We start from the raw sequence: 127,392 nt of genomic DNA, 5'->3' as shown, positions 1-127,392 counted from the left end.
GTCAAGAGGACTGGAAAAGGTCCGTTGTATATAGTAACATGGAGGCCAGTGATAACTTTAGCAAGAACTGCTTAGGTAGAAAGATGGAAGCTGGATTCAAGAGAGCTGAGGAAAGAGAAGGAGGTGAGGAAGTGAATCTCCTCATCCTTCAAATATCCGCTTAAATGCCACTCGCTCTGAGACTCCTTACTCAGCAATCTAAATCTCCTTTTCCGACCTCTTGTTGAAGTTTTAATCTTTTTTCATGGCGATTTGTAATATAATCTGTTCGATAAATTGTTTTATGTCTGTCTCCCCAGCTACCTGAGCTCCGTAAGAACAGGAACCCTGCGTATTTTGTACTCTATTACCAGCACCCTACAGCTTAGGCTGAGCTCAGGAAATAGTCATTATATAAATAGAACTTTAAACGCTCCAAGTCCTTTATTTCATTTTATCCACTTTCGAGTTGAGGAAATTAGAAAGTTTTGTGAACTTGCATCAGATCATACAGTAAGTGAATAGCAGAATCTAAGCCCAGGTCATCAGGCACCAAAAGTTTAATAATTCGGTATTCTGCCTTCCCAATTGAAATTTCAAATCCGTAAATTGATTTTACAAATCAGTGATTGATTGTAGACTCGAAGTAATTTTTCTTGATGGATGATTAAAAAGTGAATGGCACAACTCTGAACCTTCAAGAAACTTCAGATTCAATGAGACAGACATGTAAATAAATATGAATAACATAAGGTGGTAATACTTTCCTTAAGTCATTTATTATTTCCTATTCTGAGCTAGTCCATCACAAAGCTGAGAGATTTTAAGAGTCTGAAAGATCTTCAGACTAGGGTCAAGAATGTGGCTCCTCAAGCTCAGGAGAAATCAAAGCTCTCACCCTTTCCAGGTGCAAAGTTACTGCCAGAAGCTTTTGAACATCCTTAACAGTAAAATATCCCACATCAAAAATGCCTTCAAAGCTTGTTGTAAGCCTTCGCAGTTCCTCTCTAAATTCTGGGAACACTTGGACTATGGCTACTATCTCAGACCCTGTCCAGGAGACACACGGTCCTGGAGAACAGAAACAGAACAGTAACATTGGTAAATGAATTTTCACAAAGGGATGCTGGAGATGTAGGTTGATCTACAGAATTATCAATGTCAAAATAATATTTTTTCAGTAAAAGAAAAATGCTAAAATGCAATGATAAAACATAGTTTCTTTGTTGCAAAGGGATTGCACTCTACTTCCCCTTTCTTGAAAAAGAGGCAAGAAAATAAAACTTTTAGTATAAAAACAGTGCATATCTTAACAGTATGGTAATGGATATTTACTGGATGATTATTTTCCAGGACACTTCAGTGTTTGAGGTAACTTAAGTACTTAAAATGACACGTTTTTCCTCATTTGGTTTCCTCTACAAGAGGAAATTCAATAGGGCAAAGGAATGAAAAATGTTGAAAACCAAAGAGTCTAAGAGAACTAAGAATCTAAGTAAAAAAAATGTAAATACCAGCATAGCCTATATGTTTTCCAGAAAACTACATAAAGTAATTTTTGTCTCCGATGGTTAGCTAGATTAGCAGACAAAAACATTACTTTCCTTAGGGAAGTATTTTTCCAATTATAAAGTCAATGAATTATAATAAAACATTTTTTTAATATTTTATTTTTAAGTAATCTCTATACCCAATGTGGAGCTTGAACTCACAATCCCAAGATCAAGAGTCACATGCTCTACTGATTAAGCCATCAGGTGCCCTGATATAATATGACAGTTATTATATTGTCCAAAATTTTAATTTTTTGCTGAGAAAACCTGGATCCTAAAAACGAACATTTTTAGCCCCAGCCTTATTTTTTATTTTGAAGTACTTGCTAGTGGTATGACTTTGGACAAGTCATGTGATTTCTCCCATTTTCTGTTTCCTTTGTGTTAACTAACATTACTGTTAGTAACTTTCCTTATTTCTAAAATGAGTATAATAATAGTACCACAAAGGATATGGAAGTTAAATTTCAATATGGAGAGAAAGCACCTATGATAGCACACTATCTTACACAATAGTGGTAAGTGTTAGTTAACATTACTGTTAGTAAGCCATGCTCTTGAAAATTTTACATTCGTGTGGATCATTTGATGGCCTAGATATACTAAGGTACACGTATGTATTATGGACCTTTGGCAATGAGTTAGCAAGAAATGTGTTAAGAAAAAATTGGGAAAACTTGATTGCTTTTTTTTTTTTAAGATTTTATTTATTTGACAGAGAGAGAGAGATATCACAAGTAGGCAAAGAGGCAGGCAGAGAGGGAGGGGGAAGCAGGCTCCCTGCTGAGCAGAGAGCCCCAATGTGGGGCTCTACCCCAGGACCATGGGATATCCCAGGACCCTGTGATCATGACTTGAGCCAAAGGCAGAGGCTTAACCCCCTGAGCCACCCTGGTGCCCTTGATTGCTGAATGTTAAGAGTAAGGATATTTTTTTCATATCTTTATGGTTTAGAAATGGGGTGCCTGAGTGGCCTAGTCAGTTAAGCATCTGCCTTTGGCTCAGGTCTGATGCTGTGGTCCTAGTATTGAGCCCCGGGTTGGGCTCCCCACCCAGTAGGGAGTCTCCGTGTCCCTCTCCCTCTGCTCCTCCCCACTGTGTGCTCTCTCTTTCTCAAATAAATAAATAAAATCTTTTTTAAAAAATGCTATGTAACTCTTAAAAATGTATAGATGGTATGGCATATACATGAATATGCTGTATATATGCCCATATATATGTGTGTGTGTATATATATATAATCTCCGTACACAATCACATAGGGGTTAGGGCTTCAATGTGTGAATTTTGGACATAACAAAATTCAGATAGTAATATAGACATTGCCAGATGTCCCTTGTAGAAGGGGGCAGGGAATTAGTCCCAGTTGAGAGCCACTGGCATAAAGGCAAGAGAGGATATGACATGTTTAGAGTAAGTGCTTTCTGAGGAGTAAATTGAGGCCAGATTATAAAGGGCTTCTTATGTTACCCTAAAGAGGATGGCTTTTATTATAGAAGGCCTAGAGATGATATGTGACAGGGATGTTTAAAGTTTATTATTTTTAAAAATGCCAAAAATAGAAGGCTAATAGACATGCCAGTAACATGTCAACACAATGAATACTATGTAGCCATTAAAAGCCAGTAAAAGGATATGCATGTAGATTATAAGGGTTAATTTAAATGTTTATATATTACAGAGATTTTCAAGCTAGCTACAGATTACTGTGATGGCAGTTTAAATTCTAGAGCAGTGGTTCTTATCTAGTACACTTTTATTTAAAAAGTCAAATATATTTAAAGAACTGTTTTCTATCAAAGTGTGGTACTTTCTATTTTTTGAAGTCCAGTAGTCATTTAAAATTATTATGAAGTGATAGAGTAGATGATGTTGGGTTTTGTGACCTGACAAAATTTTTTTTTAAAAACCATACTTTGTCAATTATCAAAACCATTTTTTAAACCTTTCTGAACAGTGAAATCTTTAAGTCCACTGGTCTCTAGTCTAAAGAAAGAATTGGAAATGACAGAGCCTCACAGTAGGGGAGACTTGCTAAGATGTTATTATTGATAACAGTAATGATCAGAACTTATATGTTGGGGGGCTAGAGAGGAGAGGTTGGATTGCAGAAACATTTTTAACATAGAACTAAAAACTTAGTGGTCCATTAAATGTGGAGAAGTAGGAGTTGAGGATGACACCCAGGTTTCTGGCTTGGGTTCCTGGGTGGATAGTGGTACCACTCCCTGAGATAGGGACTAAAGGAGGAGGAGTAAGTTTTGTAGGAGTTTGAGGGGGAGATAAGCTTTGGACATTTTAAGTTTGAGATGTCTGCAGGGCATCCAGGCAAAGATATCTAGTAGACAGTTAGAAATATGGGTCCAAAGATACAGACATGTGAGTTATTAGGACTTGCGTATGGTAGAAGGCTGCGAATGTGGTAGTTGAGGGATAAAAGAAAAGGGCCCAAAACAACACAACCCAGAAGGACACTAACGTTCAGGGATTTTGCTTACGATGAGAGTCGGAATTCTGTTAAGAAAACTACAGAGGAATAATAGGACAAGAAGGAGAAAATGCTTTAGAGAATAGTCACATGGAAATAAGGAGAGAAGAAAGTTTTACAGAACAAAGTTTTGGTCAATTCTATCAGCTGCTGATAGGCCATTGATTTTAGCCATCAGGAGGCTACTGATAACTTTAGCGAGAGCAATTTTGTTGGAAAGCACCAAGAAGGGATCCTCACGAGAGGCTGGGGTGAACTATCCTGAACACCAGCTCAAGAAGCAAAAGATCTTTTATCCCAAACCAACTTTATCAATGACTCTTGCAGTGCCTCCCACTTTTGTTCACCTGGAGAGAGCCTTTCTTGAAATTAAATGGGGCTTTTTTTTTTTTAAGGGAGAGAGGCAGAAGGAGGGGCAGAAGGAAAGGGGGAGAGAGAATCTTAAGCAGGCTCCATGCCCAGTGCAGAGCCCAATGTGGGCCTCGATCTCACAACCCTGAGATCATGACCTGAGCCAAAATCCAGAGTCCGATGCTTAACAGACTGAACCACCAAGGCACCCCTAAAAGTGGCTCTTTTGCCACATGCTTTTCTATAATCCTTTCCCTACTTTATTTCTGCCCAACAATATCCTAAGTTACCTTTTATTTTTCAACACATTGTTCTTTTTGTAACTGGAGAATAGTTAGATACTTAATAATAGAACTTCTTTAGCTTCCCCATACTCTCTATGTAGCATCTGTATATTAAGGCTGTGGACTTTGGGGAAGACATATATGGTTGCAAGCAATATTCCTATGGCCAGCATGTCAGGAGTATCATTACCCACATGGAAGCTTCAAGTATTTATTAGTCAGGGATACATAGGAATCAATATTAAGAGTTCATAAAAGAAAGATAAGAACAGCATGAAATACTTGAGACAAATAACAGTACCATTCATAGGCTCCCTCTTCCCATCTCTCCTGATAATGTTTCCCCACTGCTTATTAAATAATGAGGGTTGGGTGCCTAGGTGGCTTAGTTGGTTAAGCACCCAACTCTTGATCTCAGCAAAGCTCTTGATCTCAGGGGCATGAGTTCATGCCCTGCATGGACCCTACTTTTTAAGACAAAGAAGAAGTTGAGCGTTATTTTGATGTTAAAGGTTGAGGTAGGCTGAGTTGAACTTGGAATATATGGAGAAGGATTAGACGGGTTCTGAAACTTCTGGTCTCCTCAGGAAACTTTCACACTTAAAACATTATGCAGGACCCCGCAGATTTTTTTTTTGTTTATATGATGCCATAGATTGAATGTGTCTCCCCAAAATTCATATGTTGAAAACTAACCCCAATCTGATGGTATTTGAAGGTGGAGCTTCCTGGTGGTGCTTAGGTCATGAGAAGAGAGCCCTTATGTATTTTTACAAAAGAGGCTCCTAAAAGATCCCTTGCCTTTTCCACATATGAGGATTCAGGCACCTATAAACCAGGAAGCTGGACCTCACCAGACATTGCATCAGACAACTTGATATTGTCTTACAGTTACTGAGGTTTGGTTGACTTTGCTTTGTTTTTTATCTTTATTTTTTTCCCTTTTGCTTCAGTTTGGATGGTTTCCATTGCTTATCCAGTTAATTTTCATTTCGGATGCTATATTTTTCAGTTCTAGAATTTCCATTTTGCTTTTTCATAGTGTCCATTTCTCTATTAAGATTTTCTATTTATCTTATTACATTTATGTTTTCCTATTAATATTTAAATACATAATAGCTGCTCTCAGGTTCTCATCCCCTATTTTCATCATGTCTCTCATTTTCTGTGTTTACAACTTATTCTCCTGGCTAAGAGTCATATTTTCCAGTTCTTTTCATGTCTAGTAATTTGTTATTATATTCAAGCCACTACAGACACTACTCTGAGTGACTCTTTAACATGAAATCTACTAACCATGTATGGCTGTTAAGTAATTGAAATGTGACTAGTCCAAATTGAAATGTGTTTTAAGTGTAAAATGAACACTGAATTTCAGTGGCTCAGTGAGTTAAGCCTCTCCCTTCAGTCTAGGTCATGATCTCAGGGTCTTAGGATGAAGCCCTGCATCAGGCTCTCTGCTCAGCAGGGAGTCGTCTTCTCTCTCTCTCTCTCTCTGGCTGCCTCTCTGCCTACTTGTGATCTCTCTGTCAAATAAATAAATAAAATCTTTTTTAAAAAATGAACACTGAATTTCAAAGACTTAGTATGAAAAAGAGACTGTGAACTCAATAATCTTCCAAGTTGATGGGGTTCCTGGCTGGCTCAATTGGTAGAGTGTGTAACTCTTGATCTTGGGTTCTGAGTTTCAGCCCCACATTGGGTGTAGAGATTACTTAAAAAATAAAATCTTTTAAAAAAGTCTCCTATGTTGGAAAAAAATAATAATCTATTAATAGAAAAAAATCTATTGGTTACATGTTGAAATGGTAACTTTTTAGATCTTTTGGGTAAAATAAAATATTTTATTAACATTAATTTTGTCTGTTTATTTTTACTTTTTATTTCCCAAGAGGTTACTAGAAATTTTTAAATAACATTTCTTTCATTATAGTTCTCTTGAATAGTGCTACTATATTGCTAGATTAACCCTGTTAATAAAACTTGGCCTTTCTGGTGTGCCTACTAAATTTCTGGGGTAATTAGATCTTTCCAGTGTGGTTGGATGAAACACTGGTATCTCCCATCCCTGTTGAACCTCTGATCGTTTCTCAGCCCATAGCTTCTCCATGGTTGTTCTCTTCCTAATAGTTCTTTGTTTTTGCGGAGTCTTTTCCTGTGCAGACTTCTCAGTGCAGCTGCCTTCTCCCTGATATCTGATATCTCCATCTCCTTGGTGCAGATACCATGGTTTATTTGGCCTTTCCCTGTGGAAAGTGCCCCTCTGGCAAAAAGCCACTATAATCATGAAGCTTTGTCATTTGTTTGTCTTTGGCTAGGGATAACAGTTATATATTTCCTATTGATGACTATCTAAAAACAGTTATTTATTTTGCCCAGTTTGATAGTTGTTTATGGTGGAAGGTCTTGTGTCTATTGTCAGTTACTATATCATGATTGAAAGTAGAATAAGTTATTATGATCTTTCACTTCCATGTTGCACGTTTTCCTTAAATGACTGATGGTGTTGCTTGCCTGTTCAGATTTTACAATGATGCAGTGGAAGAACTGTGATGTCTGTGTTTGTGGGGAAGGCTTTGTCCACTAGGAAGCTTTGCTTTAATGTGAATGGATGGAAAGCCAGTAGACATTAGATGCCTGTAAGGGACACTGTTGGAAGCCTACCCAGAATTCATTTTAGTTTTTCCCTTGCTAACATAATCCTGCCTTAGTTCACTTGTCCACTCTTTTCTGCCTAACCATGTGTGCCTCACCAGATGAGTGTATCTTCAAGGGTACATCCTGGTTGGGCTGAGCTAATACACAACAATTTCAATAATTCCCAGTGATTTGTTTAGGAAAGACATGTTGCAATTTTGGTCAATGAGACATGAAGAAAAATCATTGAGTGGTAGAAGATACTTGTATTTAATGTATTAAATGTATTTAAAATTAAATGTATTTAAAATTAAAAATGTATTTAATCAGGGGTTAAAGTCCAAAATATATAAAGAACCTATACAACTCAACACCCCAAAACCAATCTGATTAAAAAATGGGTAGAGGACTTGAATAGACATTTTTCCAAAGAAGACATACAGATGACCAACAGACACATAAAAAGATGCTTAATATGACTAACCATCAGGCAAATGCAAATCAAAACCACAATGAAGTATCACACCTATTAGAATGACTAAAATCAAAAAACACAAGAAATAATAAGTGTTGAGGTTGTGGAGAAAAAAGAACTCTCATGCACTGTCATCAGGATTGTAAACTGATACAGCCATTGTGGAAAACAGTATAGAGGTTCCTCAAAAAATTAAAAATAGAAATACCATATGATCCAATAATTCTACTACTGGGTATTTACCCAAAGAAAATGAAAATACTAATTTAAAAAGATATCTATACGATTATGTTTATTACAGTATTATTTAAAATAGCCAAGATATAGAAACAATCTAAGTGTCCATTAACACATATATATATGCACACACACACACACACACACACACACGCATGCACACAGTAGAATAATATGCAGCCATAAAAAGCATGAAATCTCGCCATTTGCAATAACATGGATGGACCTAGAAGATATAATGCTAGATGATATAATTCAGACTGAGAAAAAGAAATACCATATGATTCACTCATATGTAGACTTTAAAAAACAAAATAAATGAATAAACAAAGAGAACAAACTGAAGGTTGCAGAGGGAAGGCGGGGGGAAGGGATGGCCAAAGTAGTTGAAGAGGAGTAGGGGATACAAGTTCCCAGTTACGGAATGAGTAAGTCATGGGAATAAACGGTACAGGGGCACCTAGCTGGCTCGGTTGCTGGAGCATGTGACTCTTGTTCTCGGAGTTGTAAGTTCAAGCCCCACATTGGGTGTAAAGATTATATAAAGATTAGATCTTTAAAAATTTTTTAAAATAAAAGTTACAGCATGGAGAATATAGTCAGTGATATTGTAATAGCATTGTATGGTGACAGATGGTAACTACATTTGTGGTGAGCAAGGCATAATGTGTAGAGAAGTTGAATCACTATGTTGTACACCTAGAACTAATGTAACACTGTGTGTCAGCTATACTCAAAAAATTTTTAATATAATTATATAGTAACTAAATAAATAATTTTTAAAAAGCCTTTGAAAACTTCTGGGAAAGGTTTCCTAAGTTTTAAAAAATGACAAAAGAAAAAACAGTCCCTTTTCTTCTTTTAGGTTTTTTCAAATCTGAAAATGATCCTGGGGGATGAAATCTGAAGAACACACAACAGAAAGATGGGATGGTGCTGAGCCCTTGGAGATATTATTCAGCTACTGTATTGGAAAGCCCTAGACTAGTTATTCTACCTTCAAATATGTAAGATATTATATTTCTGTGTTGTTAAATTTCTGGTAATTAAAAATAAAGAAATCCTAACTTATACAAATTCCAGAATGTAGAGGACTTGGTGCTCAGTTGGCTCTCTTAATCCAGAAATTGCAAGTTTAACGTTTCCAGTGACTGAGGATAACTGAGATAAAAGACACGAATGGAATCAGCTGGTCTTGAAGTTCTGAATGGAACTCTTGTATAAGGTTAATTTGGAGTCAGAACCAACAGATCTCTAATATTCTTTGGGCCTGAAAATTGCAGAAGCTGGTGGTACAGAAGGTTGGTACTTTTTAAGGCACTTAGATATTTGTGAGGACATGATCTTTGGAATTTGACATCTCTAGGTTGTTAGGGGTAGAAGCTGGAACTGGTTGAGGCTCTTGGGTACTCCTTTTTAAAGAAAATTAAGCATTTTAAGGGTATAATTCTGAGGTTTTTAATATGTTACAACTGTATAATCATTACCACTGTCTAATTACAGAATATTTTTAATGCATCAATTGATAGACATTTGGATTATTTCTATTTTTTGGCTATTGTGAATAATGCTACTATGAACATTGTAAGTTTTGATGTGGATATAATATATTTTCATTTCTCTTGGATCTGTATCTAGGAATGCAGTTGCTAAGTCTGAATCTTATGGGATAATTCTATGTTTAACATTTCAGTGAACTACCAGACTGTTTTCAAAGGCAGCTGTACCATTGCACAGTCCTACCTGCAGTGTATGAGGTTTCTAATTTCTCCATATTCTTGCCATCACTTACTATTTTCTTTTTTGAAATTATAGTCATCCTAATAGGTGTAAAGCGGTATCTCATTTTGGTTTTGATTGACAGTTAGCTAATTACTAATGATGTTGAGCATCTTTTCATGTGTTATTGGCCATTTGCACATGTTCTTTGGAGAAATGTCTATCCAAATTTTTGGCTATTTTTAAATTGAATCAGTCATCTTTTCTCTTTTTATTGTTGAGTTTAAGAGTTCTTTATATATTCTGAATACTAGACCCTTATTACATATATGATTTGCAAATGTTTTTTCCATTCTGTGATCCATTTTGAATTGATTTTTTGTATACACTGTGTAGTAGGGGGTCTGATTTTATTCTTTTGCATGTAGATATCCAGTTGCCTCATTACCATATATTGAAAAGACTATTTTTTCTTTCATTGAATTGTGTGGCACCCTTGCCGAAACTTAATTAACCATAAATTTGAGGGTTCATTTCTAGACTCAACTCTAATTCATTGATCTATATATCTATATTCATGCCAGTACCTCTTTTGATTACTGTAGCTTTTGTAAGTTTTGAAACTGAGAGGTGTGAGTCCTCCAACTTTGTTCTTTTCTCAAGATTATTTTGGCTATTCTAGATTCTTGAATTGCCATATGAATATTAGAAATGTTAGCATGTCAGTTCTGTGAAAAGGACCGTTGAAACTTTGAAAGAGATTACACTGAATCTGTAGATGATCTGCAGAGTATTGCCATCTTAACAATATTAAGGTTTTACTTCTTTCTGTGCCCACTTTAATGCAACCCCACTGGCAAGGAGCTCTACTTCATCCACATTTTTTCAGTACCTGTAAGTTTGCATTTCTACTCTTATGGGGGTTTTTTTGTTTTTTTGTTTTGTTTTGTTTTGTTTTGTTTTGTTCATTTAAGAGAGAAAGAGAGGCAGAGAATGCACAAGCAGGGGAAGAGGCAGAGGGAGAGGGAGAAGTGGACTCCCTGCTGAGCCTAGGATCCTGACCTGAGCTGAAGGCAGATGCATAATCCTTTGAGCTACCCAGGCACCCCTCCTCTTGTGTGTGTGTGTGTGTTGTTGTTGTTGTTGTTGTTGTTGTTGTTGTTTTAATATCCAAAGCAGCATCTGGCTATAAGTGCCTGCCTGGGCTGTTTAAGTTTCTCCTGAGGTGCCAATTATTGGCATGTGTGTTTTTGTTTTTGTTTTTGTTTTTTGCTCTGGTTCCAAAGTAGCATAGATTTTAAGTGGTGTGCCCTACCTTATTTTTCCCATAAACCCTTTTATTTTTAGTGCACAATATTGCAGGACGTGAGGTTTTTCATGAATATATATATAACGTGTTACAATGTAAATGCCTATATTTTTACATTTTAACCAAGGATTTTTGAGATACTGAATTTATTCAAAGCAGAATCTTCAGCTACTCTGGCAGGACAGTGAGATGCAGATGTTTAGGTAGATACGAGTTTTGTTCTCCCTCCAATCTTCATTTTTTTTATTTATTTTTTTAATTTTTAAAAATTTTTTTTAAAGTTTACTTACCCATAATCTCTACAACCAGATGAGGGATTGAACTCATGACCCTAATGTCAAAAACGACATGCTCTTCTTTTTTTTTTTAATTTTTTATCTTTTCAGCATAACAGTATTCATTATTTTTGCACCACACCCAGTGCTCCATGCAATCCGTGCCCTCTCCAATACCCACCACCTGGATCCCCCAACCTCCCACCCCCCCGCCCCTTCAAAACCCTCAGATTGTTTTTCAGAGTCCATAGTCTCTCATGGTTCACCTCCCCTTCCAATTTCCCTCAACTTCCTTCTCCTCTCCATCTCCCCTTTGTGGAGCATAACAAATAGCATCCAATCTTCATTTTAAAGGGATTCTCCAACTTCTCTTTAAGGAAGGGCTAGTCCAACCTGGGCCTCTGAACATTTTCTTTAATAATAATAATAATAGCTAACGATCCCCAATCCATCACATTTCCCAGTCCATTGATGCTGTGGCTGCTACCAGGTCCTCCACTGTGTGCTGATCCATCTTTCCATTGCAAATCCAGTAGACCCATCAACTTTGGGTTAGCCAGCCCCAGACTTTCTCCTCCAGTCACGAGAGTGGTTTTCACAGCTTGGTAAAATGGGTCACCTTGGTCAGTGCTTCCAAAACTTGGGCATTTTTCAGAATCACCTGGAGGGCTTGTTCAACCACAGACTCTTGGATGCCACCCCTGGGGATTCTGACACAGTATACATTAAATTTGAGTGTGGATTTGCATTTATAATAAAGTCCCAGGTGATGCTGAGGCCCCTTGTCCAGGGACCACATTTCGAGTGGCATTGCTGTTAATGGCCCTGTCATCAGCAGTGTTACTTATCTTCACTAGTTCCTTCCACATCAAACCTTTTTTCTTGGCCATTGCGTTGGCATAGTCATTCTCTTCCAGGGGCAGTTTTGATTTCCAAGAGATATTTGGCAATGTCAGGAGACACATTTTTTTGTCAGCAATGGGTAAAAAGATGTGCTACTGGTGTCTGGTAGGTAGAGACCAGAGATGCTGCTAAACATCCTACAAGACACAGGTAGCTTCTTAGCACAAAGAACCATCTGGTTCAAAATGTCAGTGGTGCCAAGGTTGAGAAACTTGGCAGTGACATGCTACTGCTTTATTTGCCCATAGCATGCGATCCTTCTGATCGCATTTATATTGAGCTGATAGCCCATGAGGTGAAGCTGTAGATAAAGGAAGAGTTGCATTCCCCCATCCCCAAATTTTTAAATATTTCATTGAAAATAAAATATCTAAACTTTAAAACTATGAAGTACTTTGAAATATCAGCCACAAACATGATAACTTGTCAGAGTTCTAATTTCTCCTTCTTAGGTCTCATAGCAGAATGGGAGACTTGACTGAAGTTAAATCTTTGGACATTGAGCCCATCTATTTCTTTGATCAGGTAATAATACATCTCAGTCTCAACAAATTATAGTTGACGTCTCTCTCTCTTTAAAAAACAAAAAAGATTTTATTTATTTATTTAATTGACAGAAAAAGAGAGAGAGAGAGACAGTGAGAGAGGGAACATAAGCAGGGAGAGTGGGAGAGGGAGAAGCAGGCTTCCCACCAAGCAGGGAGCCTGACACATGGCTTGATCCCAGGATCTGGGGATCATGACCAGGGCAGAAGGCAGATGATTAACAACTGAGCCACCCAGGCACCATATCTCCCTTTCTCTCTCTCTCTCTCTCTTTTTTTAGATTTTATTTATTTATTTGAGAGAGAGAGAGAGAATGAGCCATGTGGAGGGGCAGAAGGAGAGAGAGAGAATGAGCCATGTGGAGGGGCAGAAGGAGAGAGAGAGAAAAGCAGACTTCCTGCTGATCAGGAAGCCTGATGTGGGGCTTGATCCCAGGACCCAGAAATCGTGACCTGAGCTGAAGGCAGACATTAAACAGACTGAGCCACCCAGACGCCCCCTATAATTTACTTTTCTAAAAATAATTCACTTTGGACCAATATTTTTCTGTGTTTTAATCAGAAAATTTGCTTTCATTTTAGATGAAACCAAAAAGAAAAAAATGGAAAAAGAGAGAGTGTGAAGACCATTTCCTCTATTTGAGACACACCTCAGGAGCTACTTATAGGTAAAATATCTGGAATTACTTTACATTTTCAAAGAGTTTTAAGGCGCTCAGGACCAGTGCTTCCCTACCCTGTTCCCCAATCCTCAAGAAACTATATCAGGATATTTTCCGTTTCAAATCTGACCATGAAGCCAATCAGAAAACTTTATTCTAGCCAGATCAGAGGTTAATTGAAGCATAATTTGTCATAGCTGAGCAGCCACCCTGGTTTGGCTTTTTTGGTTATTCTACAACAAACCCAGCCCCTCTCTTGCTTTAGGGATTTTGTACCAGATGTTCCCTTTGCTTTCTGTTCCTTTTAAGTCTTTACTTAAATATCACTTTTTTGAGATTTTCCTGATTTTCCTATTTCAAATTTCTATCTTTCCCCACCTTGGCATTCTCTATCCCTCTTCCTAACTGTCCTCTTGCAGTTACCACTTTTTAACATTCTAAATGTCATTCCTATGTCATTTGCCCCACATCTCCCATGAGAGTATCACGTCTATAAGGGAAAAAAAATTATTTATATATTTTTATTGGAGAGAGAGAGGGAGAGAGGGAAAGAGCTTCCCAGAGCTAAGGGGGGGGGTGAGGTGGGGAAGTGGTTCAGAGAGGGAGGGAGAGGGAGAGAATCCCAAGCAGACTCCATGCTGAGTAGTTGGGGGTCTTGATGTCACCACCCTGAGATCATGACCTGAGCTGAAACCAAGAATCGGTCACTTAACTGACTGAGCCACTCAGGTACCCCAAGGGAAGATTTTTTAATCTACTTGACCATTTATATATCCAGTCCCAAAAGCAATGCTTGGCACATAGAATGGGCTTAAGAGAGATTTTTAACTTAATAATCATGGAACTGCGTCAGCCCTCAAAGGTAAATGAAATAATGGAACTAAACTTTTCACAATGTTTTTAACTACTACTACTACAATTTCTGAACTTGGAAATTAAAATACTCCAACCTATCTTAGAACGTATGTCTTGGGCACCTGGGTGGCTCAGTGGGTTAAAGCCTCTGCCTTCAGCTCAGGTCGTGGTCCCAGGGACCTGGGATCGAGCCCCGCATCGGGCTCTCTGCTCAGCAGGGAGCCTGCTTCTGCCCTCCCACCCCCTGCCTGCCTCTCTGCCTACTTGTGATCCCTGTCTGATAAATAAATTAAAAAAAAAAAGATCATATGTCTCAAGATTATATAGGGTTAAAGCTGTCAGTTATACCAGTAAGTTCTCGAGCAATGGTGATTTTGCCCGGTAACGGACATTGGCCATATTTGAAGGCATTTTGGGCTGTCATGTCTAGGAGCGTGGTGCTGTTGTTATCTAGTGGGTAGAGACCAGGGATGTTGCTAAACATCCGACAATGCACAGGACACCCCCCACAACAGAGAATTATCTAGTCCAAAATGTCAGTTGAGAAACCCTGATATACACTAATTTGTTTGTTTGTTTGTTTCGAGCCTGCTATAACTTCTCAAGACCACTGCAAGTTGCTGCTCTTTTCAGAAGTCTATCATTTCTTCATTTCCAACTCTTTCTGCTTGAAAAGCAATGCAACGTAACTTGGTTATTTTGCATTCACAGTGCTTGGCTTATAATTGGCACTCAGTAAAGTTCAGGTTGTCATATGGGCAATAGGTAGGTCTGTTTATCTAGGGCTTTATTGGCTGCCTGGCTTTCTCATTTGATGCATGTCTTAAGCATTGCTTCTGTTCACTCTACCTAGAAACATGCCATTGGCTATCCTACTGTTGCCCCTGTACGAGGAATAAAATCCACATTTCTGCAAGTGCAGATCCACCATGCAGATCCATTTCTGCATGCAAATCCACCATGAACTGCAAGTCCTTCTGTCATTTCCTCTCCTGTAGGTCCTCCATCCTCCTCAAGTACCTTGCCATGTCACTTGTTCCCCAGCCATTTTGGCCTATCTATTCCTTTAACAACCAAACCCATTCCTCCTTTTGGTTCTTTGCTTTTGCTGTACACTCTGCTTTGAATATTTTTCTGCCATATTAGTTCTTCCTGATCATTATTCTAGTTTCAGTGCAAATGCCGCCTCCTCAGAAAGACCATCTCTGATCTCCCAATCCAAAGAAGCCAAACATACACCCCCATCATTCTGTTACAGTGTCTTGTTTTATTTTTATTGTCACAGTTACCACTATCTGTACTTTTTATTTCCTTTCTTTGTCTCTGTCCTCCCTCTTCTTCCTTCATGTCTTCCTTCCTGTCTTTCCAATTATAGTATAAGGTCCATGGGGGCAGAGTTATGTCCTCTTCACCATATCTCTCCAGCACCCAGAACTGTGCCTGATGAATATTTCTTGAATGAATGAATCATTTCTTCACACATGTGGTGCCTAGAGAGGTGGGGCTACTTTAAGACTGGGTCAGGTCCCAAGACCTTCATTGTTGATTATCTTTTTTTTAAAATTTTATTTATTTATTTGACAGAGAGCACAAGTAGGAGGAGCAGCAGGCAGAGGGAGAAGCAGGCCCCCCGCTGAGCAGGGAGCCTGATGCGGGGCCCAGTCCTAGGACCCTGGGATCATGACCTGAGCTAAAGGGAGACTTTTAACTGACTGAGCCACCCAAACTCCCTGTTTGTTGATTATCTCTTGTTAAGATTGTTAAGTCTGGTTTTGAAATGGACAGTCCGTCATTTGAGCCTCTGTCTGAAAAATAAGCCAGGCATATAAATATTATTTTTTAAGTGCATATATTTCTTATCAACCCTCTGAAGGAGGTAGAATTATTGACTTTATTTTACATATGATAAAACTGAGGTAATTAATAAATGGTAATACTAATTATCATTAATATTATTATATTAGTAATATTATACATAATATATAATTTAATCATATATGATTATATTAGTAATATAACAATATTGCATTAATATTATTTTTATTATTATTATTTTAAGATTTTATTATTTATTTGACAGACAGAGATCATAAGCAGGCAGACAGGCAGGCAGAGAGAGAAAGAGGAGGAAGAGGAAGCAGGCTCCCTGAGGAGCAGAGAGCCCGATGTGGGACTTGATCCCAGGACCCTGAGATCACGACCTGAGCCGAAGGCAGTGGCTTAACCCACTGAGCCACCCAGGCACCCTATTAATATTATTATTGTAATAAGTAGAGTTTTTATCATTTTATTTGAGCAGTAGACCAATCTGACAATCATGAATCCATATTTACAAGATGTTACAAAGAAAATATCTTAAAATGAAGATAACACAATAGCTGACTCATAGGATTAGTATTAGAGTTTGATAAAATGTTTATGAAAGCAACTTTGAAAGCCAGAAAGAGATATAGAAATTTAATGAGTTATTATTATAATAATATAAAGTTTTCAAAAATGGGTCTTCCATCTTTTAAATATTAATGAAAATATAAACAATGCCTGGAGATCAAAGATTTAAGATCTACATTTAGAATTTTTTTAAAAGATTTTATTTATTTATGTGACAGAGAGGGAGATCACAAGTAGGCAGGCGGCGGGGAAGCAGGCTCCTCACTGAGCAGAGAGCCCAATGCGGGGCTCGATCCCAGGACCCTGAGATCATGACCTAAGCTGAAGGCTGTGGCTTAACCCACTGAGCCACCCAGGAGCCCCTAGAATTTTTTTTTAAGATTTTATTTATTTATTTGAGAGAGGGTGTGAGCAGGAGCAGGGAGGGAGAGGCAGAGAGAGAGAGGAAGAAGCAGGCTCCCCACTGAGCAGGGAGCAGCATGCTGGACTCAATTCCAAGGCCCCGAGATCATGACCTGAGGCAAAGGCAGACACAACCTACTGAGCCACCCAGGTACCCCTACATTTAGAATTCTTATGCCAATTAAATACCTTTTTATCTTTAAAAAAAATTCCATTTTATTTTATATTAAATACCTAGTTGGGAAACTAGTATTATTTTTCAAATGATGTGAGTGGAATTATTCTTTAGAAAAAAAATACAAATGGCTCTGTAGTGCTGTTTACCATTTTATTTATTTATTTGTTTATTTATTTATTATTAACTTATAGTGTATTATTTGTTTCAGGGGTACAGGTCTGTGATTCATCAGTCTTATACAATTTACAGCACTCACCATAGTACATACCCTCCCCAATGTCCATTGTTTACCATTTTAAAAAAACTTCATTCAGGTGAAATTCCATTGAGTGTTGACATGTTTTACCACATTGGCTTGATGGAAGAAAACACTTTTAAATTGTAATAACTCAGGTAGCTGTCTTAAAAATCTTTAACTGGTTTAGAGAACATTTCAAAGCACAACCCATTTAAAGTTAACTTTTATTCATGCCTCCGATAGTGTAGTGAAATCAGTTTTTGTTGAATGAAGGAATAAAGATGGTAATCAGATTACAGGTTTTAAGGTCCCATAAAGGGAAGGACTGTGTCTTCTTCTCTGTGTATTCTGTGTAACAGTGTCCAGAAAATGTGCTTGATTATCCTCCTGGATTTTATTATATCAACTATCTAGGGGCTATCTAGATAGCTATGAAAGAAGGACAATGAGGTTGCATTCTGGATATAGTTTAAGGTAGAGATGACTAGGTTTGTTATGGAATGAGAGGAAGAGAGGATAAAGATTTCCAAAGATAACTCCTGGCCTGAGCAGTTGGAAGAATGGAGCTGCTATTTATTGAAGTAAGTAAAAACTAAGGGAAGAACAGGTTTGGTGGGAAAAACCAGAGTTCAATTTTAAACATGTTGGCTAAGTTGAGCTTGAGATGCCTATTAGATGTGTTATGTACGAAGTTGGGTACCCAAGTCTGGAGGTCAGGTGGGAGGTCAAAGCTGGATATATACATTTGCGAGTTGTCAAAGTCTAAATGATTTTTAAAGCCTTTCAGTTGGGTAAGATTACATGGGAAATATAGGTAGAGAGAAGAAGAGAGGTGTGAGAGGGCAAAGTTGACAAGAAACCAGCAAAAGAGTTGGAGAAGTAATATCCAGTGAGGGAAGAGAACATAGAGAAAGTGGTATTCAGCAAACCAAATGAAGGGTGCCTGGGCGGCTCAGTCAGTTAAGCATCTGCTTTCGGGAGTACTTGGGTGGCTTAGTGGGTTAAGCCTCCGCCTTCAGCTCAGGTCATGATTTCCGGGTCCTGGGATCGAGTCCCGCATTGGGCTCTCTGCATAGCAGGGAGCCTGCTCCGCAACCCCCACCCCCTGCCTCTCTGCTTACTTGTGATCTCTCTGTCAAATAAATAAATAAAATCTTTAAAAAAAAAAAAAAGGCATCTGCCTTTAGCTCAGGTCATGATCCCAGGGTCCTAGATCGAGTCCCATATGGGGCTCCCTGTTCAGCAGGGAGTCTGCTTCTCCTTCTGCGTCTGCCTCTCCCCACTGCTTGTGCACTCTCTTTCTCTCTCTCAAATAAATAGATAAGATCTTAAAAAACAAAAAAGAAAACCAAATAAAGAAAATCTTTTAAGAGTGTTCAGTTATGTCAAATACTACATGGGAGTTGTGTGAGTTGAAGACTGAATAGTGATCATTGGATTCAGCATGATCAAGGATTTTGGTGATCTTGAAAGAGGCTTATGTGTGGAGACGTGGGGACCTGTAGAGTGGTTTGAATACAGAATGGGAACAAATATAAACAACTTTCAGAGCTTTGCTCTTTCAAAGCAAAACAACTTTAACTATATACCACTTCACACCAACTAGAATGACTATTAAAAAACAAAAACAGGGGCACCTGGGTACTTCGGTCAGTTAAGCATCCGACTCTTGATTCTGGCTCAGTTCATGATCTCAGGGTCATGAGTTTCGAGCCCCCAGTCGGGCTTGGCACTCGGTGGGGACTCTGCTTGAAATATTCTCTCTCCCTGTGCCCCCCCAACCTTTAAAATAAATAAATAAATCTTTAACAAAATAGAAAACAGAGGGTAGCAAGTGTTGGCAAGGATGTGGAGAAATTGGACCCCCTGTACACTGCTGATGGGACTATGAAATGGTGCAGTTGCCATAGAAAATGATATGGCATTTCCTCAAAAAAATTAAACATAGAATTATATGATCCAGCAATTCCAATTCTAGAAGTGAAAGCAGGGACTTCAACAGATAATGTACACCCATGTTCATAGCAGCATTATCATAATTGCCAAAAGGTGGCAGCAACTCAAGTCCATTGACAAACTAAGTATGGTACACACATACAATAAAATGTTTCTCAGCCTTCAGAAGGAAGGAAATTCTGACATGCTACAATGTGGTTGAACCTTAAAGACATTATGCTAAGTGAAATAAGACAGCCACAAATGAACAAATATTGTATGCTTCCTCCTACGTGAAGTTCATAGAGTAGTCAAAATCACAGGGACAGGAAGTAGAATGGTGGGTACCAGGGCCTGGGGGATGAGGGAATAGGGTATAAAGGTATAGGGTATATAATTTCTCCTCTTATCCTCTTAGAGTCTCCTGCTGAGATGGACAGAAGATAGATCAGTAAGAGATAAACATACAAATTTTATCTACCAATTTTTACAAGTATATAGGAGCCCTCCCAACAATGAAGACCCAGACAGTTTGACCCAAATGCTTATATAGTAGGTTGGACAAAGTAACAAACTGTAAGAATGTGACAAGACAAAGGGATTCAAATAGAGCAGTTAATCCTAGAGAAATTCTGATGTGGAAGTTAAGAGTTTAACCAAGTCTGTTTGTACAGATTTTTCCTGGGCTCAACTTCCTCTCTGGTGACAGGAATGTTTCTTCCTCTGGTATAAGGAGGGCATACTTCACATCAGAGTTTTAGGTCCTGCTTTCAGGAAGAAAAAGGAAGGTCAGAATGCACTTCTTGCATTTACTGTTTTTCACATGCCTTTAACTCAAAATAATCACCATGTCAAAATGGCATATTGTGAGGTGGCATGCTCTGAACGTCCATGGGGGAATGGAGAGTTAATGTTTAATGAGTACAGAGTTTCAGTGGGGGAAGAAGAAAAAGTTCTGGAGATAAATTATAGTAATGGGTACACAACATTGGATATGGATATACTTAATGCTCTAGAACTATACACTTAAAATTGGTTCAAGTGGGAATTTTTATGTTACATATATTTTATCACAGTAAAAAATGAGTTTTGCTGTAAAGGGGGAAGATGAATGGTGTAGTAGTTGGCAAGGTATGTTCATCTACATATCAGTCCTTAAGAGTTTATGGAGAAAAACACAGAAGAAATTTGTAAAAGGAGGTTGCTAGTAATGCCTTATAAGGGAGAGTCAGCTGAAGCCTTGCCTTCCTTTAGTCTCTACATCCCAGATTCAAACCCTGTGCATTTTAAGGACCCAGAGATGGCTATGGTCAAAGACAAGGGTAATCAGCACCTGGGACATGAACTCATCAACCAAAAATGTCTGCAGGACAGGGACCTGGGTGGCTCAGTCAGTTGGGCATCTGACTCTTGGTTTTGTTTCAGGTCATGATCTGGCATTGTGGGATTGAGCCCTATATGGGGCTCTGATCCCAGCACCAAGTCTGCTTGTCCCTCTCCCTCCCCCTCTGCTCTTCCCTCCACTTGTTCAAGTGCTCTCGCTCTCACAAATAAATAAATAAATAAATAAATAAATAAAATATTTTTAAAAAAACAACAAAAAACAAGTCTGCGGGATTGGGAAGGGCCTGGGGATGCCAAGCCGTTCATTAATTTCTAGTTGTTTTGAAAAATTCCCTTAAGAAAGGATAGACTTAAATCCACTTGATCCAGAGCATATTCTTTCTCAGGGTAGTTTAGGCACATGGCAGGCCAAATCTTAACCATAATCACTTTGGTGGTAGAGTTAAAACATTAAAAATTCAGAGGCTCTTAATCAAAGGTGAAAAACTTTGGCACGGGAGAGTGCCCAAACATTCTCACTCAGAATAGCAATGGCCATAGAGTTGTATGTCTGTTCCTGTTATAGAAATTCCATGTTAATACAGATACTAGGGTGAAATGCTAGTTTAGATACAGCATAGCTCTATGTCTTTAGAAATCTTAATATGATTGGCCTAATCACAGCCTTAGCGTAACAATGAGCAGAGGAACCAACTTAAATGCTAGTAGGAAGCTGTAACTCAGCTGCAGTTTGTCTCTACATCAGGAATTTGGCCCCAGAGTAGTTTGTTCTTTCCATTTTTTTTTTTTTATTTGACAAAGAGATCACAAGTAGGCAGAGAGGTAGGCAGAGAGAGAGAGGGAAACAGGCTCCCTGCTGAGCAGAGAGCCTGATGGGGGGCTCAATCCCAAAACCATGAGATTATGACCTGAGCCGAAGGCAGAGGCTTAACACACTGAGCCACCCAGGTGTCCCTGTTCTTTCCATTTTTTTCTTTTAATAACTTATTTTTTTATAAACATATAATGTATTATTAGCCCCAGGGGTACAGGTCTGTGAATCGCCAGGTTTACATACTTCACAGCATTCACCATAGCACATACCCTCCCCAATGTCTATACCCCCACCACCCTTTTCCTACCCTCCTTCCCCCAGCAACCCTCAGTTTGTCTTGTGAAATTAAGAGTCTCTTATGGTTTGTCTCCCACCCAATCCCATCTTGTTTCATTTATTCTTTTCCTGCCCCCCAAGTTGCATCTCCACTTCCTCATATCAGGGAGATCATATCATAGTTGTCTTTCTCCGATTGACTTTGCACTAAGCATAATACCCTCTAGTTCCATCCACGTCGACACAAATGGCAAGATTTCATTTCTTTTGATGGCTGCGTAGTATTCCATTGTATACATATATACCACATCTTCTTTATCCATTCATCTGTTGATGGACATCTAGGTTCTTTCCATAATTTGGCTATCGTGGACATTGCAGCTATAAACTTTCGGGTGCACATGCCCCTTTGGATCACTATGTTTATATCTTTAGGGCAAATACCCAGTAGTGCAATTGCTGGGTTGTAGGGTAGTTCTATTTTCAACTTTTTGAGGAACCTCCATGCTGTTTTCCAGAGTGGTTGCACCAGCTTGCAATTCCCACCAACAGTGTAGGAGGGTTCCCCTTTCTCCGCATCCTTGCCAGCATCTGTCATTTCCTGACTTGTTAATTTTAGCCATTCTGACTGGTATGAGGTGGTATCTCATTGTGTTTTTGATTTGTATTTCCCTGATGCTGATTGATATGGAGCACTTTTTCATGTGTCTGTTGGCCATCTGGATGTCTTCTGTGCAGAAATGACTATTCATGTCCTCTGCCATTTCTTGATTGGATTATTTGTTCTTTGGGTGTTGAATTTGATAAGCTCTTTATAGATTTTAGATACTAGCCCTTTATCTGATATGTCATTTGCAAATATCTTCTCCCATCTGTCAGTAGTCTTTTGGTTTTGTTAACTGTTTCCTTTGCTGTGCAAAAGCTTTTGATCTTGATGAAGTCCCAATAGTTCATTTTTGCCCTTTCTTCCCTTGCCTTTGGCGATGTTCCTAGGAAGAAGTTGCTGTGGGTGAGGTCAAAGAGGTTGCTGCCTGTGTTCTCCTCAAGGATTCTGATGGATTCCTTTCTCACATTGAGGTCCTTCATCCATTTTGAGTCTATTCTCGTGTATAGTGTAAGGAAATGGTTCAGTTTCATTTTTCTGAATGTCGCTGTCCAATTTTCCCAACACCATTTGTTGAAGAGACTGTCTCTTTTCCACTGGACATTCTTTCCTGCTTTGTCGAAGATTAGTTGACCATAGAGTTGAGGGTCTATTTCTGGGTTCTCTATTCTGTTCCTTTGACCTGTATGTCTGTTTTTGTGCCAGTACCATACTGTTTTGATGATGACAGCTTTGTAATAGAGCTTGAAGTCTGGAATTGTGATACCACCAACTTTGGCTTTCTTTTTCAATATTCCTCTGGCTATTTGAGGTCTTTTCTGGTTCCATATAAATTTTAGGATTATTTGTTTCATTTCTTTGAAAAAAAAAAGGATGGAATTTTGATAAGGATTGCATTAAATGTGTAGATTGCTTTAGGTAGCATAGACATTTTCACAATATTTGTTCTTCCAGTCCATAATCATGGAACATTTCTTTGTGTCTTCCTCAATTTCTTTCATGAGTACTTTATAGTTTTCTGAGTATAGATTCTTTGCCTCTTTTGTTGGGTTTATTCCTAGGTATCTTATGGTTTTGGGTACAATTGTAAATGGGATTGACTCCTTAATTTCTCTTTCTTCTGTCTTGTTGTTGGTGTAAAGAAATGTAGCTGATTTCTGTGCATTGATTTTATATCCTGACACTTTACTGAATTCCTGTATAAGTTCTAGCAGTTTTGGGGTGGAGTCTTTTGGGTTTTCCACATATAGCATCATATCATCTGCAAAGAGTGATAGCTTGACTTCTTCTTTGCCAGTTTGGATGCCTTTAATTCTTTTTGTTGTCTGATTGCTGACGCTAGGATTTCTTTTTTTTTTTTTTAAAGATTTTATTTGTTTATTTGACAGACAGAGATCACAAGTAGGCAGAGAGGCAGGCAGAGAGAGACAGAGGGGGAAGCAGGTTTCCTGCTGAGCAGAGAGCCCGATGCTGGGCTCGATCCCAGGACACTGGGATCATGACCTGAGCCGAAGGCAGAGGCTTTAACACACTGACCCACCCAGGCACCCTGAGGCTAGGACTTCTAGTACTATATTGAATAGTAGTGGTGACATCGGTGCCGTGTTCCTGACCTTAGCAGAAAAGCTCTCCATTTTTCTCCATTGAGATGATTTTTGTGGTGGGTTTTTCATAGATGGTTTTGATGATATTGAGGTATGTGCCCTCTATCCCTACACTTTGAAGACTTGATCAGGAAGGGATGCTGTACTTTGTCAAATGCTTTTTCAGCATCTATTGAGAGTATCATATGGTTCTTGTTCTTTCGTTTATTAATGTGTTGTATCACATTGATTGATTTGCAGATGTTGAACCAACCTTGCAGCCCTGGAATAAATCCCACTTGGTCGTGGTGAATAATCCTTTTAGTGTACTGTTGGATCGTATTGGCTAGTATTTTGGTGAGAATTTTTGCATCTGTGTTCATCAAGGATATTGGTCTGTAGTTCTCTTTTTTGATGGGATCCTTGTCTGCTTTTGGGATCAAGGTGATGCTGGCCTCATAAAATGAGTTTGGAAATTTTCCTTCCATTTCTATCCTTTGGAACAGTCTCAGGATAATAGGAATTAATTTTTCTTTAAATGTTTGGTAGAATTCCCCTGGGAAGCCATCTGTCCCTGGGCTTTTGTTTGTTTGGAGATTTTTGATGACTGTTTCAATCTCCTTACTGGTTATGGGTCTGTTCAGGTTTTCTGTTTCTTCCTGGTTCAGTTGTGGTAGTTTATATGTCTCTAGAAATGCATCCATTTCTTCCAGATCATCAAATTTGCTGGTGTAGAGATGCTCATAATATGTTCTTATAATTGTTTGTATTTCTTTGGTGTTGGTTGTGATCTCTCCTCTTTCATTCATGATTTTATTTATTTGGGTCCTTTCTCTTTTCTTTTTGATAAGTCTGGCCAGGGGTTTATCAATCTTATTAATTCTTTCAAAGAACCAGCTCCTAGTTTCATTGATTTGTTCTGTTGGGGTTTTTTTTGTTTGTTTGTTTCTATTTCATTGATTTCTGATTTGATCTATATTATTTCTCTTCTCCTGCTGGGTTTAGGCTTTCTTTGTTGTTCTTTCTCCAGCTCCTTTAGGTTTAGGGTTAGGTTGTGTATTTGAGACCTTTCTTGTTTCTTGAGAAAGGCTTTTATCACTATATATTTTCTTCTCATGACTGCCTTTGCTGTGTCCCACAGATTTTGAACCATTGTGTTTTCATTTTATCATTTGTTTCCATGAATTTTTTCAATTCTTCTTTAATTTCCTGGTTGACCCATTCATTCTTTAGAAGGATGCTGTTTGGTCTCCATGTATTTGGGTTATTTCCAAATTTCCTCTTGTGATTGAGTTCTAGCTTCAGAGCATTGTGGTTTGAAAATATGCAGGGAATGATCCCAATCTTTTGATACCGGTTGAGACCTGATTTATGACCCAGGATGTGATCTATTCTGGAGAATGCTCCATGTGCACTAGAGAAGAATTTGTATTCTGTTGCTTTGGGATGGAATGTTCTGAATATATCTGTGATGTCCATCTGGTCCAGTGTGTGATTTAAGGCCTTTATTTCCTTGTTGATCTTTTGCTTGGATGATCTGTCCATTTCAGTGAGGGGAGTGTTAAAGTCCCCTACTATTACTGTATTATGGTCAATGTGTTTCTTTGATTTTGTTATTAATTGGTTATATAGTTGGCTGTTCCCATGTTAAGGGCATAGATATTTAAAATTGTTAGATCTTCTTGTTGGACACACACTTTGAGTATGATATACTGTCCTTCCTCATTTATTATTATAGTCTTTGGCTTAAAATGTAATTGATCTGATATAAGGATTGCCACCCCAGCTTTCTTTTGATGTCCATTAGCATGGTAAATTGTCTTCCAGCACCTCGCTTTAAATCTGGAAGTGTCTTTGGGTCTAAAATGAGTTTCTTTTAGACAGCGTATATTTTTTTAAATTTATTTATGTGACAGAGAGATCACAAGTAGGCAGAGAGGCAGGCAGAGAGAGAGTTGGAAGCAGGCTCCCTGCTGAGCAGACAGCCCCGATTCAGGGCTCAATCCCAGGACCCTGGGATCATGACCTGGGCCAAAGGCAGAGGCTTTAACCACTGAGCCACCCAGGCGCCCCTGTAGACAGCATATTGATGGGTTTTGTTTTTTTTATCCATTCTGATACCCTTGTCTTTTGATTGGGGCATTTAGCCCATTTACATTCAGGGTAACTATTGAGAGATATGAATTTAGTGTAATTGTATTGCCTGTAAGGTGACTATTACTGTATATTGTCTCTGTTCCTTTCTGAACTACTACTTTTAGGCCCTCTCTTTGCTTAGAGGACCGCTTTAAATATTTCCTGTAGAGCTGGTTTGGTGTTTACAAATTCTTTTAGTTTTTGCTTGTCCTGGAAGCTTTTTATCTCTCCTTCTATTTTCAATCATAGCCTAGCTGGATATAGTATTCTTGGCTGCATGTTTTTCTCATTTAGTGCTGTGAATATATCATGCCAGCTCTTTCTGGCCTGCCAGGTCTCTGCACATAAGTCTTCTGCCAATCTAATATTTCTACCATTGTATGTTACAGACTTCTTCTCCCGGGCTGTTTTCAGGATTTTCTTTTTGTCGCTAAGACTTGTAAATTTTACTGTTAGATGAGGGGGTGTGGACCTATTCTTATTGATTTTGAGGGGGGGTTCTCTGTGCCTCCTGGATTTTGATGCTTGTTCCCTTTGCCATATTAGGGAAATTCTCTATAATAATTCTCTCCAATATACCTTCTGCTCTCCTCTCTTTGTTCTTCTTCTGGAATCCCAATTATTTTAATGTTTCATCTCATGGTATCACTTATCTCTCAAATTCTCCCCTAGTGGTCCAGTAGTTGTTTGTCTCTCTTTTGCTCAGCTTCTTTATTCTCTGTCATTTGGTCTTCTATATCACTAATTCTTTCTTCTGCCTCATTTATCCTAGCAGTAAGAGCCTCCATTTTTGATTGCACCTCATTAATAGCTTTTTTTATTTCAACTTGGTTAGATTTTAGTTCTTTTATTTCTCCTGAAAGGACTTGTATTTCTCCAGACAGGGTTTCTCTAATATCTTCCATGACTTTTTTGAGCCTGGGTAGCACCTTGAGAATCGTCATTCTGAACTCTAGATCTGACATATTACCAATGTCCATATTGATTAGGTCCCTAGCCTTCGGTACTGCCTCTTGTTCTTTTTTTCTCTTTTTTTCCACCTTGTCATTTTATGCAGATAAGAACATATGAAGGAGAGAATAAAATACTAAAAGGGTGGCAAAGACCTCAGGAAAACCTGCTTTAACCAAATCAGAAGAGACCCCTAATTGTGGGGGGAAGAAAAGGGGTAAAAGAAGTTCAGAAAAAAAAAATTTTAGGCGCCTGGGTGGCTCAGTGGGTTAAAGCCTCTGCCTTCAGCTCAGGTCATGATCCCAGGGTCCTGGGATCGAGCCCCACGTCGGGCTCTCTGCTCAGCGGGGAGCCTGCTTCCTCCTCTCTCTGCCTGCCTCTCTGCCTACTTGTGATCTCTCTCTGTCAAATAAATAAATAAAATCTTAAAAAAAAAAAATTTTAAAAAAGAAAAAAAAATTTTAAAAAGAAAAAAAAAAGAAAAAATATATATATTAGACTGGTGAATAGAACAGGGTTACCCACTTAATTTTGGGAGTATTTTGGTCTCTTAGAAGAAACTACCTCCCAAAATTTTAAAGAATGAAAAATATATATAAGGGCAAACACAATGAAGGGATGGAATATGACTGTAAAGATGAAAAAAAAATTTTTTTTAAATCTCTAAAGAAGGAGTTGATAAGATAAGTTGGTTGGGAGAATAAAGAAAATTAAAGTGGAGATAATTTGCTCAGGCTGGAGACTAGAACAAAGCCCTGTGCTAGGTTTAAGGTGTATTTTGATCTATTTGAAGAAGTTGTACCCCAAATTTTTTTAGAAGAAAAAACCCTATGTGTATACAAAAAATAAAGTTAGATACAATGAAGGATAAAATATGACTAAAATAATGAAGGTTCAAAAACGATTTTTTTTTATGAAAGACATTGTTAAGATAAACTAGTGACTTAAAAGAGGAAAGGGTAAAAGTTTAAAAAAAATTAGCAGAAGAAAAAAGAAGTAAAATTAAAAATAATTAATTAACTTTGCAAGACTAAAGAATCATGGGGAGAATGCCATGAATTCCATGCTTTGCTTTCTCCTCCTCTGGAATTCCGCTGTTCTCCTTGGTAAGTGAACTTGGTCCTGGCTGGATTTCTTGTTGATCTTCTGGGGGAGGGGCCTGTTGTAGTGATTCTCAAGTGTCTTTGCCCCAGGCGGAGTTGCACCGCCCTTACCAGGGTCAGGCTAAGTAATCTGCTCCGGTTTGCTTTCGGCAGCTTTTGTTCCCTGAGCGCTTACCGTAGAGTTCCGGAGGACGGGAATGAAGATGGCGGCCTCCCATCTCTGGCCCGGAGGAGCCGAGAGCTCGGGGCCCCACTCCTCAGTGCGCCTTTGGAGAAAAGCGCTCAATCACTCCCGTCTCCCTGGCCTCCAGTGGCGCTGCAAGGTCACCCAGCCTGTGACCAAGCATCTCTGTCTCTGGCACACAGCCCCACCTGGAGTCTCCGAACCCCGCAGATGCCTAAGCTCTTCCAGGAGGGTTTCCCCAGATCTTGTGGGGTCTCTCCTCACAGAGCAGTGGCCTGTGCCACAGACCACAATTTAAGGTAACCCCAAGTTGAGAGCTCACTCCTCAGCTCTGTCCCTGTAGCCGGCTTCCCCTAATACCTGTGAGCTCTGCGACACTCAGCCCTGATCCTTCTGTGACCCCGTGGGGACCTGAGGCCACGCTGTCCCCGTGTGGGCTTCACCCTGGCTTAACGTCTGGAGTGATGTCCCTCAGTGGAGCAGACTTTTAAAAGTTCTGATTTTGTGCTCTGTTGCTCTGCTGCTTGCCGGGAGCTGGCCCCTCCCCCCGCGGTCTATCTTCCCGTTGCTTTGGATTCACTTCTCCGCTGGTCCTACCTTTCAGAAAGTGGTTGATTTTCTGTTTCTAGAATTGCTGCTCTTCTTCTCGTCGATCTCTTGTTGGATTTGTAGGCGTTCAGAATGGTTTGATAAGCTATCTAGCTGATCTCCTGGTACCTGATGTTGTGTCAGCCTGCTACTTCTCTGCCATCTTGACTCCTCCCCCTACCGAAACTCCTGTTCTTTCCATTTTTAAGAGAAATTTGGAATGTGGATTTTCACAGAGTACTTCTGGTCCTCAGATACTGGCAACTAATCCAATTTTTAAAATGACATGCATACTTCACCAGACAAGCCAAAGAAAATATATCTCTGAATCCTGCCCCATCCTGCCCTTGGCTATTCGCTGCTGAATTCTGGCCTTGAGCTACCTAGTTCACAGGATTTTCAGAAAGTTGTTCACTGTCACAAGAAATATTGCTTAGGCTGGCGTTTTCCTGGATTCATTTGACAACCCCAGTCCATTTTTTATATTTAATACTCCAGAATATACAAAAGAAATTGAAGAGGCCCAGATGAGTTCTCCTCACTAAGATATTAAATATTTTTTTAAATTTAGTTTCATTGAAAAGTCCTTATCCTTGAATACATTTCCTCTTCAGTAATAAGAGAGATAAAAGATTTACCTCCCAGGGTGCCTGGGTGTCTCAGTCGGTTAAGTGTCTGCCTTCGACTCAAGTCATTATCTCAGTGTCCTGGGATTGAGTCCCACTTTGGGCTCCCTACTTGTTGTGAAGTATGCATTTCCCTCTTCCTCTGCCAGCTGCTTGCCTACTTGTGCTTTCTATCTCTCTGTCAAATAAATAAATAAAATCTTTAAAAAAAAAAAAGATTTACCTCCCTGTTGTTGAAATACCTAGTCCAATATCAACCACCTGTAATTGAAATTTTTAGATCAATAAGTTAGTATTTAATAAATAGTTCATAATTTTACATTTGTATACATAGAATACTATGCAACAGAAATAATGTAATACCTATCTAATAGAGTTAGTTTGAGAGTTGAATAAAATGGTATATGTGAAACTACTTTAACTATAAAGTGATAAACACATTTATAGTGTCATTATAATTGTTAATGAAGATTATTAAAATAAGATTTCTGTCTTTTAAAAACCTGTAAGTATGTAAAATTATATATATATATGTATATATATATTCAACATGTATGTGTGTGTGTATGTGTGTAAATTCATGGTGTAGGTTAAATAATACACGTTTTAATTCGCCAAAAGGATCCTCCTCCATGTCATCTTTTTTTTTTAAGGTATATTGATTTGAGAGAGAGCCCAAGTAGTGGGAGGAGCAGAGAGTGAGGGAGAGAGGGAACCCCAAGCAGACTCCCTGCTGAGTGCAGAGTCTGATATGGGGCTCAGTTCCATGACATGACACTGAGATCATGACCTGAGCTGAAATCAAGAGTCAGCGCTCAACCAGCTGAGCCACCCAAGCACCCCACCTCCTTTTATTTTTTAAATTAATAGTAAATTTTGATGACTCTAAATAAATAGGTATTTTATAATCTTAGTTCTGCTCAATTTTATCTTTCCATACTTCATTGTGAAGATTTTTTTCTGACTTGTCTTTCTTGTAACTAATTTTCCCTTCAGCTTTGTGTCTAATATGCTGTTAAACCCATCTACAGAGTTCTTAATTTGGGTTATTGTATTTTTCAGCTTTATAATTTCTATATGATTCTTTTTCAGATATGCACTATTTATATGTGTGCATGTATGTGGGTGTGTGCATGTAGTTTTCAGTTTTTTGCAGAAGTTCTCAATTTCCTTGGTCATAGTAAGCAGAGTTATTTTAAATCTGTATCTCCCTATGGTTCTATTTTATTAATTGCTGTTCCTGCTGGCTCTCATTCATGTTCTCCTGACTCCTTGTCAATCTTGTTTTATTTTTTTAAACATTTTGTGTCATATATTGTATTTGAAAATTATTTTTAAAAATAATTTGAGGGCTAGGATGAAGTTCGCTTCCACTGGAGGAGATTTACATTTGTTTCTGTCAGAGGCTTGTGGTTAGAACACTTTGAGGTGGCCTTAATTCAATGTCAAGAAGTAAGATAATTTGAAACTGGGTTGTAATGAGCTGGTCTAGGTGTACTTCTGGATAACCCTTACTCCTAGTACACAGCCTTTTGGGTCTCAACCAGTAACCCTGCCATGGAGCGCCCTAGTCTCCAAATTTTGAACTCTTAGCTACTACAAAGCTATCAAAAGCGCTGACCACTTTTTAAGTCTCTCAGATGCCTCCTCTAGAATTAGTAAGTTTTCCTTCCCCACCCCTGACCTTCCACAAGGAGGGAAAATATGAGGTTTATCTCTTTGTATTCCATCTTCCAGATATTGATAGTAATATCTGAGTGATGACTGTCACTCTCTTGTTAGCTGTCTGTAGCCTTTAAGATTTTTTTTTAATTTTATGCAGCTTTTCTAGTTGTCTCCAAGAGAAGGTTACTTTAAATTACCTAGATGCTACTACCAAAAGGGGAAGAACACTTTTTTTTTTTAAAGATTTTATTTATTTATTTGACGGAGAGAGAGAGATCACAAGTAGGCAGAGACGCAGGCAGAGAGAGAGGGGGAGAAGCAGGCTCCCCGCTGAGAAGAGAGTCCGATGCGGGGCTCGATCCCAGGACCCTGAGATCATGACCTGAGCCGAAGGCAGGGGCCCAACCCACTGAGCCACCCAGGCGCCCCGGGAAAAACACTTTTAAGTTTTAAAATGTTACACATAGTTGTTTCATAAACAATGGTTGAAAATTCCGTTATCTGACACACCTAGTCCCTTTGTGGATCCATTTCTGTTGCTGCTTTGGAGTTTCAGTATAATATAGTTACATCTGATGGGATATGTAAGATAGGCTAAGGGAACACAGCACATGTTTGTAGACTAACCTGAGAAATTCAGGGAAGGCTTTCTGGAAGAAATGGCCTCTGTCTTATCTTATAATAGTAATGAATAAGCAATACACACGTATGTTTTTATCTTCTGTGTATAAACATAATAAATATTCATTGAAGAAAAGTTAGAACAGTGCCTCGCTGGCTCAGAGGTAGTGCATGCTGCCTCTTGCATGTGAGTCTCTTGGGGTCGTGAGTTCAAGTAGGCGTGGAACTGACGAAAGAAAGAAAGAGAAAGAAAGAGAAAAAAAGAAAGGGGAAAGAACAGAAGAAAGAAAGAAAAGTACTAAAAAAGACAATAAAAAATGACTTCCACAATCTGATAATTTACTTTTGGAGGATATTTGCTTAGTCTCTGTACTACCAGATATATGATATATGTATATTATACATTTGAAGACACCCCACATATACAATTGTGTATAGTCTTTATATATTATAACATAAGCATTTTCCCAAATTATTAAGAGCAATTTTCCAAGCAATTTTTCATGCTGCTCATTGTATGAGTATGACATGTTTTTTTAGCTATATCCTTATGAGTCATTAGATTTCTTTCATTTTTTTCTAATTTCAAAAAGTGTTATAGTTAGCAATTTTATTCACAGATGTTGTACACCTTTTAAGGTATATACATTTTAAGATGGATTTCTAGAAGTTGAACTACCAGGTTAAAGAAGATAAAATACCTTTACGGCTCATACATGTTTTTTTACAGCCATACAAAGAGTATACTTTCTAAAGAACTAAAGGAAGCAAGACTAACTACAGTAGCTGAAGCTGAGGAGCAAGATGTGTTCTACTCATTTGACATCTCAACATCTCCTATTGTTGCCCAGTTTTCTCCCCCGTTATCCAAAATACACCTGCAAAAGGATCTATTTGAGGAATATAAACTCATTGCTTCCGAAATACTGCATGAACTTGGGGAGATACTGCAGAAGTATGCTGAGTATCACATTGTTTACCCTGAGGGAATTGTAAATCTTATGAATTACAGTTGGCATGATCTTACTGAAGGTGCTTTTAAGTGTGCATCCAAAAGTTCAGGCTTGAAGAAAAACACTGCCTTGCAAAGAGATCCCAATGCCGTGATCCAAATCAGCAGCTTTTCAAGAGAGGAATATCATAAGGAAAAACATCTTGTGAAAGCAAAAAAAGACCATGATGTTTCATCTGGTAAGTAGAAGTTATTAGTTAGTTTTATAAATTAATCCTCCAAGTTTCAAAGAAAAAGAATAAAAATAGCACTGAGAGAGAAATTGACAAAACATTTTATTAGTGATATTTGGTTTGTGTTAACAATTTTAGTAAGAGTGAAGTATTAGTGAAGTAAATTTAGTAAGTATTAGTGTCAGGAGAAAGATATAAAAATGTATAGTGCTTTCATTGAAAGCATCTATTATACTTCATGTGACATGAACTCTGCCTCAAGGGATCCTACAAATTCTTTTACTGTACAGGGTCTAACAGAAATATGATGGTAGCCACATACATGATTTTTTTAATTAACTTTTTTTAAGGGGTTTTTTTGTTTGTTTGTTTTTTGAGGGGAGGGAGGGGCAAAGGGAGAGGAAGAGAGAAATCCAAGAAGACTCAGTGCTCAGCACGGAGCCCAACGCAGAACTCTTACATCTTACAACCCTGAAATCACAACCCTGAGATCACAACCTAAGCCAAAACCAAGGGTCAGATGCCTAATGGACTATGCCACCCAGGCACCCCATTAAATTAACATTTTATTTTAAGATGATTATAGACCCACATAAAGAGAGATCCCATATCCCCTTTATCCATTTTCTCCATATGGCAACATCTTGTAAAACTCTAGTTCAGTATCACAACCAGGATATTGACATTGATATAGTTAAGATTCAAAACTTTTTTGTCAAGGTAGGGATCATTCATGTCCTGAAGCCATACCCACTTCCCTCTTTCTCCACCACCCTCTTTAACCTATGTGTTTTGCATTTCTATATTTTTGTCATTTCAAGAATATTATATAAGTGGAATCAAATGATGTATAAATTTGGTGATTGCCTTTTTTCAGTCAGCTTAATGCTCTGTAGATACATCCAGGTCATATGTATCAGTAGTTTGTTCCTTTTTATTGCTCTGCAGTATTCCATGGTATGAATGTACCAGTTTGTTTAATCAGTCCTTGACGGACATGTGGGTAGTTTGGGTTTTTTCCAATTTGGGGCTATTATGAAAGCTGCTAAAACACTCATGTATAGGAATTGTGTAAATGTAAGTTTTGATTTTTCTTTGGTAAATTGCCAAAAGTTCAATTACTGGGCTATGTGGCAATTGAGTGTTTGCTTTTATTTTTATTATTTTATTTTTATTTTTTAAAAGATTTTATTTATTTATTTGACAGAGAGAGAGATAGCAAGAGAGGGAACATAAGCAGGGGTTAATGACTGAGCCACTGAGGCACCCCTGTTTTTATTTTTTTAAAAAGATTTTATTTATCCATTTGACACAGAGAGACACAGACAGAGAGCATACTCAGGGGGAGTGGCAAAGGGAGAGGGAGAAGAAGGCTCCCCACTGAGCAGGGAGCCCAGTGTGGGGCTTGATCCCAGGGACCTGGGATCATGACCAGAGCCGAAGGCAGACAGTTAACCGACTGAGCTACCTGGGTTCCCCCATGATTACCTTTATGTGAAACGTTCAAACTGTTTTCCAAAGACACTATCCTGTTTACATTTTTCTCAAAAATCAGATGGGCATATTTATGTGAATTTATTTCTAGGTTTTCCTTTTGTGTCTATTTATTCTCATTCATGTTCTCTTGACTCCCTGTGAATATGATTATTTTTAATTTTGTGTCAGACATTGTATTTGAAAAATTTCTTAAAACTTATTTAAGGGCTAGATGAAGTTGTCTTCAACTAGAGGCAATTGGAAGCAGGCCCTCAAACAGATGTTTGTATACCAATACTCATAGCAACATTATTCACAATAGCCAAAAGGTGGAAACAACCCAAATGTCCATTGACAGGTATATGGATAAAGAGATTATGGTATGTACATACAATGGAATATTATTCAGCCTTAAAAAGGAATGACATTCTGATACAGGTAGTAATGTGGATGAAACTTGAAGACATCATGCTAAGTGAAATAAGCCAGAAACAAAAGGACAAATAAAGTATGACTCTACTTACATGAGGTACCTAAAGTAATCAAATACATAGAGACAGAAAGTAGAATGTCTCTGTGGGGCTGTGGGGAGGGAAGGATAGGGAGTTACTGCTAAATGGGTACAGAGTTTCATTGAGAACCTAATGCTACAAAACCATATGCTTAAAAATGGTTAAAATGGTAAATTTTATGTTTTGCAAATTTAACCACAATAAAAATATTTTAATGGTTAAATAGTAAATTTTGTGTTACATATCCACAATAACAACAACAACAAAAAAAAAAGCAGTGAGGGGGGGAGCATTTGCAAGTACCAAACGCGAGACTGTTAAGAATAATAATAAAACCTTAAGGATCTGAAATTTTTGCTGATAATAATTTCAGAAACCTTGATAGGGAAATATGGGTGACTGGCACAGACACATGATTAAAAAAGGATGAGGAACCACAGCAGAGCTTAGCACTACATTGCGGAGAGCACTGGTAGATCCCGCTTTTATCCCCAGAATATAGCTTTAAATTCAGGACTTTACGATTTCTCACTTTCATTTCTATTGTGTTGAATATATACAAGCAGAATTCAATGTAGCAAAAGAATGATATTTTAAATATTAAATTCATATTCATTTATAATATTTTACAGATCATAGGGATCTTTCTAGCCATTATCTAATTTAGTTGTCCAGATTTCCCTGTGGGGTAGCTAATAGGATTCTGTTTCACCATGGAGAAAACTGAGATGCCAAAGCATCAAGTAACTTACCTAAAGTCACAGTTTCTGATAGAGCTATGACCCCAGTCCTGGTCTTTTAACTCCCAGTATAGTGTTCTTTCTGCTACTTTATCCCTAACTCTCATTCTGCTGTTATAGTAGTGATAAAGATTTTGACAATGAGAATAAATAGTAGTGGCAGCTATCTCTACAAGGCCCCTCAGAGATAGAGAAATAATCTACTGGAGTGACTAAGCCTTTGCTCTTAGGATTCCTGGGTCAAAATCCTGGCTATTGCACTTACTACTTACATATTTTGAGCATATTTCATAACCCCTCTTTACCTCAGTTTTGTTATCTGTGACATGGTACTGCAAATTGTACCTCCTTCCAGGGTGGTTCTGAATATTAAATAAGTTAACTAAAGCACTTGGAAAAGTATCAAAGTATAGTAGACACTACTTATTGTTTAAAGTTTTTATTTAAATTCCAATTAAGGGACAGTGTCATGTTAGTTTCAGTCATACAGTATAGTGAGTGATTCAACACTTCCATTCATCACCCAGTGGTAGACTGTACTTATGTGCTTGTTGTTGTTATCATCATCATCATCATCATCATCATCATCATCATCTCCATTCTTTCATATGATCCTCAGAGTAACCCTTCAGTATATAGGTATTATTATAGGCTCCTAATGGTTCATGAAGCCCAGTACATTTGCTTTAACAAGATAATTCTAGCAATACAATTTATACTTTTTAAGGACAAGTGATTGCTGTTAATCAAGAGATTGAAAGGCTCTGTGGTAGTGGTTCTCAAAGTGTGGGTGGTCCCTGAACCAGTGCATCAACATCACTAGGAACTTGTTAGAACAAGTCCTAGAAAATTTTCTAGGTCTTATTCTAGACTTACTTGAAATCCTCATCTGTAAAATGAGAAGATTAATGGTGGAACTTTGTTGAGAGAAATAAATTATATAATGCATGTAATGTGCTTAGCATAGTGGCTGGCATATAGTAAGTACTCAATAAATATTAGTCATGGTTATTCTTAGAACAAAAGCAATAATACAATCTTTTAGTAAATCAAGAAATTATATAGAGGAATTTTCAAGTTAAAAAGCTGTTTCATAAAAAAATTTAAAAATTAAAAAAAAAAAGCTGTTTCATTTCCAGAGCAAATGGAAATATTTCATGGGTCATTATGGGTTCTTACAAAAAATTTTGCCAATGCCCTGGTAAGAATATTAAAATGTTGACAACTGATTTTTGTGTTGATGATCTAGCAAAATACTCACTTTCTCTTCTCTTTCCCCTCTCCTCCCTCATCTTCCTTCTCCTTCCTTTTTTCCTAGCTCTTGTCGACCAAAACCAAAATGCCCACATACCCCAGGATAACAATTTACCTGTTGTCATCCACTTCTCGCTGTTATCCAAGATCTGTTTAGAAAATGGTAAGATCCCTTTATACCCATCCAAATTAGGGTCAACTCTGATGAGCAGCCAGAGTGAGAATCACTTACCTTCCCTGAATTTGGAAACTTTCTCCTAGTTATCCTCTTAGTACCACCTCAGTCAAAGCCAGGCTTTTAAGTTCATGGATTCCTAGTCAAAGTTTCCAAATGCATCCCCTCTAAACCAGTGTTCCATGATTTCTCCACTCTGGTGCCCTGGGAGTTTTTTTCTTCTTGGTTCTGAGAAACCAACTTCGGTAATAATGACTTGCCTGCCAGGGCCTTCCATCACAAAAACATACCAACCTGGACTAGAAACCAAAGCTTCTGTGTTGTTTGTTTGTTTGTTTCTTTCTTTCTTTCTTTTAAAAAGATTTTATTTATTTATTTGACAGAGAGAGACACAGTGAGAGAAGGAATACAAGCAGGGGGAGTGGGAGAGAGAGAAGCAGGCTCCCCACTGAGCAGGGAGCCCAATGCAGGACTTGATCCCAGGACCCTGAGATCATGACCTGAGCTGAAGGCAGACATTTAAGGACTGAGCCACCCAGGTGCCCCAAAGCTTTGGTTTTTAAATTAAGTGTTATAAAGGAGATTTCTCAAGGAACATTATGAGTACACAAATCTAGAAAGAATACAGTCTATCCCTGAATGATGTTGTAAAAGGGATTGGATATAGATTATTGGGAAAGGGAACCTTGTCATTCCTTGAAATACAGACATAACATAGCCAACTTCATGTGGCTCAGGGAGTGAGTAGGAGTTGGGGCTGGCTGCCCTGGGTCTCATAGATTTGCTTTTCATAACCTTTTTAATCATAACCTATGAACTTTCATCATAACCTAAGAACTTTGAAAGTTTTTGCTTTTAGAGAATGTGATTTTAGGAGTCAGGTGTCTTCTCACACCTCCCAATACCCTACATATGTTTCTGAATCTGATATATTAAGCAATCAAAATTTATGACTGGGACTAACTGGAGTGGGATAGATATTGAGGAAATATGCATATGCTAAGAACAAGCCCAGTAAGTATGGCAAAACAGCAAATAGGAATGAAATAAATCATAAGCTATCCTGAGGGTTCAGCATGAAAATGTCAAGGAATCCAAATAGGTGGGTAAAGTCAGTAACAGGAAATCCCTTGGGAGGCAGTTGAATGGCAAGCAAATAGTCTGTGAGTAAGAAGCAAGGCCTTAAGCATTAAGGGGCAGGATTGGAATCCCAAAGCAAGAAGCTGGAATTACGTTATTTAACCCTAAGGAAACTGGGATGGAGTTTGTTCAATCCTTCTAATCTAGAGTTAGCATGATTCTCATGATCCAGTGATGATGAACCTGAATGTGGTTATGTTAGTCAGGAATCTTTAAGCTGTAGATGATAAGAGCCCACCTCACACTGGCTTAAGCAACAGGAAAATTCTTTGCTAGTATACTGGGGGCAGCTCAAAAGATTAAAGGAAGAACTACAGGAGCAAAGGTCCAAGGCAGGATGTGGGACTCAGCGCTTGCAGAGGCGCTTTCCTGTTCATCTCTGCTTGGCTAAATTCTACAGTTAGGCTTGGTTCACATAGTGAAGGAGATAGTCACTGCCAGCCCTAAATTCACATGCCCCATGCCTAGAAAGAAAGTGCTTCTTTTCCTCCAGTGTCCATGAAGGAGACTCAGGAATAGATCCCAAGTGTGCTGACTACCAGTAAAATGCTCTCTCTTGAGAGATGGGATTTCGAGTCTGGGGGATGCTAAAGAATCTGATCTGTAGGTCCACAGGGTGTGTAGGGATTCGAACACTTCAGAAGACATCATAGGGATTTAATTCCTGGGGGTTACAGTTTTGAAGCCATTTTAGTGCAAATCTCCTGAGGAGAGGTAATTCTTAAGCTGATTACTTATACTTTAATATGAATGGATTTGAGTTGTTTTTTTTTTAAGGTTTTATTTATTTGAGAGAAAGAGTGCCTGCACTCAAGAGCACAAGGGTGGGGGAGTGGAGGGGAGAGGGAGACTCTCAAGCAGACTCCCTGTTGAGTGTGGAGCTGGACCCCAGAGCTTGACCCCACGACCCCGGGATCTTGACCTGAGCTGAAACCAAGAGCCGGTAGCTCACCCGACTGAGCCATCCAGGTACCCCTGGATTTTGGTTCCTTTTTCAAGTAGGCCTAGATAGATTGATGGCTGAGCAGGGTTTATATAGTGAGTACTGAGTTTGGGTAAATTTTTAAATATCCCTTTGAGTTAATGTGTGCATTGTTGTTTTAAGGTTGGATCTTTCAACATTCTGACTCAAAATTGGAAATTCTGAAATGGAAGACAATCCTCAGTAATGCTGTGAAGAGACTACAAGAAGCCACCATTCAAATGTAAGGAGCCTTCTGCAATCTTTATTTTTTAAGGATTTATGTTTATTTTAGAGCTAGAACAAGAGAGAGCGCACACACACACCCAGGGGTTGGGGTAGAGGGAGAGAGTCCTAAGCAGACTCGCTGATGAGCCCAGAGCCCACGCAGGGCTGGATCTCACAACCTGAACAGAAACCAAGAGTTGGATGCTTAACCAACTGAGCCACCCACGCACCCCTGCAGTCTTCAGAATCATACTTTTATGAGGCACATAATGGGTAGATAGGCAAGAAGAGATGTAGAGCCTGTGGGACCCTGGGCAAGTCACTCTATCACTTTGCCTTGTATCTGTAATACGAAAAAAAAAATACATACACACATGCACACACAAACCCTTCTTTTCCTGGTAACTCAGAAATAAGTCACTCTGTAGTACAAAACTTTATCAGTCACTCAGCCTTGTCAGGTGACCAGTACAGGATTCTGTGTGAAAACAGTGCAGAAGAGAGAGAAGAGATAAGTCAAGAAAAGGAGTACTAGCTGTAGGGAAAGCACTTTCTAAGGAAATAGGAGACTGGTCCCTATGTCCAAGAAACTTGTCACCTTAAATGGGAAACTAACCATCTTGGCAAGTGAACTTGGCAAGTTAATCAACAGAGGACAGATCAAACAATTAGGAAGTGATAAGAACCAGAGCAAGCATTGACAAAATTCCTGTTCTGTGGCCAGACAGTGGAGCTGATGCTCTACGTTTATCTATACTGCTCAGAACAACCCCATGAGAGAAAGGCAATTACCATCTCCATTTTACAGATAAGGAAATTAATGTGCCTTGAAGTGTGGCAATTTGTTGCAAGTTACGCAGCTAGAAAAAGGCAGAGCCAGGAGTAAAACCCAGCTCCATCTGACTCCAAAGTGCACCCACTTTCACTCATGCTTTGTTTTCACTCGTTTTCCACCTGGCCTTCGGTGTGAAAATAACCACTTAATGCTCTGTGGAGTGCCTTTCAAATGTGATAGATGCTTAGTATTTAGAATACTTATTTAAGGGGCACCTGAGTGGCTCAGTCGGTTAAGTGGTTAAGTGTCTGCTTTCAACTCAGGTCATGATCCCGGGGTCCTGGGATGAAGCCCTGTGTCAGGCTCCCTGCTTAGTGGGGAATCTGCTTCTCTCACTCCCTCTTCCCCTTCTCTTGCTCGTGCTCTCTCTCTCTTATAGATAAATAAAATCTTTTAAAAAAGTATTTAAAATTACATACACACAGAGACACCTGCCTGGCTCAGTCAGAAGATTGTGTGACTCTTGATCTCAGGGTCATTGGTTCGAGCCCCTTGTTGGATAGAGAGATTATTTAAAATGATAATAATAATAAACTTTAAAACATACATAAAATAAAATAAAACAAAATAAAATTACATGCAAAAAAAGTAATTGGAAAATGGGAAATTTTAGAGCAGAAGCAAACAAATTTTAATACTGTTGATAAATCTAAATTGTTAAGAGATCTTATAATGTAAAATGAAATTCTTTATTAGATTTTTCTAAAATCCTGGCCTTTACTGCTCTGGACAAGAATTGAACAGCATGTGCAAGGACTGAGAAAAAAGGGTCTTCAATCATCTGACTCTGTCTCTTTAATGGTGTCTCTCTCTTTAAGGCCCTTTAAGACTGGAAAAGGCAGAGCAGGCCCAGAGCCCAGGCTTGGTTAAGATTTTAGATCTCGTGCTGAAAATTCCTGGTGATTTAATCAATGAAGAATAATTTCTAGTGAAATTTTTAAAAAGATTTTATTAATTTATTTGGGGGGGTAGGGAGAGAGAGAGAGGACAAGCAAGGGGAATAGCATAGGGAGAGGGAGAAGCAGGCTCTCCACTGACCAGGGAGCCTGATGTGGGGTCTTGATCCCAGGACCCTGGGGATCATGACCCAAGCCAAAGGCAGATGCTTAACCAACCAAGCCACCCAGGTGCCCCTCTAGTGTAATTTTTTATTTTTTTTTTATTTTTTTGAAATTTTTTAAAAAATTGAAAAAATTATTTCAAATTTTCAGTATAGTTTCACTAGAAATCACTCTTTATTGGTTGAATCACCAGGAATTTTAAAATTCAAATTAGTAAATTTAGTATATTGGTAAATTTAGTATCTAAACTTAAACATCATATTACAGTTGTTATTGTAAAATACTTATGCTTAAGGGCACCTGGCTGGCTCAGTTGGTTGAACGTCTGTCTCTTGATTTCGGCTCAGGTCATGATCTCACATTTGTGAGGTTGAGCCCCACATTGAGCTCCTCACTGGGTGTGGAGCTTGCTTAATTAAGATCGTCTCTCGCCTTCTGCCTCTCCCCACTCCTGTGCACTCTCTCTCTCCCTCAAAAAACAAGCAAACAAACAAAAAAAAATGCCACCTATGCTTAGTATTTAAACTAACTTTTATTATTGTACAATGATCAATGTTTTGTTTTAAGATTTCTCGCCCTTGTTTTTATTACTGGAAAAATCTGTCCTCATGCTAAAATTAGATAAACCTACTCTATTTTTAATTTATTTTTTCTCCATTTAGTTGGAAATTTGTGTGTGTGTGGTATGAAGTTTCTAGCTTGATTTCTCCCATGCCAATAATAATAATAGCTAGTATTTATTGAGTGCTAATAATAATAGCTAACATTTATTGTTTGTTTTGTGCAGATTCTTTCTACATCAAAAGCAGCTTAAACAATTTTACCAATTTATTCTTCCAGGTAAAATTAGAATTAGTTTTTCAAGTTTAAAAAGACTTCAAGTGATGTGGAGCAGGCGGTGTATTTTAATGGGGGAAAACAAACTTGCAGGGAGTATATGAGAACTCTCTGTACTTTCCACACAGTTTTGCTGTGAACCTAATACTGCTCTAAAAAAATAAAGACTAAAGCAAAAGCTGAAATAAAAAATGGCGTCCAAACATCTAGGTTCATTAGTCAATGGCGTGGGATCTTGTGAAAGTCACTTGAACTTCCCGAACCTCTGCTCCTTTATTAATTTAGGGATAATAACAAGTCTTCTGCTTCCCATAGCAGGTTCTTGTGACTCAGCCTATATAAAGGTACTTTGCAGAGACTAAAGCACCAAGCAAGCACAAAGCATTTTTTAGTAATGAACCGGTACTGTCAGAAGTGGTTTCTTAAAACAAGTAGGATTAGAACCAAGAAGAGATGGCTTGGCAGGATAGAGGGAGGAGGTGAGTTTAGCTGGGGCACAGCCCCAGGGATGAGTATGATGCCGTTATATGTGACCCACAGTAATAAACTTTGTCAAGGGAGTGGTTTTTTAACAATGAGAATTTCTAGAATTCGTTCCCAAGGGACTCCAAGCTTTAAAAAGAACACATGTAAAATTTTGTAATGTTTGCATTACAAAGCATCTCTGCAAGAAAATCAGCCAAACCTTAACATCCCTTGGTTCCAGGGTGAGAGATAGCATGTAGATTGAAAAAAAAAAATGCTTGCTGGATGAAATGTAATTTTATAAAGATTATTTATTTATTTATTTATTTGACAGAGAGATCGCAAGTAGGCAGAGAGGCAGGCGGGGTCGGGGGAGAGCAGGCTCCCTGCCGAGCAGAGAGCCCGATGTGGGGCTCCATCCCAGGACCCTGAGATCATGACCTGAGCCGAAGGCAGAGGCTTAACCCACTGAGCCACCCAGGCGCCCCTGAAATGCAGTTTTAGACGAATCAGAACTATTGTCTTTTGCCCCCTGACAAATTCCTATCACATTTGCTCCACACAGAAAATTATAGAAGTTTAATATCAAGTCAGACCAAGGAAAATTAGAGCAGAATCTTGTCTTACTCCATTGGCAGGTGCACACTGAAACATACTCTCTTTTCTTATCACAGGAAGTCTAGTCTCACAAACACAATGAACCCTCCCATCCCAGACCAGATCCCACGGCACCCCTCAGAGCAGAGCACATCCTCCAGACAGTGTTTACCTGGACCTTTTGATTGGGACTGAATCAGGTCTCTGGGCTGTAACTGGTGAAGGTCTAGTCTTCTGATTTTTTTCGTGTTTACTATTAGGACATGGTGGTACAAAAGCATTAGACTGGGAATCCCAGGCTTGCTCCCAACACTGTCCTTGCCATTTCTATTGTGTGACCTGGGGTACAAGAGGCAATGTCTATAAAGGTGTAGAGCTCAAGCTTTGGAGTTCACACAAATCTCATGCTCCTGTTTGCCAGCCATGTAATTTGGGGTACTCATTCTGCTTCTAACAGCTCTACTTTCCTCATAAAAAATGGAGGTACGGGCGCCTGGGTGGCTCAGTGGGTTAAGCCGCTGCCTTCGGCTCGGGTCATGATCTCAGGGTCCTGGGATCGAGTCCCGCATCGGGCTCTCTGCTCAGCGGGGAGCCTGCTTCCCTCTGTCTGTCTCTCTGCCTGCCTCTCTGCCTACTTGTGATCTCTCTCTGTCAAATAAATAAATAAAATCTTTAAAAAAAAAAAAAACAAAAAAAAAATGGAGGTACTACAAGAATGCACCTCATAGGGTTATTGAAAGCATTACATGAAATCATTCAGTTAAATAATTTAGCACAATCTGTAGACAATAGTGAATGCTTGATAAACAGTAACTGTTGTTTAGCATTTATCAGTTCCCTTTTCTGTACTTTGGCTTCCTCATCTGTAAAATGGAATTGGATATTGTCCAATGTCCAAGCATCCTTCACTACTTATGTTTATTGAAAGCCCCCACTATATTGAATTTAGCTTAAATTCTTAGGCAGTTTTGACTTGAGAGGACGTTCCCTTTCTATTCCAGCCTGTCTCTCAAAGTGGTCCAGATACCAGAGGGCTGGGATAATTGGGTAACTCTGACTTAGCGAAGGATTCTTTTGTAAGCCCTAGCAATGACTTTTCCTAGGAATGACCCAAAACTCCCAAGAAACCTTTTATGCAAATATTAGGGCTCCTTTGTTGAACTAATCAGTTTGGTGGTAATTATCACCTACTGGAGAATCCAGAGGTCAACTTCTGGTCCTCAGGCAGTAAGAGAGCAAAACCGCTGCCGCTGCCAGTTCCTTGAGAAAAGGCAGAGAATGGCAGCCTTTTGTTGGCAGAGAGGCTGATTAGTCTTTACGTGATACCATGATACAATTCCTAGGGACTTATTAAAGGGTTGGAAAAGGAAGCACTCACCACTTTTAAAGGAGTTATGAGGAACTTCCCTGAATTATAGTCATCTACTCTTGAGTATTCGTGGCTTTCATATAAGGTAGGAGATTTTGCATTGGGGTTTTTTGCATTACAGCTTTTGTATATTGATTTTTTGCCTTGCAGGGAAGGAAGGGGACCATCCCTTTTTTTTTCCTCTCTCTCTCTCTCAATGATTATAGGTATGTACACCTTAGAGGCGTACTTACCTTTCCTAAGAATAATCCAAAAGCTCCATTTGTAGAGAGTCACAGAAAAATAGAATCATGTCTAGGCATTGAATGAAAGGGCCAAGATGTGGGTTTGGTGAATGGTCATTAGACTCAGGTTTCCAGTTGGTCTATAAAAGTGTGTTGTTAGGCTTTGATGCTTATAAATGGAGTGGCATATGTGTGTTCTGGTGTAGGGAAGAGTAGCAATTTATAAGTGCTTACTTTTTTGTCACATTATTCAAAAATTTAGCCCACTTCTGACAGTGGGTTACATTTTCATGAGAATGTGACAAAGAAAGGAAGGAGGAGGAAAACAAAAGAAGAAGCAAACAGCAAGAGAAACCAGTTGTTTTAGTCAAGCATTTCCATTTTTGAGTGGCAGATCTGGCCCTTGCCCACCCTCCTGGGTCTGGTTCCTTTCCCATAGGACTTGCTGAGAAGTTCCCCCTCTTGCTTCCATGAGAGGGGCCAGTCACCCTTGCTGATTGCTAGGGACTCCCATCCCCAGCACTCCCCAGCTAACAGCAGTGTGGCTATTATACCTCTCACTCTTCATTAATCATCTATATTATTTCCAATTCCTTTTTTCCCCATTATCCTAAGTATACTCTCTAATCCTCCTATCCCCCACTTCACCCATCCCCCCACCTACCTCCCCTCTGGTAACTGTCAGTTTGTTTTTTATAGTTAAGAGTCTGTTTTTTGGTTTGTCTCTATCTTTCTTTTTTCCCTTTGATCATTTGTTTTGTTTCTTAAGTTCCACATATAAATGAAATCATATGGCATTTGTCTCTCTGATTTATTTTAGTCAGTATTATATTCTCTAACTCTATCCATGTTGTTGCAAGACAGATTTCATTCTTTTTTATGAATGAATAATATTCCATTGTGTATATACCACATATTCCTTACCCATTCATCTATCAATGGACATGGGGTGCTTACATAATTTGGCTATTGTAGATAATGCTGCAATAAACATAGGGATGCATGTATTTCTTTGAATAAGTATTTTCGTATTGGGAGTGGGGGTAAATACCCAGTAGTGCAGTTCCTGGATCATAGGGTGATTCTAGTTTTAATTTTTTGAGGACCCTCCATACTGTTTTCCACAGTAACTGCAGCAGTTCCCAATCCCACCTACAGAGCTGAGGGTTCCTTTTCCTCCATATCCTTGTCAACACATGCTGTTTCTTGTGTTTTTTATTTTAGCCATTCAGACAGGTCCGAGGTGATACCCCATGGTAGTTTTGATTTGCATTTTGCTGCTGATGAATGATATTGAGCATTTTTTCTATGTCTGCTTGCCATTTGCAGTGACTTCTTTGGAGAAATGTCTGTTCATGTCTTCTGCCTATTTTTAAATTAAATTATTTGTTTTTTTCGGTATTGATTGTATCAGTTCCTTATATATTTTGGATACTAACCCTTTATCGGATATGTCATTTGGAAATATCTTCTCTCATTCCATAGATTGTCTTTTAGTTTTATTTATTGTTTCCTTTGCTGGGCAGAAGCTTTTTATTTTGAAGTAGTCCCAATAGTTTTTTGTTTGTTTGTTTGTTTGTTTGTTTTTTGCTTTTATTTCTCTTGTGTCAGGAGGCATAGCTAGGAAAATGTTGCTACAGCCAATTTTAGTGACATTATTGCCTATGCTCTCTTCAAGGGTTTTTATGGTTTCAGGTATCACATTTAGTTCTTTAATCCATTTTGGGTTTATTTTGGTGTATGATATATGAAAGTGATCCAGTTTCATTCTTTTGCATGTTGCTGGCCAGTTTTGCCAACACCATTTGTTGAAGAGAATTTTTCTCTTTGTATATTAACTCCTCCTGTGTCGAAGATTAATTGACCATATAATTGTGGGTTTATTTCTGGGTTTTCTGTTCTATTTCATTGATCTATGTGAGTATTTTTATGCCAGTACCATACTGTTTTAATCAGTACTGCTTTGTTTTTCTTTACTTAAATTCAATTAGCCAACAGATAGTAGTACATCATTAGTTTCAGATGTAGAGTTCACTAATTCATCAGTTGTATGTAATACCCTGTGTTCATCATACCACGTGCCCTCTTTATTGCCCATCACCCAATTACTCCATCCTCCCAGCTCCCCTCCAGCAACCCTCAGTTTTTTTCCTATATTTTCTCTCATGGTTTCTCTCCCTCTCCGATTACTTCCCATTGAGTTTTTCCTCCCTTCCACTATGATCCTCTGCACTGTTTCTCATATTCTACATATGAATGAAACCATATGATTATTGTCTTTCTCTCATTGACTTATATTGCTCACATATTACCCCCCAGTTCCATTCACATCTATGTAAATGTAAGTATTCATCCATTCTGATGGCTGAGTAATAATCCATTGTATATATATACCACTTCTTTTTATCCATTCATCTGTTGATGGGCATCTTATCTCTTTCCACAGTTGGCTGTTGTGGACATTGCTGCTATAAACTTTGGGGTTCACGTGTTCCTTCAGATCATTACACTTGTATCTTTGGGATAAATGCCTAGTAGTGCAATTGCTGGGTCATAGGATAGACTATTTTTAACTTCTTAAGGAACCCCCATACTGTTTTCCAGAGTGGCTGTACCACCTTGTATTCCTACCAGCAGTGTAAAAGGATTCCCCTTTCCCCACATCTGTCATTTCCAACTTGTCAATTTTAGCCATTCTGACTGGTATGAGGTGGTATCTCACTGTGGTTTTGATTTGTATTTCCCTGATGCCAAGGGATGTTGAGCATTTTTTCATGTGTCTGTTGGTCAATTAGATGTCTTCTTTGGACCAACGTCTGTTCATATCTTCTGTCCATTTCTCTCTCTTTTTTTAAATACTTTGTTGTGGCTGTTGGTTATTTTTTAAAAGATTTTATTTATTTATTTGACAGAGAAAGAGAGATCACAAGTAGGCAGAGAGGCATGCAGAGAGAGGGGAAAGCAGGCTCCCTGCTGAGCAAAGAGCCCGATGCAGGGCTCCATCTGAGATCATGATGTGAGCGGAAGGCATAGGCTTAACCCACTGAGCCACCCAGGCACCCCTCTTCTGTCCATTTCTTGACTGGATTATTTATGCTTTGGCTGTTGACTCTGATAAGTTCTTTATAGATCTTAGGTACCAGCTCTTTATCTGATAAGACATTTGCAAACATCTCCTATTCCGTAGGTTGCCTTTTAGTTTTGTTTACTGTTTTCTTTGCTACTTTGATGTAGTCCCAGTAGTTCATTTTTGCTTTTGTTTCTCTTGCCTTTGGAGACATGTCTAGCAAGAAGTTGTTACAGTTGTGGTCAAAGAGGTTGCTGCCTGTGTTCTCTAGGATTTTAATGGATTCCTGTCTCACAGTTCGTTCTTTCATCCATTTTGAGTTTATTTTTGTGTATGGTATAAGGAAATGGTTCAGTTTCATTCTTCTGCTTGTGGCTGGCTGTCCAGTTTTCCCAGCACCATTTGTTGAAGAGACTGTCCTTTTTACACTGGATATTCTTTCCGGCTTTGTTGAAGATTAGTTGACCATGGAGTCAAGGGTCCTTTTCTGAGTTCTCTATTCTGTTCCATTGATTATGTGTCTGTTCTTGCCAGTACCATACTGTCTTGATGATTACAGCTTTGTAATATAGCTTGAGGTCCACCATTGTGATGCTACCAGCTTTGGTTTTCTTTCTCAGCATTCTTCTGGCTGTTCAGGGTCTTTTGTGGTTCTATACAATTTTTAAGATTATTTGTTCTAGCTCTGTGAAAAAGGTCAATGTTATTTTGTAATATAATTTGTAATCTGGAATTGCAATACCTCCAGTTATGTCCAATTACTTATTTTTTTTAAGTAAACTCTATGCCCATCATGGGGCTTGAACTCATGACCCTTGAGATCAAGAGTTGCATACTCTACTGACTGAACCAGCCAGGCACCCTATCCAGTTACTTATTTTTAATTCTTTAAAAACTTTCCTTTCAGGAGCACCTGGGTGGCTCAGTGGGTTAAGCCTCTGCCTTCAGATCAGGTCATGATCTCAGGATCTTGGGATCAAGCCCCGTATTGGGCTCTCGCTCAGCAGGGAGCCTGCTTCCCCCTTTCTGCTTGCCTCTCTGCCTACTTGTGATCTCTCTCTCTGTCAAATAAATAAATAAAATCTTTTTAAAAAAATTTTCTTTTCAGCATAGCTCTTCTCAAACCCCAAACCCCACCCTCAACCAATATATGCATACCTGTGTATACACACACGCACACACAAACCAATTCTTCCGAATACTCTGAGACCCTTATTGAGATATGCCAGCTCAATTTTAGAAATTTTCTTTTTTCTTTTTTTTTTTTAAGATTTTATTTATTTGAGAGAGAGGGAGAAAGAGCCCAAGCAGGGGAAGGGGCAGAGGAAGAGGGAGAAGCAGACTCCCTGGCTGAGCGAGGAGCCTGATGTGGGGCTCCATCCCAGGACTCTGGGATCATGGCAAACACTTAACCAACTGAGCCACCAAGGTGCTCCAATTTTAGAAATTTTCAAGTGTACCTTAAAATGAAAACCATTGAGGATTCCTGTTTGAATATGCTCTGAGTCTGAAGGGACTTGCTGAGGGCAGCCTTAGATAATCTTTTTACGTTGTTTCTGAGGTTCGTTTATTGGTTTTGTGTTCCACTCTATATCCATTTGAAAATGCCCAAACTTCTAACTCTTCTCTGAAAAGGTAGCTCCCACTTCCCGGGAGATCATATGATAATTGTCTTTCTCTGATTGATTTATTTTGCTCAGCATAATACCCTCTAGTTCCATCCATGTTGCAAATGGCAAGATTTCATTTCTTTTGATGGCTGCATAGTATTCCATTGTATATGTATGTACCCACATCTTCTTTATCCCTTCATCTGTTGATGGACATCTAGGTTCTTTCCATAGTTTGGCTATTGTTGGCTATTGGCTAATGCTATAAACATTCGGGTGCATGTGCCCCTTTGGATCACTACTTTGTATCTTCAGGGTAAATACCCAGTAGCACGATTGCTGGGTCGTAGGGTAGCTCTATTTTCAATGAGGTAGCACCAGTGTTCCCCTCAATTCTTGCCCAGGCCCGTGCTGCATCGTGCCACTCCTGTGGGGACAGGTGCTATGTACTGGTCCTGCATTTGCTGCAGCCTGTAGTACAGTGCTTCACACACAGCAGGTGCTCAATAACTGTTTAAAAATGGTAGGTACTCAATGAACACTTGCTAAGGATTTCCAAATCTGTCTCTCCAGATCTAAGGAAGCCTTTAGATAAGCGGTAAAATCACAGAGGCTGGAACAGCCATTACCCACCCTCTAGCCATTGATAAGACCAAGAAATAGCTAGTTCTTGAATTTTTTTTTTTTTTAAGATTCATTTATTTATTTTAGAGAGAAAGCAAGAGCATGAGCTGGGGGAGGGGCGGAGGGGGAGAGAAAGAGAGAAGCAGACTTCCTGCTGAGTACAGAGCCCCCACAGGGCTGGATCTCAGGACCCTGAGATCCTGATCTGACCTGAAATCAGTCGGACACTCAGCCAACTGAACCACCCAGGCACCCCATTTAATTTTTTTTCTTTTGAACAGAAAAGCAGAAGAAGCAAAGCTTAAAAAAGAGGGATTCAACAAACAACTTACCTTGCTCTACTATAATGATCCTAAATGCATGGTGAAGGTGAGCAGCAGCCCCCAAGTTTCTCAATGTTTCTGGCTGGAGCTTCTCAAGAGGAAGACTGAGATGCCAATGGTCCAAGAGGCTGACCCAGAGATGAAGAAGTTCCATTACGTACTGGTAGATGGTTCTTCTCTGACCTAATATCCTTTTGAAACCCCAAAAGGAAAGGAGGATGGAGGAAGCCAGGCATGATGGAAGGGACTGATAGGTAGGACATTTCTGGTTGATCAGAAAATCGCATTGGAAAAGGAAGTCTGGTGCCTTACTCATTCTTTTTCTCCCAGGGTCCATGTTCCCTCGTGATGGGGACAAGACAAGTCAAAGCAAGAAAGTGGTTGGGGAAATTCTCCAATTTGCAAGCCTTACTTCTATTTACGAGAACCTCTGGTTGTAGCTGATATTTCTGTTAAGCACCTAAGGGCTCACGTGGTTCTAAGAAAATGAGTTCGCCTTAATTTTCCTGATTAGTAGAGAGAACCACATGGGGATTTAGCATCAAGAGGACCTACCTTGGAAAGAAAAGAGACTTCATACAAATCCAAAATGAGGAAGACCTCAGGAGGTTGGTACAGCTAGATTTGTGAACTTCTTCACATATCTTTAGTTATCCCTCAGCCCTCCTCTGCCCTCATCTGTCCCTAGATGTTGTAAGGGAGACACAGTCCTCCTGCTGCATGCTGTAGGGCCATACTGGGTGGCAATGGGCAACTTTGGTTTCCAGTCACTCTTCTACTAATAGGACCAGTCTAACCAGACTTCCCTCTTATTATTCACAAGATTGGTTTCAAAGAATTTGGGGCTAAAATGAGGGTGCCAAGAGCTGATGGTTATCAGAGGGGAGGTGGGTATGACTGGGAGGCTGGGGGGATTAAATAGGTGATGGGGATTAAGGAGGGCACTTGTGATGAGCACTGGGTGTGGTATGTAAGTGTTGAATTACTAAATTCTATACCTGAAACTAATAAATAAATAAAATGAGGGTGCACGTAATGTGGACATATGGGAAGAGCATGCAAGTGAGAATCAGGGAACCCACTTGCTGGCCTGGCACTGCCATTATTATCCTCAGTGACCACAGGAAAGTGAGTCACCCTCTCTGGACTTCTGTTAGCTTTTTGTAAAGAGCTAATTAAAAAAAAAATTAAATTATATGTGAGTTAACATCATTCCAAATAAGAATAATTATAAGAATAATTATTACCATCGTTTTTTCTCATCAATATCCGTTCCTTAACCTGGATTTTATCTATCCTTCTGGCCGTCTAGCTGTCTGCCAAAGCTATTCTGCCCTCCCTGGGGGTGGCATGTACACCAACATATTCAGTGACTTGCCAAATCAAGTTATCCTTGGAACCTTCACACCTTCTGGATGTGGTAGCATTTCTTTTCCTAATAGGTATGTGAGATGCCAGGCAAACTAGAACCTGTGGGTAAGCAAAAGAGTAGCTCTAGAGCTAAATCCCAACAGAGGGAAGAACAGGAAAGTAATCTTTTAAATGATCAGTCTAACTGGGAAAGCAGGTAAGGAAAATGAAACACATGCATGTGGTCACGGCAGTTCCAGGCACAGACTGGCTGGTTGCAACAGGTTGGAGGACCACAGATCTCCCAGCATCCTGCTGTGCCATCCACACGGAGACGCCGTGGCTCTCAAGAGTACATGGCCCTATAGGAAGGCAAGGCCCCAAGAATACAAATTGCTGGGAAGTAACACAGGAAGACTGTTGTTCAGTGAGCCTGGTGTCAGCTGGCCTCCCTGCCCCCTGAAGAACGAGATCACACGGCAGCATGCCATCGCATGCCCTCGGAAAGCCACACGTCCTCTTCAGCATTGCTGCCAAATTCTTAGGGGTTATGATCTTGTGGTCTCCTCTGACTTTCCTACCCTGGCTCCTCTGAATCTTGTTATCCACTCTGTCTTGTAACCGTGGGTTTATTTTGGCTCTTTTGTTTAAACTAATTAGAAAATTTGCTTTTTTTTTGCACATAAAACCCACTCACTGGAGGCCTCTGTGAGGACGGCTGAATTTGTTAGTGATCTGGGTCACAGGAAGCTTACTGCATAGTATATCAAACATCTCAAATGAAGTATAAAATATAGGAATGTGTTTTTTCTTAAATAAAGATTTTATTTGTTTATTTGAGAGAGAGAGCACAAGAGAGTGAGGGAAGAGCAGAGAGAGAGGGACAAGCAGACTCTGCACTGAACAGAGCACGGAGCCTGATATGGGGCTCTATCTCATGGCCTTGAAATCAGGATCTGAAATCACGAGTCAGGTGTTTAACTGACTGAGTCACCCAGGCACCCCTGTAGGAATGTGTTCTTTTTTTTTTTTTTTTTTTTCCAACCAGACAATGTTATGTTTATCGTTTCCATTTAAAAGGGTGATAACAGACAGCGCCTGGGTGGCTCAGTGGGTTAAAGCCTCTGCCTTCGGCTCAGGTCATGATCCTAGGATCCTGGGATGGAGCCCAGTATTGGGCTCTCTGCTCAGCAGGGAGCCTGCTTCCCTGCCTCTCTCTCTCTGCCTGCCTCTCTGCCTACTTGTGATCTCTGTCAAATAAATAAATAAAATCTTTAAAAAAAATAAATAAAAGGGTAACAAGATAAAGCAAACATGTATAATAACAAGGAAAGGTCTAGAATTTAAACCCAGATAGCTGGATTTAAATGTTTTCTTTACTGGCTTTGTGATCCTGAAAAATATTATTCAACCTCTTGAAACTTTGGTTTCCTTATCTACAAAATGGGAATATTAATCCCCACCTTAAGGATTTTAAGGATTTAATGAAACAACGTAGGCAAAATTGTAGAAATGTGTTCTTAAAAGTGTTTCATCCATCCTATGTGTTGTCCAATTTTTCATTTTCCTCTCCAAGATCCTCTTGTTTTTCTTTTCCTTTCTATTTTAGGAGCCTCTTTTCCCTTTTCATCCCCCACCTTGAAATCTTTCCATTTTCTTATGAAAGAGAAGTTCAACTCTTTATAGCTATATGCCCAACCAGCTAACATTTGCATTTTCAAGCATTTAGCTAACAATCTGGACATGTTGTCCTGGGAGTAGGGTGAAGAGATGGGAGAGGGATCAAGGAAGAGGGTGTGAGATTACTGCCTCACATTTCGGTAAGCCACACCATTGCTACCGTATGTCTCATTCATTCATTTATGTATTTCTCCTTGCTTCATTCCTTTACTAAATGTTTATTGAGCATCTATCACATGTCAGACACTCAGAATAGAGAGTAACATAAAGTTCCTGTTTGTCAGGAGACGTGTTACAGGAAAATTGAAAGGCTGTATTTAGAAAGGGAAATAGGGGCTCTTGGGTGGCTCAATTGGTTGAGCATCTGTCTTTAGCTCAGGTCATGATCTCAGGGTCCCAGGATTGAGCCCCACATTGAGCCTTCTCATTTCATCAGCTCATTGAAACTGAATCCATGTGGTGGATGGATATGTTTATGGTGTAGAATGTGGTGATGGTTTCATGGATGTATAGTTATCTCCCAAATCATTAAGTTGTATATATTAATATGTATATATTTATGTATATATTAAATATATTCAGCTTTTTGTATGTCATTCACACCTCAAAGTGTTTTTAAATTTATTTTTTAAATATTTTATTTATGTATTCATGAGGAACAGAAGGGGAGGCAGAGGCAGAGGGATAAGCAGGCTCCCCAAGGAGCAGTGAGCCCAATGCAGGACTCAATCCCAGAACCCTGGAATCACAGCCTGAGCAGACACCCAACAAACTGACCCACACAGGTGCCCCTCAAAGTGTTTTTTTAAAAAAAGATAGAGATGAATGGATGGATGAATGGATGGATGGATGGTTAGATCTGGAAATAGGTAGATAACTAAAGATCTGGAAAGTTCATGAAACAGTGATGAAGAGTGGCAGGAAGAGGGAGCAAAGGGTATGTGGAGTGGGGAGTTTTGAGAATACCAAGGCTGAGAATGTTTGTACATGCAACAGTGCATAGACAAGAACAACATTGAGAGATGCCATCTTAGGGATCATGAAAGTTGGTGTTTTAAAGTGTTATGGTTCTATACTGCTTTAGGAAATGTACCATAGCTAATGTTTCTTTGTAAAGCCAGAGACGGTTAAGTGTAGAGATACAACATAGCCTAAGAATGGGGTCTGACCAGGAAGACCTATATTGTTCTCTGTAATATTGGGGTTTCTCCTTGTACTTGGAAATTGCCCATGAGGATCTGGATCTCAACTTCTTATCCCAGTGGTATCCCTGAACCTGGTGCCTGAGCCACAGCTCTTCCTGCTTTCCACTATACCCTGCAGCTTTCCCCAACTCTAATCCCTCTCCATCTCATATTTCAGAAGCTCAGGAGAAGGAGGATAGGTATGGCATTAGGTGTCAGCACAGATCAGGGTAAGTTCAAAGGTGGCCTGAAGAAGTCAGGTGACAAGGTCAAATGGCACAGCCAACCAAGTGCAGGTAGCAGAAGCTGCAGGTCTCTTCAAGACCACCTACAGCGGGTATTAATTTCTTGTTGCTTGCCTGGGGATGCCATTACAAATTTCCATAAACTGGGTAATTTAAAATAACAGAAATTTATTCTCTGGAGTTTAGGAGGCCAAAAGTCAGACATCAGGGTATTGGCAGGGTTGATTCCTTCTGAATCCATACCATGCAGCTCTCCTGGTTTCTGGTGGTTGCTGGCAATTCTTGGTGCTCCTTGGCTTATAGGCACACCACTCCCATCTCTCCCTCCATCTTCATATTGCGTTTTTCACTATGACCTCTCCTCTTCTTATAAGGACACAAGCCATTGGATTTAGGACCCATTCTAAATCATCTTGAAATCTTAAGTACATCTACAGATGCCCTATTTCCAAATAAAGTGACATTCTGAGGTTCAAGGTGAACATGAATTGTGGGGGGACACTATGGCAACTCAACATAATTACTGTTCCTCTATCTTTACCTTTATTTGAAATATTACTTACTCTCATACCTCTGCCTGCTCCTCTTCCATGTACTTAATTTCAGTTTAGTTGGTGATTCATATTTACAACAGCACAAATGGAAATTTTAGACCAAAGTCATCATTAATACATAAATTCCGCACGTAAAAGAAGAGCATAAGATGTGGGCTTAAAAAAAAAAAAACAACATTTTCTGGCCCTTGAAGCTTTAGGAAGAGATTGACATTAAAGACTATTCATAAGACAGCTTTCAGTGAACTAAGGCACCATGTCAGTAAACTCACCCTCCAGATTTGCTGAATTTGAATTTTTTGAATGAGCCCCAATTGCATATATCCCATCCTTTGTATTTTGACTTCTCTTGATTTCAAGATGATGGAAATTGAAAGTTAGGTCATCCGGAAAGCAAGCTCATAAATATGCTTTTTATATGTTTCTGCCATGTTAAGCATTTCATATATTATGGCTGTGCTCCTGGGGAAGCCCCTTACCTGGAGGTTATGAGCCAAATCACCTATCGAATATGTCAGAAGTTTACCAGCAAAAAGAGTACAGGTCAGCAAAAAGCTAAAAAAAAAATTTTTTTTTTTTTAAACTAATGCCTAATTCTCAAGATGCAAGTAGAAAGAGACAGAATAATGGGGCAGCCAAGTGCCTTGGTGAGTGGCATGTAAGTACCTGCCCTCCGAGTGGAAAGCCTTTCCCAACTTTGATGTTGAGATGAAAAGATGATGACAGAATCTGGAAGCATTTCAAAGGCTGAGAAAGCACATACTTTTAAAAAATCTCTCCCTCCCAACCCTAACTGCTCAACAGTTTCAAAAGAAAGATTAAGGAACCCTACATAGTATTATGGCATTTTAATTGCACATTTTGTTCTGTGACACCAAAAAGTGGAAAAGTAACAATTGCTTTCATGAAGAACAAATGTATTTTCACTCAAGTTGTCCGGGGTTTGTTAAAGTTAGATTATTTGGAAACTGTTTCTGGAGATCTCAGTTAAAACATCTCACCCTCATTGACTGCTAATATATATCACGTTATGTGAGAAGTAGTGTATATCACTTTTTCATGTTATTTAATTTTCCCAGAAACCCTCTTGATTAGGTGTAATTCCCAGCTAAGGCAAACTGAAGCTCAGAGAAACCAGATACCTTTTCCCACGCTACCATGGAAACATTGGAGTCAATTTTCAGACTGTGATCCCAATGCTTTTTTTCCCCTTTCCAGCCCTTAACACACTGAGAGAGAGGTTTAGGGCTGAGAACACAATGTATGAACACTGATAAGAGTAGTAATAATCAGGAGTGCCTCAGTGGCTCCGTGAGATCGAGCCCCACATTGGGCTGTGCCCTGGGCATAGAGCCTGCTTAAGATTCTCTCTCTCTCTCTCTCTCTCTCTCTGCCCCTCCACCCCCCTCTCTCTATCCCTCTCTTTTTAAAAAAAGAGTAGTAATAATCATAAACATAATCATGTGGTAAAGAGCATGGGCTTTGGGGCTAGATGTATCTAGTAATAGGTTGGACCAACACCGAAACTGGGTTGTGTGTCTCCAGTATCTAGCAGGCTAAGCTCAGGCTTCTTTACAGGGTGCCTGGGTTCCAAAACATCAAGAGTTAAGACAAATCTCAGTACATACACACATTTCAAGCCTTCTCTAGTATCATGTTTGCTAATGACTCATGAGACCAAACCTAGATTCGAGAAGTGAAGAAAGAGACTTCTAATTTTCTTGGAAGAAGCTGCAAAATATTGTGGCCATTGTATAATTGATCACAAGGACAATGCCTGAATCTAAATTGTGACTTCTCTCTTGTCTCTCTCTCTCTCTCTGCCTCTCTCCATCCCTGATTCTATTTTGATCAATCTTGTGTAGTAGAATTTGAGAATTATGAATACATAAGATGATCACTTAACCGTATTCATCTGTTAGTCACCAATCCCTCCTCTCAAGAGTGTTCATGAAAATTTGCAAGGCTTAGTTATCTTCTTTCTCCTGGTTTTGGTCCAGATGTTCTTATAGTCTCACTTGGAATTCTGTGTCATCCTCTGATTCCTTCCTGCATTCTGTGTTGGTCCAACCTGGATTGGTCATGTCCTTTTGTTTCCCGTTTCAAGTATGCCACCTGTAACTGCTCACAAAGTTCAGAAACTGTGAAATCTGTATTTATATCGCATTGGTGACTTCTTTTCCTGTTTGGTATTCTTTTGGATCCCCACATTCTGAACTGTCTAGAGATGTGAATTCTTCTTGTGCTTGCTAGAATGTCTGTGAATATCTCTTAGAAATTTATATTTATGACAATGGTGGAAGTAATTTAATGGAATTTTCCAGTTATAGGCTAAGTGTTGTTTAAACGCTTTTCCCTTTTGAAACTTGATGCTTCTTTTCTTCATAAGGTGTTTTGCAGCACTAGCATTGGGGATTAACAGCTCTCCACTTGCTGCCTTATCCATGGGTTTCAGTATTAAATATTTCATGCAGACTTCCATGTGGATTTTATTGTCCAAAGAGATTTTGTATCAAAATGGAACTTGGTGACTTTGAAAATTTCAGAAGACCTTTCCCACTCTGGCCCCTTTCCAACCTCATCTCCTATCACTCACCCCCTTTGTTTACTAAACTTCTGCCTCTTGTCATGGCTTTCATAGTCTTTGTTCCCTGTTACTGAAAGCTCTTGTCCCAATTCTTGCAAGATGGGCTTCTTATCTTTCAGGTCTCAATTTAAATGTCACCTCCTAGAAGAAATCTTTTTTTTTTTGTTTTAGATAGCTTTATTGAAAAAAAAAATGCATTTCATAAAACCCATCCATTTAATGTGTACAACTCAGTGGTTTTTAGTATATTTACAGAGTTTTGCAACCATCACCATTATCTAATGTTAGAACATTTTCATCACCCTGAGAAGAAACCTTATACCAATTAGCATCCAGTCACTGTTCAATACTCTCACCTCTAATCCTAGGCAGCCATTAATCTACCTTCTGCCTCTATAGATTTGTCTATTCTGGACATTTTATATATATGAAATCATACAATATGTGGTCTTTTGTGACTGGCTTTTTAAATTCAGCATTAGGCTTTCAAGGTTCATCCATGGTGTAGCATGAATCAGTACTTCATTCCTTCTTATAGCGAAAATGATATTCCGTTGTATGGATATACCACCTTCCATTTCTCTATTCATCAGCTGACAAATGTTTGTGTTGTTTCCATTTTGGGGGCTATGATGAATAATGCTACCATGAACATTCACGTACAAGATTTTGTGTGGACATGTTTTCACTGCTCTTCAGTAGATACCTAAGAATGAAATTGCTGGGTTATATGGTAACTAGATTTTTAACTTTTTAAGGAATTTTTCCAAAAGAGGCTTCTAATGGCCATCCATTTTAAGAAGGCCTGTCTTTCTTTTCCTTTATTCTGTGATGACTTTATTGCTTCTTAGCACTAATCACGATCTGAAATTAAATGTTCACTTACTGGGTCTGTGTAACTAGAATGTGAGCTCCATGATGGGAGAGACCATTTATATCTTGTTCACTGCCTTGCCGCCAAACACTTAGTATGTGCCTAGTATATAGTGAGTGCTTAATAAATGTTTGTTGAATGATTGAATAATGAGTGAAAAGGGTTCTGGGAAATATTTGTGTCAAGCTGTTGGAAAGAGGTAGTGGGGAGGCTAGACAGAGGGAGTTCTATAAGAACCAGCCATGGAAATTGTAATAAAAAGGTTGTAGCAGTTAGAGTTGTTTGTTTGTTTGTTTTTCTTTCTGAAAGTAGAGTTAGGATGCTTTACTATAGCAAATAACAGAAAATTCCAATTTTGGAGAGGAGAGGTTCTAGATGCAGTATAATTTGTGACTTAGTGATGTCATGAAGGATCTAGATTCTTTTCATTTCTCCAGTCTGTTATCCTTGGCATCCTTTCTTCCAAGGTGGTTCCCCTGGTGGCTCCCAGTGACACTAGTTGTATGCTTTTATATGTCTAGCAGGAAAAAGTTAAAAACTTTTTGTTTGTTTGTTTTTACCAGAATAAACTATATGTCCTTCCTTTCATCCCTTTAGATCAATTTGGTCATAGGCCTATCCCAGAATTAAAAACAGCTGTCAAGGGAACACCATGTGCCTATGAGCTTAGATACTCTGCATCTACCCCTGTAAATGGGGACCAGTGAAGGGTGAAGAGACAAATGAACAGCAGTTTCTTTGAAAGGAGGAAGGGCTCTTAAAGGCACAAGAGGACAATTTAAAAAAAAAAAAAAAAAAGGAGGGAAGGAAAGTAGGAAGGAAAGAAGGGGAAGGAAATGGATGCTGGGTAGGCAACCAACAGTGGAGCAATAGAACTTGATTTGGGTCAGCAATCTCTAAGGGTCTGATCCAGTGGGAAGGGGCATGGCAGCAGCAGGATTTCCAAAGATGTGATATTTAGTGGAGGGAAGGAGAGAGAATATCTAGACCAGGGACTGGCAAAGCTTTTCTATAAAGGTCTGGATAGTAAATCTTAACAGTTTTACAGGCCATACAGTCTCTATGGCAACTATTCAACTCTGCCATTGTAGCATGAAAGTAGCCAGAGCCAACATATAAACATGTTGGCATGGCTGTGTTCTGATAACATTTTTACAAAAACAGGCAGAAGCCAATTTGGCTTGTTTGTCTACTCCTGACCTAGACCATGGATAATATTATGTAATTATCCTTGCTATTGAAAAAACAGCTTAGAACCCATGTTTTCCTAAAGTTGGATCAGCATTTTCATTCTTGTATATACTCTTATGCAAGGATACTGATTGATTCTCCTCTAAACTTGGATTTAATTCATAAATAGCTAATATTTATTGAGTACTTACTATGTGTCAGTCCCATTTGCATTTCATTCTTTTTTAAAAAGATTTTATTTATTTATTTATTTATTTATTTATTTATTTATTTATTTATTTAAATAAAGACTGAGAGAGAGAGCATGAGAGGGGAGACAGGGAGAAGCAGACTCGCGCTCAGCAGGGAGCCCTATGCGGAACTGGACCCTGGGATTCCAGGGTCATGACCTGAGCTGAAGGCAGGTGCTTAACCAACCGACCCACCCAGGTGCCTAGCATTTCAGTCTTTATCTAATTTGTCTCTTGATACTTTCAAGATTTTCTATTTGTCATTGGCTTTTAACAGTTTTACTATAATGTGTGTAGTTATGGATCTCTAGAGCTTTTAATTGTTAGTTTCCTAGATATGTAAATTAACATTCTTTATCAAACTTGGGAAGCTTTAGGCCATTATTTCTTTGAATGTTTTTTTTTTTTTTTTTCCTGCCCATTTCTCTATTCCTGGTACTCTTGTTTCATGTATATTGGTATTTTTAACAGGGTCCCCTAGGACTCTGAAGTTCTTTTTTTTTTTTTTTCTTTTTTTGAGAGAGAGAGACCAGGGGAGTGGCAGAGGCAGAGAGAGAGAGGGAATCCCAAGCAGGCTCCATGCCCAGTGTGGAGCAGACGTGGGACTCAGTCTCACAATCCTGAGATCATAACCTGAGCCAAAATTAAGAGTCAGATACTTAATTGACTGAGCCACCCAGGCACCGCAGGACTCTGAATTTCTGTTTCTCTTCACTCTTTTTCATTTCTGTTCTGTAGACTGGATAATCCCTACCAAGCTATCTTCAAGTTCACCGATCCTTTTGCCAACTCAAATAGGCTGTTGAGCCACTCTATTCACATTTTCATTCCCATTATTATGATTCTTAATTCCACCATATCCACTTAATTTTTTTTAATTTATTTTTTGTGTTGTTGCTGATATGCCCTGAGGAGTCACTATAATCATATTTTTCTTTAATTAAAAAGCGATTCCCTTTAGTTTTTAGGATTTTTTTTTTAACATTTTTATACTAGCTGCTTCAGAGTCTTTGTCTGGTAAGTCCAATGTCTGTGACCCTTAAAGATAGTTTCTACTGGGGTGCCTGGGTGGCTCAGTGGGTTAAAGCCTCTGCTTTCGGCTCGGGTCATTGATCCCAGGGTCCTGGGATCAAGGCCTACATTGGGTTCTCTGCTCGGCGGGGAGCCTGCTTCCCCCTCTCTCTCTGACTACTTGTGATCTCTGTCTGTCAAATAAATAAATAAAATCTTAAAAAAAAAAAAAGATAGCTTCTATTTCCTGCCTTTTTTCCTATATATAGGTCACATTTTCTTGTCTCTTTGCATGTCTTATAATTTTTTTACTGAAACTAGATAATTCTAAATAATATAATAACTGTGGATTCTGATCCCTTTCCCATTCCAGAAGTATATCTTGTCTAATTTTGTCTCTCACAAATAACCCTATTAGGTGATATAATATGTAATTCACCCAGAGAAAAATAATCCTCTTTAAGGCCTAATGCCCTTATGGAAGCTAGTTTTCCCCAGTATTGGCATCCGAATATGATTCTTAATAGTCTGATAGGGTCAGCCTAATTTAAGTATCAATATATAATGACACTTGGGGAATTTTGGAGATAAAAACAAATTGGTTGAGAAGGTCTAAGCCTATAGCTTATGGTGCTAAATTCCAAATAATCCTCTATGATATACTGATATAAAGAAAACCCAAAGGACATTCAGAGGCATGTAAGATCAGTGTTTGGTTTTACATAACTAAGAAGGTGAAAACATCTAAACACCTAAATGGCAGGACTTAGACTGAGTTGCAGGCTGGACCCTATTGCACCAGACTCTAGCATCAAACTCTCCTGAGACGCTCATTTTTTGCAACAATATTCTTATAATTGAATTGAAGTCTTTACTTAAATACTATTTATTAATATTAAATCCTTATTAATCAACTGACTCCTGTGTGAGCCTTCACTTTCCTCCAACAAACAGCAAATGCTGGTTCTGGCTGAGGGTTGCTGAATCTTTCTGCAACTCTAACCAGAAAATGACTAATTACAGCTTCTCAATGAGAAAGCCCACTGTGATGTAGGAGTGAGGGTATTTTGCTGTTTGTATATAAAAGTAACTCGTGCACATGACAAAATTTTTTTTCCAAGTGAAATAAAAATTGTATTGCATGGAAATTAAAATTCTCTTCCTTTCAACCTCATACCCATTCTGTCAGTGTAGGCACAGCAAAGGACATTTTTGTCTGTCCTTCAAAATACATCGACACATGCATCCATACACACATTTGTTTAGTTTTCTCGTTTTCTTTTTATGACAGGCATTTTAAATTCTTAGTGAAAAAACAGTATTTCTTGTCCTGAAGTCTGAGCTAAAGTTAGAGTCTCCATTTGTGAGGTCCTGTGATCATTCCATTTCAACACCCTTAACACATCCCCAGAAAGACAGCTCAGTTGACAAATAACTGATAAATAAGTGTGGTCTATCCATACAATGGAGTACTGTTCAGCCATAAAACAAAATGAAGTACTGATACAGGTACAACGTGGGCTAACCTTGAATGCATTATGCTAAGTGAAAGAAACCAGTCTCAAAGACTACATATTGAATGATTCCATTTGTATGAAATGTCCCGAATAGACAAATCTATAGACAGAAAGTAGATTAGTGGCTGCCAGGGGGACTAGGGGAGGGAAGAATGGAGAGTTATTGCTAATGGGCATGTGGTTTTCTTTTGAAGGTGATGAAAATATTCTAAAATTGATTGTGGTAATAACTGTACAATTCTGCAAATATACTAGAAATCACTGAATTGTACATTTTAAATAGTGGATAGTATGATATGTGATTTATATCTTGATAAATCTGTTTTATATAAAAGAAAGAACTCAAAAATTAATATTTAATTTGCTACCCTATATTGCATCATTAAAGTAGATGTCATTATTTCCCTTTTGCCTACAACAAAATTGGACCTAAATGTGGTATTCTTTGTTTGCAAAAATTATGAAATATTTTTAAATTGCCCTTGTCATCTAAATAATATTAAGTTTAAAATAAATTAAATTTTAACATTTAAAATTATAATATTTAATATTTTATATTTATATTTATTTTATGTTTATATTTATTTTTATTTTAATATAAATATTAAATAATTAATTAAATATAAAATATAAAATAAATATTTAATGTATTTATTTTATTTTTATATTTATAAATATTAATATAATTAAATATTTAATATTTAAAATTATACTGGGAAACTGTCCCCTTGATTATTTGTTCCATAAAATTTAATATCCAAGATGAGAATTACATTCATAAACAGGAGGTGATTTCCCCCTACTTGCTGCTCTGGAGTGGTTGCCTTCCTCATCTTCTTTCTGTCCTCATTGCTGACAGTAACTAAGCAAATGAATACAACATCATCTGCTGATGATATTTTGGGAGCTTCCCAGAAGCCCAAAACACTAAGCCTTAGGGCTGAGTCCTGCCCCTGTGCAATTTCATCCTGGGCCCCATAGACCTCTTCCCCCTTGGAAGAGGATGCTGCCTGCTTCAGAACTAAAGCTTCTGAAAGACAAAGGCCAAAAACAAAAACAAAAAAAGCTGTCTTCCAAGGGACTTCGTTATTTAATTGTTAAGGATCTTTTAAACTAACCCTCCTCTTGCGCATCTGTTGTCCCACCAAAAGGGTGTTTTGGTGAGAAGACTCAGCAAACCGAAAAAGCAGGAAGATGAATTAAAGGAGGGTGTGGCCTGGGACTCTTGTTGCCAGGATCCAGTGTGTAGGGCACCACAGTGCCTGCTGGGAAACAGCTCCCACTGCTGTGCAGGAGTGGACCATTCGGGTCCTCCCTGAGGCTCCTCCCAGGAGTGAGAACAGCGGACAGCTGGACTGCCCGGCGTGAGTGGAAAGGTAGGCTGTTTGGGAAAGGAACACAATCCTCATGTCCAAGGAGTGGAACTTCTGTCTCTGATTTTTTCACTGGGTTGGTCACTTTGCTCCTCTTGCCCATCTGTTAGACTGCAGGCTTCCCAATTAAGTCAAAAGCACCCCTTTTATACTGTGAACTACTCTTATTCTTTTATTAGATGGTGAATTCCCCTATTGAGCTTTACATTAGGCTGCAGGTGTTCTATTCACCAGCTTCCCCCAGCCTCTGTTTCCTCATCTGGAAAATGGGACTCAGTACCTATAGATGGAATTGTGAGGACCTAATAATACAAGCCAACACTTCTAGAGAACTTACAAGGTGCCTGCATTACAAAGTGCCCAACTTTGTTTTAGAGAACAAAGTTGAAAGCGCTTCACATTAAGTAATTCATTTAGTTCTTACAACAGCTCTGTGAAGTAGATGCTGTTGTTATAGCCAATTTTAAGACAAAGATATCAAGCCACAAAAAGGTTAAGAAATATATCCAAGTTTACACAGTTAAGACATGGAAGAGCCAGGTTCAACACCATTAACCATCTGGCTCTATGACGTTTGTAACCATTAAACAACCCTGCCTATTAAAAGCAGATATTTAAGGCTTGGCACATAGTAGGTTCCCAGTAAATATTATCTATCAAAATAATTAAAGTCACAAGACTGAAAATGCCCTGAGAATAGAGAGAGCACCTTACTCGGGGCATCCTTCAGTGCCTAACAGTACCTAAGTAGTATCTTGCATCCAATAATTACCCAATATGTATTTGTTAAATTGAGTCCATTTTATCAGGGCAGTTCAGACTTTAAGCCCCTTCTCTGCCAGGTGCTGTGCTGAGAAGAGAGAATATACAAATATAATTTAGATATGAATACATAGTGAGATGCTACTGATCTAGAAAAGCTAATAAAATGCTAGGCTCCACTGATATATAGATAGGAAAGATAAAATTGACACCTCCTGTTCTTCATCATCCAAATCCCATCTTTCCAAATCTGTATGGTTCTTGAATCCACATATGTATCTTTCATCCCTCTCATCCCTTCCCCAGTCCAAGCTGCCATTGTCTCTCTGACCTCTGAACTGGTTTCTAGCACTTTGGTTCCTTACTAATCTGTTTGATCATGTCCCCTCTTTGTTCTGTTATGAAACCCATTCTCTGACTTTTTGCTCTTCAGATAAAAAGCTTGGTACAGCATCAAAAGCCCTGCACATCTGGCCCCTTCCTGCCGGTCACTTAGTCTCATTCACAACTCTGGACTCTAGCCAACATGATACAATAATCATGGCCAACAGAGCCCATTCCTATAACTGTATGGATGGGGACATGCCAAAATAGGAGGGGGTGTGTCTCAGAAGGGGGAATCTTGATCAGTTAAACAGATATATACCAAACTTCCCTTCAAGGAAAATATTCAGCCAGAGGCAAGGTGACCATCCTCCAAGCATATGATGGGAAGGAGTCCTGAAAGGCTATGACCTGGTGACTTCCATTGCCTCAGTCAAATCAATGAGTCCATGAATTTTTCTTGTTCTAAATAAGTCATATTTTTGTCTTTTTTGTAGCCGAATAATATCAATGATGTTTAATCGAGATGGTGGCATGGTGATCAGCAAAGAGGGAGACATCATAAGGGAATGGATGTGGCCTTCGAAGGGAAAACTTGATGATCCAGTTAACGTTTGGGTATTGCTTTACAATTCATCATTCTTATGTCTATTTCTTATGCCATACCAATAATTTACTTTGAGTTTCTAACATATACTGTTGGAGAAGAGAGGATTGAGAGGACTGAATTATTATTATTATTATCATCATCATCATCGTTATTATTATTATATAATATTTTATTTATTTATTTGTCAGAGAGGGGAAGAGAAGAGAGAACACAAACAGGGGGAGTAGCAGGCAGAGGGACAAGAGACTCCCTGCCGAGCAAGGAGCCTGATGCAGGACTTAATCCCAGAACCCCAGGATCGTGACCTGAGCCCAAGGCAGACACTTAACCAAGTACCCAGGCATCCCTGAGAGGACTGAACTATTCAGTTTGGCTGTCTACACTAACCAATTCATCTGATGAATCTTTATTTCAGTTTTTTAATTTATTTGTTTTTTTCTTCTTTTTCAATATTTTATTTATTTATTTGTTTATTTATTTATTTGAGAGAGAGAGAGAGAGTGCGGGAGCAGAGCGAAAGGGAGAAGGAGAGAACCAGACTCTGTGCTGAGTGTGGTACTCCACTCAGGGCCTGACTTGGGGCTCTATACAGGGCTCCACATGGGTCTTGACTCAGGGCTCAACCCCACATTTCAATCCCACAACCCATGACATCACTACCTGAGCCGAAACCAAGAGTCAGACACTTAACTGACTGAGCCACCCAGGTGCCCCTACTTCACTTAGTTCTTTCTTAATGTATTTGTCTTTGCTAAGTCGCATTTACTTTCTTTCTTTCTTTTTTTCTCTTTCTTTCTTTCTTTCTTCCTTTCTTTCTTTCTTTCTTTCTTTCTTTCTTTCTCTTTCTATTTTTTAAAAAATATGTATTTGAGAGAATGAGCGAGAGAGAGAGCACCAGCAGGGAGCGCTGCAGGCAGAGGGAAAAGCAGACTCCCCACCAAGCACGGAGCCCCATACAGGGCTTAATCCCAGGACTCTGGGATCACGACCTGAGCCAAAGTCTTATGCCCAACCAACTAAGCCACCCAGATACCCTATTTTTTTTTTTTTAAATAGGCTTCACACCCAGCATGGAGCCCAACGTGGGGCCTGAACTCATGACCCTGAGATCACAACCTGAGCTGAGTTCAAGAGTCAGATGCTTAATTGACTGAGCCACCCAGGCGCCCCAAGCAGTTACTTTAAACAGTAATTGTTAAAAATTACTATTAGAAAGCATCTTGTGTTTAATATAAAAATATTTTTAAAATAGGAAGATATACAGTGTTCAAAGTGAAAGTCTCCTTCTCCTCAGTCTCACTCTGTAGAATTACCTTTTTTAATAGATTAATGTGTATTAGAATCAGAAATTCAGAAAATGTAAGAGTGAGCCTACCAGTGGGAACTTTGGTGAACTGGAAAGTGTGCCCTCCCCCAAAGGAGACAGGCTTTACTGAGGGCCAGAACATTGTTGCCACATGGGAATGTGGGGTCTATGCCTGCTATGTGTTATGATTTTCTAAAAAGCCAGATTTTGTTGATGAAATACCCTGGTATTTCAAAGTTGGCAATTAATTCAGACTCTGGCAGGACTAAACCAAACACTTCCGAGCTGCCAGTCTGTAACCTCTGTGCTAGATTTTATTGATTCATATATATAGTTACTTTATGTGTGTGCATGTATATGGGCTGCATTTTGTGTCCAGGACCACTGCGTATGGTTGCGAAGGTGTTTGTACCACCAACCTTAGAGGTACCAATTATAAAGAGCTGTGCTGTCCAGCATGGCAGCCACCAGACACCTGTGGTTATGGACTCTTGAACTTCACTGTAGTAAACTGCACACCAGATTTCAAAGACTTAGTATAAAAAATAAGAATATAAAATATCTTATTGATCATTTTTATATTAGTTACACATTAAAATGTTAATATTTGGATATATTTAGTTATAAAATGTTATTTAAGTTCATTTTACCTGCATTTTACCTTTTAATGTGGCTCCTAGAAAATTTAGAATTATTCATGTGCCAAGCATTTATGGCTCATGTTATATTTATAGTGGACACACTATAGTGTGGAAAGTACCTCCAGGTCCCTGTTCTATTCTATTCACAAGATCGTCCTTGGCGGCTTTATATCCTACGTATACTATTTGTCTTTTTTTTTTTTTAATTTATTTATTTGACACAGAGAGAGGGAGATCACACGTAGACAGAGGCAGGCAGAGAGAGAGGGGAAAGCAGGCTCCCCGCTAAGCAGAGAGCCCAAAGCGGGGCACGATCCCAGGACCCCAAGACCATGACCTGAGCTGAAGGCAGATACTCAACCATCTGAGCCACCCAGGCACCCCTGGATTGTCATTTTTAAAGAAGCACTGCTCAGCTCTGAAAGGTGAGGAAAGTAAAGAGTGTGCAGAGAAACTGTCCCAGCAGGCCTGTATGTACAAGTGTCCTGACACTCAGGAGCCGGCATGCTTATAACAGTTGACTTAATGAGGGCGCTTTTTCTACAGCAAGCCTTTTAAAAATATGCTTTACAAATCTGCAGATGTTCCCTTGAGCTTTAGAAGTTGTTCATCATTACTTTTCTATCCTTGTCATTTATAAAATCTCTTCAGCTTTAATAAGTTTCACAGTAATAGTTACTAGACTTATAAAACTTCTAAGCACTTGACAGCCATTAATGACTTTCCTCATCATCATGGGAATTAGATGTTGTCAACTGTATTTTATGAGAGAGACTATCAAGAGTTAGAAATACAACTCAGAAGTACCTGCAAACTGACCCAGAATTTTCATTCTAAAGTGAATCTGACTTTCTCTATATGTCATCACTACATTAACAGTTTCTCCTTGTTCCTTTTCCTTCCCTTAAGAAGTCATAACAACCCACAAATTTTCAGCAAAAAACCCAAAAGCCATCCCTGACTTAATGGAACCAGACTGAAGCTGTGAATGTTGGTCTCAAATTTCCTTCCATGCATCCTGCAAATGTTTTAAGATTTCCACTTGAATTATGAGCATGAAAATTCTGCGTAGGAAATGACAATCCTTTCTGTTGCCCCCAGGTGAACAAGTTCATTACAGTGGAGATTTCTGGGCGCTTTGCAATCACCTTGGTCTACAGATGGCATCCCCAAAGCCTAAAGCTATCTCTGGCACCTGTAAAATACAAGTTTTTTCCTCCGTGCTTACCTAAGGTGGTAGGTCCAGAGGGTTTTGGGTTATTTTTTTTAATTATCTTCATGCCACTACCTCAGTGCAGACCAGAGCAAGAGCAATGCTGACTGATTTTAGATTCTTATCTTTTAGCATTTCCTGATAATTGCTATAGTAAGGACACTGGAATCTGGCTAATTATAAATCCTGCCAGAGCGGTTTCTGGACATTACCTGTGAAGTAACAGGAATAAGGGGAGGTTAGAAGAGGAAGGTAGATTTTGGAAAAAAATGAACACCTAGTTTCTTCTGAGGTCACGATGCCTAAGCTTTGGAGAATTAGTTTCCTGTCTCTGATTTGGATGAATTGCTTGCATTTATGTAATCTATAAGTTCTTAAAAATGGTGTGGGGTTCATATATTGTTTTTAACTAAAGTGAAAATAAATCAATTTAAAGTCACTGTTTGTTTTTTTTAAGATTCTTTTATTTATTGGGAGGCAAGGGCATAGGGAGAAGGATAGAGAGAGAGAAGCAGACTCTCTACTAAGTAGGGAGCCAGATGGGGTGGGGGTCCTCAATCCCAGGACCCCAAGATCATGACCTGAGCCAAAATCAAGAGAAGGATACTTAACCAACTGAATGACCCAGGTGCCTCTAAAATCACTATTTTTAAGCATAAGTAACATTGTAAAGACACTTGGAGATGACCATTGTAAAAATTATGGCTCAGAATAATGTCTCTTAATAATAATTTCACACTTGCGCTAAATCTCTGTTGAGGAATCTTAGGCTAAAACTTTTGTTTGTCAAGAGGTGAGACACGCAAACTGACTTCATGCAGTTAAGTAGTGAGTTGACTGACTCTGATCAAACTTTTGAAGGTTCTAAAATTTTGAGTGCATTTATGTGAATGATATACATATTATAGAACATGTATGAAACTTTAATGAAAAACCCTTAGTTTTAGGGATGGGCATCAAAACTGTGTTATTCCTGGTTATACCATAGAAATACCTTGCCTATTTCATATATGCTGAAGTTGTATAATTTTTGCCATAAATAGTGCCTTTACGGCAAGTTATCTTGCCTGCCTGGATTTTTATTCCATGTCATCTGAAAAAAGTTTAATACTCTCTCTCAGCCATTCCCTGATGTCAGTCCCATCTCCACAGAAGCCAGAGAGTTATTCAAGGCCTATAAAGTGAAGTGCAAGCATCTGAAACCCACAACACAGGACAAAGATGTAAGTGTGCAATAGTCACTATTTTGAGATTGCAGGCAAAGGTAACTTTTAGTTTTCACGTTATTATAAAATTAATGTTCTCTTCCAGCACAGGCTGGATTCCAGTACAGCTATTACATACAGATGACCCTGTCATATAATTACTGGAAAGAGCCTAGGATGACTTATATTGTTTGTGTTTCACTTTTCTTTTCTTTTTTTTTAAGATTTTATTTATTTATTTATTTATTTGTCAGAGAGAGAGAGAGAGCACAAGCAGGCAGAGTGGTAGGCAGAGGCAGAGAGAGAAGCAGGCTTCCTGCTGAGCAAGGAACCTGATGTGGGACTCCATCCCAGGACCCTGGGATCATAACCTGAGCCGAAGGCAGTGGCTTAACCAACTGAGCCACCAGGTGTCCCACGTTTCACTTTTCTTAACATCTTAGCCCTTTTGAAGTGTACAGTTCAGTGCCATAAACTCTCAGTTCACACTGGTGCTACTATCACCACCATCTATCTCTAGAACTTTTTCATTTTGTGTAACTGAAACTCTGTGCCTGGAAACAACACCTTTCATACTTCTCTCTCCTATCTTCTGGGAACCTCTTTTCTACTTTCTATGAATTTGACTGGTTTAGGTACCTCATATAAGTAGAATCATACAGTATTTGTCCTGTTGTAACTGGCTGATTTCACTTAGCATGGGGTCCTCAAAGTCCATCCACATTGTATAAGGTGTCAGAATTTTCTTCATTTTTAAAGGTGAGTATTTCATTACATGTGTACCACATTTCATTTGCCTATTCAATTGTTGATGGACACTTGGAATCCTTCCCTATTTTAGCTATTGTGAATAATGCTGCTATGAATATGGGTATATAACTATCTCTTTGAGGTCCTACCTTCAGTTCTTTTGGATATATTTCCAGAGTGGAATTGCTGAATCATATAGTAACTTCATTTTTAATATTTATAAGCTTTTTAAAAAAAATTTATTTATTAATTTGAGAAAGAGAGCACAAGAGGGAGGAGGGTCAAAGGGAGAAGCAGACTCCCTGCTGAGCAGGGAGCTTGATGCAGGACTCGATCCTGGGGACTTGAGGATCGTGACCTGAGTCGACAGTCACTTAACCAACTGAGCCACCTAGGTGTCCCTCAATTCTTGATATCCTTCCCAACAGTTGTCATTTTCTGTGTGTGTGTGTGTGTGTGTGTGTGTGTGTGTGTTTAAATAGTAGCCATCCTATTGGGTGTGAGGTGATGTATTTGACTTTTTAAAAATCAACATTATTGAAGTATGATTTATTTACCATTTTATAAGATACATCCATTTTAAGTGTATACTTTAATGAGTTTTAACAACTCTATTTAGTGGCCCATGACATCCTGATTCCAGGAATCCTTGTTTCTCAAGGAGGCATTAATGGCATTTGGGGCAAGATAATTCTTAGTTGTTCGGGACCATTGCAGAATACATCCATGGCCCCATAAACTATATGCCTATTGTGTCATCATTCAAAAGGCCCATGCACATTTGTGAATACCCCCAAGGAAGGATGTACTCACTTGTGTTGAGAACTGTTCTATATTGGTTATTCCTGGGGGGATATTTGGGTATATGGGATGGGGAGATAAGTCATAAGATTACTGCAGGGGTCTAGCCAAGATACTCTGAACTGAACTAAGCTGGCAAGAATGGAACATAGATGAGAGCTCCAAGTTAATTAAGAGGCAGAATTCATAGGACAGTTTTTTGGCTTATGTGTTAAGATGGAAAATCAATCACCAAATAAGAGTAGATAGGATGAAAAATGAAGAGAGCCAAGTGAACCAACACTTAAGGGGCAGGCTGAGAGGTAGGAGAACCATGTCACTGTGGTGAACATGGTGAGACCCATGTCCTTTCCCCTTCTTCTTGCATGCCTCTATACAGATAAAAATTGTATTTCCATACTCTCTTGCAGATGGATTTCTAGATGTGTATTAAGCCCCATTCATTAGATGTATTCATGTGCGATTTGGAAGATGGTAATACGGGGAAACCATTGTCTTGCTTTGGCAAGCAAGATCATGGAGAAGGTGGGTTTTCCTACAGCAACACTGCATTATCTAGCTGCTAGCATCACAGATCCCAAGACACAATTATGGCAGCTCCCTGGTTCTAACCTCACAGCTTTAGTACACTGTTCCTGTGCCCCACAACACCAATGGGGGTTCCTAGGCCACACCTTCCTGATATGGAGAGGCAGCACCTCCCCTGGGTGGTTGGTTGGTGTTCTGGGAACAACTGGAGACGGCCACTCCTCCTCTTTTGGTGATTTTGTAATTTCATACTTAGAAAAAGGCTAGGGAGTTTTCTGTTTCTTATAACTGAGAACAACATTCAAAGAAAATGTGTTCAAAATGAGGGAGTGGTAACAGGATGAGCCTTTCAGAGAAGTCAAGCAAATGAGAAATACAAAGCATCCACTGGATTTGTCTTATGAGGATCAACAGTGACTTCAGCAAGAATCATTTCAGGGTACAGGTTGAAAGTGGAAACCTGCTTATAGTGAGCTGAGGAACAGATGCATGAAATGTAGAAATTCTTGTGCAATTGTTGGCATTTGCCCACGCTTCAAATTTGTAGAATATGAGAAAGAGGAATGGGTGCCCCAAACCTGTGCGTTAGGCCCTTGCTCTCAGCCTTTCCTAGACCAGTTAACTTCTTATGTGTCAAACCACTTAACTTCTCAGCCTGCACTGGGGCAGCTTTCTGAAGCCCGGATGGTGGTGACAATAGTCCAGATTCTTCTTCTTCCTCATTGTGGCAGATTTTGCAACATTCCTGTGGTTTGTTTTATGGTGGCTTTAGAAGGGAGCAATTTGGCAAGCTTGCATCAAGGTGACAGGATTTCTTGTAGGTGGAGCCTAAGTCTTATCTCCCTCTATTTATTCTGCTACATCCTTCTGGAGTGCCACTCCTTCCCATAATTCCCTTCCCTCCCCTACTCAGTGCATGTGAGAGGGCCTTTGCTGGTTTCTGTCTTAGATGAGGAGGGTAAATCTACACCCCCTGATCCCAGCCTCTATAGCTTCTCTCACCTGGAGTTGGATAATCTTCAGCCCTGAACTTGTCAAGGGTACTTGGTACTGTTAAACTGGTGATCATTTTTAAGTTATTTAATATAAAACTATTTAGAAATCATGCTCTTAGCAATGTCCACAATAGCCAAACTATGGAAAGAACCTAGATGTCCATCAACAGATGAATGGATAAAGAAGATGTGGTATATATACACAATGGAATACTATGCAACCATAAAAAGAAATGAAATCTTACCATTTGCGACGATGTGGATGGAACAAGAGGGTATTATGCTTAGCGAAATAAGTCCATCGGAGAAAGACAACTATCATATGATCTCCCTGATATGAGGAAGTGGAGATGCCACATGGGGGGTTTGGGGTGTAGGTAAAGAATAAATGAAACAAGATGGGATCGGGAGGGAGACAAACCATAAGTGACTCTTAATCTCACAAAACAAACTGAGGGTTGCAGGGGGGAGGGGGGCCAGGAGAGGGGAGTGGGGTTATGGACATTGGGGAGGGTATGTGCTATGGTGAGTGCTGTGAAGTGTGTAAACCTGGCAATTCACAGACCTGTACCCCTGGGGATAAAAATACATTATATGTTTATAAAAAAAATTTAAAAAAACTTAATTAAAAAAAAAAAAAAAGAAATCATGCTCTTCAGCGTGCCTAGGTGGCTCAGTTGGTTAAGCGTCTGCCTTTGGCTCAGGTCATGGTCTCGGGGTCCTGAGATGGAGCCCAGCATCAGGCTGCCTGCTCAGCAGAAAGCCTGTTTCTCTGTCTCTCCCTCTGCCTGCTGCTCTACTCCCTCTTGATATAAAAATAAATAAAATCTTCAAAAAATAATTTTAAAAACTTTTAAAAAGAAATGATTCTCTTTATAATATATGTAAATTGATCAAAGTGTGCTTATATTTATTTATATTTATTTATTGTTTTCTCATATTTAAAAAATTTAATTTAAAAAATTGCTTCTTTTTCATATGAATGGTCTTTAGTTTCTAGGGAAAGTGGTGTCACAAAATTCCTTTGATGTTCATAGAATTTGTTAAGAATGAAGAAAAAAGTACATGATGAAACAGCCTGTGCTGTTTGACTCCACTTTTGATCAAAGGAAAATATATTCTTATATATGTATTTTAAAAGACTGGAAGGATGTATGCCTAATTTTTTATATTGAATACATTGCTTTTGAAATAAAAAATATTTTTGAAATGTGTAAAATCCCTACAAAGATGAAACAGTATGAGTAACATTAGCAAAGAAAATCAATCAGAAAAAAATTATTACAGTTCTGAAAGTTTGACAGTATAATGTGATCATTTCTGTAATGAAACCTACACTTTCCAAAGACTTAGAATGAGGCCACCTTCTCCAAAGGGCTTGTAAGACTTCTTGTGTTAACTTTTTTTAGTAGAGGTTGATATATTTATCTCTCACATTCACAAATAGCAGAAAATTCAACAGAGTCCCTTTTTGTAACTTCTCTAAATAACTCCTACAATCAGCGATTTTCATAGACATGCCCTTCCTCCAAAATAAATGTTCAAGATTGTGCAAGCAAGGATAATTTTCTCAACTGTGTCAAATTATTCCTTTTCCAAATCTTCCTGAAAGATGTTCTTTTGTTTTTTAGATGTTTTGTATGTTCTTTGAGCAGTATTTCCAAAGAAGAATGTTAGGGCATGACCTTTCAAAGGAGATTTTTTTGGTTGTTTAATTTCTATTAATTTGTTTAATTTGTTGTTTTAATTTCTTTGTTGTTTAATTTCACATGAATAGTTAATGAGCTAACTCTAGCATTCCAAAACACCAACAATTGTTAACAAGTATACTCTTGAGTTTTCTACTTTTGAAGCTGTACTCAGAGTTCGTCGGCCGATGTCTGACACTTTGGGGAATTATTTTCTCTGTCAAACATTTCTTGCGATCTGGTCTCTTTGTGCCCTGACATGAAAAGCATGCAGCCTTCCAGTCCTTTGCCCTTCATAGGCTCCTCAGCCTACCTAATATGTTTGCAAATTAGGCTAATCTTGAAGATTAAAAAAATGAGTTGGGAAAATGTATTTAAGATGAAATGAGTGATATGAATCCAACTCAATCAAAAAAGCTCAGATGAAAAAGCTCAAATGAAATAGAAATGCTACCTTGTGTGATACATAATCTATCCAAAGCATATATAACTGAATGAAACAAAAATAATAGTAATCTGGAAGTACCTATTGCTCCCTCTTCCTTTTTGAGTCTGATTATAAATAGAGATAAGGAGGGGCACCTGGGTGGTTCAGTGGGGTAAGCCTCTGCCTTTGGCTCAGGTCATGATCTCAGGGCCCTGGGATCAAGTCCTGCATCAGGCTCTCTGCTTGGCAGGGAGCCTCCTTCTTCCTCTCTCTCTCTCTCTGCCTGCCTCTCTGCCTACTTGTGATCTCTCTCTGCCAAATAAATAAATAAAATCTAAAAAAAAAAAAAAGAAAGAAAGAAAAAAAATAGAGATAAGGAGCCAAGTAGAAATAAAGGCATTTATTTAAAAAATTTTTAATTGAATTATAGTTGACATATAATATTATGTTAGTTTCAGGTGTACAACATAGTGATTTGACAATTGTATACATTACTAAATGCTCATCATAAGTGTAGTTACCATTCATCACCATACAAAGTTATTACAGTATTATTGACTGTATTTCCTATGCTGTATTTTCCATCCCTGTGACTTATTTATTTATAACTGGAAGCTTCTATCTCTTGATCACTGTGACCTAAATCAAGAGATTAATTACTGAAAGGATAGGCCCCACCAGGAGAGTTGTATTGGAAAAGCTGGACTGTAGATAGTTCTGACCTGAAACTCCCTAAACCCTTCCTCTAAATTGAAGAAAACCAGTTACTTTACCCATCAGAGTGCAAGCTGGGAAACTTGAACAGGGGGAGATATGACTGTTGGTAGTCTTGTCATACAGGGATGGGATATACAAGGCAGACCACATACAAAGTAGTCAGAGAAGGCAGTTGGTGGGGGCCAATGAGGAAACATGGTCCAACGTGGCAGAATTTCACCTGCCCCTCCCTGGCTGCAGAGAGGCACATAGAAAAAAGGCACCACTTTCTGATGTCTTCCCTATTTGTTTCAGAGTCTTTCTGTCAGACTGCTTCCACAAAATCTTTTTCATTTTAGTCATAACAACTGCCTGAACAGCATATTATCTTAAAAAGTGTTGAAAAGGTGCCACTTTGGAAAACTTGGTCAGGTTAAGTGATAATCATCCAGTCTTCCATAAGCTGAATTGTGTATTTCTTTGTGAAGAGAAATGAAGGGATGGAAGAAGAAGCCAGACATGCCCACCCTCATAAGATATTTTTGAAGAAAAGTAAGGAAGGACCCTTCTTTCATGGAAATCTGAGGAGATAGAGATAGAGATAAGGTTTTTCCTTAATTAAAAAAAAAAAAAAAAAAAAAACGGGCCCCTGGGTGGCTCAGTGGGTTAAAGCCTCTGCTTTCGGCTGAGGTCATGATCCCAGGGTCCTGGGATTGAGCCCCGCATCGGGCTCTCTGCTCAGCAAGGAGCCTGCTTTCCTTCCTCTCTCTCTGCCTGCCTCTCTGCCTACCTGTGATCTCTGTCAAATAAATTTAAAAAAAAAAATTAAAAAAAAAAAACCCAAAAACAAAACAAAAAAAAACTGGCTGAGCTTCCAAGACAATTAAAGAAGAGATTGTCTTTTCAACAAATGATTCTGGGAAAACTGGATATCCACATGGAAAAAAATGGAATTAGATCTTGTCCTTAAACTGCAGACCTAAATGTTGAGCTAAAACTATAAAACTCTTAGGAAAAAACATAACTTTAAATCTTCCTGATCTTGGATTAGACATGGTTTCTTAGATACCACACCAAATGCACAAGTAAAAAATAATAAATAAATTGGACTTGATCAAAATTTAAAACACTTATGCTATAAACAATACCATCAAGCAAGTGAAAAAATAACTCACAAATGGAAGAAAATGTTTGTAAATCATATGTCTGTTAAGAAACCTTTATCCAGAATATATAAAGAACTCTTACAACTCAATAATAAAAAGATAAAGAACCCATTTTTTAATGGGGAAAAGATCTGAATAGACATGTGTCCAAGGGAGGTATATAAATGGCCAATTAACATACAAAAAGATACTCAACAAAATTAGCCAGCAGGAAAACTTACATTAAAATCACAATGAAATACCCCTTCACACCCATTAGAATGGCTAAAATTAAAACGACTAAAAGTAACAATTGTTGGTGAGCATATGGAGAAATTCAAACTCTCATTCCTCACTGCTTATGGAAATGTAAAATGGTGCAGCCACTTTGGAAAACAGCCTGGCAGTTATTCAAAAAGTTAAACATAGGGATGCCTGGGTGGCTCAGTTGGTTAAGTGTCTGCCTTCAGCTCAGGTTATGACCCCAGAATCCTGAGATCAAGTCCCACATTGGAGTCCTTGCTCACTGGGGAGCCTGGTTCGCCCTTTGCCTGCCTCTCCCTCTCTCTCTTTCTCTCTCTAACAAACAAATAAATAAAATCTTTTTTTAAAAAAGTTAAACATGGAGTTACCGTATGACTCTTCAATTCCACTCCTCCATAAAGAAATGAAAACATGTCTATGTAAAAACTTGTATATAATAGCATATTTCATCAACTTATGAATGGATAAAGAAAATGTGTTCTATCCATATAGTGGAATTGTATTCATCCATTAAAAGGATTGAAATTCTGATATATGCTGCAAAATGGATGAATCTTGAAAACACTATGCTAAATGAAAAGGCAGGTCACAAAAGATGACAGATTGTATGATTCTATTATATGAAATGTCCAAAACAGAAAATCTTTAGAGGCAGAGGGTAGGTTAGAGGTTGCCTAAGTCTGAAGGGCCAGGAAGAAATAGAGGTGACTGCTAATTGGGACAGGTATGGGGGGTGGGGTGGGAGAAGAACAAGAAGTATTCTAAAATTAGATTGTGGAAGTGATTAGACAATTCTGTGCCACTCTGTGAATATACTAAAAACCATTGAATTCTGTACTCAGATTCATTGTCTGGTATGTGAGTTCTAGCTGAATAAAACTGTATTTTTTTTTTAAGTCTTGCTGGACACCTTTACTTCCATCTATATAGCAGAAGAAACTTTCTGAGAAACTTTTTTACTGAAAAACACCTAGAACGGAGTACATTATAACTAATACAAATTTTAATGTGTTACCAAGTTCATAAGAAAGTAAAGGATATTGTCTTATTATTTAATAATCCATAGATGTGAAATAAAATTATAGTGAACACAAGATAATGAAAACATCAAAATAAAAATAGGGAAAACAATTTCCCTTGTTGGGAGGAAAAATGGAGAAGGGTGTAAGAGACCTAAGGTTTAATTGTATTGATACTGTTCTGTTTATGGGTAGTGGGTACATGAATGTTCCTTTTATTATTCTTAATACTTTATTCCCTGAATTTTATTTTATTTTTATTTACTTTTTAAAGATTTTATTTGAGAGAGAGAGAGTGAGTGAGAAAGAGCACAAGAGGGGAGAAGTTCAGAGGGAGAAGCAGACTCCCCGTGGAGCAGGGAGCCCGATGCAGGACACCATCCCAGAACTCCGGGATCATGACCTGAGTTGAAGGCAGTCATTCAACCAACTGAGCCACCCAGACGCCCCCTAAATTTTATTTTTTTAAGATTTTATTTATTTACTTGAGCGAGAGAGAGAGAAAGAGAGAGCATAGAAGGAGAAGGAGAAACAGACTCCCCACTAATCAGAGAGCCTTACACAGGCTTCAGTCCCAGAACCCTAAAATCATGACCTGAGCTGAAGGCAGACACTCAACCAACTGAGCCACCCAGCTGTCTCTAAGAAAATACCCAGATCAGGCTTCCGTTAATTTAAATCACTTCATAGAACTATGAAATTCATCAGTACTTGACCCAAAGCAGCAGCTATATTTCATTTCCAAAAAATGCTTCAGGGAATACGATCAATTTAACTATGTCAGAATTAAAATTTTTGAGATACCAGAGAGAAGATGAAAAGGCAAGCCACAGAAAGGTAAAAAATATTTATAATATATATATCTGACAAAGAATTTGTATCCAGAGCATAAAAAGAACTACAATTCAATAAAAAACCCAATAAAAAATGTGCAACAGATTTGAACAGACATTTGGCAAATAAGGTATGGTGACCAAAAAGCACACAGAAAGATGTTCAACATCTCTAGTCATCAGGGAAATAGAAATTAGAACTATAATGAGTTAACACCAAATGCTTCTTAGAATGGCAATAAATAAAAGGATAATAACACCACATGTTAGCCAGGCCATAAAACAATGAGAACTAACTTTCTTTCTTTCTTTCTGCATTGTAATTGATGATTTTGTCCTAAAATTCTTTTTTATAAATTTTTATTTAAATTCAATTAACATATAATGTATTATTAGTTTCAGAGGTAGAGGTCAGTGATTCATCAGTCTTATATAATACCCAGTGCTCATTACATCAAATGCCCTCCTTAAAGTCCATTACCCAGTTACTCTGTCTTGCCACCTCCCTCCCTTCCAGCAACCCTCAGTTTGTTTCCTGTAGTTAAGAGTCTCTCATGGTTTTTCTCCCTCTCTGATTTCATCTTGTTTTATTTTTGCCTCTCTTCCTCTATGATCCTCTGTTTTGTTTCTTAAATTCCACATGTAAGTAAGATCATACGATAATTGTCTTTCTCTGACTTATTTTGCTTAGCATAGTACCCTCTAGTTCCACCCACGTCTTTCCAAATGGCAAGATTTCATTTTTGATGGCCGAGTAGTATTCCATTGCATATATATGTAAATACCACATCTTCTTTACCAGCTCATCTGTCAATGGGCATCTGGGCCCTTTCCATAGTTTGGCCATTGTGGACGTTGCTGCTATAAACATAGGGGAACAGGTGTCCCTTCAGATCACTACATTTGTATCTTTGGGGTAAAAACCAGTAGTGGCAATTGCTGGGTCATAGGGTAGCTCTATTTTCAACTTTTTGAGGAACCTCCATACTCTTTTCCAGGTTGCTGCATCAGCTTGCATTCCCACCAACAGTGTAGGAGGATCCCCCTTTCTCTGCATCCTCACCAACATCTGTCATTTCCTGACTTGTTAATTTTAGCCATTCTAACTGGTGTGAGGTGGTATCTCATTGTGGTTTTGATTTGTATTGCCCTGATGCCCAGTGATGTTGAGCGTTTTTTCATGTGTCTGTTGGCCATTTGCTTGTCTTCTTTGCAGAAATGTCTGTTCATGTCTTTTGCCCATTTATTTATTTATTTATTTGCAGAGGGAGAGAGAGCACACAAGTAGGCAGAATGGCAGGCAGAGGGAGAGGGAGAAGCAGACTCCCCACTGAGCAGGGAGCCCGATGCGGGACTGGATGCCAGGACCCCGGAATTGTGGCCTGAACTGAAGGCAGATGCTTAACTGACTGAGCCACCCAGGCACCCTGTCTTTTGCCCATTTCTTGATTGGATTATTTGCTCTTTGGATGTTGAATTTGATAAGTTCTTTATAGATTTGGAATACTAGCCCTCTATCTGATATGTCATTTGCAAATATCTTCTCCCATTCTCTCAGTTGTCTTTTAGTTTTGTCGATTGTTTCCTTTGCTGTGCAAAAAGCTTTTATTTTGATGTAGTCCCAATAGTTCATTTTTGCCTTTCTTTCCCTTGCCTTTGGAGACATTTCTAGCATGAAGTTATTGCCTGTGGGGTGCCTGGGTGGGGTGCCTGGATTCCAGCATCCTGGTGGTGAGCCCCGTGTTGGACTCCCTGTTCAGAGGGGAGCCTGCTTCTCCTTCTCCAGCTCTCCTCTTCTTGTCTTTCCTCTCTCACTGTCTCTCTCTGTCAAATAAATAAATAAAATCTAAAAAAATAAAAAAGAAGTTACTTCCTGTGTTCTCCTCTAGGATTTTGATGGAATTCTGTCTCACATTTAGGTCTTTTATCCATTTGAGTCTATTTTTGTGTATGGTGTAAGGAAATGGTCCAGTTTCATTCTTCTGCACATGGCTATAATTCTCCTAACACCATTTGTTGAAAAGACTATCTTTTTCCCATTGGGCATTCTTTCCTGCTTTGTTGAAGATTAGTTGACCATAGAGTTGAGGGTCCATTTCTGAGTTTTCTGTTCTGTTCCATTGATCTATGTCTGTTTTTCTGCTAGTACCATACATCTTGATGACAGCTCTGGGTTTTTTTTTTTTTTTAAAGATTTTATTTATTTGAGAGAGAGAGACCATGAGAGGAGAGAGGTTAGCAGGAGAAGCAGACTCCCTGCAGAGCAGAGAGCCTGATGCAGGACTTGATCCAGGATCATGACCTGAGCTGAAGGCAGTCACTTAACCAACTGAACCACCCAGGCACCCTTGATGACAGCTTCATAATAGAGCTTGAAGTCCATAACTGTGGTGCCACCAAATTGGTGAGAATTTGGTTTTCTTTTTCAACCTTCCTTTCGCTATTGGGGTCTTTTCTGGTTCCATACAAATTTTAGGATTATTTATTCCAGCTCTGTGAAAAATGTTGATAGTATTTTAATAGGGATTACCTTGAATGTGTAGATTACTCCAGGTAGCATGATATTTTAACAATGTTTGCTCTTCTAATCCATGAGCATGGAACATTTTTCCATTTCTTTATGTCTTCTTCAATTTCTTTCATGAATGTTCTGTAGTTTTCTGAGTACAGATCCTTTGCCTTGTTGGTTAGGTTTATTCCTAAGTATCTTATGGTTTTGGATGCAACTGTAAATGGGATCAACTCCTTAATTTCTCTTTCTTCTGTCTCATTGTTGGTGTATAAGAATGCAACTGATTTCTGTGCATTGATTTCATATCCAATCATTTTACTGAATTACTGTATGAGTTCTAGCAATTTTGGGGTGGAGTCTTTGGGTTTTCTACATAGAATATCATGTCATCTGTAAAGAGTGGGAGTTTGGCTTCTTCTTTGCTGATTTGGATGCCTCTTATTTCTTTTTGTTGTCTGATTGCTGAGGCTAAGACTTCTAGTATTATGTTTAACAACAGTGGTGACAGTGGACATCCCTGCCATGTCCCTGACCTTAGGGGGAAAGCTCTCAGCTTTTCCTCATTGAGTATGATATTTGCTAAGGGCTTTTCATGGATGGCTTTTATGATATTGAATTATGTACCCTTTTATCTCTGCACTGTGAAACGTTTTAATCAAGAAAGGATGCTGTACTTTGTCAAATGCTTTTCCTGCATCTATCCAGAAGATCATATGGTTCTTGTCCTTTCTTTTATTAATGTAGCATATCACATTGATTGATTTGTGGATGTTGAAAGACCCTTGCAGCCCAGAAATAAATCCCATTTGGTTGTGGTGAATAACCCTTTTAGTGTACTGTTGAATCCTATTGGGTAATATCTTGGTGAGAATTTTTGCATTCATGTTCACCAGGATATTGGTCTGTAATTCCCCTTTTTGGTGGGGTATTTGTCTGGATTTGGGATCAAGGTTATGCTGGCCTCATAGAATGAGTTTGGAAGTTTTCCTTCCATTTTTATTTTTTGAAACAGCTTCAGAAGGATAGGTATTAGCTCTTCTTTAAATGTTTGGTAGAATTCCTCTGAGAGCTTTCCAGCCCTGGGCTCTAGTTTGTTGGGAGATTTTTTATTACTTCTCTAATTTCCTTGGTGGTTATAGGTCTGTTCAGGTTTTCTATTTCTTCTTGTTTCAGTTTTGGAAGTTTATACATCTCTATGAATGCATCCATTTCTTCCAGATTACCTAATTTGTTGGCATATAGTTGCTCATAATATGTTCTTATAATCATTTGTATTTCTTCAATATTAATTGGGATCTTTCCTCTTTTTTTTCATGCTTTTATTTATTTGGATCCTTTCTCTTTTCTTTTTGGTAAGTCTGGCCAAGGGTTTATCGATCTTAATAATTTTTCAAAAAGAACCAACTCCTAGTTCGTTGATCTGTTCTGTTATTCTTTTGGATTCTATTTCATTGATTTCTGCTCTAAACTTTACTAATTCTCTTCTCCTGCTGGGTTTAGGTTTTATTTGCTGTTCTTTCTCCAACTCCATTACATGTAAGGTTAGCTTGTATATTTGAGACCTTTCTTGTTTCTTGAGAAAGGCTTGTATCGCTATACATTTTCCTCTCAGGACCACCTTTGCTGCATCCCAAAGATTTTGAACAGTTGTGTTCATTTTCACTTGTTTCCATGAATTTTTTAAATTCTTCTTTAATTTCCTGGTTGATCCATTCATTCTTAAGTAGGATGCTCTTTAGCCTCCATGCATTTGAGTTATTTCCAATTGTCCTCTTGTGACTGAAGTCCAGTTTCAAAGCATTGTGGTCCAAAAATAAGCAGGGAATGATCCCAATCTTTTGGGAAAGTTGCAGTTGAGATCTGATTTATGACCCAGAATGTGATCTATTCTGGAGAATATTCCATGTACACTCAAGGAGAATGTGTATTCTGTTGCTTTAGGATAGAATGCTCTGAATATATCTGTGAAGTCCATCTGGTCCAGTGTATTGTTCAAAGGCCTTATTTCCTTGTTGCTCTTCTGCTTAGATGATCTGTCCATTGCAGAGAGGACAGAGGGATGTTAAAGCCCCCTACTATTACTATATTATTAGTGATATGCTTGTTTGATTTTGTTATTAGTTGGCTTATATGTATTTGGCTGCTGCCATGTAAACATTTACAATTGTTAGACCTAGAAAGGACACCTATAGTGCCCTTTCTCATCTCTTATTATAGTCTTTAGTTTATTTTTTTTTTTAAGATTTTATTTATTTGTCAGAGAGAGAGGGAGAGAGAGCGAGCACAGGCAGACAGAATGGCAGGCAGAGGCAGAGGGAGAAGCAGGCTCCCTGCCGAGCAAGGAGCCCGATGTGGGACTCGATCCCAGGATGCTGGGATCATGACCTGAGCCGAAGGCAGCTGCTTAACCAACTGAGCCACCCAGGCGTCCCTAGTCTTTAGTTTAAAATCTAAATTGTCTGATATAAGGATTGCCACTCCAGTTTTCTTTTGATGTCCATTAGCATGATAAATTGTTTTCCACCCCCTCACTTTAAATCTGGAGCTAAATTTGGGGCTAAAATGAGCCTCTTGTAGACAGAATATCAATGGGTCTTTGTTTTTTATCCAATCTCATACCCTGTGTCTTTTGATTGGGGCATTTAGTCCAATTTATAGTAACTATTGAAAGATACAACTTTACTGCCATTGTATGAACTATATAAAGTCAGTTTCTGTATACTGTCTCTGTTCCTTTCTGGGTTATGTTACTTTGGGGCTCTCTCTTCACTTAAAGGATCCCTTTTAATATTTCTTGCAGGGCTAGTTTAGTGATCACAAATTCTTTTTCTGTTTATCCTGGAAGCTTTTTATTTCTCCTTCTATTATGAGTGACATACTAGCTGGATAAAGTATTCTTGGCTGCATACTTTTCTCATTTAGCACACTGAATACATCATGCCAGTCCTTTCTGGCCTGCCAGGTCTCTGTAGATAGGTCTGCTGCCAGTCTAATGTTTCTGTCCTTGTAGGTTGTGGACCTCTTGTCCTGAGCTGTGTTCACGATTTTCTCTTTGTCTCTGAGATTTGCAAATTTTACTATTAGATGACAGGGTGTTGACCTATTTTTATTGATTTTGAGGGGGACTCACTGCCTATTTCCTTCCCCAGAATAGGGAAGTTCTCTGCTATAATTATAAATATACCTTCTACCCCTCTCTCTTTACTCTTCTTTTGGGATCCCAATTATTCTAATATTGTTTTGCTTTATGGTATCACTTATCTCTTAAATTCTCCCCCTCATGATCCAGTAGTTGTTTATTTCTCTTTTTCTCAGATTCTTTGGTCTCCATCATTTTGTCTTCTGGATCTCTAATTCTCTCTTCTGCCTCATTTATCCTAGCAGTTAGAGCCTCCATTTTTAATTGTATCTCATTAATAGCCTTTTTAATTTTGACTTCATTAGATTTTAGTTATTTTATTTCTCCAGAAAGGGATTCTCTAGTGTCTCCTCTGCTTTTTTTCAAGCCCAGCTAGTATCTTTATAATTGTTTTTCTAAACTCTAGTTCCAACATCTTACTTATAGCCATACTGACTAGGTCCCTGGCAGTCAGTATTGCCTCTTGTTCTCTTTTTTGAAGTGAGTTTTTCCATCTTGTCATTCTGTTCAGAGAAGAATAGATGAATGATAGAATAAAACACTAAAAGGGCACCAATGATTCCAGAGAAATATACACTAAGCAAATCAAAAGAGACCCCCTGCAAAAAAAAAATTAAAAAGGGAGAGAGAGAATATAATCAGATAGGTGAACAGAACAAAGCAATACATTGGATCCTGTGTGTATTTTTGTCTGTTTGTTAGAAAACTAGATCCCAAAATTGTAAAGAAAGAAAAACTTATATAAGTACAAAAACAAAATTAAATACAATGAAAAGATAGAATGTAATTGTAAAAATGAAAATTAAAAGACGAAAGAAAAAAAAAAGAAATATAAACTGACGGGTGAAGAGAGCAGAGCCATACAGGTGTATTTTGGTCTGTTAGAAGAAACTGCATCCCAAAATTGTAATGAAAGAAAAAGTTATATATAGTTATATACATATAAAAATAAAATTAAATACAATGAAAGGATAGAATGTAACTGTAAAAAGGAAAATTTAAAAAGATTTTAAAAAAGAGATAAAATAAGAAATTGGTTGAAGAAAGAAAGAGAAAAAAATTAAAACTGAAAGACTAAAGAATCATGGGGCAAAAACCATGAATTCTGGATACGTTTTTCCTTAGCGCTGGAGTTTTACAGTTCTCTGTGATGGGTATATTGGTCTTAGCTGGATGTTCTTGCTGATCTTTTGAGGGAGGGTCCTGTTACATTGATGCTCAAGTGTTTTGCCTGGGGCAGAATTGTACCACCCTTGCCAGGGGTGGCCAAATAAGTAGCTCTAGATTGCTCTGTGTGGCTTTTGTTGCCTGAAGGCTTTCCTTGCAGCTTTAGAGGATGAGAATGAAAATGCGGCCTCCCAATCTCCAGCCCCAGAGCAGAAAGCTCAAGGCCCCATTCCTCAGTGCACCCTCAGGGAAAAGCAGTTGATCACTCCTGTCTCCCTGGTCTCTGTCCACACTCCATGTTCACCCATCCTGTGACAGAGCCTGTCTATCTCAAGCACACGACCCCGGGAACATGACTTTTATATATAACCGTAGTCTTAGTTTCTGGCACAGTGCCTGACCCATAAATATCACTTATAAATATTTGTTGATTGAATGAATAAGCAAATAAACAAATGGATGAATTGATGTTTTATAACCATATAGTAAATAATCTATATGAATTATAATATTTATATATAATTTCCTGTTTTGAAGCCTTTGAGTTTAACAGACACAATGAAAATAGCTACATTTGATCCTGTAATGGACATAAGCCCTTTCTCCGACATCCCAACAGTTATTAAATTAAGAAGACTACAGAAGAAGATCAAGCACATCCTATTTCACTGGCTGGATTACTACAGATTTGCATTGGGTCAGTTATGGAATCCATTGTATTGCTCCACATAACCTGTTCCCATCATTCAGACTTCCAGAAGATCAACATTTGAATGCCTCTTCCTTCCAAGGTTCTCAAGGTAGTGAGTTTGTAAACTGTAAATCAGTATACATAGAGAGTCTTATCATGGATCCAGGTAATTAGCCGAAGATGACCTTAATTTCATTTCCTTTCCCTCTTTGGAGAAGATAATCCATTTGATTAATTGTGTTTTCATAAGGGAAGGTGCTTTCATGTTCATATTTTGGATCAGAAAATACTCTTTTTTTAAAAAAGATTTTTATTTATTTATTTATTTATTTATTTATTTGACAGAGAGAGAGAGAGAGATCACAAGTAGGCAGAGAGGCAGAGAGAGAAAGAGAGGGAAGCAGGCCCCCTGCTGAGCAGAGAGCCCGATGCGGCAACTCAATCCCAGGACTCTGGGATCATGACCTGAGCCGAAGGCAGAGGCTTAACCCACTGAGCCACCCAGGCGCCCAGAAAATACTCTTATCCCTCATTATTCACTGTAATTAGGTTCTATAAGGTCTCAACAAACACTGAATTAGCCAATATTGAACCACTGCTCCTAGGAGAAATACAGGGTGAAGTTCTTGTGCATCTCCGGTCATAGCATTTTTGTCACCCTGTCAATACATAACCATATTTTATGTGTTTCTGTCTGGAGATACCTTACTTAATATATATTATTGAAACATTAACAGTGAATTCATGGCCAATAGCGCTGTAACCCATGACTGAACAAAGCTTATTTAACACCTGTGTTTTCTCTATAAGGACCATCACAGCCATCTTGCACTTTGGAATGCTAGACAGCACTTCAGTACTATACTTGCAGTCCATTTTGAACAGCAAAATCACCAACAAAAGGCACAAAAAATGCAAAAAACTTTGGCACTGAAGAGGCCATAGAAAGGATACTTGCTTATAATATGAGATTGGAAGCAAGAAGGCAGAGCATCGTCTTGTTCAACCATAACTGGGAAAATGCAAGATGAAACTTAAGGTTTTCATAGCTCCACACATCTACAAGTGACCATGAAAGTGCTGCAGATACTGATTTAGGGTTACAAATAAACTGTAGCTAATAGGCAAATTCACAAGTACAGAATCTGCAAATAAGGAGGATTGACTGTAAGCTAAATCCCAAAGAAAAAGCTTTGCCAATTGAGGAAGTAATTTGCTACACATGATGGCATACAGTAGAGTATCGAAAAAGATTTGCCACAAATGTTTTACACAGGAACTAAGAAATGGAAATCCTTAGCCCTCAGGACAGTGGCTGGGTGGGGGTGATTGAGCCCCTGGGATAGTTGATTTTACCATCAGTTGACAGGTTCAATCTGGGATGGTTGATTCCAGTAAGTTTACCACAATGTGCCATACCAACACATGATATTTTCTTTTGTTTATATCAGATTTTCTATGATAAGTATCTATATGTATAAGGGTTGACAGTTTACAGTTTTCTAGATGATTAAAAAGAAAATGCTAGGAAGCATTGGTCTATTGCGTGGTCAAAACACAGCCTTCAGAATTAAATAGACCTGTTCAAAGCCTAGTTGTGCCTCTTTCTAGCTGGGTGAATGTGGACTTTTTTGTGATATCATTAAAATAACAGTACTCACCTAAGGAGAGTACTTACTTCAGTTGGATAAGGCATTTAAAGATATCTGGCAAAGATAAGCACAGACAATAAAACTCCCATGGATTAGATTTATTGATAACCTAGACATTTTCTGTATTACGCATATGCTGTGTATGCCCTGGGCAACCAGGAAGTGCATTTAAAATAAGAGAACCAACAAAAGGCACTTCTGTAAGTGGGTGAAGGAGTGTTCAGATTATTGCAACCAACGTAACCCAGACAGCTTAGCCTACTGGCACCTTGGTCCCCTAAAGGTTTTCAGTGATGTATATTCTGTTTACATTTCAGGAATAGACTCCATGCACATTGGCAAAATGCCCAAGCTTCCAGAAAAAGGGATCAGGAAACAAAAAGTCTCATCAGCAAGATTTCCTCTGAAACAAAGTGCAGAAGAAAAAGATGAGAGTAAGGAGTACCTTCGATACCGGAATACCTTCCTAAAACTGAAAGGTGTCTTTAAGCCTGTGCCTCTCTTTCACACCCAGAAGACCCCAGGCAGCAATCCGTCCTTCAGGTACCGGCCTCATTTGTCTTAATAATTCATAGTACAGTTTATATTCGAAAGAGCTTCAGATGGATGTCTCATTCAGTCCACCTACAAATGCCAAGCAAGACCTGTTACATTGCTTCACACAGGAGTGCTTTCTAAGCAGGGTGGGTTAAGGTCTCACCACTTATGTGCTATCAAAGAAATACTTTTCCTAAAAGTGGGACAAATTTATATACCTAGATTCAAGCATCTGAGTTCTCTCCACCCTACTCCCCAAGAGAAATTCAAATCAATCAGGAATCAAGACTCAGTTTGTTTTTATCTCTTTGGGGAGCACATATTTGAAACCTGACCCTATATTTGGGCTGAAAACTCCTGACTCTGTGTTTGGTGATGGTAAATGAGGGCCAGGAGTTGTTGCTTCCCTTGCCTTCTTATACAGTTCTTCTGAGAGAAATGTGTTCTTCTTTTCTTCATCAGCATAAAAAGCCAGGTTCTCTATGCATTTGTATCTCTGAATCTCGCTACCAAACAGGGATGCTTCCCACCCTGGGTGTCACCTCCTTTCAGGTCCAGGTGGCAGGGGGGAGGCGAGGGGTGTCGGATGTGGGGGTAAGTTGTCTCTACATTGGAATTCACACTGGGTAGCAGTGTGAAAATCCCTAGGATTTCCAGTCCTAGTACTGCTTCAGTAACATTATTGAAAACAATAAATTTAAAGTGACAAATGCCATGAGGTAAATATTTCTTGTATTTAAAGCATAGACAGAGCCACCTGGGTAGCTCAGTCGGTTAAATGTCTGCCTTTGGCTCAGGTCATGATCCTGGGGTCCAGCCTCACGATGGGCTCCCTGCTCAATGGGAAGTCTGCTTCTCCTTCTCCCTCTGCCCCTCCCCCTGCTCATGCTCTCTCTTGCTCTCTCTCTCAAATAAATAAACAAAATCTTAAAAAAACAATAAAGCATTGGCAGCAGACTTCATAAATGCCACTAAACAAGCAGTCCTACCTGACACCTGCACATGGGAATTCATTCAACCAAAAACTGTCATCTGTCGCCTTCCAGGCATGTGGCAGTCAACAACACAAAGACTCGGTCCCCGTCCTCCAAAGACTTCAAAGTATTAATGAATACCATTAATCAATGGAAACTAAGGAAGTAAGTGCTATCAGAGCAGAAGAGACAGAAGGCTGAAGAAATTTTGTGGAGAGAGAGATTTTTTTTTTTTAGAAAGGATTGTTTTCCCCAGGAGCCTTTGAATAAGGTTTGTAGTGATTAGGAGAATTGGAATATGCAAGTAGGGAGAGCTGGTACTCCAGGGGGAGATGTATAATAAGGACGGTGATGGTTCTAATAATGTCAGGGATGGCTAACATTTACTGAATACTCACTAGACACTAGGTACCATGCAAAACACTACCTACAGGATTTAATTGAATTCTCATGACACACCTAAGGGGTGCAGTTATAATTAAGCCCATGCTGCCCTCATCACCCTGCAAAGACACAGCTGGTGAGCAGAGCAGGGATTTGAGCAAAGGCATATAGAGGGGCCAGTGCAGGCAAGTTGGAGGAATGCTGAGCAGTGTGGTTTTCCTGGTGCTTAGGGTATGGAAGATAGGATAACCAGGCTTGAGGCCAGATCATCGAGGGCCTTGACCCCAGGCCAGAAATGGGTACAAGTAGCAAAATGAACCAAATCCTTTAAAATCTGCAGTGATGCAGCAAACAGACACTGTGTGAGGCAGGCCTAAGATGTTTATTCAGACTTTTAAATTTCCTGTGAAAAGTCAAAACCCAGTCACTTCACATTTAAATGTAGAATTACTTTTATGACTCAGTTATGTGTTGCAATGATATCTGAAGAGATTAATATTAACTCAGTAAGGGCTCCATTTATTTCTATAAAAACTTAATGGAAACTTTTAAATCTGCAATTGGACTCTAAATCTTGAAATAAGCATAAAGGCTTAAGCACCATGAATGAGAATATCCATCTTCCGTGCATCACTTCTCTATATGGGTTTCATGCTCTAGTTCAATTTCCAGACAAATCCTGTGCATGGAGGACAGGCTGACACCAGGCAGAGGGAAAACAGCGAAACACCCTGATAACACGCTAGCAGAGAATATTAGCTATGAGACTTCAGCAATTGCATACCTCTCTAAGCCTGTTTCTTTATCATAGAATGGGGGATAATAAACCTACTTCACAAGACTGTGAAAGAATTAAATAGGATGAAGCATGTTAAGTTTTTAGCACTGTCCACCATCCCATGATGTCCCAATGTAAGACAGTTAATATAAACCAGCCTATTAGTGAGAAAATATACTACTTTATTGTGTGCTTAAGAAATTCAGATTGACTTTATATACCTGTCAATATTTGGGGAGTCTTTGAATTCTTTTTTTTTTTAAGATTTTATTTATTTATTTGATATAGACAGCAAGAGAGGGAATTCAAGCAGGGGGAGTTGGAGAGGGGGAAGCAGGCTTCCCGCTGAGCAGGGAGCCCAATGCGGGGCTCGATCCCAGGACCCCAGGATCATGACCTGAGCTAAAGGCAGATGCTTAAAAACTGAGCCACCCAGGTGCCCCTGATTTTTTCTCAATTAATTTTTCCACCATTATTCATCCTGAGAATTCTAAACATCCCTGTTTATAAGTGCTTTTTAGATTTGTTCTATTATTTTAATTCTGTCTAGATCAAATCCATCTTCTGACTATTGATTTTGTAGGTTATCTTTGTTAGAATTAGCTTTCTTGATATGTTTTCAGATTTTTTACTCTAGGCTCATCTTTCTGTGGTGTGTGTGCATGTCTGTATATTGAGTGTACTTTGAGTGAGTGCATTGTGTGTGTGTGTGTGTGTGTGTGTGTGTGTGTGTCTGTCTGTCTGTCTGTCTGTTTGCCCCTCCTGCCTGGTGAGTTTTCAGTTGCCCCTACCCAGAACTCCAAGGCTTCACTGTCAAAATCAGGTCCAATTATGGTGGGGTGGCATCCTGCCCCATGAATATTAGGAATATTGTAGACCAAGTCCTCAGGCCAGCAAGCAGCTTGGTTTAGTCCTGGTTGACAGGTACACTAGCTGATCCATTGGAATTACTCAGGGATGCTCAGAATGCCTCTTCAGAGGCCCTGATGTTGCTGTGCTCCATATTTACCTGTGAGAGGCTTCGTAGACAAAGGTGGGGATGAAGAGTAAGTGGTCATGGGAAAACAAGAAGGTGTTACTGGGGCTGGGACCTCTAGTAGCCTATTCTTTACAGGATGGAGATCAGAACCTTCATTCCAAACATTCCTGGTTTATTTGATGGTAATTGCATCCTGCTCTCAGAGCTCTCTGCTACTGTGCAGCCACTGGCAAAGGTGGTATTCTTAGGTCTCTTGTCCCCTTATCACTCATATTGTGTACCAAATCCTGCATGCTAAAAGTTGTGTGTTTTTTTTAAATCATGTGTTCTTTGGGGTATAAGGTAACTAACTCTAGAAATAACATTAATATATTTGAAGAGGAAAAACAAAGTGGGAGGATTTGCTCTACCAGATTTCAAGACCTTTGCAGGGGGTGTGTGCCTGGGTGGCTCAGTGGGTTAAGCCTCTGTTGGCTCAGGTCATGATCCCAGGGTCCTGGGATTGAGCCCTGCATCAGGCTCTCTGCTCAGTGGGGAGCCTTCTTCCCCATCTCCCACTTGCCTCTCTGCCTTACTTGTGATCTCTCTCTGTCAAATAAATAAATAAAATCTTTGAAAAAAAAAGACTTTTTAGGAAGTAATAGTAACTAAGATAGCGTGATATTGGCACCAGGCTATTTAGATCAATCGAACAGAATAGAGAGCCCCAATCAGACCCAGACAATATGGAAATTTGATATAAAACAGAAATAGCAATACAAACCAGTTAGGAAAGAATGGATTATTCAGTCAGTGGTGGTGGGACAACTGGTAGATAATAATATAGATATAACTGGTAGATAATAATAACTGGTAGATAATAATCTATCTACCTATCTCTCTTCCTTCTAAATAGGAAGATTCCTACTTCCCATTATAAACTGCAGGTAGACTAAAGAGCTAAATATAAAAAGCAAATAATAAAATATTTAGAAGAAAAATAAGGAGAATATTTTCATCGCCTTGTGGTAGAAAATAAATTCTTAAACCAAACACACACCAAAAAACAGAAACATAAGGGAGAGCGTTGATTAAGTTTAACTACATTAAAATAAAAGCCCATATACAAAAGAAGGAAAGTACAAAAATTTCATTGCAGCAGTTTTCAATAGTTAAAAACAGTTGGTTGAGCATCTGACTTGTGATTTCAGCTCAGATCATGGTCTCATAGGTGGTGGGATTGAGCCCTGCATTGGTGTGGTGGCGGGGGGGGGGGGGGGGGGCTTCCCACAGGAGGGGGGCGGGTTGGGTGTTTCTCTCTTTCCTTCTCCCTTTGCCCCCCCCCACCCATTCCTCACCCCTTTCTTTCTCTCTAAAGTAAATAATCTTTAAAAAAAAAAAAAAAAGGAAGAAAAGAAACTACCCATATTTCCATAACCAAGAGGATGTATGAATTTTTTTATTGTGGACATCTGCCGTTTGTTTTGACCATCCAGCATCTGAACCTACTTTATGCCTAGGGACTCCCTGCTTGTCAAGGCAGAGTGTACTTTCACTATAGATGACAAAAACGCCAGATTGTTGCTTTCTCGGTCCCCTCTGAAGCTAGGGCCCAGGCACATGACCCAGGTACCGCTAGTACGATAAGCCTGCCCCAGATTTTCATCCAGCTGTAAGGGCTGCCCAACCCTCTAGGCAGGGAGGGGCGTCGGGGGCGCAGGGCCCCCAGAGGCTGTGGTGGCAGTGGTTCTCACCACCATGTTCTGGGTCAGCAGGACCATCAGCTATGGCTGTGGTGCCCCTAGTGGGCAAGTTTTACAGCACAATTTGGGACATTTCCCGTGGGTCAGTGGACCCTGCAAGCCTGATTCTTCCACCTTTCCAAAGATTTTGAGTTTTTTAATACATTCCTTTGTTTTTGTTTGTTTGCTTAAATTAGCCAGTTTGTTTCTGTTGCTGTCAGCTAAAAACCTTAACCCTGATAGATTATGGATTATGACATATTGTGAAACATACATGAGAATGCATACATCAAAATCAGGGCAAAAATTGGGTGAAATCAGGAGAAGTCCTTGGGGCTGTAAGTTGCATCTGAAATTATAAAAATGAAAAAATATATATATATAGCAAGTGTAGTAAAATACTAAGATTTGATAAAGCAGAGTGGTATGTACAAAGCTATTTTTTCTTCTTCACTTTTTCGTATGTAAGCTAGCACATGAACACACTGATACACACATATATAGACTTTTATTATTACAAATACAGAACTTCTAAGAATATGAAGGTTTCAGAGCAACAGTATTCTATTGAAATTATTTGCCTCTCTTTCCAAAAAAGAAGATCCATTTCTGAGTGGGTCTGTATTTAAATTCACTTATACACATTATGACAAGAAAGGGGAAAAAATATTTTGAAAATAGATCTAGTAGGGCATGAAGGTGAGAACTGAAATAACATTATATTTACATGTGTGGGTTTTCTTATCACAAGGAAATATATAATCATCTTTTCTCAGAAATGTGCTTCTACCAAGGGGAAGCATCAAGACTTTTCGAAAAGCACAACTTCAACAAACATAACTGGGCATTTATCCCATTTACTAAGTTTCTCGGGTTCAGCATAAAGTAAATGAAGCCAATACTGAATATTCTAATGATAATTTTTAAAAAAGACTCTTCTGGTTACCCAGGAATGTCAGGTTTAGTATTTTTTTTAAGATTTTATTTATTTATTTATTTGTCAGAGAGAGAGAGAGAGAGAGCACAAGCCCGCAGAGGCAGAGAGAGAAGCAGGTTCTCCGGTGAGCAAAGAGCCAGATGCAGGACTCAGTCCCAGGATCCTGGGATCATGACCTGAGCCGAAGGCAGTGGCTCAACCAACTGAGCCACCCAGGCATCCCCAGGAATGCCAGTTTTAAACAACTTAATTAAAATATTTTATTAAATTTATTAAATTTCAGTATCACATAAAAATTCTTTAAGCATAATTAAAACTCGCAAGATTTGGTTTTATAAGCCTCATAACCTCCCTAGAAGTTTTGTGGAAACATAAACTTATCCCTACATTACAGATGTTAATACTGAGGTATAAAGAAATCAGAAGATTTATAGTCATGTTGAGAGTTAGTGGACAGAATACAGATTCAAATTTAGCTTTCTGCATTCTTGCTATTGGCTTACATGGTTTATCTGTTCTATTAATAGGCACCAATCAGCTCAAAAGTATGCTGTAGGTGTTTCATCTCCAGTCAGTGGGCCATTGTAATAGAAAAAAAAAAAATACACGTGCGTTCAAGTTCCAGCTTTGTCAGTTACTACTTGGGTGCTTTAGTCAAATTATTGAATTTTCTGAGCATTAGTTTTCCCCATTTATGAGACTGGAATAAAGTGAGTATCTTACTGACCAACCTTGATGCATTCTTCTTGCATTTGTCAAACTGCAATTAAGACTCTAAGTCTCATTCTTACTGGTCAATTACTTGCAATCATTTAGATTAATTAAGTCCTCTGAACATAAGGCTTGTATTTGTTTCAGAGCCACAGGTGCTTATGTAACTGAAAAGGTTTACGTTCATTTCTTTCATTGTATTGAAAAGTGTTTTAGCACATTGGCACATAAAGTTCTATCCAGAATTAAACTTAAATGCTTTACCAAAGTAGCCACTTTGGTTTCTTCTAAAGTGATATTCTTTCTGTCCTCTCAGTTCTTTTTTTCTTTTCTTTTCTTTTCTTTTTCTTTTTTTTTTTTTTTTAGATTTATTATTTGAGAGAGAGAGAGAGAAAGCAGGAGCACAAGCAGAGAGAGGGGCAGGGAGAGGGAGACAGACAGATTCCTGGCTGAGCACAGAGCCCAACATGGGACTGAATACCCAGAACCCCAAGATCCTGACCTGAGCTGAAACCAAGGGTCGTTGCTTAACTGACTGAGCCACCCAGGTGCCTCTGTCCTTTCACTTCTTTGAACATGATTTCTTACCATTACATTTCTAGGCTTCCTCCTCCTCCCATTAAGAGCAAGGATGCATGGTTTGATCCTCAGCTGCTCTGTCCTGTGGTCCTCAGGAGGACATTGTGTGGGCAGGAAGGGGGCACATGCCAGTGTAGCACTTACAGCATCCCTGAAGTGACAGACCTGGAGTATGATCACCTTATAAGCCACCAGCTGTCCTCCACGGATCAGCTCATTATAGTCCACGTGTTCTCAGCTAGCAACACGGACAAGACTACAAAAGAAATGGCCAAAGTGTATAGGAAAGCGAACAGATGTAAAAGCATGCCTTGCCTTCAGGTGAGTGTCATGTGTATTAAGACATATTGTGACTAATGTTTACTTGCGTGTTACATCTTAAGACATGTCCTCAGCCACACAAAGGGCCATGGAGGAATTTCTCCCCCACTTTTTCCATTGAGGTATGACCTTCATATAATAGAGGTCACACATCTTAAGGGCATATAGCTTAATTAATGTTTATGTATGTGTATGCTTATATAATAACCATCCAGATCAAGATACAGAGTACTCCCAGGTCCAAAGAAGCTCCCTTTTGCCCTTTTCAGTCAGTAACCCACCTACCTCCTGCCCCTGGGAACCACTTTTCTGACTTCCATCACCATAAATCAGTTTTGTCCATTTTAGATCTTCATATCCATGGAGTCACAGTGTACACATTTTGAAACACACAGTACGTTGTTGTGCTTCTTTTGCCAGAGACTCGGAAGGTCAATACCAGGCATGCCAGCATCCTCCCATCTTGCCCCCATGATGGACACTACTAACCCAGCTTCCTTTTCAGCCGGGCCTAGACTGGGCCCTAAAGTCCTTTCCCTGACTGCACTGCAAGCAGCCTCTATCAGCTGACCTGAGTAGTAACTCGTGAAGCCTTTTTCCCCACGAGAGCCTTTAATCTCAATACATTTAATGAGTATCCTCTAAGCCTAGTTGATTCAAGCACTGTGACATTTTTTCACATTTGAACCTTTTTTCCAATTCCATTGTGTCTGCTATTTTAGGCTTTCATCACCTCCCATCTGATTCTCTCCAGTGGCCTCTCTGACGAGTTTTCCTGCCCTTGGTCTTGGCGCCCCTGATATTTGTTATATGTTGCTGGTGTTCTTTTTAATATACGGACACAAGGGCATCATTCTCCTGCTGACAGTCTTCTAAGGACTTCCCTTCAGGCCAAATCCAATTTCTTTAGTATTACATTGAGGTCCCCCTCCTAGTGGGGCTCTTCCCACCCTGACTGCTCAGTTCCCTGTCCCAAACCCAGTGATAGCCCCAAGGGATATATTAACGAACCTTTGCAGAGTCCAGGTCTGAAGCTGGTGGGAGCTAAGGGCTTGGGCCACGTCGCCCCTTGCGGACATGCTGCCACTGAGTGGCCTTTTAAGATGTTGCCCTAAGTAGCCCTGAACTTCTTTTGAGGGATGTTACAATATATTTTCCAGCCTAGTGTCCCCTATTTGAAGCCCAAAGTGAAAACTGTCTTTCTGAATGAGAAGCTTTACTTCCCATAAGAATCTGGTATGTTGGGGTGCCTGGGTGGCTCAGTGGGTTAAAGTCTCTGCCTTTGGCTCAGGTCATGATCTCAGGGTCCTGGGATCAAGCCCCACATCGGGCTCTCAGCTCAGCGGGGAACCTGCTTCCCCCTTTCTCTCTGCCTGCCTTTCTGCCTACTTGTGATCTCTCTCTACCAAATAAATAAAATCTTTTTAAAAAATTAAAAAAAAAGAATCTGGTATGTTTCCCCTTCCCCAGTGATGGGATTTTTGGTGCCCAACTGGGTTTCTCTTTTCACTTTACCTGGAAGTACAGAGCAAAGTTTTAAACTGAATTATAAAAATAGAGTAAGAACTTGTGGGCCACTTATCTGAAATCCAGTTCTTCTTTTGGATCCAGAGCTTCTGTTTATACTGAAATTTTCCCATCAAAAAAATCTTTTTTAATTTATAATTTTCTTTGATACTGTTCTTTCTCTTTTCTTTTCTTTTTCTTTCTTTCTTTCTTTTTTTAATGCAGTGTTCCAAGATTCATTGTTTCTCTGATACTATTCTTACTTCCTACAAACCACCTCCAGTCTTTTGCTAAAAAAGCAGAATATAAACATCTAAAATGTTAAGTTTTGATGAAGGAAATATTATTTCATCTAGCAGAATTGATAGCAACCTTGTAGGAAAGTGACATGTCATTTTGTAACTCTGAATGGTGAAGAAAGAGAATACAGACTTAATTGGCTGGGTACCACAGGGTACCCTAGATTCCTTTTTAGATCATAAAAATGAAGGGAATGTTCCCATACCAGAGACCCTAAAGGAAATACAAATAAGAATGGGGAAGATCGTAAAACATGTTAACACTCACCTGAGAACTCCAGTCTTCATCAAAAGGGTGGCCTGGTCAGACCAGGGTCTTGGCTCCCACTTCCTTTTCTTTCATTCCACCTAATCAGGGAACTGGGAGGCCTGTGTGATGCTGAAATTGTTAAGCTGCACTTGGAAGCTGGCCAGCAATAAGAATTCACGGGATACTCTGGTGGAAGCATCAAGGGTGTAAACAAAGCTCCTAGAAGGGTAGCCTGAGCCACAGGGGATATGGAATGGGTTCTGGAAGCACAGGGAGCACTGGTTCTGGGAGTGGCACCCTCACCCTTCCAGCCTGCTCTGAAACCAGATTCCCCTGCCCAGAGTTGGAAGCTTCTTGATAGCAGGGCCCTGTCTTGCTCACCATTGTAGCCCTAGTGCCTGTCCTGGGCCGAAAACATGGTTAACATCTACAATGTATTTGTCAAGTGAATAAATGAACCAACAAATGAGTGAATGTTTCTTTAGTCTGAAGGCCAGATATGAGGGTATCTGGTCACTGCTAATTCTTTCTTGGTTTCATAGGAAGTGCCTCTGGGACCATGGCTTGTGAAAGGAACTAGGTCTCCCCTGAAGAGACAGACAAGCTAAGTGGATGAGAGAGCAGGACCATAGTCAGGAAGAGTTCAAGTCCTCAGGAGGACAATAATGTCCATTAAATCCCAAGGGCTCTGATATACTTGGTGCAGACAGTACCTGCCATCCCCTCAACCCCATACCTGGCATCCAGTAGACACTCAGTAAATGTTCACTGAACTGATCTGAGATGGCAAAGTCAGAATAAGATCAAGAGAGTCAGTATTTATTGAGCACTTGCTGTGTTGCAACCACTATTTACCTGAAATACCATTTAATTCTCAAAAGAGCCATAAATGGCTGGCTCTCTGCATTTGTGTCTATTGAGTGCAGGTCGATACCTGAGACAGGACAGATAGGTCACTTGTCCAAGTTTCCTCAGTCAGGTAGGGGTGGGGGTGAGAGTTACACCAGGCAGTCTTACTCCAGGACCCATGCTCTTTAGCACCATGCTCTGCCATGTAGCCTTGTGGAGCAGGAAAAGCAGTGGCTAAGGGGGGCAAGAGTGGAATCAAATGAGATGAATGGATTGGGAGGAATGGCGCATATCCCGCATCTCAGAAGTATGAGCTTGGGCATGTGGAGGCAGAAGGCATGGCAGGGGCCTCATGTGTGTGCTCAGCAGGAATTGTGAGGGCCAGTACAGCTGATAAAAGGAGCCATGCCTGGCTGACCCCTTTCAACAACGAGGAACTAAGTAGATACAAGTAATATCTACTTGAGGATGAAGCTTTTTTGATAGCACAATTCTGTATATTTATTCATTCAGGTGATAAACATTCACTGAGCTCCTACAATATGCTGGGAGTGGGATAGCAACTTGATACAGAAAAATGAATTAGAGCCTGATTGTGTCCTCAAGGAAAAGACAATCCAGAGAACAGTCACAACAGATGACATGGTGACATGAGTGCTGGGTCAGAAGTATCAACAGAACCTTTAGGCAAGAAGTGGCTTGTAGGACTAGTAAGACTTGTAAGACTAGAAAGAACTAACTGAGTGAATATTTCCCACAAACTACATTTTTTAAAAGATTTTATTTATTAATTTATTTGACACAGAGAGAGAGAAAGAGAGAGAGAGAAATCACAAATAGTCAGGGAGGCAGGCAGAGAGAGAGGGTGAAGCAGGCTCCCCGCTGAGCAGAGAGCCCGATGCGGGGCTCGATCCCAGGACCCTGAGATCATGACCTGAGCCGAAGGCAGTGGCTTAACCCACTGAGCCACCCAGGCGCCCCTACAAACTACATTTTTGAAGGCATGTTGGAAAACTACACATTGGAACGCAAGAAGATAGCAAGTTGCAGGATGAACCTGGGAGGTGGGAAAGACATCAGTATTGGGGGGGTGCACTTTGAGGGAGTTAGCAGCTAATGAAGGTAGCAGAGATCTAACTGTGAGGTTCAGTAAGGAACCCCAACTCTGCTTGAAAAGGAAGAGGAGCCATTAAAGGATTTTAAGCAGAGAAGTAACATGAAGAGATTTTGTATTTTAGAAGAATAATTTTGACAGAATGTTCCAGAAAAAACTGGAATGACAGAGAGACCTAGTACCTCATTTACTCAGGTGAGAAATGGTCAGGCAGTGGTGGCCATGGGAGTGGAAAAGGATGGTAAGCCTGAGTTGTAGTTAGAAGCAAGACTCTGTAAGATTTGATATGTTGGGTGAGGGAAGAATTTAAGATGCCTCCCAGCTTCTTGCTTGCACAGTCAGAAGAAGAACAGTACTATTTGTTGAGGTAGGAAATTCAGAAGGATGAGGATAAGAAATGTCTGTTACCTGTTACCTATTACTACATAACAAACCACCCCCAAAACTTACAGTCCTAGTAAGCAACCGCATATTTGCTCATGACCTGCTCAGAACTAGCAGGGATGACCTGACACAGCATTGGCTGGGCCATTTTGAGTACAGCTGGAGGATTCAAGAAGAGCTTCATTCATATGGCTGGCAGGTAGAACTGCTGGTATTAGGAGCTCATCAATGGCTATTGGCCAGGGACCTCTGTTCTCCTCATGAGGGCCGCCTTTCTAAGAGTTATTCAGGTTTCCTCACACCATGATGTCCATGTTTTGAGAAGGAATGTTCCAAGAGGTGAAGATGGAACCTGGAGACCTCTCAAGGCCTGGTCTCAAAAGTTATACAGTATACTCTTGGTCATAGCCTATCACAGGGCCAGCCCAGATTCAAGGGGAGTGGAAGTAGACCTCCATCTCCTGATAGGTAGAGTGGCAAAAAATTTATAGACATCTTTAATCCATATAAGTATGTTTGAAGAGGGATGCCTGGATGGCTCAGTCATTAGAGCATGGATCTCTTGATCTAGGGTTATGAGTTTAAGCCCCACATGGGGCATAGATCTTACTTAACAAAAAAACACACACAAAAAAAGAAAAAGAGAGAGAGAAAGATGAAAAATTCAGATTGGGCATGTTGAGTTGGAGGTACTAGAGTGTCATCAAAATGGACACACCAGGAAGTAGGCAATTCAACCCACAAGTCTGATACTCAGAGGAGAGCACTAGCTTTGGAAAACATTTGGTGCACAGAAATAGTAGCAAAAATTGTGGATTACCCAAGGGGTATGTGAAGAGAGAGTGAAGAGCAGGAATCTATTTTAGATATTTAGATTTTATTTTATTTTTTTAAAAGATTTTGTGTATTTATTTGACAGGCAGAGATTACAAGCAGGCAGAGAGGCAGGCAGAGAGAAGAGGGGGAAGCAGGCTCCTGCGGGCTCGATCCCAGGACCCTGGGATCATGACCCAAGCCTAAGGCAGAGGCTCCCACCCACTGAGCCACCCAGGCGCCCCAGATATTTAGATTTTAGATATTTAGAGGTCAAGTAAAGGAAAAATTGTGCTTGACCAAGACTGGGATGGAAGACACAGAGAAATAGAAAGAAAACAGAAGGGTGGGACCACAGAGGCCCAGGAGAGAGTTCGAGAAGGAGGACTGTAGTAATTTCAAATCCCTCAAAGAGTTCAAGAAATAGAAGAAACATGAAAATGTCCACTGGCCTTGGCAATACAGAGGTCTTTGATAAGTTTAGGAAGAAGGCATTCCTAATGGAGTGATAGGAATAGAGTCTAGAATTGTTGGCTCAAAGATGCAAATACTGCTGAATGGAACAAAGGATTTGTTACCTGGGATTTAATGCCTTTACAACTTTTTTTTTTTTAGAGTTGTTCAGATCCCTTTCGATTGCTCAAATACAACATCACCTCTGCATGCAAATTTACTGGGGGCAGTTGTCCACTTCTGGTTCAAAGGCACAATGTCATTCCAGGAATATTTTTGGTACGTGCTTTGAGATATATGACTGTTTTAACCAACCTACTATGTTGTTATATGTCAATGATGTTGTGTATGATGTTTGTGTGACTTAGAAATTATTCATAAGAAAGAAAGGAGGGGGCGCCTGGGTGGCTTAGTGGGTTAAAGCCTCTGCCTTAGGCTCAGGTCATGATCCCAGGGTCCTGGGATCGAGCCCCAGATCGGGCTCTCTGCTCAGCAAGGAGCTTGCTTCCTCCTCTCTCTCTCTTTCTCTCTCTGCCTGGTCTGCCTCTCTGCATACTTGTGATCTCTGTCAAATTAAAAAAAAAAAAAAGGGAAAGAAAAGAGAGAGTGAAGAGATAGATAAGCTCGAATCACAGCCTTCTGTGCTTCCCCCCTGACTACAGGTCTTCTTAGAAGTGCAGGTGGATATTCTTCTAAATGTTGGATTATCATTGCAATTGCTCTAATGCGGTTAAACATTGAATACTCTCTTAACACTGAGGTGATCAAATCCTCTACCTCATGAGCTGATATGGGATTATAAATGCTAAACTTTAATTCTTGCATTTAAGAAGCTTATAACCTAACGGAGGAGATAGGATACATAATATCCGTATCTTAAGGCTGAACAGAGTAACTGCTGTGACTGAGACAGCCCAGTATGGTAGAAAAAGCATGAACTTGGAAAATCAACAAACCTGAGTCCAGACCTTGGTTCTACTATTTGCCTGCTCTGTGTCCTGGGGCAAATTACTAAGCCTCTCTGAGCCTGTTTCCTCCCTTACAAAAAGGGAAAATGATAACCAACTCATAAAATTGTAAAAATTCAATGAGATAATGTGCATGAAGTGCTCATTTCAATTCCTGGCATATCGTGGGTACTTATTAAATGGTAATTCCCTTCCACCAATTTTTCAGTTCAACAAATGTGTGTGGAATTCCTGTCTGGTGCCAAGCACAATAATGGTTCTGAGGATACAAATTTTTTAAAAAGCCTCAGTCCCTCCTGCCAAGGAACTCCTAGGTCAAGGGCAGGGCGGTGAAGACTGTGGCTTCCTGAGAGTCATGAGATGTGAGCTGAACCCTGAAGGGGTTTTCATACAGAGAGGTAAAAAGGAGAGGGAATTTCCAGGAAGAAGCAGTGTTACTAGTAAAGGTAAAAAGGAAAGGCTGAGAACACAAGAAATCTGGAGAGAGAGAGAGCGAGCGAGCATGCATGTGGTGGGGGGGTGGGGAGCAGAGGGAGAGAGATTTTCAAGCAGGCTCTGTGCCCAGCATGGAACCCTTTGCAGGGGTTGGTCTCACAACCCTGAGATCAAGACCTAAGCCAAAATCAAGAGTCCAGCGCTTAACCGACTTCACCACTCAGGTTTGCCTGAAGACCCGGTTTTTAGTCCTGCACCTTCCACTATAACCAGCGGTATATACTTGGGTTGAGCTCATCTGGAGGTGGAGGAGACTAGATTAGATCAGTGGCTCTCACCGCTGGCTCCTGCCTTAGCTGCGTGAGCCTCACCCTGGAACAGTCAAATCAGAATTCCTGGGGAGGAGACTCAGCATCAGCTTTTTACATCAACTTTATTATGATATATTCTACATACAATACAAAGCACTCACTTTACTGTACAGTGTCAGAAACTTTCTGAGAAATGTGAGTACTCTGCCTCCACAGCCAAGACAGAAAACATTGCCGCCACCCCGGAAAGTTTCCTTCAGTTCTTTCCTTCCACCTTCATCCCCAAACAATTGCTGATCTGCTTTCTGTCGCTATAGATTAGGTTTGCCTTTTCTAGAATTCATCTCAAAGGATTCATATAATGAGCATTCTTTCACTGGGCTATTGGGAATGTCAGTGTTCCTTAAAAGGTTCCTTGGAGGGACCCCTGGGTGGCTCAGTCTGTCAAGTGTCCAAATCTTGGTTTTGGCTCAGGTGGTGATCTCAGAGTCATGAGCTTAAGCCCTGCATTGGGATCCACACTTAGTGGAAAGTCTGCAAAAGTTTCTCTCTGCCCCTCTCCACCCTCGCTCACTCATGCCTTCTCTCTCTCTCTCTCTCTCTCTCAATTAAACTAAATAATTTTATAAAATATACATACAAAAATACATACATACATACTTCCCCAGATGATTTTAATGAAGAACAAAGGTCTGGATGCTCTCTCAGGGTCTTTCTAGCTAAAAAAATATCACGGTTTCATCTGCATGCCTGAGGTACTTTATAAGAATTGCATTTGAGGAGTAGTAAGAGTGACTGCCGTCATTGTAATAATTATGACAATGCCACCCCTAATGTTCATAAAGCTTTTACGATGCGTCCAGGCCCTGTGCTGTTGTTCATCTGTATTTTCCTACCTAAATCCCCACAGCAGGGATTAACCGCCGGAGCGGTAGGTGCCAGTATTATCCCTGATAACAGAGATGGAAACTAAAGCTTAAGGAAACTAAGTGACCTGTCCAAGCTAGCTAGCAAGTGGTGCAGTGAGGATTCAAACCCAGATTTCCCTCCAATAAACAGATTGCTTTTAATCAAGATGCTAGGAAAGTTCCTACCGGGTGAAGTTTCAGCTTCCAGGACTGCAGAAGTGTAAAGTGATACCAGATGAATGTTTTCAGTTTGTTGATGCATTCCAGCCAGGGAGAAGAAACTAATTTAAAGGTACATTTAGCAAGAAAGGCTTAAGGCAAAGAACCTCTCACCTTAATATGAAAAGTAAGCCAGTTGGTTGAGAGTGTCAAATGGCAGATAAGACTAAAGAGACTTAGGGGCGCCTGGGCAGCACAGTTAGTTAAGTGTCCAACTCTTTATTTCAGCTCAGGTTGTGGTCTTGGGATCGTGAGATGGATTCCTTCCTCGGGTTCCAGGCTCAGTGGGGAGTCTGCTTGAGACTCTCTCTCCCTCTCCCTGTCCCTTTCCCCCTGCCTCTCTCTCTTTCCCCCAAATCTCTCTCTCTCTCAAATATATAATAATAATAATACAGACTAAAGAGACTTGGGGGAATGAGATGGGTCAGAGGCTGCATCCATGCATATCTTTTGATATATATACAAAATAGAGATAGCAAGAATGGTTCGTCTACTGACATCATTCTAGTAAAGTGAATAACCTCAGATCACCAAAAAAAAAAAAAAAATCTTTAGTTTTCAAAATACACATCCACTGTCTCTTTGAACAATGAACAATAAGTCTTATTCTGTGGTAGGGAAATCTTCCCACATACCTGGCAGGTGATCATATACCTCCCTCCTTCTGCAAGCCTGGTTGGTCCTGTGTCTTGGCAGACTTGCTTGGTTGGTTACAGTCTATGCTTCCTATAAATTTCCTAGTGGTTTAAAAAAAAAAATAGCATAGGCACAATGAAAATATATGTCCTCCTTATATTTGCACTCATCCCAAATCAAAGTCTCGTCAGCTGAGATCCTCCCAGCTCCCTGTAAGAGAATACATGATCACTTAAAACAAACAGGTTCCTATTTAAATGCTGCCTTGCCAAGCCAAGCCAAGCCAAGATCAAGGCTCAGCCTCAGCCCGCCTAGTGTCTGTCCACTGGGTGACAGTGTTGATCCGTCTGATACAAATGTGCTTTGTCTCTGGGCCAGAAAACTCCGGGAAAGATTGCAACCAGATGGCTTTCTGAGGGCCTTGGGGAATGGCTCTGTCTTCCTTCTCCAAGTATGGCAGAATCCTTGTTTTTCTTTATTTTTCAAGGGAAACTGTGAGGCGTAGAATTGTTCCAGTTACCATGTTGGGCTGGGTTTCTGTGCTAAGTGGTACAGAGGACGGATCTGATTGTCCATAATAAGTAAACCTGTATTTTCTTCATAACGTAAGAAGGCAAAAAGCTGCAAAAAGCATTGTGAAAACTCAGCTGGAAATGTACTTCAGCTGCTCACCTAGATGCCATGGGATGGATGATTCTTTACTCAAGGTGTTCACTCTGACACAAATGGGCCGGTGTCTGGGAAGAGTGTTTCCCGGGGCTCTGACGAGGGGCAAGGCTGTCTGTGGAGTACTGTTTCCAATTTGCCGGGGCACGGTTTGTGCATTGTTCCCCCTGTTCCAACGTGATCCCTGTCTTCAGGAGGAGAGAGAAATAGATAAGCTAGAGCAAATACTGTAAGTCAAGTAAGACTTGACGTGATCAGTAGAAATGATGGAGTTAATGTAAGAGAGGAGAGGGAATGATGGAACCATCCACATTTCCACTTTAAAAGGAGAAGGCCAGAGAGTGAGTTGAGTGTTTGCTTCAAGATGCTAAGAGGCTTGGTTTGGGGCAACTGTTCTCTTCCACTTCTCCTCCCCAAGATGGAAAGGACAATGATTTAAAATAATGGGACTCTTAAGTGAGCAGTACAGCAATGTTAATGTCATACTCTGCTTCCAAACTTTAAAAATCAGTTTGAAAGATTAAAATAGAATTACCAGTTTGAGAAATTATACCACAGAACCTTTTTAGCACCTAAAAAGGCTTTTTTTTTTTCCCCTCCTTTGCTTTACAAGATATTGTTTGGTCTAATCTATTTGTGCTGATAAGTTAGCACATTTATATTTTATTACACTTAATTAAACTTTGAGGATATACATATATATATATATATATATATTTACAAAATCAGTGTTTATACAGTCAATTTATGATAAGAGAGTAAATATATATATATACTTAAAAATACAGTAAAACAGCAGTAGTATTTTCTTAGGGAGTTCTGCTCGAGTTCTGAGACCTTTCAAGTCTGGGTTAGAAATCCAAACAGGTTGTCTGGCTGTGTGAAGATGGAGATCTCATTCTAGGGCTCACACAGACATTGAGCAACACAGGACAAAGGTGAGCTGTGAGCAACCACCGTCTCTGCTCTTTGGACATTTCAAGGCCTCTCTGGGTCTCATCGACCACACCCAGGCAGCATGGGCCTATTTCGGGCAAACTGTTGCCACAAACATTATGATATTCTCTTTGGTGCACATTAAGGACATTTTAGCAGAGTTTTAGTATTCTCTACCTAGCAGGGGTCTACCATTTCATCCTCAGAATGAAAGGATTTAGGAGAGGTGGCTCACAGCAGAGGAAGATGAGGACTTTCTGGGACTCACCAGAGCAGAATGGATTCTCTCAGGAAGCAAAGCCAATGGGCAGCATGTCCCAACATGTCTGCCTGCTTCCCCAGCGAGGCTCAATGAAAGCAAACAGAGAATTGGGTAGACGCGTGTACACCCACAGGAGCTCCAGAATATGCTCTCTGTTGATCTCTGCAGTCATGAGCACAAGATGCATTCTTCCTCCAATTTCTTTATCTTCTTCATTCTCTAGTGAAGGTCTTTGGAGGCTTATGTGGCTGCTCTGTGAGAAGCCAGCACCACAGATAATTTGAGAAGAGTGTCCTCATGGTAAAATCCGATTTTTTTAAATTAAAAAGAAAGCATAAAGGAGAAGATAAAAATCATCCATGCTTCCTGCTACCCAGAAATAAACACTGTTAATTGTTCACTGTCTCTCTTCCCAATGTCTACACATACACATACACAACCCAGAGTCTTGAGGCACATATAACAATATATTATAAGCGTTTCCCTAAATCATCAAGTATCATTTCTATATTCTTTTATAGCAGCATCATTTATGTTGGCTGAATAATATTCCAGTATAAGGCAGGACCATGATTTATTATTTACTATCTCTTTTGTTGCTGGGCACCAAATTATTTTAAAGAAGAACATTTTAAAAAATAGAGCTGTCTCCCAACAACATGGCGAGAACTACAGAGTATAATGCTAAGCAAGATAAGTCAGTCAGAGAGAAAAATACCATATGATTTCACTCATGGAATTCCACTCATGTGGAATTTAAGAAACAAAACAAATGAGCAAAGGGGACAAAAAAGAGAACAAAACAAGAAACAGAGAGAACAAGATGGTGGTTAGCAGAGGGGAGGTGGGTGGGAGAATGGATGAAATAGGTGATGGGGATTAAAGAGCATACTTACCACGATTAAAACAAAATAAAATAAAATAAAATAAAATAAAATAAAATAAAATAAAATAACTAGAGCTGTCTAATGTGGGAATGCAGAGCTTTTTAAAGCAATGAGCTCTTCTTTTCAAAGGCTAGAGTATAAGTTTTGGAGGGATATCTCAGAAGGAATTGCTACCTTGAGTGGATGCCTTCTTTCTATTTTCTAGCCCCATTTTTCTTGGCAATTATTTTTCTGCCCAGGTTTGACCCTCCTCTGTGCTTCAGTCCCATTTTAATCTTGATTCTGACTGTCTCTTTCCTCCTCTTTAGTACCAAATTCAGAAATCACTGACTGCATATCCGTCCCTACCATAGGCTTTGGAGCCAAAGAGGAGAGTCCCTTTTCTGGCCAAAATGACCAGGTACACTCTAGGCCCAATAAGCTTTTCTGTTTAATACTCTAATAGCTTGGCATCACATCATAAAATTATACCAGGCCTGTAATGTTCTTTAAAAATGGGATACTATTTTTTAAAAATGAGATACTATTTAAGATGGGCATGAAAAAGAGTTGACCGAAGAAATTTTAAGTGTGTTTAAAATAAGAAAAAACCTTCCAAGGAGATGCCCTCTATGTACAGTAGCATCAGTATGTGTACATAAAGAGTGAAAATAATTCTGTCATTAGTTATAAAGTCTAGCAACATCCTATCAGTCCCTTGAGATCTTCAATTCTGCTTTGTTCTCATTTGGGGTAGGAGTCTACTCTTCTGATTTTTGTTGCATCCTTTACAGTGGTTACAAAATCAGTGTTTGTACAGTCAATTTACAATAAGAGAGTAAATTTAACATTTAGAACCCAAAAATCTAAAGGGTATCCCTGTTTCCAAAAGCCAGTAGGCAGTTTTCATTCTCTACTTGGGAGCCCATTGTGTAATCTGTGTAAGTAAGATGAAGTCAGTGATTTAACTTCAGACAAAAAAAATTTGTTGGATGTATTTCAGCAACTCTTATTACCAAAGGGAATAAGCCACATTGTCCTAGGAATGATGTATTTATAGAAAATTATAAACACAATTCTAAATGCCTCTAATGAAACAGTGAGTGGCAGAACTTCAAACTGAACCAGCTGATGGACCCATGACTGCTTTGTGTCATGCTGATGTTCCCTTTCCTCATCTTCTCCCAAGCTGGCTGTGACTGCTTCCTTGCACCCCCGCCACAGTGCTCTCTGTTTAGGGTAGAACACCTAGGTTTTAGAAAAAAGACCTTTGAATCAGAATCTTTGCTGGATATTAAATTTCTTTAGCAAGCCCCTTCCTTCCTAATAGTGTATGGTTTTCTCCTTCAACATTGGATTGGGCTCAAATTTAGTACAAATGACTCATGGCAACTCTTATTAAATAATGTTTTCATTTATAAAGCATTCTGTATATCTCATTTGGCTCAATTCTTATAACAATTCTGTGAAGCTGGCATGCCACAGGACATTTTCTCTCTTCCTGACTGGGGAAGTGAAGCTTGAGTGGCAGAGGGGCTTATCCAGTATCACACAACTCATCAATCCGGGGTTGGGTTAGCAACTTTCAATCCAATACTCTGTCTACTATACACAAAAGAATAAAGAGAGGAAGTGTAAATTGACGCAGCTGCTGTGGGAAACAGTACTGTGGTTTCTCAGAAAATTAAACAGAAAATTATCAGATAATAATTTGATAATTAACAAAAGTAATTGGAAGCAATTATATTATCATATGACAATTTGATAATTAACCAAAATAATTGGAAGCAAGGACTTCAACAAGTATTTGTTTTAGGGGAGCATTATACATGATGGCCAAAAGATGGAAAATTCCAAACATCCATTGACAGATGAAAAGATAAACCAAATGTGGTATAGACATACAGTGAAATGTTCAGCCTTAAAAAAGAATGATCTGTTCCCTAGGATAATACGTGCTATATGATATGTGCTGTTTGATGATTCTGATATAGACCATAACATGGATGCACCTTGAAGACATTACCCAAGAGAAGTAAGTCAGAAACAAAAAGAGAGATACTCGATGATTCCACTTGTATGAGGTCCCTAGACTAGTCAAATACAGAGAGACAGAAAGAACCGTGGTTCCTGGGGCTTGGCAGAGAGGAGAAAGGGGAGTCGTTGCTTAATGGGTACAGAGTTTGTTTGGGATAATGGAACGTTCAGGAGAGGATGGTGGTGATGGTTGCACAAAGATGTGAATGTCGTTAATAGCACTGAACTGTATGCTTAAAAACAGCTAACACAGTAAATTTTGTTACATATATTCTCCCACAATAAAGAGAAAAAAAGGAGAGGTAATGTGTAGGAAAAATAGCAAACCTTTGATTATACCCTTGGTTCTGCCCCTGACTTGTTAAGTGACCACAGGTAATTTACCTCTCTAGTCCTCAGTTTCTTAATCTCAGTATTGGGGGATGGGATTAGATAATTTCCAGGCATCCTCCTAATTCCAACAGTCATCAGAAAACTGGGTTTTCCATATAAAGTATTATTTCATCAGCAAAGAATGAGAGTTTGACTTCTTTGCTGATTCAGATGCCTTTTATTTCTTTTTGTTGTCTGATTGCTGAGGCTAGGACTTCTAGTACTATGTTGAATAGCAGTGGTGATAGTGGACAGCCCTGCCGTGTTGCTGACCTTAGGGGAAAAGCTCTCAGTTTTTCCCCAATGAGAATGATATTTGCTGTGGGTTTTTCATAGATGGCTTTGATGATATTGAGGTATGTATGCTCTATATCTACTCTGTGAAGAGTTTTGATCAAGAAAGGATGCTATACTTTGTCAAATGCTTTTTCAGCATCTATTAAGAGTATCATATGGTTCTTGTTCTTTCTTTTATTAATGTGTGGTATCACATTGATTGATTTGCGGATGTTGAACCAAACTTGCAGCCTAGGAATAAATCCCACTTGATTGTGGTGAGTAATCCTTTTAATGTACTGTTCCATTCTACTGGTTAGTATTTTAGTGAGAATTTTTGCATCTGTGTTCATCAAGGATATTGGTCTGTAATTCTCCTTTTTGATGGGGTTTTTGTCTGGTTTTGGGATCAAGGTAATGCTGGCCTCATAAAACGAGTTTGGAAGTTTTCCTTCCGTTTCTATTTTTTGGAACAGTTTCAGGAGAAGAGGTATTAATTCTTCTTTAACTGTTTGGTAGAATTCCCCTGGGAAGCTGTCTGGCCCAGGGCTCTTGTTTGTTGGGAGATTTTTTTGTTTGTTTGTTTGTTTAAAGATTTTATTTATTTATTTGACAGATCGCAAGTAGGCAGAGAGGCAGGCAGAGAGAGAGGAGGAAGCAGGCTCTCTGCAGAGCAGAGAGCCCGATGTGGGGCTCGATCCCAGGACCCTGGGATCATGACCTGAGCCGAAGGCAGAGGCTTAACCCACTGAGCCACCCAGGCACCCCTGTTGGAGATTTTTGATGACTGCTTCAATTTCCTAACTGGTTATGGGTCTCTTCAGGTTTTCTCTTTCTTTCTGGTTCAGTTTTGGTAGTTTATATGTCTCATTTCTTCCAGATTGTCAAATTTGCTAGCGTATAGTTGCTCTTAATATGTTCTTATAATTGTTTGTATTTCTTCGGTGTTGGTTGTGATATCTCCTCCTTCATTCATGATTTTATTAGTTTGGGTCCTTTCTTTTTTCTTTTTGATAAGTCTGGCCAGGGGTTTATCAATCTTATTAATTCTTCCAAAGAACCAGTTCCAAGTTTCATTGATTTGTTCTACTGTTCTTTTGGTTTCTATTTCATTGATTTCTGCCCTGATCTTTATTATTTCTCTTCTCCTGCTAAGTTTAGGCTTTTTTTTTTTTCTTTTTTTTTTTTTTCTTTTTTTTGCTGTTCTTTCTCCAGCTCCTTTAGGTGTAGGGTTAGTTTGTGTATTTGAGACCTTTCTTGTTTCTTAAGAGAGGCTTGTATCACTATACATTTTCCTCTCAGGACCACCTTTGATGCATCCCAAAGATTTCAAACAGTTGTGTTTTCATTTTCATTTGTTTCCATGATTTTTAAAAATTCTTCTTTAATTTCCTGGTTGACCCATTCATTCTCTAGTATGATGCTATTTAGCCTCATGTATTTGAGTTCTTTCTAACTTTCCTCTTGTGGTTGAGTTCTAGTTTCAAGACATTGTGGCCTGAAAATATGCAGAGAATGATCCCAATCTTTCGGTACCGGGTGAGACCTGATTTGTGACCCAGGATGTGATCTATTCTGGAGAATGTTCTATGTGCACTAGAGAAGAATGTGTATTCTATTGCTTTGGGATGGAATTTTTAAATATACCTGTGATGTCCATCTGGTCCAGTGTGTCACTTAAAGCGTTTATTTCCTTGTTGATCTTTTGCTTAGATGATCTATTTCAGTGAGGAGGGTGTTAAAGTCCCCTACTATTATTGTATTATTATTATTATGTGTTTCTTTGATTTTGTTATTAATTTGTTTTGTTTTGTTTGATTTGTTATTAATTGGTTTATATAGTTGGCTGCTCCCATGTTAGGGGCATAGATATTTCAAATTATTAGATCTTCTTGTTGGACAGACCCTTTAAGTATGATATAGTGTCCTTAAGTATGATAGAATGTCCTCATCTCTTATTATAGTCTTTGGCTTAAAATCTAATTTATCTGATATAAGGATTGCCAGCCCAGCTTTCTTTTGATATCCATTAGCATGGTAAATAGTTTTCCACCCCCTCACTTTAAATCTGGAGGTGTCTTTTGGTCTAAAATGAGTTTCTTGCAGACAGCATATTGATGGTCTTTCTGATACCCTGTGTCTTTTGACTGGAGCATTTAGCCCATATACATTCAGGGTATCTATTGGAAGATATGAATTTAGTGCCATTGTATTGCCCCTACAGGTGACTGTTACTGTATATTGTCTCTGTTACTTTCTGGTCTATTACTTTTAGGCTCTTTCTTTGCTTAGAGGACCCCTTTAAATATTTCCTGTAGGGCTAGTTTGGTGTTTGCAGATTCTTTTAGTTTTTGTCTGTCCTAGAAGATTTTTATCTCTCCTTCTATTTTCAGTGACAACCTAGCTGGATATAGTATTCTTGGCTGCATATTTTTCTCATTTAGTGGTCTGAATATATCATGCCAGTTCTTTCTGGCCTTCCAGGTCTCTGTGGATAGGTCTGCTGCCAATCTAATATTTCTACCATTGTATGTTACAGACCTCTTGTCTAGAGCTGCTTTCAGGGTTTTCTCTTTGTCACTGAGATCTGTACATTTTACTATTAGATGAGGGGTGTGGACCTATTTTTGTTCATTTTGAGGGGGGTTCTCTTTGCTTGCTGGATTTTGATGCTTGTTCCCTTTGCCAAATTAGGGAAATTCTCTGCTATAATTTGCTCCAATATACCTTCTGCCTCTCTCTCTCTTTCTTCTTCTGGGATCCCAATTACTCTAATATTGTTTCATCTTATGGTATCACTTATCTCTCAAATTCTCCCCTTGTGGTCCAAAAGTTGTTTGTCTCTCTTTTTCTCAGCTTCTTTATTCCCCCCTTCATTTGGTCTTCTATATCACTAATTCTCTCTTCTGCCTCATTTATGCTAGCAATAAGAGCTTCCATTTTTTATTGCCCCTCATTAATAGCTTTTTCGATTTCAGCTTGCTTAGATTTTAGTTATTTTATTTCTCCAGAAAAAGATTTTATTTTTTAAAAGATTTTATTTATTTATTTGTCAGAGAGAGAGAGGGTGCACACAAGCAGGGGAGATCAGCAAGCAGAGGGAGAAGCAGGCTCCCCACTGAGCAGGGAGCCCAATGTGGGACTTGATCCCAGGACTTGGGATCATGACACAAGCCAAAGGCAGACACTTAACTGAGCCACCCAGGTGCCCCTAAGATAACATTTTATGTCATATTACTTCAATAAAAGAAGAATGAAAGTGACAATGTTAGAGCACCCCAAGCAGTGATTAGAACAAATGAGGGCCAAGCAGACGATGAGCTGTGATCTGTCAGGGGTGAGGCTCAGGTGGGAAATACAGATGGAGAACACTTGAGAATCTGTGCTTCCACTTGGTCAGAGTAACTGTGGTGCCGAATCTTATCACTCAAACCTGGGATCTACTGTCATTCTGAGTGTCTGTCTCGTCAAATACTCTGGTTTGTTGTTGAATTGTTGGGGCTTGCTTCCATAATAATGTGGAGCTGTTGTTGAATTAAAGGACATAGGGCTCAGAATTTGTCTCCTTACCAATGGGGAAGGAGGAACTGCAAACAGGAAAACCAGCTCTTTTGATCTGGATCATGAAGGAGTCAAATCACAGAGCATTCCTGGTTGAGGTCACCTCTGGGAATGCTGGCATCCCTCAATGTCCTGCCATGAGTCCCCTGCAAATTCCTAAAATTCTTTTCCACAGACTCAGCGACTATCTCTGTATGCTAGTGACACCCCATCTCTAACCCTAGTCCCAGTTTCTCACTTGAACCTTGGACCCATGTACCAATATGCCTCCTGGACTGCCCCACTTAGAGGTGCTTTAGGGAGTTCAGAGTCAACATATCCAAGATGAAATCCACCTAGATCATAAAAGGTAAGGTGGAGAAGGCATGAGGACCATTGTAAAAGATGAGACTAGGCCAGATCATGCTAGGTCTCATGAGTTATGATGGGAAAGATAAGAAATGGAGGAAGGGGAGGGAGAGAAAAGGGGAGAGGAGGCAGGGAGGAAGGAGAAGAAGAGGAGAGAAAGGAGAAAAAGGAGGATAGGAGGGTGAGAAGGACAGGAAGGAGGAGAAAAAAGTAGAGGGGAAGGAGGAGGGATACAGAGAGTAGGAGAAGCATGAACTTGATCCTAAGAGGAATGAGGAACACTGAAGTATTGTAAATAGGGAGGACCGTGAGTGTATATCCATGCTTTAGAAAGATCACTATCAGTCGAATCTAGATAATGAATTGGAGGGAGATGAAACTGTGGGCTGGGAGAACTTTGAGGGAGATTTTGCAAGAGAGAAAGGAGGCACTGGATCCAGAGTGGGGACTCTGCTTGGGCCCGAATGTTGGAGGGGAATGGTGTGCCTCAGTGGCCTTCAAAGTGATACCAGTGAGGTTGCCTATAGTCATAGGAAAACTCTAGGGAAGAGAACCACTGTGTCCTGGTCACCTGCCTGCTGTCCACCTAAAGAGTCTCATTTCACACCAAACCTCCTTCATTCCTTCCTTATGCAAAATATTGAGTGTCTACTATGTGCCAAACACTATAAAGTAAGTGAGGGAAAAGAGTGATGACAAGACAGAGGAACAGGAGCAAGGGATGTCCTTGCATGCCCCAGCATGCTGCTTAAAATGTTCTGGGTTTTGTTTTAATTAGGGAGACTGTTTCCTGTAAGAATTCACTCAATCAGTCCCTCCTTCCCTCCCTCCCTTCCTTCCTTCCCTACCTTTCCTCTTCCTTCCCTCTCTCCACTCCCCTGCCCCCCAACAAATCACCAAAGTACGAAGTTGTTAAAAACCCTCATAAGATCTTAAAGGATCCCAGTGTGTCCCTACATATGGCAAGTGTATTTTTGTTGAGATGTATTTTTGCATTTGATGAAGTCCTGGTTAAGTGTTTTAAAAAGACTTCTTGGATGAATCATGAAGACACGCTAAGTGAAAGAAGCCAAACACAAGTGACCACATCTTGTATGTTTCATGTGTGTGAAATGTCCAGAATAGGCAGATCCTTGAGACAGAAAGTAGATTAGCTATTTCCAGAGGTAGATGGAGAGGAAATGAGGAGTGACTTCTTGTGGGCATGGGCTTTCTTTGAGGGGGCTGAGTATGTTCTGGAATTAGATGGTGGTGAGGGTTGTACCACCTTGTAAATATACTAAAAACCACTGAATTGTACAATTTAAAATGGAGATATAATGTTCATACAGCTTTTTTTTTTTTTAAAAGGACCTCTTCTCCATGCCACCCTCGAAAAAAATACCAAGAAGGATAGAATGTAGTGAGAGATCAAGGTTAAGGGTCATAAAAATTATTCCTGCTGTAGAAATGACTTGGGTTTCATGTGGAGCTGTACTAAGAGCACACAAACTGGAAAAGTCTTGGATTCAGACAGCTCACTTTCCTGCATAAATTATTCTGCACCAACTCTCAAAGCCTTCCTTCCTTCCTGAATGTCTGAATGTACCTTCTAATCATAAATACAGTGAATAACAGAAGGTAGTGATCAGTGAAAGAAACTGATGGTTTTCTAGTTTTATCCCCTGCTGTATTTTATGGGCATGAAGGCATTTATTTTGTTTCTTAATTAAGGGTCTTTGGTCGCAAGCAACAGAAACCAATTCTGGCTAATATAAGGGATAAGGGGGGTGGTTTTGGAAGGATTTAGGGTAAGCCACAGAATCAAAGACAGACTTTATTAGGTCCTTTCCTAAGACCACAGCCAATCGCCTTAGCCAGGGCAGCCCAACAGTCCTCAGCGGCAGTCCCGGCCACCACCACCAGATGGCATCCACTCTCAGTGGCGTCCACCTCAGTCTGGCCTCCCCACGCAGTCCAAGAGAGATCGGGTCTAATTGGCCTAACTTCAATCACACGCCCAATCACATGCAAAATACGCTCAGAGATCATGTGTGTAGCCACGAGCTTTAGTTTTGGGAATGTCTTCATGTGTGCATATCCAGATTCCAAAGTGTGATATGAATAGAGAAGCATAGCTATTGTGAGTTCAGTGATTTTGAACACTGCTTCCTATGTTATCATGTTTTTAGTTGGGAAAGCCATGTGACCCTCAGGGCTCTTCCTGGGTAAAGTATTGAGAATGAAACTGCTCTTTATGCTTCTAAGTAAATGACATGGTCACCACGTTCCCCTGCCTAGTAACATAGAGACTGGTAATGAGAATTGAGGAGATGAGGCTTAGCACAGGGAGAGGTGATGCAAACAGCTTCAATCTTAATACTTACCCCAGGAGGAGCCATAGAAGGTGGGCTGCAGAGACGTAAGTACTTAGAGCTCTTATGGGCTCCTATTTCTCCTCTAAGGAAAAACAAAACAAAACAAAACAAAAACAAAAAAAACCTGTGTAAGGTTTAAGAAAAGAATTAACCTGAAGAAAACCAACTAATTATGCAATTATAAATAACTGAAATTTTCATTCTGTTTTCTTTACAAATCTAGCACCTCCTTAAGACATGGCTTTGAAACCTTTGAAGTTAACTTTAAGTGTGTGAAAACCAAAAAAAAGTATCTAGAAACAGCTGGTTTAGGTGTGTCTGGTTTGACTCTGAGGAATTAGAATGCAGGTTCTTTTGGCTAGGAGGCTTATCCTATCACACTGCATGCATGGGACGCCTGGCTGGCCCCGTTGGTGAAATTGGGGACTTTTTTTTTTTTTAGATTGATTGATTTATTTGAGAGAGAGAGAGAGAGGGATACAGGGGGAGCGAGATTCTTAAGCAGACTCCCTGCTGAACATGGAGCTCGTGGGGCTCCATCTCACAAACCTGAGATTATGAACTGAGCCCAAACCAGGAGTCAGACACTTAATGGACTACACCACCCAGGTGCCCCTGGAGTGGGCAACTCTTGATCTCCGGGTTGTGAGTTCAAGCCCCATGTAGGAGGTAGAGTTTACTTTTTTTTTTTTTTAAAGATTTTATTTAATTTGTCAGAGTGTGTGCACAAGCAGGGGGAGCAGCAGCCAGAGGGAGAGGCAGGCTCCCCAATGAGCACGGATCCCGTTGTGGGACTCGATCCCAGGACTCTGGGATCATGACCTGAGCTGAAGGCAGACACTTAACCGACTGAGCCACCCAGGCTCCCCTACAATTTACTATTTTATAAAAGTTGCATGCAGAAATTCTCCTGTGACTATATGGCAAGTCAGAAGGGCATGTGGTTATCAAAATTAGTTTAAGAATTATTGATCACACTTACTGGTAAGATACATGGATGTTGTAATGCTGAACTTCAGGGAAAAGTCACAATGTTACAGAGAATGACTAATCACAGAAGGGAAATGAAACTCCTTAGTATGGATTAATTTATAACTTCTCTCGCCAAATCCTATCAGCCAAATTAGTTGTAGGGACAACTGATCACCCTATCGTCTGATTTTAGGGGCATATTTGATCAGGAGGTTTTATATTTTCTATCCACAATCCTAAGAAGCAGTTTTTCTTATAAAAGACCATGGGAGTAAAACCAGTACCTACCAAAGAAATGTGAAGCTCTGGTTCAGTCTGATACCACAACAGTTACTTCAAAATCAGGAAAACCTTATCCTTTCTGGAAAGACTATAAAGTTCCATGCTTTAAAACCTAACCCAGTTTAGTAGCCATTAAAAAAAAAAAAAAGAGCAGTGATCAAATTTTTGATGAAGTGAGACCATAAACTTGGGGGGGTCAGAAACTTGAGTTTGAGTCCGAGGTCTACGACTTCTTCCTGTGGTTTACCTCAGTTTCCTCATCTGTAAATTGGGGAGAAAATCACCGATGGATGTTGTGAGGATGGGATGAGTTAGCATACTGTACCACAGCATACCAATAGGGCCTGGACTTAATGGCTAGATTTAAGTACGTGCACTCCGCACCTGTCACTCACAGGGTTGATGCAAGGCTAATTGTTCAAGAGGGAGATGTTATGTTCAAATGATAATGTGTGTTTAAATGAGAAAATGTATTTAAAAACTATTGGAAAACCAAAAATATGATGTTATTATTTTGAGGAAAGGAAGTTGCACTCAGACATGGGTATGGAGCTGTCTTTGAAGCTTTTGATTAGTGGTGGTGATGATGGTGGTGGTGGTGGTGGTGTGTGTGTGTGTAGAAGTAAGGGGTTTAATAGGTTCCTTAGCTTTGTTGAGCCCCTGCTCTAGTTATTTGGTACTCCCTAAACCACAGCCTCTCCTTCCCTCTTTACTTTTTCTAAGAGCAGCAGTCCTCCTACCTGGCCATTCAGCTGTGGAGCTTTTTAAGAAGTACAGACCTTGGGGCACCCGGGTGGCTCAGTGGGTTAAAGCCTCTGCCTTCTGCCCAGGTCATGATCCCAGGGTCCTGGAATCGAGCCCCACATCGGGCTCTCTGCTCAGCGGGGAGCCTGCTTCCCCCTCTCTCTCTGCCTGCCTCTCTGCCTACTTGTGATCTGTGTCAATTAATTAATTAATTAATTAATTAATTAATTTTTTAAAAGAAAGAAAGAACTCACGGGCACCTGGGTGGCTCAGTGGGTTAAGTCTCTGCCTTCAGCTCAGGTCATGATCTCAGATTGAGGGCAACTTCAGGGATTGAGGCCCGCATCCAGCTCCCTGCTCAGGAGTCTGCTTCTCCCTCTGCCTGCTGCTGTGCCTACTTGTGCTCTTTCTCTCTCTGTCAAATAAATATATAAAATCTTTTTAAAAAGGCAAGCAAGAGGGGCGCCTGGGTGGCTCAGTGGGTTAAAGCCTCTGCCTTCGGCTCAGGGCATGATCTCAGGGTCCTGGGATCAAGCCCTGCATCGGGATCTCTGCTCAGCAGGGATCCTGCTTCCTCCTCTCTCTCTCTCTGCCTGCTTCTCTGCCTACTTGTGATCTCTGTCAAATAAATAAATAAAGTCTTTAAAAAAAAAAAAAAAAAGCAAGCAAGCAAGCAAGAAAGAAATATAGGCCTCACCCCAGGGGGAGTCTCATTCAGTAGATCTGGGTGGAGCCCAAGCATCTATTTTCTTAATAAACCCTAGAGTGATTTTTATATGTGACCAGGGTTAAGAGCAGGCATTTCACTTGGCCTCGAGGAAGAGAGGAGAGTAGCTCATCTCATGTCTCAGTAGCTCATCTTCATGTCTGCTCATGTCTCCATTGACCCTTGCTCTAGAACCTCTACCCCAGTCCTGTGGCTTTAGAATCCCTCTCTTGATGACTCCCACATTAGCATCCCCACATACAGTGTTTCCCTGGAACTCCATGTACCTCCTGATTCCAACGCTCTATTTCAGTATCTTGCTGGAACATTCTGCAGGCATCTTGACTTAACTTTCCCAAATCGAGCCTTTTCCTCTTTCTCCAAAACCTGCCCCTCCCCATTTCTTTCTCATTTCAGGAAATGACCCTTGCCCAGTTTATTCAGACCAAAAATACTGAAATAAATCTGGACTCCTCTTTTTTCATACCCTCCTGTAATCTGTGTGCCGGTCTTGAAGCCTCTACCTTCCTAATATATCCAGTCTGACAATTCACGCCACTTCCAGGCAGCATCATCTCTCCTAAGAGCCCCCGATCTGTCTTTGTGTCTGCCCTTGCCACTGCCACTGTCTGTCCTCTCTGTAGCGCCAGCAGTCATTGATACAAAGCCTGGCTCAGATCACAGCCCTTCTCTGCTCAGAGCCCTCGGCTAGGCACTCCTCACCCCTGAAGTAAAATCCCAGATCTCTTCTAGGGGCCACAACACTTCATGCACTCAGGCCCTTCCTCTCTTCTGCTCCCCCACCTGCTCCGCTGCCGTGGCCTCCTTGCTGTTTCCCCCTCGGAGCCTTTACACATGGCGCTCTCTCTGCTGACTGTCGTCCGGAGAGATGCACACTCTAGTCTCTCATATCCTCAGGTCTGAGGCAGCGGGTATGCCCTCAGTGGCCTTCCCTTTCTGTTCTGTCTAAAGGAGCTCCTTTCACTCTCCATCCCTTACCCTATTTGGTTCATAGCACTTATCAGTACTTGACGTCTTATCGTCTACTGGTTTATGATCTGATCCCCCCAGTGAGGGAAGAGGTTTTGACTGTTTTGTTCATTCCCGCATCTTGGTGCCTAGAAAAGTGCCCAGAAAAATAGATATTTTAAAGGTTTTATGTATTTATTTGTAAAGATTTTATCTATTTATTTTAGAGAGAGTGAGTGGGGTGGCTGGGGGGAGGAGTAGAGGGAGAGGGACAAAGAGACTCTGTCCTGAATGCAGAGTTTGATGTGGGGGCTCGATGGCAGGACGCTGAGATCACAACCTGAGCTGAAATCAGGAGTTGGACACTCAACTGATTGAGCCTTCCAGGCGCCCCAAGGTTTTATTTTTAAGTAATCCTATATGCAACATGGGGCTCAAATTTTCAACCCTGAGGTCAAGATTCGCATGCTCTACCAACCGAACCAGCCGGGGGCCCCAAGTAGATTTCCAATGAATACAGTTTGAGCGAACAGACACTCACCATTCCTTCTGTCAGGAATACCAAACCCATTTTTACTTTGCTTTGCCCCTTTCATTTATCAACCAGGTCTTTGCCCCACCTTTTGGCAAGGCCCCAGGCATGTCTACAAGGCGGGAATTCCCCAGCAAAAAGACAGGTACTGGAGACCCAAAGGAAAGGAGTATCTGCTGTGAATCCTACGTTTTCACAAACTAATTCCCTAAATCCTGGCAATAATCCTATGAGGTGATGATGCTGTTTCTGTTCAATAGATAAGAAAACTGAGACCTCAGGCATTTACACAGCTAAGAGGTGGAGCTGAGATTTGAACCCAGATATCCTGACTCAGGGTCCAAAATGGGGGAACAGAAGAGTCTGTTGGTAGAATCAGGATATAGTACGGGGGCAGGTAGAGTGGGAAATGGCCTCCTCTTTGTTTTTCTGTAAATGAGACTTTTAGGATTCTTGAGAGTGTTTTGGAGGTCTCCTTATTCTACTAACATGTATCCCTTTTCTGGTCTCTACTTAAATGAAAGGGTTGCCGTCTGGAAGCATCGTGGGAGGGTTCATTAACAGTAAGTGGTGAGTGTTTAGAGGGTAGTTAGGATCTCTGCTTTCGTTTAGTCATTAAGTCAATATTGGGTCACCACAAGGCTAACACATTTAGGGTGAGAGAGCAAGTCAGGGACTGTTTGCTTGGTTTGAGTTGTTTGGACAAGTCTTTCCATTCCTTTCTCTTCAATTGCTGGAACAATGGTATAACTGGTGTGGTTTAAACGTTTAGGCTCTCACCACAGCTGAACAGGCTAAGTGGGACCGACTGGATCCCACTAGATAATAAGAATATCTTTTCAGTTTATAAAGGGCTTTTGCAGAAAGATTCTCACACCGGTCTGATGAGTAATAATGGACACTAGGACATTGATCCGGCGGGGAAGTGTCTAAAGAAATGAGATTACCAGTTTTATTATGTGAATGAACCATGTGCAGAGGAATTACTTGCCTGCCTTTAGGAATCTTGTGATTAAACTAAAATGCAAACTGAAGGGATTATGCTTCTTGAAGTGGTCATTAGGATTCCTGTGTGGTAGAAGACCAGGAACTTTAACCCACCTTTCTGCCTGCAAATAGAGTGTTCTCCCCGCTGCACTTAAGCAGCCCCCCAGGGTTAGTCTTGTGTTGGATCACAGGAAGGGCTGACCCAGGACAGGCCCTGGAGACCAAAAAGGGCCTAACAGAAGTTCTCAGTCCAGTATAATTGGGCATGTTCCTCTGTCACACCATTGTCTGAACCTGCAGGTGCCAAATCTAAGTTTGTTCTTTGGAGCTTTCTTGACTTCTCTGCATCATTTTGCACCATTGATCGTGTTCTTGAGACCCTCTGCTTCTCTGGCTTCCATGTCACATGTCCTACTTCTGTCCCCTTGGCCATGGGTTTTTATACACAAACTTAGCCTGGACAGTAGCTTATATTTATTAAATGTCTCTCTTACATGGCACACATTGTCCGAACCCCTTTACATGTATTCACACGTACTGATTTATTTAATCCTCATGATAATCCTATGAATCAGGTGGTACTCTTGGCTCTCTTGAAAAGATAAGGAAATTTAGCAACAAAAGAAAAAATATACTGGACTTCATCAAAATGTCTGATGTTTGTGTGTCAAAGGACACTAGCAAGTAGGTGCCTGGGTGGCTCAAGTGGGTTGAGTGTCTGACTCTTGTTTTCGGATCAGATTGTGGCCTCGGGTCGTGAGTGTTCCAACTCCCTCTGACTTATGTTCATGACTTTAAAAAAACGCTGACATCTCCCACTCTGGACCTTTCTCTTGAACTTAGACTCATATATCCAACATATATCTAAATGTCTACCCAGCATTTTCACCAATGGTTAGTAAGTATTTTATACTTAACCTATCCCAAACCAGCTCCATTTCTACCCAGACCTCACTGGCTTCCCTCACCCCCTTCCTATGTGATCGCATTGTACAAAAAAGTACTCCCCATCCTCCATATCCCTCTTCCTTGGCTTTGTTTTCTGTAGAGTGTTGACCACCTCCTAGCTCCCAGTATCTTGTCTGGCTCTTCCTCTAGTATTCAGTGAGGGCAGAAAACTTCTTGTTCATTGCTCTCTCGTAAGCATTGAGCACAGTGCCTGGCACGGAGCACACCCTCAAACTGATTGGCCATGATAGCCTTGGTTAGATCAAATATTAAGGGAGAGGGTGTACCTTACAGAGTTTTAATTAAGATAGATTATGTGATAGATAAAAGAATTCTTCAAAACCTGGTACCCAGGGAGAAAATAGTATCAGGGGTCCTTAGTTGATAAAATGCTGGGCACCTCTGGATTAGGTTATTCCAGGTTTTGAATTTCAACTGAACTTCGACTCACTATTTCAGCAAGAAAAGTTTTGAATTTTGGTACTGGGTCTGGTCCTACTGTTGTCTGGACATATACAAACTTAAGGTTTTTTCTAGTCCAACATTTTTCTGTATTTTGATCAGGTTGTTTTTACAAGAACTGAACACTGTAGCCTTTCTCCTTTTCTCTAGGCCCTGCCTCAGGGTTAGCCTAAGAGGTGACAGCTTGAACACACACAGAATGATAAGCTTTCTTCTTATATGTGAATAGAAGCCCAAAATAGCAATGAAATCCTACAGATCCTCAACTCCAAATTTTTTTTTTTTTTTAAGATTTTATTTATTTGAGAGAGAGGGAGTGAGAGAACACGAGAGAGGGAGGGTCAGAGGGAGAAGCAGACTCCCTGCCAAGCAGGGAGCCCAAAGCGGGACTCAGTCCTGGGACTCCAGGATCATGACCTGAGCTGAAGGCAAGTCGCTTAACCAACTGAGCCACCCAGGTACCCAACCAATTTCTTAAATTACATTTTTTCACTTTTATACCAGTATTTCACATTTATTGTGGTGGAAAAAACCCATTACCCTACGTCACTGTTTATGGGATTATCACTATTAAATTCTTCAGATCTTAGTGTATTATATATTTTGTATATTATAATCTTGTCATTAGCTATCATTACCAATGTATCATAGCTTCATCTTCTAAGTTCAGGTAAGATAAGTAAGTGGCTTCATGGCTAATAGCCAGGCAAGTGCGTTAAAGAATATTTTAGAACAAGAAACATGATATGAAACAAAAGATTGATACTTTTGTTGCTGAGGGGTGCCTGGGTGGCAGTCATTAAGCGTCTGCCTTTGGGTTCATCTCGTAATTCCAGGGTCCCTGGATGGAGTCTGCCTTGAGACTGCAGTCTGCTTCTCCTCCCTCTCATCCACTCATGTTCTCTTTTCTTCAAATAAATAAAATCTGTAACAACAACAAAAAAGATTCTTTTGTTGCTGAAATGAAGATAAAGCAGAAAATTCTATTCCTATAGAGAAAACCTTGCAATAGGACATTCCTTTGTAACGAAAAGATTATGCCATCTAAGAGGAAAGGAGTAACATGCAATTATAAGGAACTATTGTTCCTTTTAAATTCTTACACTGCCCCCCCCCAAGTACTAGTATTTGCTTTAAGATGTAAAATATGCTTAATTCTTAGCCAGAACCAGCTACAATTTTTTGAACTACCATCATCCACCCCTACCAATTTTTTTTTTTTTTTTAAGATTTTATTTGAGAGAGCACACACACGACTGGAGACACGGGACTTGATTCCAGGATCCAGAGATCATGGCTGAGCTGAAGGCAGGCACTTAACTAAATGAGCCACCCAGGTGCCCCCCCCCTCACTACTTCATCCTCTTAATGTCAAGGTTGAATATTTCTTAGGCTGCTCACCTGTGTCATAAATATAAGCACTTTTTCACCCTGGAATAGAATGACAAACTTGGCTTTACATAGTTCAGTTGTTTTCTTCATTAAGAAATAGAGAATCTAAAAATTTTAGCCCTGGAAGAGAATTTTAGAGGTCCAGTCCAATTCATAATTAATGCTTTTTTATTTTTAAAGGATTTTATTTATTTATTTGACAGAGAGAAACACAGCTAGAGAGGGAACACAAGCAGGGGGAGTGAAAGAGGGAGAAGCAGACTCCCCACCGAGCAGGGAGCCCAATTTGGGGCTTGATCCCAGGAACCCAGGATCATGACCTGAGCCGAGGGGAGACGCTTAATGACTGAGCTACACAGGTGTCCCAGTGCTTTTTTTTTTTTTTTTTAAACAGAGTAAACTGTACCTTGGAATGGTTTAATGATTTGCCTAAGTTTTAGAGTAGTTTTATCCATAATCCAAGTCTACTGACTTCCAAATTCAAGGACTCTGTACTCTGTTCTAGAGTTCAGCTGTAAAATGAAATGCATCTGTAGGTGGCTGATGATAAAGATGTCCTTTACAGCTGGGGAGGACACTGGTTCTGACATTCCAGAAAATGAGAAAATGAGAAAACTGCTGGGCCTGTTTCCTTACCTTCAAACACTATATTCAGGTTCTAGGAACGTGTTTGATGTCTACTATTATTTTGTATATAGATGCAAACATTTTCTCATAGGGACACATTTAAGATCTTTCCGCAAATAATTAGGGCTAGGGTGCCTGGTTGGCTGTCAGTAGAGTGATTCTTGACCTGGGGTCTTGAGTTCAAGCCCCATGTTGGTCATAGAGCTTACTTACAATTAAAAAAAAAAAGTAGGACTGATTTTTGTATGAACAGATTCTGAAAATGTTCTATTCATTTTTACAGATGTATGTTCGTGGAAAATTAGTATTTGCCAACTTTATTTTCAATGGTTATAGCACATCTGCTAAAGACCTTCAAAAGCAAATTGTGAAGACAAAGAGTGATTATCATACGGGATATTTCCTACCCAATGACTTCAGGATCCGGTAGAGTGATACACATTCTCAACCTTATCTTGTACTTTTCATTAGTAAATCCCAGAAAAGGGCCAAATGTCAAGAATTGCCTTTATGAATGCTTGTTCCTTGCTTCAAATCTTTTCTGGAAAGAGGTAGTTTATCCATTTCAAAATTCTGTTCAAGTCCATTTGGAGGCATCACTGAGCTTGCCAACAAGACACCATGAGCAAAGCTTACCTTCAAGGGTTGAAAAAATTTATGGACAAGAAATTATCACTGAAATTGAATGGTGGTGTACAGGTCCCAGGAATACTGCAGGGATTCAGTCCCTTTATGAATCTTGTGATAGATGGATGTAAAGAGACAGTAAGCAGTGGGCAACAGAACGATATTAGAATGGTGGGAATATGAAGAAAATAAACAATGGGCATGTTCACTGGAAGATATCAACTGCTTCCACATGTCCCCTCTACACAGCACCTGTTTTTCTACTATATAAAAATCAGGTCATGGACATTTTTATATTGAACTTTTTTGTTAAATACATTTTTGTAGTAGTAAAACAAACAAGTAAGTAAAAGTTCAGTTCAAGGAAGGCCACTTTTTCTTTAACCAGCATATAAGGTTCAAACCAATCATTCATTCAATTATGTAGAACAAAATATGATCCACTAGATCATTTTAACATTCTTCTGAATTCAGTATGTTTTTTCTGTCAGGGAGGTCATACAAGTCAACAAATACAACATGATTAGAATGTATCCAATGGCTGACAATCACTGAGAAGGGTGAAAATGGAGTTTTTAAAACTCATCTCCTGTTTTCACTCTCATAAATTATCATGTGAGCCACTTTAACGACCAAACT

General features: G+C 39.6%; 1 protein-coding gene across 1 annotated transcript; it reads left to right on the top strand.

The window, feature by feature from the left end:
* Positions 1-12,491: 12,491 nt before the first annotated feature.
* Positions 12,492-126,618, top strand: LOC116877492 (uncharacterized protein C3orf20 homolog). The gene is made up of 13 exons (XM_032874253.1): positions 12,492-12,735; positions 13,338-13,423; positions 32,642-33,102; positions 37,143-37,241; positions 39,499-39,598; positions 65,974-66,094; positions 69,135-69,269; positions 70,368-70,469; positions 86,953-87,112; positions 89,076-89,301; positions 96,382-96,679; positions 102,510-102,626; positions 126,410-126,618. Exons 1-13 carry the CDS (start codon positions 12,676-12,678, stop codon positions 126,554-126,556), a joined length of 2,112 nt encoding a protein of 703 aa, XP_032730144.1. The 5' UTR covers positions 12,492-12,675; the 3' UTR covers positions 126,557-126,618.
* The last annotated feature ends 774 nt before the right edge of the window (positions 126,619-127,392 follow it).

The sequence above is a fragment of the Lontra canadensis genome, unplaced genomic scaffold (assembly GCF_010015895.1).
Source record: "Lontra canadensis isolate GAN:19392208 unplaced genomic scaffold, GSC_riverotter_1.0 scaffold52, whole genome shotgun sequence".
NCBI lineage: Eukaryota > Metazoa > Chordata > Mammalia > Carnivora > Mustelidae > Lontra > Lontra canadensis.
Note: the sequence above shows the minus strand (reverse complement) of the source record. Positions and strands in the feature narration are given on the sequence as shown.

Bases quoted from the DNA above. Each gene is read 5' to 3' on its own strand.
- LOC116877492 (XM_032874253.1), top strand. From the start codon at position 12,676: ATGGGAGACTTGACTGAAGTTAAATCTTTGGACATTGAGCCCATCTAT. The intron at 39,599-65,973 runs GTAAGGAGCCTT...TCTTTTTTGTAG, and splicing joins CAAGAAGCCACCATTCAAAT to CCGAATAATATCAATGATGT. The intron at 66,095-69,134 runs GTATTGCTTTAC...TGTTGCCCCCAG, and splicing joins ATGATCCAGTTAACGTTTGG to GTGAACAAGTTCATTACAGT.